General features: G+C 44.2%; 1 protein-coding gene across 1 annotated transcript; it reads left to right on the forward strand.

Moving 5' to 3' along the window:
• The first annotated feature begins 3,091 nt into the window (after positions 1–3,091).
• LOC126199144 (streptococcal hemagglutinin-like) lies at positions 3,092–116,569 on the forward strand. Its single transcript, XM_049935899.1, has 4 exons — positions 3,092–3,739; positions 32,602–32,709; positions 90,805–91,283; positions 116,377–116,569. Exons 1-4 carry the CDS (start codon positions 3,092–3,094, stop codon positions 116,567–116,569), a joined length of 1,428 nt encoding a protein of 475 aa, XP_049791856.1.
• The last annotated feature ends 27,610 nt before the right edge of the window (positions 116,570–144,179 follow it).

Below are 144,179 nucleotides of genomic sequence, written 5' to 3' on the forward strand. Positions count from 1 at the left end.
GCAGGTCCCGATGATTTGCAGCGCGGTCACCAGAACGAAATTCGTGCGTATCATTTGGCCAGTGATTCTGCTGCTCTTCTTCCCCCAGATTCACCGCCCTTAGGGACCGTGCGGCCTTCGCAGCCGCCCACTGATGCCACCAGGGCACTCCGGGAGGAGCGGATGAACAATGCACGCTCGCATCCGCCGTCCCCGCTCGCCGACCCAATGGCCGTAATCCCGTCGTCCCTGTCGCCGTCTTCGTCATCTCCCCCGGACACGCCCTCAGGCAGAAACGCGTGCCATGGCAACAGTTTTCCGGAGGATATTCCTGTTGCCTCAGAAGCCAGGTGGTGGGGTACGGTTGGGAGAATACGTTACCTTCCACACTCACGGCTCCCAGCTCATCTCTACATCCAGCGACCTGCCTCTATCCCCATTGTCGTTCACATCTTCTCTACACGACAAGGGTGCGGCATTTCGAGGGGGGGGGGGGGCATGTGCTTACGTAAGATATCAGCAGCATACCGGTTGGCACAGATGAAGCGAAGATCGATTACTACGCGCCGGATCAAGTGTACTTTTACGAGAGGGGCCAGACACACACTGACGCTGTAACGACCCCTTAGAAAAATTAAGAATGACTGTGCTGGTAAACTTCTACGTCATTTGATTTTCAAACAGCTGAGCAAAACTCAACGTACTCAGACAGTTCTCTGTTTACGTATTCTGATCATCACTAAACTGGCACACAATATTTTTAGCGCAACGCAATCTGACTTTCAATAATCCCTACAAAAGAATCACTTACCTCACAAAAATTTTCGTGACTCGAACTACTGCAATACAGCGAGCGCCAATACTGCCAGCTAGATAAAAGTTTCTAACTACTGATAGGAATAGTTAGCAAAGGAAAGATTTTGATTGAGAACAAACAATGTATTTACCTTAATAGCGTTCAAAAGTCATAATATATATGTCAGTTCATGACATCCAGTCCTACAGATTTTCTGACACACATACGTCCAGATCGTCCGCTCATAGTAACCCTCTCAAAACTCGGGGATCTCTCTCCCCACATCCACCACTGCTGGCGGCTCACCTGCAACTGCCCAACGCTACGAACTCTTCGCGTCCAACTGCCCAACACTACACTAGCGAATATTCCAACAATGAGTCCAACCAGCCGCAGACTGCACACAGCGCAGTCGGCGATTTTCATACAGAGCACTACGTGGCTTTACCAACATAAATTTCTATACAGCCTACTTACAATGCCAACGCCATCTAGACAGCAAGTATTTAGGTCGCTGCCGCTGGCCATAGGGACTCAGACTCACACTTCAAGTTTGGCGCCTGTCAGTACATTCACAGAGCGGGATCAGTTCACATAACAGGCTAAGACAGTACATAATGACCAGATTAATGATTATAGCGGGACTAGCAGTGAGGCTAAAGTTTGTAATAGGAAGATTAGCGATATTGTCTGCAAGAGGACTGTTACTGATGAGCTTGTACGACAACACATGGAGTCTACTCAAGGTGTGAGGACGGGGCGTGAGTCGTGCTTGGGTAGCAGTTGGCTTTCAGCCGTGTTACCGTGCGGACGGGCTCGGCGCGCCGGGCAGTGCTCCGCAGGTGTTGTTGTTTACCCGCTAGCGCGCGGTCGCGTCGTTGTATTGCCGTACAGTACCTGTAACGACCCGACATGGCGTTCTCGTATCGAACTTTAAGTTCGCGTAAATAAAGAAGTGGGTCAATCTACGTGTGCAGTTGGGTTGTAGAAAGAGGATACCGGCCACCCATAACAACATACTCTCCTTTGCTTCCTTGCGGTACAAGACAACATGACTAGAGCTCGAGAGCTCATAATTTGCAGGATCGTAGTCTAGGTTGATCGGGATCCTTCGATCTGTACTCGAATGAAGCGTTTCAAATAGAAGCTCCATTGATTCTGTGACGGGTCATGCTGAAGAATTCTGGACCTGCGTCACGGGATGGACACTTGTAACATTCACATTGATGAATTAGTGGTGCGCTGCACATAGCAAGCAGCTCTTCGGGCAGCCAAGTGCTTTTGGAGTGCTCATGGTTTTTACAGCCTAGGTGGTAGTTTGAGGTCCTCTGATGAACGGTCACCAGTAGATATACAAAGAGTGGACAGAAATGATGAGCGAAGTTGAGACATTTCCAATATCTAAATTGTATCAGTATACTGTCGAAGCGAAACTTCCTGGCAGATTAAAACTGTGTGCCGGACCGAGACTCGAACTCGGGACCTGTAAAGTTTGGAAGGTAGGAGACGAGGTACTGGCAGAAGTAAAGCTGTGAGGACGGGGCGTGAGTCTTGCTTGCGTAGCAGTCGGCTTTCAGCCGTGTTACCGTGCGGACGGGCTCGGCGCGCCGGGCAGTGCTCCGCAGGTGTTGTTGTTTACCCGCTAGCGCGCGGTCGCGTCGTTGTATCGCCGTGTAGTACCTGTAACGACCCGACATGGCGTTCTCGTATCGAAAAGCTACAATCAAACTAACGTTCAACGCATCGTACACGAGACCGAAGGCCCATGAAATTGAACGGTTTCTACGAGACATCATGCACATAGAACCACAAGAATTCATCTGTCTATTGTCACCAGCACAGTGTACCTCAAACTGATTGACGAAGCGGCCTGCGACAGATTACTCCAACGATCTGCAAACGGCTTTCGCTTCTGTCACGCAAACGGTAACGTGAGCGTGGTAGGAGTTGACCATGCTGGTCTGGGGGTGCGTACCGCGCGCATCTTTGAACTACCGTTCGAAGTTCCTGCCAACCTAGTCGTTGATGCGCTGCGGCCATACGGCACAGTTCTGAGCCACACAGAGGAGAAATGGAACACATTCGAAACGTACCCTGTCCTTAACGGGGCACGACAAGTGCGCATAGAACTTAAGAAGCACGTTCCATCGTATATTTTCGTTGCTGGCTGCCGCGCAATTGTTATATATGATGGACAACCGAGGACCTGCTCGGGCTGCGGCCAGGAGGGCCATGTTAGAACTGAGTGCCTGCAGCGCCGCCTCGTTCAGGTGCCCCGCAATGAACTTCCCCAACGATCCACTATGACCTGATGTGATGGATGATCAAAACCTGCTACCTCCTCAAGCCGCTGCCAGCTCCGTTGGAGAGTCAGCGCCGTCGACGACGCCGCAGCCCAACGGTGCAGAGGTTCCTACAGCCTCTGCCCACCACAGCGTCGTGGGCACCCAGCCATCGTCACTGTCGGGATCAGACACAGGGGTTCCTAGCGACCGAGACTGTGTCGAGCCCCGCCCTCCAGTGGATGTCGAATCTCGGACCCGAAAGCAAAAATCACCCAAGCGACACAAGAAGAGGCGATTGTCAGCTGAAGAACAGGACAGGGATGTGAAGCCGGCGGAAGACATCGACTTCGTTGACTCGCCCACAATTGCAACGGACTCCAGTGGCATCATTGACTCGCCCACAATTGCAACGGACTCCAGTGGCATCATTCACCAGAAGGTGCCTGAAGACAGGGAACACTCTCCTAAATCTGGTGGCCCAGAAAACGAGGCGCATTGCGTCGACTCCCAAAATGTGGGCTCCTGTGAAAGCGACCAGCCCCCAATGACATCACAATCGTCTCTTGGTGATTGGGCAGACGATATGGAGGCAGATGATGCACAGAAAACATCGATATCTCCACCAGAGCCCATGGCTGACATTGAGCCCACAGGGCTCTGCCAGTCAGGGACTCATACGGCACAGTTATTCACAGCATGCAGATGGATGGCTGTGTGGTGTGTGGTGTGTGAGATCCCTGTGGGCTTGATATGTCTCAGTCATACCGTGTGGGAACAGTCAATGTAAATGGTGTCCACTCCACTGTCAAGACCCGCATGTTACACGACATGATCAGAGCGGCAGACTTGGACATTGCCCTTCTCCCGGAGGTCCGTCCCGAGCTGCGTTTAGACCTATATGGCTACACCATGTACAGCCTACCCGTAGGTGATGGCGCAGGAGGAACGGTCATCCTTCTCCGAGATGGCATGGACGCGACGGACGCGACGTACTTGCCGAACGGGCGAGGCATCGCACTCACACTTGGCGCAAAATTGGTTCAAATGGCTCTGAGTACTATGGGACTTAACATCTGAGGTCATCAGTCGCCTAGAACTTAGAACTACTTAAACCTAACTAACCTAAGGACATCACACACATCCATGCCCGAGGCAGGATTCGAACCTGCGACCGTATCAGTCGCGTGGTTCCGGACTGAACACTTGGCGCAGTCCGCCTCATTAACGTCTACGCTCTCTCCGGTAATTCGCACCGTGGTGACAGGCATGTCTTCTATTCGGAGGAGGTAGCCCCACTTTTGCAAGGAAATATGGACCATTACATAGTGGGCGGCGATTTTAACAGTGTTCTGCGGCCCGAGGACCAGATACCGCATTACGTCCCATGCCCGGCTCTACAAGCATTGATACGTGACCTCGCACTCCACGACACATGGCTCTTACATCATGGGACCCAGAGTGGATATACGCACTTTACCAGCCATTCTGCCAGTCGTCTGGACCGGATATACGTCTCGCGTGCCCTCCGTACAGCAACCTGTGATGCAGAACTCTGGCCGACGGCCTTCACGGACCATCTCGCGTACATCTGCACTGTCACCTTGCCCCGACAACTCACAAGACGCAGCAGGGGCCCGTGGACGCTGAACGTCTCCCTCCTTCGCGAGGTACCGTGTCGGCGAGCAGTCACTGACACGTGGCGTCGATGTATCAGGCGCCTGCCCATGTATGCTTCCACATTGCTGTGGTGGCTGGGATGTGTCAAACCTGCACTCCGAAAGACCTTGATGGCCTACGGGCATGACAGATCGAACTGGCAAAGGGCAACATCGGAATTTTACTATACAGCGTTACGTGAGCTGGCAACGCAACCGCCGTCTCCCGAACGTCAGATGTCCGTACAACGCATCAGAGCTCGTCTACTCCGCATCAGGACAGAGCAGCTAGTAGGTGTCCGCATCCGTGCGCGAGTGCAAGACTGTATCCCCAACGAAACAGCGTCAGTGTATCACATTGTGCGCGAGAGGCGCCACCGCAAACGTCAGCTCATTGCGGCGGTAAACACGGAGGAGGGCGGCCGCGCAGCGACACAAACGGACATCGCGCACACGTTTGCCAGACACTATGGGACCGTGTACATGGAAGATCCGCGAAATGTACGTGATTATGACGAGCTGTTGCACGATTTTCCCGCCCCTCGGGACGTGGCACCCGATGATAGTCTGCTGTTGCCCATTACACCCGACGAGCTGACATCGGCCTTGGCACGTGGAGCACCGAACAAGTCGCCTGGACCGGACGGTTTACCCCTGGAATTCTACCGCACTTTTTACCACCTTATGGGTGACAAGTGGCTCCAAATGTTTCTAGACCTGATCCGCCCTGATTTCACTGTCCCCACAGAATTCACAGAAGGCATCTTGATCCCAGTACCGAAACCGAATGGTGGTTGTAGGTGGCAGGATTTTCGCCCACTCACGCTGCTCAACAACGACTAAAAGATCTTCGCCCGTATCCTCCGCGCGCGTCTCCACACCGCTATCGGGAAAGCCATCCACACCGATCAGACACGTTTAGGTGGTGTCAGCAACATTCATACGGCGTTAGGAGCATACCGCGACGTAATTGCTTTGACGGTGTCCTGCAAAATACGAGGCGCCCTTGTCGCCGTAGATTTTGACCACGCATTCGACCGCGTCGACCACGGCTTCTTACGCGCAGTTTTGCAACACATGGGCCTCTCTCCGGAGTCTGCACAGGTGGTCCTTCGACTGGTCCACGGAGCGCGCTCCCGCATGATGGTCAACGGTTATCAGTCTGGTCACATTGTTGTTGGACGGTCAGTGCGACAAGGGTGCCCCCTGTCGGGTATATTATTTGCTGCAGCGCTTGAACCACCTTTACATGGTCTACGGCAGCGATTAACTGGTATCTCCTTGCGGTACGTGACCTTTTGTTGTGGTGCATTCGTCGATGACGTGGTGTTCCTGGCCAGAACAGAGGATGAAATGCATATGGCGCTACAGTGGCTACGCCAGTACGGGGCGGTCGCTGGGAGCGTCATCAACGTGAAGAAGACAAAATACATGGACGTCGGAGGGAGGCTTTCCCACACAACGGCGGTGCCCTTTGACAAGGTGCCCGTACTCAAGTGTTTAGGAGTGCAATTCTATAGCAACGTCCGCCGCACGGCGGCGGATACGTACCGCCGGCTCCTACACCATACACGTGCTCTGCTGCAGGACAACAAACTGCGTCGCTTGGATATGCTCCCCAGCACACGTTATGTCAACACCTATCTTGTCTCAAAACTGAACTATTTTGCGCATATCCTTCCCTTGACGGCTACGATGGCCGACAGATTTCAGGCAGCATATGGACATTTCGTAAGCACCGGTCTGGTTTTTAAAGTCCGATACGCCACCCTGACACTGCCGCAGCGGGCGGGCGGTATCAGTTTAATTCATGTATATAGCCGTGCGCGATCGCTTTATCTCAACACTATGCGTCGCAAGTGGACCTCTGCCCACGCCACTCTGACGGGCACCCTGATAGCGGAAGTGGCGCCACACTCTCTGCATCCCCCGGTTTCTGTAGGACACATTTCATCGGCACTCACCCACATCGGAGAGTTCTTTATTCAGCTACTTACGGTCAGAACTTCCGACGACACGGAAGCCCAGCACGAAAGACTATTATCGCCTCTTTCAACAGCAGCAACTTGTAAATACGGTCACCCACAGACATCCTGAAGTTGCCTGGAACACGGTGTGGCGAGCGGTACACACGCCTTTTCTACCTACGACGGTGCGTTCATTGTGGTACGTGGTTGCGAATGGGAAGTTCGCCACTCGTCAGAGGCTACATTCCATACATCTGACGGACGACCCCTTGTGTCCGACATGCTCGGTCGCTGACTCGGATGCACATCGTCTGACGTGTGCCGCGACCAGCGAGTGCTGGCTACTGACGCAGCGCATGCTGGCATTACTGTTGCGGCGATTGCCGGGGTCTATCTCCCCTGATGACGTATTGCGCCCCGACGGCGTATACTTTCCATCAACCAGAACGAGCGCCGTTAACTGGCTAAAAGGCATGGCTGTTTACTACATATTCTGCGATGCTCCCAAAGGCACACTCGACTTGTGGTCCCTATTGATGACGACACATGCAGCTTTCAGCCGCCACCCCAAGTACCGAACTCGTTTCGCACATTATTTAGGTTCATTATTTGCGGTTCCTCCTGCTCACTGGGGCGTTCCGGGTATGAGACGCTGAAAATGAAGAAGAATCCTGGAGCATATTGATCCTCTACGGACGGAACAGGGGGGGAGCCCCTCCCAACAGACGAGAAGACGACGCGGACGCTCGGCTACGGCAGTTGTAGGATCTTTCTTTGTAATGAAACAAAAATAAATCTATAATACAAAAAAACGTTATAAAAATTAAAGAAATAAATAAATAAAACAACATCGAAAAAACCGGTACATCCACTTCCTGATCCTTCGATCCTCCAACTCGAACACGTTGCTTGGGCGTGGCGGCGGGATGGCCAGGCTTCGGGTGTCGACCCCTGCCCTAACCGTCGTCCTGCTTCTGCAGCGGTTCATTGGATTTAAAAAAAATTAAAAAATAAAAAACAAAACAAAAAAGTTGGTAGAGCACTTGCCCGCGAAAGGCAAAGGTCCCGAGTTCGAGTCTCGGTCCGGCACACAGTTTTACTCTGCCAGGAAGTTTCATGTCAGCGCACACTCCGCTGTAGAGTGAAAATTTCATTCTAGAAACATCCCCCAGGCTGTGGCTAAGCCATGTCTCCGCAATATCCTTTCTTTCAGGAGTGCTGGTTCTGCAAGGTTCGCAGGAGAGCTTGTGTAAAGTTTGGAAGGTAGCAGACGAGGTACTGGCAGAAGTAAAGCTGTGAGGACGGGGCGTGAGTCGTGCTTGGGTAGCTCAGTTGGTAGAGCACTTGCCCGCGAAAGGCAAAGGTCCCGAGTTCGAGTCTCGGTCGGGCACACAGTTTTAATCTGCCAGGAAGTTTCATGTCACCGCACACTCCGCTGTAGAGTGAAAATTTCATTCTATAAACGGTCGAAGCATTCGTAACAAAGTTGATGAACTTACTACCCACAGAAAAAGTTTTCGCATTCACATTGTTCTCGGAACAGAGAACTGCCTGAACCCCGAAGCAGAAAGCTCCGAATACTCTGAAGGAAAACTAAAACATCGAAACACCAAAAAGTAATTGACGTAGAGTAATGAAATTCCAGGAATTCCTTTGTCTAGATGACATATTTAAGTGTTTCACATTGCAAGGTAATACGTTAATGTAAGCCCGAGATAAGCCATTGCAAATATGAAAATATGGTACGTTAAAAACCGGCGTAACGGCGAAAATGTTGAGTGAAGACACGAAAACGTGCGTGAATTGTGTGGTACAGGTGGCGGTTGTTTGTGGGGTGGAGTTCCGTTCCTTTTGCACTTGGTCGGTCAGTACGGAGACGGTTAACGTTGCTTGTGGATAATGCTGGAGTTGTCCGATGATGTCCCATATGTGCTTGATTGGAGACAGATCTGGTGATCGAGGCGGTCAAGGCAACATGTCGACATTCTTTAGAGCATGCTGAGCTACAACAGCAATATGTGGGTGAGTGTTGTGCTGTTGGAAAACGCATCCCTCCCTCCCTCCCTCCCCCCCTCCAGCGATGTTGTTCATGTTGTCAGTTATGGTCAGTGTGCATGGGGTAACCGCGAGAGTGCTCCTGCTGCCATACGAAATTGAATCCCATACCACAACTCAAGGTATTGGTCCAGTCTGTCTAGCACGCAGGTAAGTTGGTTGCAAGCCCTGTTGCTAACCAACACACGGCCATCACTGGCACCAAGGCAGAACCAGTTTCCATCAGAAAACACAACAACCCTGTCCTCCAACCAGCTGTCGCTTGACACCACTGAAGGCACAAATGGCGGTGATTTGGGGTCAGTGGAATGTACGCTACAGGACGTCTGGCTCGGAGCGGTCGCTGAAGTAACCAATTTGTAACAGTTCGTTGTGTCACTGTGGTGCCAACTGCTGCTCAGACTGCTGCTCTACGACACACTAGAGCCATACGCCACACACCATGGTCTTCCCCCTCTGTAGTGCTAAATGGCTGTCCGGAGCCCGGTGTTCTTGCGACCGTACGTTCCAGTGACCACCGCTGCCAGTAGTCATATACAGGGCTATTACAAATGATTGAAGCGATTTCATAAATTCACTGTAGCTCCATTCATTGACATATGGTCACGACACACTACAGATACGTAGAAAAACTCATAAAGTTTTGTTCGGCTGAAGCCGGGTTTCTGCCGCCAGAGCGCTCGAGAGCGCAGTGAGACAAAATGGCGACAGGAGCCGAGAAAGCGTGTGTCGTGCTTGAAATGCACTCACATCAGTCAGTCATAACAGTGCAACGACACTTCAGGACGAAGTTCAACAAAGATCCACCAACTGCTAACTCCATTCGGCGATGGTATGCGCAGTTTAAACCTTCTGGATGCCTCTGTAAGGGGAAATCAACGGGTCCGCCTGCAGTGAGCGAAGAAACCGTTGAACGCGTGCGGGCAAGTTTCACGCGTAGCCCGCGGAAGTCGACGAATAAAGCAAGCAGGGAGCTAAACGTACCACAGCCGACTGTTTGGAAAATCTTACGGAAAAGGCTAAAGCAGAAGCATTTCTTAAACAGGAGATTGGAAAACCGATGGATCGGTCGTGGTGGAAATCATGATCAACAATTCATGTCATGGCCTCCACGCTCTCCCGACTTAACCCCATGCGATTTCTTTCTGTGGGGTTATGTGAAAGATTCAGTGTTTAAACCTCCTCTACCAAGAAACGTGCCAGAACTGCAAGCTCGCATCAACGATGCTTTCGAACTCATTGATGGGGACATGCTGCGCCGAGTGTGGGAGGAACTTGATTATCGGCTTGATGTCTGCCGAATCACTAAAGGGGCACATATCGAACATTTGTGAATGCCTAAAAAAACTTTTTGAGTTTTTGTATGTGTGTGCAAAGAATTGTGAAAATATCTCAAATAATAAAGTTATTGTAGAGCTGTGAAATCGCTTCAATCATTTGTAATAACCCTGTACAGTGGCTACAATCCCAGCACGTCTTTCTGCAGTATCGCAGAAGGAACATCCAGCTTCTCATAGCCCTATTACACGACTTCGTTCAAAATCAGTTAGATGTTGATAATGGCGTCTTTGTCGCCTTAAAGGCATTCTTCGTTAACATCAACTCACGACGTCCAGCCTCAAAGGCAACTAACGCTCACGACCGTTACAGCGTGAGTTTAAACCAAACCTGATTTGCGCTACTAGCGTCACTCTTATGCGACTGGTGCCAAATTTGTATAGGCATCATGTGTGACATGTAGAAACACGCCTACCAACTTTAGTTTATACCGCACAACTCCTTCTTGCTGTTGCGAATTTTTTCAGTCATTATATTTAGCGATGCACGGAAGGTATATAGTAAACACAGATTACATGCCATTGGAGTGTTCATTCTTGTCCTCAAAAATATGCAGGCGTCACGCTGCAAAGCCGTATGAAATGCATTGCGCACGTCAGGTTGATAGTGAAGGCGAGTGCTCGACTTCATCTTATTAGAGGAATTTTAGGAACATGAAGCTCATCCGTTAAGGATACGGCACGTAGAACGCTACTGCGCCCATTCTTCAGTACTATTTGAATGTTTGGGCTTCCCACCAGGGAGGGTTAATGACATCGAAGCAATTTAGAGGCGAGTTTCTAGACTTATTACTCGTAAGTTAGATTAGCATGCAAGTATTGGAACATGCTTCCGTAAAGAGAATATGTTCTTTTAGCGAAGCAATATTGTGGAAATTTAGAGAAAATGCATTTGAGAAGGGCTGCAGAACGAATCTACTGCCGTCAACGTACATTTCGCGTAAGTATCACGAATACAAATTGCGAGGAACTAAGGCTTGTAAGAAGGCATATAAACACTAATTTTTGCCTCGCTCTGTTTGCGAGCGGAAGAGCAAACAAAATAACTAGCAGCAGTACGTGGACCCGTCGTCATGTACCGCACGCTGGCTTGCGGAGTACGTGTGTAGATGTAGAAGTGCAGTTCCAGTTTCGATGATGATAAAGGTAAACCGTCGGGGTTCGAGGCCCATGTTACTTTGAAAGAGCTTATGTCCGTTTCCGTATACTGAATGCGGAATTGTCCAGCTGACAAGTGAAGAGTAATAGTGGTGCATGAAACATTCAGAGTTCAAGTACTACAAATTTTCAGTACCACGCGTCACTTGTTTGTGGGTGCTTCTTTGTCTGGTGGCGGCAACCTTAGAGTTATCTACACCCTCACTTCTCATCTACAGTCATAGCAGACTGGAGAACTATAAAAGGTAAGTGTTCTCTCAGTGCTGAGTAAACTGTTGCGTTTATCGCTGCGTGTTTTAGATAACTAACTGTTCTCCGTGGTCAGAGATTCGTGTTCATATGGGAATACAAAAACGAGGTTGGCACAGGAAAGGTATTGGGGTCTTCAAGATCAGACCAGTCGGAAGACTGTTGTTGTTGTTGTGGTCTTCAGTCCTGAGACTGGTTTGATGCAGCTCTCCATGCTACTCTATCCTGTGCAAGCTTCTTCATCTCCCAGTACCTACTGCAACCTACATCCTTCTGAATCAGCTTAGTGTATTCATCTCTTGGTCTCCCTCTACGATTTTTACCCTCCACGCTGCCCTCCAATGCTAAATTTGTGAACCCTTGATGCCTCAAAACATGTCCTACCAACCGATCCCATCTTCTAGTCAAGTTGTGCCACAAGCTCCTCTTCTCCCCAATCCTATTCAATACCTCCTCATTAGTTGCGTGATCTACATAGTGGACGCATTATTGTGGCCAAGATAGACACAAAGCCCATACCTACTACAGTAGTACAAGTTTATATGCCAACTAGCTCTGCAGATGATGAAGAAATCGATGAAATGTATGACGAGATAAAAGAAATTATTCAGGTAGTGAAGGGAGACGAAAATTTAATAGTCATGGGTGACTGGAATTCGTCAGTAGGAAAAGGGAGAGAAGGAAACATAGTAGGTGAATATGGATTGGGGGGAAGAAATGAAAGAGGAAGCCGTCTGGTAGAATTTTGCACAGATCATAACTTAATCATAGCTAACACTTGGGGTTCAAGAATCATAAAAGAAGGTTGTACACATGGAAGAATCCTGGAAATACTAGAAGGTATCAGATAGATTATATAATGGTAAGACAGAGATTTAGGAACCAGGTTTTAAATTGTAAGACATTTCCAGGGGCAGCTGTGGACTCTGGCCACAATCTATTGGTTATGAACTGTAGATTAAAACTGAAGAAACTGCAAAAAGGTGGGAATTTAAGGAGATGGGACCCGGACAAACTGATTAAACCAGAGGTTGTAGAGAGTTTCAGGGAGAGCATAAGGGAACAATTGACAGAAATGGGGGAAAGAAATACAGTAGAAGAAGAATGGGTAGCTCTGAGGGATGAAGTAGTGAAGGCAGCAGAGGATCAAGTAGGTAAAAAGACGAGGGCTAATAGAAATCCTTGGGTAACAGAAGAAATATTGAATTTAATTGATGAAAGGAGAAAATATAAAAATGCAGTAAATGAAGCAGGCAAAAAGGAATACAAACGTCTCAAAAATGAGATCGACAGGAAGTGCAAAATGGCTAAGCAGGGATGGCTAGAGGACAAATGTAAGGATGTAGAGGCTTGTCTCACTAGGGGTAAGATAGATACTGCCTACAGGAAAATTAAAGAGACCTTTGGAGAGAAGAGAACCACTTGTATGAATATCAAGAACTCAGATGGCAACCCTGTTCTAAGCAAAGAAGGGAAGGCAGAAAGGTGGAAGGAGTATATAGAGGGTTTATACAAGGGCGATGTACTTGAGGACAATATTATGGAAATGGAAGAGGATGTAGATGAAGATGAAATGGGAGATAAGATACTGCGTGAAGAGCTTGACAGAGCACTGAAAGACCTAAGTCGAAAAAAGGCCCCGGGAGTAGACAACATTCCATTAGGACTGGTGACTTAAAAAAAAGGAAAGAAAAACGTGAACCAGTACGCTATTAATCCGGTAATATAAACGTTTTGATTCATCAGTGTATAACGTTTCTATGACCTGACAGACACCTACAGCCCACTTATAACATTATTTTAGCAGTATATACACTAGGAACATGTAAAACAGACCACATTAATAAACCATGTAATTAAAAGTATATCTAAAAGCACAGAAAATGTAAAAGTGATAACACAAAAATGTCTGATAGATGATAGTGGACAAAAAAAGTGAACTCAGCAAAGATTTTTATAGAGTTTAAGACGTATAAAGCCACATAATTTAAGCTAGTCACAAATTTTCTGAAATTGGAAGACTGGGCGCAAAGTAACTAATCTGAAAACTTACTGGAACTATGGGGTGATTTTATTCCGCATTAGATTACTATATAGGTACTCTATTGTACACGGACTTGTAATTACAGGGAAGAGTAGGCAGCTGATCACTACTAATATCATAAAGGGACGTTAAGAAGAAAGAAACTGTCAAATAAACAAATTCCAATACAATGCTGACGTTGGCAAGTGCGTGAGAAAGCATATAGTACTGTGGTAACGGAAATCAGGGAAACTTGCTTGATACAATATTGTTAGGTCTCCATGTTCCTGCATAAATGCAGTCAGCATAAACTGTGATCAACGTGATTCTCTTAATACAAAACAGAAGAATTTGGAATAGGTATCTGGCTGACGTTTATTATCTTTTAATTAACATTCCATTGAGGTACGAAAAAACTTCTAAGTGGAATTCTCCTTAGATAAAAATTATTAATTCTATCTTGAATAAGATAAATGCGTATTCCTGTTGCCAACAAGTGGAGGCAGTTAATCAACTAGGGCGATAAAAAGTAGTTCACATTCTCTGGTAATGTCAATCAGTTTTCTGATAAAGTAAATCGCTGAAATAGGAATTTTTCTAAATGCCTTTATAAATTAAGGTAGTATTTATACACAAAACTGCAGCTAAGGAAACTGATGAAATAGTAGGCCTTGAACCATTACGCCATTCTCATTTACGGCAGTGAAAACTATTATAAACTGAAAAAATAATAGATTTTATCTTAACATTCGGTTTGAGTGTGAGCTTAGGAAGTGAATATCTACCAGAGCAGCAACTGCAACAGGAAAGCCAACTGACTGTCACATCAATCAGGCACAAAATATGGTTGTTGTAGTACGAGTGATATTGTAGTTGACAAAAGATTATTCGTAGAAAACTAAAACCAGGTTTTGGAAATAATGCAAAAATGAGTATTATTAATGTAAATGTGTGATTATCCTGTATTTTCAATAGGTGAAGTATAATGCCTGTCCAGGCACAGTAAAAGAACTTCTTCGGTTTGTGCTTTGTAAGAATAATACGCTTTCAGTCACAGTTGAATAATGAAGTAATGTATGCAGACGATTACTCTAATGCGAAATAAATACTCAGTAAAATGGTGAAAAGTATCTGTATCCGTTTGGGTTATAATTATCAAATCATGTCTTAAATAAGACAAGAAAACCTGTTATGCAAATAGCCAGCATGTAGTATAGGAAGGTGTCTTATTTGTAAATCTTGTGGCACGATCGAAATCATCGATCGTGACGTGAATATGATCCTCAGAACACTCGAAAAATTAGACAGATCATACTTCGCGAGTCCATGGCGTTCTTTATAAGGTTGGGTTTGGGAGTACACTGCATTCATGCATTTGCCGAAGATGTTCCTTCTGTAATAATTAGATTGCAAGTGATACTTTCCCCTTTATACACAGAATGAACTTCATCACTTCAATAACTTTCAGTGTGCTTGTCTTTTCTATACCTTTTCCTCTTTGAAGCAATTTCTGCACGTACTGTACTCAATATTTATTGGACACTTTCTGTTTAATTTAGTCCATTACCTTAAAAGGTAGAAGCCACTCGTATTTCGTTTGTTGTAGCTAAGTATGTTTCTCCTCAAAAAGAAAAATAGTGTTTGTAGCTATTCTTATTGTACATACCGTTGCAGGGGTATAGTGAGGTCAGAAACAGAAATGTTGTTCATGTACCTGATAGCCCTTTTCTCTACTTTTATTAACACCTGTACATGCATTTCGATTACATTACTCTATATTATGATGCGTTTGAAGATTACTACCTTTAAAAAGTCCACTTTTATAGTTCCAGATATTTTTTCATAGGGAACATGCAGTGCATTCATGGAGGAATTTTTATCAATTTTATTTGTGTTGTGGTCAGGCGAAACTACTTTCGTCTTGCCACAGCTGTGGGTTCCTTGATTGCTCTGGGACGAGGCTCATCAAACTACAACACATGAAATATTAGTTCACTTTATTACATAAATGGATAAAAGATTACTTTACTTCGGCACACTTTTTTGCCGCAGGATTGCTCGATAATTTACAACTGTCATTAACTATGAAAATATGACTTGATGCCCAGATTAACAAATTGTTCTCTTGCAGTACAAAACGCAACCTACAGGGAAACACACCAATCAACCAAATAAGCTATGTCTCTAGTTTGGGAGCTAAATTCCAAAACGCGTAGAGAACCACAAATTCTTGATTGTAATGAGTGATAGTCACACGACATGGACGTACTGTGGTATCGTCCAGAGGTCATGGTGCCACACCGACATTAGCGAGGGCTCCGCGCAGTCGGCAAGAAGCAGTGGGAAGCACTCCATAGGACGACGCCTCCCCTCTCTGTACAGCAGCGTCCTCACACTGAAGTCAATATAGTGTCGCGCATACTAGGGCTCTGTACAGTTTGTAACCCCATCTACAGCAGTCAGCACCATAGTGTAGGACGGTGACAGTTAAAGTTTCTGATGAAATATTCTTCGTAAAGGTTGCGTTTTGTACTGCAAGAGAACGATTTGTTAATCTGGGCATCAAGTCATATTTTCATACAGGTAATTAATGACAGTTGTAAATTATCAAGCAATCCTGCGGCAAAAAAGTGTGCCGAAGTGAAGTAAATCTTTTATCCATTTATGTAATAAAGAGAACTAATATTTCATGTGTTGTAGTTTGATGAGCCTCGTCCCAGAGCAATCAAAGAACCCACAGTTGTGGCAAGACGAAAGTAGTTTCGCCTGGTCACAACACAAACAATATTGACAAAAATTCCTCCATGAATGCACTGCATGTTCCCTATGAAAAAATATCTGGAACTATAAAAGTGGATTTTTTAAAGGTAATAATCTTCAAACGTATCATAATATAGAGTAATGTAATCAAAATGCATGTAGAGGTGTTGATAAAAGTAGAGAAAAGGGCTATCAGGCACATGAACAACATCTCTGTTTCTGACCTCACTATACCCCTGCAACGGTATGTACAATAAGAATAGCTACAAACCCTTTTTTTTCTTTTTGAAGAGAAACATACTTAGCTACAACAAACGAAATACGAGTGACTTCTATCTTTTAAGGTAATGGCCTAAATTAAACAGAAAGTGTCCAATAAATATTGAGTACAGTACGTGCAAAAATTGCTTCAAAGAGGAAAAGGTATAGAAAAGACAAACACACTGAAAGTTATTGAAGTGATTAAGTTCATTCTGAGTATAAAGGGGAAAGTATTACTTGCAATCTAATTATTACAGAAGGGACATCTTCGGCAAATGCATGTATGCAGTGTGCTACCAAACTCAACCTTAGAAAGGACGCCATGGACTAGCGAAGTATGATCTGTCTAATTTTTCGAGTGTTCTGAGGATCATATTCACGTCAACCACCTATGACTTGGATCGTGGCACAAGATTTACAAATAAGACACCTTCCTCTACTACATGCTGGCTATTTACATAACCGGTTTTCTTGTCTTAATTTAAGACATGATTTGATAATTATAACCCAAACGCATACAGACACTTTTCACAATTTCATCAACGGAGTAGAAAGATTTGAAAATCAGAAATGACTTCAACTTGTTTTTAAAACTTTCATTATTTGTCAACAACCATAACGCCAAGATGGTAGTCAGGTATTCTTATGTCAGCAAACTTTGCACATTCGTGTGCAAGAGCGAGGTTAAGTTGTGGATAGTGGAGGCCATTGTCGTTCTCGGTGTTATCTATGTTTGTAAATGCTGTTATTATCTTCAAATTGTATCTAATTTTGCGCAACAAGTTTCTTAACAGAGTAAATTAATTGTGCGGCTGATGTCAGTATGCTGAAATTTTAACGAATTATCTACACGATGTACAAGGGTAGATATCACAATTTGTCCTTACGGCACGTTTCTGTGCAATGAAAACTTTGTCTCTGTGTGCGGAATCGCCACAGACAGTTATTCCATGTGGCACCAACGAATGGAAGCATGCGAAGGAAGCTACTTTCCCAACTGCTTCATCATCAAAATTGAGCTTGATATGTAGAGTAAATTTTGAACTAAAGCGTTTGAGAATATAGGTATATTATGTAACTTCCAATTCAAGAGGTGATGGATGTGCACATCCAAAAATTTTCATTGATCGACTTTACGTATCTTCTTCCTTCCGTGGTGTTTTGAGATGTGGATGACATAGGTGAATGTGACAATCAATTGCGATACTTAGATGCTGCTACAGGAAGTGGAGCGCTAATTCCTTCGTCAACCCAGTCACACAAGTTTCACTTTCATTGGCACTTAATCTATGGTTGTCGCTTGCTCTGAGCCAGTCTCGCAGATTTCTGTCACGTCTGCAGAAGTGTTCACTGTCCCATGCTGTTCACAGTCTCCTACAACGTTGGGTCTTAAACAATTCTCGTATCATCTGTTATCCCTCAGGCTGCTGGAATGGACACTGGAATGCATCATTTTCCAACCACTCTGCACTCACACACTCCTATATGTCGGTGTTGGTTTCTGTATAGACAAGAGCCGGGCCCCCGTAATAGGTTAGTCGTGTCTCCACTGGGTGAAATGCGATCTAGCGTCAGTCTTTCTCGAATATTTGGAAAGATTTGTAGGCCGCTAAGCAATATTATCTGAGTCTCAATCGGTTTGCCAGGCGCCTTTAATTCATTTCACTCCAATTTCGCTCTGTGGTTAACATATGGACCTTGTCAAGCCCTCTCTTCTGGAACCAATATGACTTAGAAAGTTATTTGGTGGGAATGTAACTGAAATCCATCCAAAATCACAAGCAGATACCGTACATGAGTGGTTCCACATGAATCCTATGAGCCTCATTAGTACACCCACAACAACAGGTGGAAACATAAAATAGTAAAAACACTCTTTCGCGGGGAAAGTTCAAATCTAAAAAACGCAGACCACGTGAAGCGGGCGAGCCCGCTGTTTCAGCAAAATTGGTTAGCCCCGCCAGATCCACTTCCGCAGCCTAAAATCAGGCTAACTTGTGGAGGCCAAAAACGCTAAATAAGTACAAAACCACACGATGAACAACACTGAGCGGCCGATTACATAATGAAATTGCCCTCACTGGTAACGACTTTGCGATGTCATAGAACCGATACGACTGTAACAGACAAAGGAGATATTCTCGGTGGAGAAAATCCACGGTAATTTCCTTATTACTAAAACTCTTAGTACTCCTGCGTGAATCCGGTCGTAGCCCTACCAACGATCTAGACTGCCGCAAAGTATTTTCCCTACGATTTCTACGTATCACTGCTAATCTTACAATTACCCTCAAAAAAACTTTTCCTCCCAGATGGGACGAAATTAGTGGGCGATCACACACAAAATTAGGGCCAATATCGCAGACCCACATCCTGATAATCCACGATAGCAAACTAACCATTTTGCATAGATGACAGTTTAATTTTTTGTGATGCAGGTGCAGGCATGGAGTAGTTCCACCTCTTCCGTCTGCATCCTCCGCAAGGTCTTTGTACGAGGGCTATTCCGAAAGTAAGGTCCGATCGGTCACGAAATGGAAACGACTATGAAAATCCGATAAAGCTTTGCACAGATGTGTTGGGTAGTGTCTCTAGTATAACCCCAGTTAGCATCACGTCGCTCTTCTCATTTCTGAGCTCGCAGTGAGTGCGTAAAGATGTCTAGAAAATAGTGTCTGCCGCCAAGTACGGGGGCCTGGTGAGAAATTTCCCCTGAAGCTATGCAGCTAACATTACATACCTGTCGTGCTGTTTCGTCTTCAAGACAATTCTCAGCCGCATTCTGCAGGGGCAATGAAGATGCTCCTGCATCGTTTTCAAATGGAAATGTGAGATTACCCACAATACAGCCCGTAATTGTCTCCCTCTGAGTTTCAGCTCAGGTCACATGAACCGCTGGTTATGAAGACAACATTTCGGCACAAGACAACGAGCCGTAGGCCAGCGTAGAGAATTGGCGGAGAGCACTGGCGGCTGCCTTCTTTAGCGAGGGTATGGGAAAGTTGGTACAACGCTACGATACACGTCTAAGTCGGGTCGGCGACTATGGAGATAAGTAGCTGCAAGGTGTATCTAACTGTTGCAAATAAAACATTTTTGATTTTTACCGTGGTTTCCATTTCGCGACCTATCGGACCTTACTTTCGGAATAGCCCTCGTATATGGAGTGCAACTGAAATTAGTGGTAGGCATAATCATTGTGGTAAATCCTCATGGGCAGCAGTGTCAAAATGTTGGATTGTTCTTAACTTATGTAGCGCCTTAAATTCACTAGTGGCAACGTTGGTTCTACGTTGCCAGAAGATTAATTTTTAATTTAGGTATGCCCGTGCATCTTTAATAGCATTTTCACTGGTCACGGCGGTATCTCACGTGGTTTACACTTCCAAAGCATTAAGTACCTGAATTTTAAGTGAATGGGTCTAGCTGGTCTACGTCAATCGTAAAATTCGAGAGCTTTCTGATGCTAGAGTATCAGATTACTGTCCCTGTTTCTGTAGCTGTCCATCACGGATCTGGCCTTTCTACCTTGGTGTTCATTATACTTACGGAGACGGTCAGCTGCGATCTTCAGAAAACAACATCTTGGAGCCTTCTGTATTCTGATGATGCTCTGCTGACTACTGAACACAAGAACGACCTTCAGTGATAGGTCCAAACATGAAAGAACCGCCTTGAACACCCTGGTATACGCACCAACGTAAAGGAAACTCAACACATGTCAACAGATATATTATTTATTTATTTATTGCAAATTAAAAGACCTGTTACCTGATATTTTAAGTCTGGTCGTACTATGTACAGTTTTCGTTTGTCAGCTTTTTGGTAGCTTTTTTTGTTTTCATCAGCAACATTTGACTCGGAATAAAGGCGCTTTTAAAATAAAAAAAGTAGCTTCAAATATAAATAAAATGTTGTTGTTTCAAGAAGAATGCAAAACTATGATAGGGTAGAAGAAAGATTTGCTACTGGCATCATCGTTATGACTGGTGGTGAATAGCTCGGAATGGTTTCTACGAGCCGTCGACCGCCAGTCACTGCAAAATATAGTTAATAGTAGGCACGTGTAGTGAGCCAGTCCCAGATTTCAACACTTTTTGGAAGAGAGACCGTAATCAACGGATTTGCTCGAACTGGAATCTTTCCGGTGGAGAGAGATGTCTTTAAGGATCATCATTTTTCTGCCCGTAATGCAGTTCGCTCCGATCCATCCAATGAAGTGTTACCAGTGGTGAGGGAGACACCACCATCACCACAACCTCAAACAGCGATTAAAGGTGCATCAGGTTAAAAATCATGCTTAGAGTCCTCAGCAAGAGCATCAACAACCGCAAAGGACATCGGCAAAAATCCTGCTGGACCCAGTCGTCGACTGTTCGATCAGCAGACATTTCTCCTACTCCCAAAGCTGGCAGGTAACTGTAGACCATGTCAAGAAAAAGCACACAACAATCTTCAATACTGACAAGTTCTCCATAAAATGATCAGTGAGGACATAGCGCTAAACGTCCCACTACCCAAAGGAGACAGCCGCCTCTAGCGATTCAAATGAAACAAGTGAGAAAGGATTGGTTCTGTAAGCTATGTCAATGATTCATTGCATGGCACGTAGGAAGAGGGTGCATGAAAATTGCGCTGGAGTTAATAAGAACACTAAAATATAATTTTGTTTTAATCGCAGACAGACTGTATTCTCGCGTTACAGAAGAGAGCTTGAACTGCCCCATAGTTTGTCCGCTATTATATGCTGTGGCACTTACTTTATAAAGTAGTCCAATTTATATTTAGATTCGTCATATGTCAGTACACAATTGTGCTGAACTTCAATATTGGTGTAATTTAACTCTTTATATGTGTAGAATCAACTTTATTCATTCATATTAAAATAAATTTCCATGCATCTAGTGATCCATTCTTGGAATTCAGCTGGCCCAGTGACGGAAATGGGCCTTTGACGAAAATAATTGGGCATTTTTTAGTGATGACACTAAACGTATTTCTGGAATAACAAATGTGTTCAAATGTGTGTGAATACCTAAGGGACCAAACTGCTGTGGTCATCGGTCCCTAGACTTACAAAATGGTTCAAATGGCTCTGAGCACTATGGGACTTAACAGCTGTGGTCATCAGTCCCCTAGAACTTAGAACTACTTAAACCTAACTAACCTAAGGACATCACACACATCCATGTCCGAGGCAGGATTCGAACCTGCGACCGTAGCAGTCGCGCGGTTCCGGACTGCGCGCCTAGAACCGCGAGACCACCGCGGCCGGCCTAGACTTACACACTACTTAAACTAACTTATGCTAAGAACAATACACCAACCCATGCCCCATGGAGGACTCGAGCCTCCAACAGGAGGGGCCGCGCAATCCGTGACATGACGCCTCAAACCCGCGGCCACTCCGCGCGGCCTGGAATAACAGCCGTACGCTGCAATGTAGGTTACCTAAAGAATTCTGACATTCAGTGTCACAATACTTGTGACATTGAATTTCCGTCAATTCGAGACAAATGTGAACTGGTCCACTGACGACAACCATATCCTATATCCCTGCGGTTAACCTGTTATGGAATTGCGGAAAGTGTCTTATATTCACGTATTGTTACGTCTTTGGAGATTGAAAATATCGTCTATAAAAATCAACATGGATTGCATAAGATCTTCCGAAACACAGGATGTACACTTCAGTTGATGTTACGCGAATTTCGGAATGCAAGTTTCACAATGTCGTTTAGTCATCATAATACGAGCGTACAGAATACTGGACTTTATTTGTGACTGGACTGTGGCTATTCTTGCAGACAGAAGTCAAAACGATTTTGTTAAAAGGACGAAATCGATAGATACAATAGCTATTTCATATATGCCTTTATACACTCCTGGAAATGGAAAAAAGAACACATTGACACCGGTGTGTCAGACCCACCATACTTGCTCCGGACACTGCGAGAGGGCTGTACAAGCAATGATCACACGCACGGCACAGCGGACACACCAGGAACCGCGGTGTTGGCCGTCGAATGGCGCTAGCTGCGCAGCATTTGTGCACCGCCGCCGTCAGTGTCAGCCAGTTTGCCGTGGCATACGGAGCTCCATCGCAGTCTTTAACACTGGTAGCATGCCGCGACAGCGTGGACGTGAACCGTATGTGCAGTTGACGGACTTTGAGCGAGGGCGTATAGTGGGCATGCGGGAGGCCGGGTGGACGTACCGCCGAATTGCTCAACACGTGGGGCGTGAGGTCTCCACAGTACATCGATGTTGTCGCCAGTGGTCGGCGGAAGGTGCACGTGCCCGTCGACCTGGGACCGGACCGCAGCGACGCACGGATGCACGCCAAGACCGTAGGATCCTACGCAGTGCCGTAGGGGACCGCACCGCCACTTCCCAGCAAATTAGGGACACTGTTGCTCCTGGGGTATCGGCGAGGACCATTCGCAACCGTCTCCATGAAGCTGGGCTACGGTCCCGCACACCGTTAGGCCGTCTTCCGCTCACGCCCCAACATCGTGCAGCCCGCCTCCAGTGGTGTCGCGACAGGCGTGAATGGAGGGACGAATGGAGACGTGTCGTCTTCAGCGATGAGAGTCGCTTCTGCCTTGGTGCCAATGATGGTCGTATGCGTGTTTTGCGCCGTGCAGGTGAGCGCCACAATCAGGACTGCATACGACCGAGGCACACAGGGCCAACACCCGGCATCATGGTGTGGGGAGCGATCTCCTACACTGGCCGTACACCACTGGTGATCGTCGAGGGGACACTGAATAGTGCACGGTACATCCAAACCGTCATCGAACCCATCGTTCTACCATTCCTAGACCGGCAAGGGAACTTGCTGTTCCAACAGGACAATGCACGTCCGCATGTATCCCGTGCCACCCAACGTGCTCTAGAAGGTGTAAGTCAACTACCCTGGCCAGCAAGATCTCTGGATCTGTGCCCCATTGAGCATGTTTGGGACTGGATGAAGCGTCGTCTCACGCGGTCTGCACGTCCAGCACGAACGCTGGTCCAACTGAGGCGCCAGGTGGAAATGGCATGGCAAGCCGTTCCACAGGACTACATCCAGCATCTCTACGATCGTCTCCATGGGAGAATAGCAGCCTGCATTGCTGCGAAAGGTGGATATACACTGTACTAGTGCCGACATTGTGCATGCTCTGTTGCCTGTGTCTATGTGCCTGTGGTTCTGTCAGTGTGATCATGTGATGTATCTGACCCCAGGAATGTGTCAATAAAGTTTCCCCTTCCTGGGACAATGAATTCACGGTGTTCTTATTTCAATTTCCAGGAGTGTAGATTTAATGCCCAGATAAAACTAATTGAAGAACAGTAGATATCAGACTGAGCTTCAGTGGAACTAGATTAAGGAAATATAATTCATCCATGAAAGGCGTGGTTCGCAAAACGCTTATAAAACCGATTCTTGAGTATCTTCTGATGGACAGTAATGTGTAACAAAGTTGACCGAGATGTACAGTGAAGGGGAAAGATTACACATTCCTGGACCATTCATCAGAGCACGTTGTTGCAAAAGGCGCTTCAACACAAAGAACTCTTACATTTGCCATTCCTCATCCAAGTATTTGTTTCTCATGACAGATGCAGGGGTATCTCGGTTGGCTGTGCTGCGCCATGCGCCATCGTCACCTAGCCGTGCAAAGAACTCAACAGCAGTTTCAGAAGGCACACTGGAAAATCAGGATTATGTCGTTATTCCTGCTATGTTCAAAAAAATGGCTCTGAGCACTATGCGACTTAACTTCTGAGGTCATCAGTCGCCTAGAACTTAGAACTAATTAAACCTAACTAACCTAAGGACATCACACACATCCATGCCCGAGGCAGGATTCGAACCTGCGACCGTAGCGGTCACGCGGTTCCAGACTGAAGCGCCTTTAACCGCACGGCACACCGGCCGGCTCCTACTATGTGCTTGCAACGTTTCTTGTTGCTGTCATCCTCATCCCACGTGGAATTTCCTTACAAGATTGTCGTCTATGACATAGGGCTCCAAACATGCTATAATGTCAATATGAATTCAAGATTATCTTCTGTAAAACAATTTAAACTAACGTATACACTATCAAACACGTCCATGAAGTCGCCTTGCGCTCTGTGTACACAGACCATCTCGTCATTTGCGGTTATTGCTTGTCTAGGAATCGGAATACAAAGCCAAACCCTAGGACGTGAAACAATGACTCGTAAAATCCGTACCAGATGGACCTGCAGTCTCCTGTGTGTCAACGGAAGAGCAACATTGCAGGATAGATGATCAGAAAGTCATGACTACAAATTTTTCTTATCTACGTCACCAATGGGGTACATTCGCTACCTTACACGTCCTATGAAAACATAAAGTACAGTGTAATTTGTAGGAGACAACGAAAGAAACGTAGAGCCATGAAATGACACTCAGAAAAACGGATGAAAAACATTGATCCAGGTTCATACCGCATCAAAACGAGTAAGGTCCCGCGTCTTGGCACAGTCGGGGCAATCGGGACCTGCCGACCGCCATGTTACCCTCTGCCAGTGGCGACGCCGTCGGCTTTCTTGGCCATGGACCCGCTATTTCCAAATCAAGAAGTTCCTTAGTTGGCAACGCAAGCCTGAGTGCACGCCGTTCCCATCGTGCCATGAAGAAAAAATCTCTGGCAGTACCGCGAATCGAATCCCTGTCCTCTGCTTAGCAGCCAGAGCTACTGACGACTGGCCCACTGACGCGGACTCAACAAGAAGAACGTGTGGCAATGGAAAGAGATAACGTGCTCCAAACTATGTGAGAACAATAACAAGGACTGGGAGATAAGTACTTGTATCGGTAAGCATGTGACAGCATGTACTACGTATATACCGAAAAAGGCAGCACATAAAAACGGATTTCTTCCAGTGCTCACTCCTCTAGTTCTATTGGTGGTAGAAAGCTAGGGTCAAGTCTTTTGGTAATCTTTCGCCTAGGGACCATTTGGGCAGATCACATAACTAATGAGGAGGTATTGAATAGAATTGGGGAGAAGAGGAGTTTGTGGCAGAACTTGACAAGAAGAAAGGACCGGTTGGTAGGACATGTTCTAAGGCATCAAGGGATCACAAATTTAGCATTGGAGGGCAGCGTGGAGGGTAAAAATCGTAGAGGGAGACCAAGAGATGAATACACTAAGCAGATTCAGAAGGATGTAGGCTGCAGTAGGTACTGGGAGATGAAGAAGCTTGCACAGGATAGAGTGGTATGGAGTGCTGCATCAAACTAGTCTCTGGACTGAAGACTACAACAACAACAGGGACCATTTGTACACCCAATAGAAGGATCGTCTTACTATAATAACTCTACAGTTCAGGGTCAATCTTTAAATATTACACACTTCCTCCAGCTTAGGCGAACGGGGAAACCGGTTGGTCCTTTCTGCATTTGATGCAGTCTGCGGTGCCCCCTAAGGGACTTATGGAGACACCATTTAGTTCATGAGTGGTTCCTGACAAGGCCCGGAAAAAGATTTTTCACCATTTTTTACACGTCAGTAGTGGACATCTAAATAACTAAGCACAGCAACTTGATCAAATGTTAATGGTGTATTCACCACTTTTTACACGTCAGTAGTGGATATTTAAATAACTAAGCACAGCAACTCGATTAAATGTTAATGGTGTATTCGCTAGGAATTTGCCAAGAGGTGCCATGTTCCCGTTTTCAAAAATCATTTTTCGTTATCCAGAAACATCTAAAAAACATGAATTTTTGGCATCAAAACCGACCCGTGGATTCCAAGACGGCTATGAACAAGAAATGGCTGAAATAAGATTCTGATCAAAACTGGTCTCGAAAATTTTCTCGATATCTTCATCCGTCTACAGCGTACAGAGGTTGATAGTAACCCTACTTGTACGAGTAAGATAGGCACGTACAATCTGGTGTGAGACGAAGTCTAGACAATATATAACCGCAGAAAATTGCTGGAATATTAACTGTATATTCTCTAGGCATTTACCTAGAAGTATCATCTTCACGTTTTCAAAAATCTTTATCCGTTACCGAAAAACAATCAAAAAACATGGTTTTTTTAATACTTACCAAAATCGAGCAGCGGATTCCAAGACGGCTGTAATCTCCATGATATATTGCTAAGTTCCCAATCGCGAACAACCTTGTAAATTTTCTTGATTTGTTTATTCTTTTTCGAGATACAGTGGTTCAAAGTTATCCTACTTGTACACGTACAGTTCGCGCTAAAATCCGGAATAAGATGAAAATGTAGGTTAAAAAGTGACGTATCACGGAGAAATATGTTATGAAGTCTCTCCGTTATCATCAGAATGTTTCTCGGAACCCCACGTTCTATCAGTGAAGCACATGCAAAATTTTCGTGCACATAGTCTCCGGTCTGAGTTGTAAAATTAGTGTTACGTTATTTCAGTTTTGCATAAGCAAACGATCAAAATATTTCTAACCCAAAAAGTACTTTTCACATGAGCGGATCGCTCAGCCATAGCATGGAAAAGACTGGAACCAACGTTTACCGTTCCCAATCGGAGCACAAAAATGCGAGTACGCTGCTGCTTAAAAGACTCTGGAAAAGGGGGTGCCATTTGCTTTATTTTGCCTGCCTCAAATTTTTCGTATACATTTTGCAGCCAATTCATTCGTGCTGTTCTATGCTGAGACAAAATGAGATAGTGGCAGTTAGAAAGACATGTAAAAATAATAAATGCTGGAAAATAGAAGATAGTGCTTGTGTTACACAAAGAGCGCAGAAGGCAATAGCAATATGAGGGAAATCGCGGGACACAGTGGCAGTGGAAGATAGTTGACAGCGACCCAGAACAGTGCTAGGGAAAGTGTGATAGAGAGAGGACTGCCTGTGGGAGAGGAGTAAACACAAGGAGAAAGTGGAAGTGGGTGAGAGCCAGTGATAAAGAGAAGCAGAGCGTACGAGAACAACAACGAGAAAATGAGAGACAGTGACAGTGAGGACAAACAACAGCAGAGGGAAGGAATAAAAGCGGCAGTAAGAGAGAGCAAAGGAGAGACTAGTAGTAGTAGTAGTAGTAGTAGTACGGCAGAACGGAAGAGGCTTTTGCTGTGAGACAAGAGGCAGTGACAAAGAGACACAGAGACAATGACAATGAGTTAGGACGAATGAGTAAGTGAGGATGGGCAACTGGAAGCGGATGGGTATGAGGGGATCCAGCGGTGGACTAGTGGGTGTGAATGAATAACAGTTAGGAGAGCCTGTGGGAGTGAGAGATGAGTTTCATGTTAAAAAGAGCACAAATATGTTCGCATTCCAAAGTTTATGAGAGAATTTGAAAAGGTGCTGAGGAAGGTAGAATGAACCAGGAGGTACCCTGCTTTTCAGTCATTTAAGCAGGAGCACCTTCTTTTGTTCCAATAGGAGCATTTTTCTACTGGTCATACTCACTTCTTAGAAATGCATATAATAGAATATATACAAGTGAATAGTTAAAAGGTGAACACATCTGAAGTTGCAGTATTAAAAATTATTACTTCCGCAGTACACTGACAGACGGTAGCAAAAGCAGTTATTCAAAGCAACAAGTCGTTGACTGACTGGGAAACCTTACTGACCACAAAGCTCTACAGATTACAACTTACTTGAGTTGCAGAAGCTGTCAGTTTCCTCACTAGTTCTGGCACGATGGCGGTGACACAATACGGCGTACATGAATACAACTCGCTCAGATAAATACATTGCAGCAAAGTTATAGTGTAGACGTTCGACAGCTTGAATGGTCCTTCCATAGAATTTACCATTACGATGGTGGTATGGTGCCAACAGCGTACCAGTTTCTGTGGCCATGGTCTGAGTGAACTGTGACATACAAAACACGTCTGAACCATCGATCGAATACATGTCGATTTCAGCACCATTTATCCCTTGTGACCACATCGATTGATTAGAGCTGATAGTAGGGTTCGAATGTGGTGTAGACGCCTCGACGCCATGGACACAATTCGTCAGCAAGGCACTGTGCGAGCTGGTGGTGGCTCCATAATGGTGTGATCTGTGTTTACGTGGAATGTACTGCGTCCTCTGGTCCAATTGAAGCGATCATGGAAGTGGGTATCTTCGGCTACTTCGAGACCATTTTCAACCGTATATGAACTACATATTTCCATATATGGATGACAATGCGCCATGTCATCAGGCCACAATCGTACACAGTTTGAAGAACATTCTGAAAAATTGGGGCCAATGACTTGGCTACCCACATTGTCCGACGTAAATCTCTTGAACATTTGTGGGACGTAATCAAGCGGCCAGTTCGTGCACGAAGTCCTGCGCCAGTAACACTTTCGAAATTATGGACGGCTTTAGAGGCGGCATGGCACAATATTTCTACAGACGACTTCAACACATTGCTGACAACATGACACGCCTAGTTGCTGCACTACGATATCAGGAGATTCCCACAACTTTTATCACCTCGGTGTAAAGACAGAAGCCAAGGGATGAGAGGCCGAAAGTTAGCAGATTCTGCCTTGGTGGGAACGATGGTACCTCGTCACTGTTGCGTAAGCGAAGACAGACGAAACTACCAGGGTAAATAGTACACGGTGTACCGGCAACTTCGGCCAGCCCTCTCTGCTATCGCTTCTCCGCACCACTATCGATCATTTGTAGGGCGCTAACTGACAAACGTATTATTCGTAATGATATAAAGAAAACCGAGACTTTTTGAAATTATTGTCTGAGGGAGTCTCATGTAATGTTGACGGTCAAAGATTAGCGTTTTTTAGGACTTTTCAGGTAACTGATCGCTAGTATCCTCGAGTACTTCACTTCTGTCATCTGAACACCTTGATCACTGGAGCGGAATAGCAATAGCCAAAGTGTGTGAGCGAAAATCGTATAACTTGAAAGAACTGCTGAATATCATGACGCAGTAGATCCACAGAATTTTTCCCTATGAGATAAACAATAAGATATTGGACCAGTCGTAACAGTCACTAACAACGATCCAGAACAGTCGTTAACGATAAATCGGACACAGGCAAATATATTACAAAACAATAATATTTTAACACTTAAGAAAATATACTGCAGCCGGTGCTGTTGAGATGACAAAGACATGTATAGTATACGAAACATCGAACTGGACAAGCAGTGAAATTACTATGCTGAGACCTTTTATACAAACTGTCCCTCTCTCGGTGATCGAGCAGTGACACAGCAAATCGAAATAGTCACCTTTCAACTTTCCAATTTCTTCTATTCTCCATACTGTGTAAGGATTCCAACAGGAAAGCTCTGTCAAATAATGGGTCTTACGCCTTTCTTGTAAGATATTTATTCACAGACAGTTGTCATTAATTTCTAAGAGATAACTCCCATCACCATACTCCAAAAGAAAGTGGTACTTCAATATATGTGCAGCTGCATTTTTCATGTTTAAAGTAAACTAAAATTTTGTTTCATTAGTTCTGATAATAGTGCTGATTATGTTCATATATCTTAGAATAAAAGTCAAAGGTTTGGTGGACTGCCGTTGCTTATCTGCAGATTCATCTGGTGACCCCTTTAGGGAAACCATCCAAGTAGCCGGCCGGAGTGGCCGTGCGGTTCTAGGCGCTACAGTCTGGAGCCGAGCGACCGCTACGGTCGCAGGTTCGAATCCTGCCTCGGGCATGGATGTGTGTGATGTCCTTAGGTTAGCTAGGTTTAATTAGTTCTAAGTTCTAGGCGACTGATGACCTCCGAAGTTAAGTCGCATAGTGCTCAGAGCCATTTGAACCAAGCCATCCAAGTAATATTACGAAAAATAATTTTTTTCTCTTTTAACGGGCGCATTTACTGTAGGTGTCTTAAAGATTATGCTTAATCAACTAGATAATTACTATCGTCAAATGATTGACGTGCAATTAGGGAGAACATTTTTCCTCCCTTGACTTTGGTAATAATACATCATTAAATTAAGGTACATCAATTGAGGGAACTGACACAATAAAGTATTCGTGCGCTTTCTAGACTTTCTTCAGTTAGTTCTTAACCATCACTGTCACCTGAAAAATAGCATTATCCTGATTTGCTAAACATGCCATGTGACGAATTATCTATTGGTTATAGTAAACAACAATAACCACATTTTATTTAGAAACTATATTGACAGCAGTAACTCTATTAATAGTAACAGTTGTAAGCATCATAATAATTATAAATTCCTACAGTGTCAAGTGAAAGTTCTGGAAATAAGTGCCATGTCGTTTGTGCTTGTTTAGACATTGAAAGAAGCTAAGGACATCTTCTAGTATCATTATATCACTACGATGTATTGATCATTTGTTCAAAATTGATAAACAATTAGAAGCAGTTGACATATTTCTAAGAAACGAAAAGGAAGGTAGTGAATGTCAATGAAATTTCACTGACGGGTAGTTAACAAGAAAATCGGAGGATGAAAAGTAAATGTGGCTGAAGGAAGAGACGATGTAACAAAGTAAGAAGAACACTCCATGACAGGAAACCTGCATGGACCACAGTCGACAAGATTCAAAGACTAACACAGTCACTAAGGTTGTGATGAGGATCGGCATGAAGCGTAGACTGTGGCAGCAGTGAAATGATGGAAGGAAAGAAAACCAAAAAAAGAGAGGTAAACAGAAACCAGGACTAAATCAGATGTATGGAAGGTAATATGACTGAAAAGATAAATAAGTGGAGAAACAGCGGAAGAGAGTTCAAACTAGAGAAGAACTGAAAATTGTCGCGCATGCTAGGAGGCATATCATTGCTGAGAAATATAACTTTCCACGCTGTTGTAAATGAATACTCTGCATAGAATTTATTTTTATTCCTTTGATTTCTAGTGATTAAAATGTTCTTCCGTATCGTATTTATAAACTAGAATCGAGTTTGCTATCAGGAATCTGAATGAACAGCGCTAATCCAAGGACAGTTGCTGGTGCTCTGTAAACCTCAAAAATTTGACGACGTATCCTATGTAGCATTTATTTGTTTATCTGCTTTTTATTCACTTGCAGAAAAAAAACATAGCGCACAAAGAATGTATTGAAACAAACCGAAAGAGAGGCATAAAAAAGGGAATTATGAACTTCGGAATGAAGATACCAATAAAAACAATAATAAACGTTGCGCATTATTCCATCTGTATAGTAGGATTATATACGCGTACTTTAAATGCGGGAAAACTTGTATTAGTTCATACTACAGTGACTGTCACTCAGATTACTGAATTTTTGTGAATGTGACAACGTTGCTTTTAACATACACAAGAGTTATTTACAGAAGAAAAAAATAATTCCCAGATCTGGATGACTGGAAAACAGTCTGCATCGTCTTTACATAAATATCTTTCGTAGTTTGGGTATCATTTTAGTAGCTAATAGTTATAACTTTGTTAAGGAGATTTAAATTATGCATATGTGAAAAGCAGTGTCAACTATTTCGTTTAAATTTTCGAAATTGATTATCATACGACAGTTAAAGGAACCAAAAATATTTCTGCTTCCAATAGAAGCATTCAGTCGTGTGAAGAACTTTAAGTCGGGTTTAAAAGCCCGCAGCTCGTCTGTAACAGCCTTGATATCTTGCGCAGGAGTTCTGAGAGTGTAATATACAGAATAATGGAAATTAATCGGAATTGTACATAAAGTCGCATTCGCAGTATAAAAGTTTTGAATACACGACCGTAACATCGAGTTGAGTGCTAAATTTCTGGTTTGTTGCGCCCAGATTGTTACACACTTTCGACGGGAAAGAAAATACGAATCGGCGATAGCTACCGACAAATTTTTCGGGTACGATGCTGTTTTGACCGAGTCCGCCAACTGTGGACCGGGGCCAGCGCTCTAGAACTGAAGCTGTCGGTGTGTACGGCACTCGCTGCAGAGCAGTGGCTGGCTAGGGCGGGCGGCCACTGACCGTGAGAGAGGATGGTGGCGAGCTGGAGGAGCGCGAGCGCCAGCCCGCCGCGCCGCTGTCGGCCCGCCATGGGCTGCGCCGCCACGTGGGGGCCGGTTGCTGCCTGCTGGCTCTGGCTGCTGGCCACGTGGCCCGCTGCGCACTGCCGGCGCCGGGCTGTGGCAGCGGCGGCGGCCGCCGCCCGCCGGCCACGCCGCGCGCATGCGCACCGCCAACCGCTCGCTGGATCTGCATTACTCGCGTGTACGCCGACAACACAGCGGAGGGCTCCAGGTGAGTAGCCTACGACACTCCACTGCCGAGGACGCTTTGCACGCTCTTGTCGATCGATTTGCCAGTTTTGGCAAACATTTAGGAAGCTCTCCTGAATCTCTTGTTAAAGGCTGTTAACGAAGGTAACTTATCCCAGTCCGGCATGAAAGTTTGTAGTTTTGGTCAGAAGCGTCCTTATCTACATCTGGCCCTATACGGTATAGTGGCAAGCCACCTTACGTGTAAGGCACACGGTACTTTTGGTGCCCCCCTCCCCTCCCACACATCTTTTCCTCCCTTCCCTTTTAATTTCACGAATGACGCGAAGGGAATACGACTGTCGGTTAGGTTCCTTCTGGCATGAAATTTTGCAGGTTTTTTTTTTTTCAGTCGTATGTGCATGAGCAATTTGCTGCTCGACTCTTCATGGAACATAAGCTCTCGTAATCTTAGCAGCAAACCTCGCCCTGATGATGTACAACGCCTCTCTTGTTGCCTCGGTTGATGGTTCAAATGGCTCTTAGCACTATGGGACTTAACTTCTGAGGTCATCAGTCCCCTAGAACTTAGAACTACGTAAACCTAATTAACCTAAGGACATCAGACATATCCATGCCCGAGGCAGGATTCGAACCTGCGACTGTAACGGTCGCGCGGTTCCAGACTGTAGCGCCTAGAACCGCTCGGCCACTCTGGCCGGCCGATGGACATACACTCCTGGAAATGGAAAAAAGAACACATTGACACCGGTGTGTCAGACCCACCATACTTGCTCCGGACACTGCGAGAGGGCTGTACAAGCAATGATCACACGCACGGCACAGCGGACACACCAGGAACCGCGGTGTTGGCCGTCGAATGGCGCTAGCTGCGCAGCATTTGTGCACCGCCGCCGTCAGTGTCAGCCAGTTTGCCGTGGCATACGGAGCTCCATCGCAGTCTTTAACACTGGTAGCATGCCGCGACAGCGTGGACGTGAACCGGATGTGCAGTTGACGGACTTTGAGCGAGGGCGTATAGTGGGCATGCGGGAGGCCGGGTGGACGTACCGCCGAATTGCTCAACACGTGGGGCGTGAGGTCTCCACAGTACATCGATGTTGTCGCCAGTGGTCGGCGGAAGGTGCACGTGCCCGTCGACCTGGGACCGGACCGCAGCGACGCACGGATGCACGCCAAGACCGTAGGATCCTACGCAGTGCCGTAGGGGACCGCACCGCCACTTCCCAGCAAATTAGGGACACTGTTGCTCCTGGGGTATCGGCGAGGACCATTCGCAACCGTCTCCATGAAGCTGGGCTACGGTCCCGCACACCGTTAGGCCGTCTTCCGCTCACGCCCCAACATCGTGCAGCCCGCCTCCAGTGGTGTCGCGACAGGCGTGAATGGAGGGACGAATGGAGACGTGTCGTCTTCAGCGATGAGAGTCGCTTCTGCCTTGGTGCCAATGATGGTCGTATGCGTGTTTGGCGCCGTGCAGGTGAGCGCCACAATCAGGACTGCATACGACCGAGGCACACAGGGCCAACACCCGGCATCATGGTGTGGGGAGCGATCTCCTACACTGGCCGTACACCACTGGTGATCGTCGAGGGGACACTGAATAGTGCACGGTACATCCAAACCGTCATCGAACCCATCGTTCTACCATTCCTAGACCGGCAAGGGAACTTGCTGTTCCAACAGGACAATGCACGTCCGCATGTATCCCGTGCCACCCGACGTGCTCTAGAAGGTGTAAGTCAACTACCCTGGCCAGCAAGATCTCCGGATCTGTCCCCCATTGAGCATGTTTGGGACTGGATGAAGCGTCGTCTCACGCGGTCTGCACGTCCAGCACGAACGCTGGTCCAACTGAGGCGCCAGGTGGAAATGGCATGGCAAGCCGTTCCACAGGACTACATCCAGCATCTCTACGATCGTCTCCATGGGAGAATAGCAGCCTGCATTGCTGCGAAAGGTGGATATACACTGTACTAGTGCCGACATTGTGCATGCTCTGTTGCCTGTGTCTATGTGCCTGTGGTTCTGTCAGTGTGATCATGTGATGTATCTGACCCCAGGAATGTGTCAATAAAGTTTCCCCTTCCTGGGACAATGAATTCACGGTGTTCTTATTTCAATTTCCAGGAGTGTAGATGAACACCTCCGTAACGCTCTGGCGCTTACTAAACTGTTCTGTGACGACAGACGCAGCACTTGGTTACGTCTTCTGCATCTTCACTATGAACCCTACTTGGTAAGGATCCGTGACTGATGAACAATACTCAAAAATCGATCGAACATCTTTATTGTAAGCTACTTTTTCCCACGGACGGTTACATTTCCTTAAACTTCTTCGAATCAGACTCAGCCTTGCATCTGCTTTTCCTGCTATTTGACTCATTTGGTTATTCCGCAGTTAGGTAGCTTCGGATGGTTACTCCTTGGATTTTACCTTACCTACTGTTTTCAATGATTTCTGTCCAATACGCTAACGGAATAGCCTGTTTATGCGGAATACGTTATGTATGCTCTGAGGCGATAAAAGTCACGGGATAGCGATACGCACATATACAGATGGCGCTAGTATCGCGGACACAGGGTATAAAAGGGCAGTGCATTGGCGGAGCTGTCATTCGTGCTCAGGTCATTCATGTGAAAGGGCTTCCCACGCGATTCTGGCCGCACGACGGGAATTGCCAGACTTTGAAGGCGGAACAGTAGTTGGAGCTACACGCGTAGAACATTCAGTTTCGGAAATCGTTGATGAACTTCATATTCCGAGATCCACAGCGTCGATAGTGCGCCGAGAGTACAAAATTTCACGCGTGACCTCTCACCTCGGACAACGCAGTGGCCGATGGCCTTTACTTGCGTGGAGTTGTCAGTGCTAACACACACCCGGAGCAATCAATGTGTGACGTACGACGATGGTACCCCTTACGACAGTGCTGCGACATTTTGCATTAATGGGCTGTGGCAGCAGACGACCGATACAAGTGCCTTTGTTAACAGCACGACATCGTCTGCAGCGCCTCTGCTGGCAACGTGACCATGTCGGTTGGGCTGTTGACGACTGGAAAACCGCGCCCTGCTCAGGTGACTCCCAAATACAGTTCATAACAGCTGTTGCTGTGGCGCACATTACACGGAGCCATGGACCCAAGCTTTCAGTAAGGTACTGCTCTAGCCGGTGGTGCCTGCACAATGGTATGGGCTGTGTCTGTGTGGAATGTACTGTATTCTCTGGTCCAACTGAACTTATCATGAAATTTCGGCCACATGCAGATCATGTGCAGCCAGCCATTCATGGTCTTCATGTTTCCAAACAACGACGGAATTTTTATGGTTGACAGTGATGTCACTGTATCACTGCTGTTAGCGATTAATTTGAAGTACGTGTGAAAGATTTGGTCACCAAGATCGCGCGACATTAATCCTATCGAACATTAGTGGAATACAATCGAGGGTCAGTTCTTGCACGAAATCGTGCACCGACAACATTTTCGCAGTTATGGACAACTGTAGAGGCAGCGTGGCTCCGTGTTTCTGCAGCGGGCTTCCATCGAAATGTTGAGACCAAGCCTCGTGCAGTTGCTGCAGTACGCTGGGCAAAAGGGGGTCCGACATTATATTAGGGGGCATCCCATGACTTGTGGGACCTCAGAGTAAGTTCGCCCACGTCCAGACGACAGTCCCTGCAACAGTCGCCGATCTTCCGCAGGCCTGCCTCCAGCTGGGCACAGCTGCGGACCTCCTGCAGACAGCATCGGCCGCCAACTGCCCCACGGCGCCTCCGATACTACCCACTAGGCCATTAATGTAACTCGTAAACACTCGCTTCGATTACTACCGAAACTACCTTTACATTTATCGATTTCTTTCCGGTAATTTAATAGTCATGGGTGACTGGAATTCGTCAGTAGGAAAAGGGAGAGAAGGAAACATAGTAGGTGAATATGGATTGGGGGGAAGGAATGAAAGAGGAAGCCGCCTTGTAGAATTTTGCACAGAGCATAACTTAATCATAGCTAACACTTGGTTCAAGAATCATGAAAGGAGGCTGTATACATGGAAGAAGCCTGGAGATACTGACAGGTTTCAGATAGATTATATAATGGTAAGACAGAGATTTAGGAACCAGGTTTTAAATTGTAAGACATTTCCTGGGGCAGATGTGGATTCTGACCACAATCTATTGGTTATGAACTGTAGATTGAAACTGAAGAAACTGCAAAAAGGTGGGAATTTAAGGAGATGGGACCTGGATAAACTGAAAGAACCAGAGGTTGTAGAGAGTTTCAGGGAGAGCATAAGGGAACAATTGACAGGAATGGGGGAAATAAATACAGTAGAAGAAGAATGGGTAGCTCTGAGGGATGAAGTGGTGAAGGCAGCAGATGATCAAGTAGGTAAAAAGACGAGGGCTAATAGAAATCCTTGGGTAACAGAAGAAATATTGAATTTAATTGATGAAAGAAGAAAATATAAAAATGCAGTAAATGAAGCAGGCAAAAAGGAATACAAACGTCTCAAAAATGAAATCGACAGGAAGTGCAAAATGGCTAAGCAGGGATGGCTAGAGGACAAATGTAAGGATGTAGAGGCTTGTCTCACTAGGGGTAAGATAGATACTGCCTACAGGAAAATTAAAGAGACCTTTGGAGAGAAGAGAACCACATGTATGAATATCAAGAGCTCAGATGGAAACCCAGTTCTAAGCAAAGAAGGGAAGGCAGAAAGGTGGAAGGAGTATATAGAGGGTTTATACAAGGGAGATGTACTTGAGGACAATATTATGGAAATGGAAGAGGATGTAGATGAAGACGAAATGGGAGATAAGATACTGCGTGAAGAGTTTGACAGAGCACTGAAAGACCTGAGTCGAAACAAGGCCCCGGGAGTAGACAACATTCCACTAGAACTACTGATGGTCTCGGGAGAGCCAGTCATGACAAAACTCTACCATCTGGTGACCAAGATGTATGAGACAGGCGAAATACCCTCAGACTTCAAGAAGAATATAATAATTCCAATCCCAAAGAAAGCAGGTGTTGACAGATGTGAAAATTACCGAACAGTCAGTTTAATAAGTCACAGCTGCAAAATACTAACGCGAATTCTTTACAGACGAATGGAAAAACTGGTAGAAGCCGACCTCGGAGAAGATCAGTTTGGATTCCGTAGAAATGTTGGAACACGTGAGGCAATACTGACCTTACGACTTATCTTGGAAGAAAGATTAAGAAAAGGCAAACCTACGTTTCTGGCATTTGTAGACTTAGAGAAAGCTTTTGACAATGTTGACTGGAATACTCTCTTTCAAATTCTGAAGGTGGCAGGGGTAAAATACAGGGAGCGAAAGGCTATTTACAATTTGTACAGAAACCAGATGGCAGTTATAAGAGTCGCGGGGCATGAAAGGGAAGCAGTGGTTGGGAAAGGAGTGAGACAGGGTTGTAGCCTCTCCCCGATGTTATTCAATCTGTATATTGAGCAAGCAGTAAAGGAAACGAAAGAAAAATTCGGAGTAGGTATTAAAATTCATGGAGAAGAAGTAAAAACTTTGAGGTTCGCCGATGACATTGTAATTCTTTCAGAGACAGCAAAGGACTTGGAAGAGCAGTTGAACGGAATGGACAGTGTCTTGAAAGGAGGATATAAGATGAACATCAACAAAAGCAAAACGAGGATAATGGAATGTAGTCAAATTAAGTCGGGTGATGCTGAGGGAATTAGATTAGGAAATGAGATACTTAAAGTAGTAAAGGAGTTTTGCTATTTAGGGAGTAAAATAACCGATGATGGTCGAAGTAGAGAGGACATAAAATGTAGACTGGCAATGGCAAGGAAAGCGTTTCTGAAGAAGAGAAATTTGTTAGCATCGAGTATTGATTTAGGTGTCAGGAAGTCGTTTCTGAAAGTATTTGTATGGAGTGTAGCCATGTATGGAAGTGAGACATGGACGATAACTAGTTTGGACAAGAAGAGAATAGAAGCTTTCGAAATGTGGTGTTACAGAAGAATGCTGAAGATAAGGTGGGTAGATCACGTAACTAATGAGGAGGTATTGAATAGGATTGGGGAGAAGAGAAGTTTGTGGCACAACTTGACTAGAAGAAGGGATCGGTTGGTAGGACATGTTTTGAGGCATCAAGGGATCACAAATTTAGCATTGGAGGGCAGCGTGGAGGGTAAAAATCGTAGAGGGAGACCAAGAGATCAATACACTAAGCAGATTCAGAAGGATGTAGGTTGCAGTAGGTACTGGGAGATGAAGAAGCTTGCACAGGATAGAGTAGCATGGAGAGCTGCATCAAACCAGTCTCAGGACTGAAGACCACAACAACAACAATGTGCAGTATTTTGAGTTCTACCTGCAAGGAAGTTCTGAATTGAATCATAAATCTGGTCCGATACTCCACAGTATCGTATTTTGTTCACTGGACAGGATGGGTAACAATACATCATGGGTAACAATACATTATATTCTCTTTAATATTTTCTTCTCTACGTAAATCAGCACTTTTAATTTTTACTTTTACAGTGCGTTGTCTGAAGATGGCCTACTACTAGAGGCCGAAATCGGTCATATTTTTAATAAATGTCCGTCCGGTGGGGATTGTTTCTTTACTAACTTTACGTAACTGACAGATCGTTGTTTACCAATTATGTTATTTAATATTTTAGTACAATATATGATTACGGGAGCCTTTTGCACTAAGCAGATTCTTACTCTGAAGTGTAGGTCTGAAATTGTTCACAGAATATCCATCCACGTCTTTCGTTGAACCGAAGAACTTTTCAGCGACATATTTCGTTAGATAAGGATGCAGGTAAAAGAGTGAGAGCTGTAAAGCTAAGTTACACGTGTATGCTACAATTCATAAATAATCTCGCACTGTTCTTCTCTCCAAAGCATCTCTGTTCGATCTAATGAAAAACGATGTCTTTCTCCAGCAATGCTGCCGACTCCACAAGTATTTTTCGACTTAGCAGTCCAGGAAACACGCATAGCATGTAGCAATTCTTTTTCAACGTTATACAAAAGATCAGCCCCGTTTACATACCAATAACACTGGCCGTAAATCTTCTGAAAAAGGCGTGTCCTTTGAGGCGTTCTTGGTCCTGTGCCACATTCGCCCACGCACTGCCTCAGCTGTCTTTCTGTCTGTGGGCCGAATAGAAACAGGTCTTATCCACTATATCAAAATAGCCATTATAACAAGTTACCTTCAAAATGGCCGAAACATTGTCGAGAAATTTATCTCACTCTACATAATTTTACAATTTCTGAGGAAATATTGATTAAATTTTCCACGCACTTGACTCTTCAGACAAAATGCACCAAATGTTTCGTAACTATTTTCTGGTACGGAGCGCTCCGGTTTCCAGTCCGCGGCAGACCGCATGCAACTCGATGACCACTAGAGGTCGGTGCAGCAGTCGAGCAGTAAGCCGTGGTCCCAGCGGCCAATAGCGACCTACCCTGTCACGTATTTAGGCGGCTGCATCTCTCTCAGCGAGGTCCCCCCCCCCCTGCCTTTCGTTTTTCCTCCCCTCCCCCCTTTTTCCTCCCCTAATCTGTCCAGCCCCCCCCCCCCCCCTCAATCTGCCCTTGCCCGTGGTGTGTCATCTACGTGCCGACATTTTAGTGCAGTGTTTCCAGTGATTGCTAAGTGTTGTGCGTCTTTCCCGAAGTGTTGCGAACGGGCATCATACTGTCGCAGGGTGTGATTTTTATATCTCTTGCTAACAGAGACCAGACTGTCGCCGTGTTTTTTGTCTGTCTACTATTTTCCCTACTAGTTTTTCCATTCGTCTGTAAAGAATTCGTGTTAAAGAATTCCGACCTCGGGGAAGATCAGTTTGGATTCCGTAGAAATACTGGAACACGTGAGGCAATACTAACCTTACGACTTATCTTAGAAGAAAGATTAAGGAAAGGCAAACCTACGTTTCTAGCATTTGTAGACTTAGAGAAAGCTTTTGACAATGTTGACTGGAATACTCTCTTTCAAATTCTAAAGGTGGCAGGGGTAAAATACAGGGAGCGAATGGCTATTTACAATTTGTACAGAAACCAGATGACAGTTATAAGAGTCGACGGACATGAAAGGGAAGCAGTGGTTGGGAAGGGAGTAAGACAGGGTTGTAGCCTCTCTCCGATGTTATTCAATCTGTATATTGAGCAAGCAGTAAAGGAAACAAAAGAAAAATTCGGAGTAGGTATTAAAATCCATGGAGAAGGAATAAAAACTTTGAGGTTCGCCGATGACATTGTAATTCTGTCAGAGACAGCAAAGGACTTGGAAGAGCAGTTGAGCGGAATGGATGTGGTCTTGAAAAGAGGATATAAGATGAACATCAACAAAAGCAAAACGAGGATAATGGAATGTAGTCGATTTAAGTCGGGTGATGTTGAGGGTATTAGATTAGGAAATGAGACACTTAAAGTAGTGAAGGAGTTTTGCTATTTGGGGAGCAAAATAACTGATGATGGTCGAAGTAGAGAGGATATAAAATGTAGACTGGCAATGGCAAGGAAAGCGTTTCTGAAGAAGAGAAATTTGTTAACATCGAGTATAGATTTAAGTGTCAGGAAGTATATGGAGTGTAGCCATGTATGGAAGTGAAACATGGACGATAAATAGTTTGGACAGGAAGAGAATAGAAGCTTTCGAAATGTGGTGCTACAGAAGAATGCTGAAGATTAGATGGGTAGATCACCTAACTAATGAGGAGGTACTGAATAGGATTGGGGAGAAGAGAAGTTTGTGGCACAACTTGACCAGAAGAAGGGATCGGTTGGTAGGACATGTTCTGAGGCATCAAGGGATCACAAATTTAGTATTGGAGGGCAGCGTGGAGGGAAAAAATCGTAGGGGGAGACCAAGAGATGCATACACTAAGCAGATTCAGAAGGATGTAGGTTGCAGTAGGTACTGGGAGATGAAGAAGCTTGCACAGGATAGAGTAGCATGGAGAGCTGCATCAAACCAGTCTCAGGACTGAAGACCACAACAACAACAACAACTATTTTCCCTGTCTGTTCCCTGTGTATTTTACTATTATCGCCCACCATTTGTTTTATGTTTTAACTTTCCACAATTTTCCGACGTTTTGCAATTTACGTCACCGTTTTATCACCTGCTCGTATTGTTTCCTATCTTCTTACGTATTTAAAAAAAAAAAATGTTCAAATGTGTGTGAAATCTTATGGGACTTAACTGCTAAGGTCATCAGTCCCTAAGCTTAAACACTACTAAACCTCAATTATTGTAAGGACAAACACACCCAACCACGCCCGAGAGAGCACTCGAACCTCCGCCGGGACCAGCCGCACAGTCCATGACTGCAGCGCCTCAGACCGCTCAGCTAATCCCGCGTGGCTTACGTTTCAAAAATTCTGTAGGCTGAAGAGCAGCGTACTAAGCTGCTGCCAGCCCGGCCCCTTCGGGGGGAATCTAAATCCAGTAAAAAAAAAAAAAACATCTAGCTTACAGACATCGTGTTTACGTTCCGTGTGCTTACTTCCCATTTACGAGTGGGTGTCGTTTTGATTTCGTGAGGTTGTCTCTTTTGACCCTGTTCCTTAGTACTTTGTTGTTGATGTTGACGTCTTGCTTGGTTATCTGTCGTCGTGCTTGTCTTTCCAGTCCCGTTCGTCCATCTTGTTTGTTCGAGGGCCCCTCCCGTCGGTCCCGCCGCGTTTTAGTTAGCCGCAACTGTCATGCAACACCAATTAACGTACTGACTTGATATGTCCATCCGTTGCCTTTCCGAGACGTCCTTCAGTTGCATCATGTTCAAGGGAAGTACGGACAAGAAAAATTCAGTCTATTTTGTTGAAAACGATGGAGCAGAGGCCTAGAGAACATTCGCCAGCGCAAGACAAATTTCTGTTGCCGCAAATCGGCCAGGGCAGGTAATTCGATGTGGCGCAATATTCCAGTCTATTCACTTCAGTGAAATCCACACAACAGTATACCAAAGAAATCGTATGACAAAACTACTTAGAAAAACAGAGTTTCATTGATAAGCCAATTACCGACATCTCTGTGATGTCGAAGGCGAATACCTTTATGAGGCACCAACTCTGTACAGAAAGCTTGATTTAAATAAAATCATTGATATTCCACCTTAAACGATTAGCCGTGCGGTCTAAGGCGCTGCAGTCATGGACTGTTCAGCCGGTCCCGGCGGAGGTTCGAGTCCTCCCTCGGGCATGGGTGTGTGTGCGTTTGTCCTTAGGATAATTTAGGTTAAGTAGTGCTTAAGCTTAGGAGTGATGACCTTAGCAGTTAAGTCCCATAAGATTTCACACACATTTGAACTTTTCCGCCTTAAATAAGTAATACACATGTAAGTAGGCTGTTTATGTTTTCTTATTGGCAACGTTACGTAGCGCTCTGTATGAAAATCACTGGCTGTGCTGTGTGCAGTCTGTGGCTAGTTTGCATTGTTGTCTGCCATCGTAGTGTTGGGCAGCGGCAGCTGGATGTGAACGGCGCGTAGCGTTGCGCAGTTGGAGGTGAGCCGCCAGCAGTGGTGGATGTGGGGAGAGAGATGGCGGAGTTTTGAAATTTGTAAGACTGGTTGTCATGAACTGCTATGTATATTATGATTTTTCAACACTATTAAGGTAAATACATTGTTTGTTCTCTATTAAAATCTTTCATTTGCTAACTATGCCTATTAGTAGCTAGTGCCTTCAGTAGTTTGAATCTTTTATTTAGCTGGCAGTAGTGGCGCTCGCTGTATTGCAGTAGTTCGAGTAACGAAGATTTTTGTGAGGTAAGTGATTTGTGAAAGGTATAGGTTAATGTTAGTCAGGGCCATTCTTTTGTAGGGATTATTGAAAGTCAGATTACGTTGCGCTAAAAATATTGTGTGTCAGTTTAAGCACAGTCATGTATAATTTTTCAAAGGCGACGTTTCATATGGCGACCCATAGCCTAGGATACCTCACTGGAATCTTCTGATTTTTTTCTTGTAGTTTGTGTAATTAGTGTAGCTATTGTTTATTGCTAGCGCGTAATTATAGAGAAAATTTCCTTTGTAGTTGCAGTCTTTCATTGTTGTACAGTAAAACAGGTGTGGCACGCATGTAGATTTGCACCAAGTATTTCGCAGCTGCAATTAACTAGATATTATTTTCAGTGCTATGTTAATGTGTTCTCTTATTTTTGCTCTTCAAATTGTGCTTTTCTGTGTTGTCGTGTGAAACATTGTGACAATAATGGCGTGTGAAAAACGTAATACTAGACTGAGAAATGACAGTGAAGACGAAAGCAGTGTGTTAGCGCCACCATGTAATGAATTAACTAATATTCAAAGTAGTAATTTGGTAACTGTGCATAGGGAAATGGAGCGGGCGTCAAATAATGGTGTAGACAGTGAAACAGGTAGTGAACAGGGAAGCATTATCGATCGATCGGTCGGCAACAGCTCGCCTCAGGAATCGGGAATGACAGGACACAATATTGCAAATACTGTAGACTCAGGTTTTGGGTTCTCACCGTTTTCTCAAATGAGTCAAGACACATTTTCCGCTTGTCAAAATGTGAATGTTGCCGGTGCAAATTCACTGCCGAAAAGCACTGAGGAACATGTTTCAGTCACCAGTGCATTGTTATTACAATTAATGCAACAAATGGGACAAAAGCTTCAAAAGTTAGACACAATGGAACAGCACCAGAGACAAACACAGCAACAGTTAGACACAATGGAACAAAATCTTCAAAAGTTAGACACAATGGAACAAAATCTTCAAAAGTTTGACACAATGGAACAACACCAGAGACAAACACAGCAACAGTTAGACGCAATGGAACAAAATCTTCGGAAGTTAGACACCACGCTTGAACAAACACGTGAAGATTTAACTACTGAGTTACATAACATTGAATCGAAATGTCAAAAAGTCTGTAATGACGTAAAAACACAAATTTGTGAGCATTTTCAACCTATTTTTTCGCTGCATGAAAATGCATTACAGAATCACGAAGCAGCCATAAAAGAACGGCAAACTATTGTTCATGAAAATCATGAGACCTTGCAAGCTAAAATTGACTCATTTGCATCTACGGCTTTGGTTATGCAACTTGCAAAGCCTCAGGAAAACTTAAAGGACACAGTAGATACTCAGAAAATTGGTTCAGAAAGACACTTGGAGGAAATTAGTTCATTATCAGAGAAAGTAGTTGAACTTTCGGATCAGCTAAATAATTTATCTACGAAGGTAGATGATAATCTGAGTGACACAAAACAGGTAGTCTTTAATGACACAGAAGAGTGCGAACAAGTTAGAAAATTCAAACAAAATCAAAATCAAATCAATACACATGTACAAAAGAGAAATCCGGGAAGTACAAGATCAGCTGACACAGGTAATACAAGAATTACGTATTTCAGAGGACACTCGCGCCCCAATACGGGAAGAGGGACATAGAAATACGGAACAGCCACAAAATAATAACACAGAGCATTTCGAAAGTTATGAAAGAAATTGGCAATGTGCACCGAATTTTGAGATGGAACCGCCGACACGACGTAACAATGACCGACATGCGACTCGCCGACATGATGATTTTGACTATAAGCTGTTCATTACTACATGTAAATTCAAAACGTTTAAGAATTCTGGCAACGACATTCATCCACAAGCGTGGCTCCATCAATTCTCTCATTGTTTTCCTCCCAACTGGTCATTAGAGCACAGATCAGAATATATGTGTGGCTATTTAGAGAATGTACCAGCTGTAAGAATGCGATCGGTCATTCACGATTGTCACAGTGAAGGAGAATTTTATCATGCCTTCCTCTCAGCATATTGGTCTCAAGCTACACAAGACCGAGTGAAACACAGCATCATAATGATGAAACATTTCAAATAATCTGAATTTTCCAGTCTTGTGAAATATTTTGAAGACATGTTGCAAACCCATACAGCCCCTCAGAACTCATCTGTATTTGCATAATCAAATTACCTGATCTTTTACGACATATTATTTTGGCAGGACGTTGCAAAGACGACATTGAAGCTTTTCAGGGACTGTTACAAGAACTGGAAATTGACACTGACAATCGCGGAACGCGAAAACAGGAGCACAACAATTACGGGTCACATCCGTCACAATTCCCCGATGACAGTAATAATAACTGGACACGAGAAGGCTATTCTTACAACGTAAATCGTGACCAAAACAGACACCACCCATATGACAACCACTGGCAGAGTAATAGTTACAGAGAAAGATCGCATTTTCGTAGTAATGAATGTGACAGAGACAACCATAGAAACAGACAATATGGGAACCAAAATAATTATTATCAAGGGAGACAGAATAACTTCAGACACAACGGTCCACCACGCAGTTACGATTCTGGGAGAAATTCTCCACCACATGACCGACAAGAAAGAAACTATTGAATCTACCGACATGACGACAGACGATGTAATCGTAACGACAGACCTGAATGTCATCAGAACTGGCGGGATTTAAACAGGGCAGGGCCCTCTCGACAAGGTGAATTTGTAGAAGTTAGACCTCCAAATCCCAATAACGACGCGCGCCAACAAAGAAACAGACAATGACTCGCACCGCAGGCAGCCACGTGCGCCGGCTGGCTCAGGGAAAAATTACATAGACGCTAACCTTGAGAAAAATTCCAGTATTCTTTACCGATGTATACCACATGATAATTGCGTCGAAGTTGAAACACTGCATACTAGGAAGAGTAAAGGTTTACACCACATTTCACACGTAAAACCAGTTATTGAGAGATAATCTGCTTTTTAACTTAGTCTTTGCTATAAAATTTTTCACTTCACGTTACTAGTACTCTTTTTCAATCTTAGAAACTGTTAACATGCAACAATGTTTGAAGTTAAATATCCAGTCAAGAACGAAGAGAACATATTGAAACAGAAATTACGAATGCATTAGTTGCACGATTACGTAACGACTATAAGGCTTACATACTTAGAACATTTACCAGTACTGCTAATGAGATTTTAATGCAACATTTTGGTTTACTTGAAAATATATTCTGGATTTAAAGTACTTTCTGTGAGATACCAGATGACACAGTGGTTAGTTTATGTGACAGCTACACGATTTTATCACGACGCTACTAATGAGTGACAATATACAATGTTGCTTTTGCAGTGTTTCTGTTTTATTTCTGAACAGTTTTTCTGTATTATTCTGGAAAGTAAAACATGTTTTAGTAGTAACTTTTGTGGTATAGCTACAATGAGACAGCCTTTTTCGTAACACAACAATACATTACATTATAGTACTTTCTTGATCACGGTAAGGTACGTAATAACTACGATATCTATACGCAAAGCATTTCAGTTTTGTTTATCATGAGGTAAGTACATTGACTTCTGCAGAACTTAGCTTTCGGAGGACGATAACTACGAGAGTTCCACAGAGATTATCTTACAAAATGACGCACAGTTTAGCGCTACAGTACATGTATTTGAGTGATTAATTTTGTACTTAAAACATTTATTTTTAAAGATATTTGAAGTACAATGATACAAAGGTTTTCCGTGATACATTTCATTCCATTGCTGTAATCTGTAACACCTGAGGGTATAATTACATTAATCCTCAGGGGGGTACACGCTTACTTTGTGTACCATGTGTTTGGCAAGCACAAGGAGCCCTAGCTAATATGGTATTTGCTTATACAACTTTACACATCGGTACCATATTTCTCTAACACACAAATTACACAACTATCTGATCATTTGACTGAGAGATAAACAATTTTTTTTACTACATCAGTGACACATGTTTACGCAATTACACAGTAGGGTAACTTCACACTTATGAAATTGTATTTTGTCTGTACTTTGTGAAATGTTCATATTTTTTCGGAACCATTGTGATACTATGGGAGCTCTGAATGATGTATTTGGTATGGGATCATGATTTTTAAAGTACGTTTGAAGTAGATGAAACTTTTGACATGAGCAGAGAATTTATTTTTAGGTTTTCAAATTATTGGAGGAAGCTACAACGATTTTGGGATTTGGCTGAGGTTTTATGATGTTATGATGACGATGTGTATTACACTGTTGCGGTATGTTTATGATCAATAAGCTGATGCTATATGAGGAATTTGATTATGCTATGTATTTATTATGATGAAATATTGAAGAAGTGTCTATGAATATGTATATGTGTAATAAAGCAAGGAATAATGAGTAGTGGTTAGGGACTCTGGTTTGTGAGAAAGGATGTTGGAAACCGAGAATCATACTTTAAGAGTTATTAAATGTGTGTATATGCGTGAATGTATCACTATGCTGGCGAAAATTTTTTGGACACTTTTATATTTACAGGATTTTGTTTCTACAGATTTGAAACGCAAATTCTCGACCTGTGAAATTTTTATATGACACTGTCACTGTAGCGCAAACTGCTGTCGTAAATATTTCGGTAAGGAAGCTAAGTGACCCAGGTGGCTCCCAGGTGTGCCAGTCGCCTGGAGAAAAAGCCATTAGTGTGTGCCTTTCAGAGGCACAGGTGGAGAAAAAAGGAGGCCATTAACCTCGCTATTGACATTCCTTTGTAGAAAGCACCGCAAATACGACACGCTCATAACTTGGAAACATTCTTACATCTGCACACCTGATTAGGACAAGTGCCTATCTACGAGAATTGAGAGAATTTCTACTAACTTATGAAATGCCTCATGACTACTGAATGATTGTTTTATGCTTTGCTTTTCATAGTTGCTTATTTCATTTGATATCTAGTTTCCAGCTGTGTTGCAGCATTGGTTTTATAAAATAAACTTAAATGCATTTGCTAATGTGAACACTTTCTGTCAACAGATCTATTAAATAATTACTTTATGATCCACACCCTTCGAAAAAGGAGCTCTTGGAATGGAAAGAACAATAATAAGGGACTAATAACAGTAACTGCATATATAATTTTCTTTTCAAGTACTTGGTAATTTTTTGTAGAATTAGTTTTTGTGGTGCACCATTTTGATTACGTAGACATTAACATGTGATTATACATTTCCCTTATCTGCATTGTTGTCTTTAGTGTGCTATTTTTTCTGCTTGAGCTTTTTCATGATTAGATATAAGTTATTGCAGTTGCTGCTGCTGCTGCTTGCCAGGCATAGTGCTATTAAATTTCACTTTGTATTACTCTGTTAATCTAGTTTTACTACTGATTTATTTTTCTTGTTGCTGCACATTCGCTCATATTAGTTGTAATGTTGCATTGCTTGGTAATTTAGATTTACTGCAGCTTGCTTTGACAATTTCCATTTTTTTTCTTTGCTGTTTGTATTAATTGTTTTATGCTGCTGCATTGCCTCGTCCCTTAGTTTAGCATCTGAGCTCAGTAGATTTAAGTTAGCTTAAGAGGGGGTAGACTATATAAGAGAGTGAGTTGCGATGAATTGGAAGAAATGCATTGAGAAGTTATACGAAAATTGTACAGAAAGCAGGTATAGATAGGAATTTTTGGGAATAATGATGAACGAAGGGAGATCTCCAAGAACAAAAGGGTTTTGTTTGCAAAATACTGCAGTACCAAATGTTACACTGAAAACAAACCCTGTCCTTTCCCCCTGTGTTATTCTGCTATGTGTTTGTGTACTCTTGCATTTTTGTGTTTTTCCTGTCTTTATGTGTTTAGCTAATAAGATTTATGTTGTAGAATTTTTCTAGTACTAAGCTACATTTACTATGTGAGGAATACTGTTATCCTCAAATATAATTGGCATTAATAATATCTTATTTACTTTGTAAAGATGTTTAGACATTATTTATTCTGTTTTGTTTTCATGCTCATGTGTGAAGTTGATGTTTCGAAAGTTATTCTGATCTTTTATGTATGTACTCATGTCATAATTCCTGTAACACTGATGTATATGTCTATTACTACAAATGTTATCTGTATTATTATGTTCTTTAATGATGTATTGTACCTTTGTTATTGTATTCTTATGTTATAAAATTGTAATTGACACCATTTCATCAAATTAAGTAACTTGTAAGTTACGTTTCACTGCACACCTTTCTGTTGGTCATAGTATATGGACAATATGTGAGAAGTAGGGACTGTTAGTTTTTGCACGTGTGTTAATAATTCAGCAAGGGACTGGATAACAGTATTGCTGGTTCTAAGGACAATTTCAAAAACTTTGTGAGTGCACAAGTGGTGGTTTATGGACTTGCGATATTGTCCGCAAGACTCTTCGATGGTGATTGTGCACCTGCACAGTTGCAACAGATGGCTGCTAGCCATCTCTACAAGGACTACAGTGGGTCTGCATCTCTGGTGGCCCACCAATACCACAATCTCTACCAGGACTACAGTGGGTCTGCATCTTTGATGACCCACCAATACCATTATTTCTACAGGGACTGCAGTGGGTCTGCACCTCTGGTGGCCCACCAATACCACAATCTGTACCAGGACTACAGTGGGTCTGCACCTCTGGTGGCCCACCAATACTGTAATCTCTACCAGGACTACAGTGGGTCTGCTTTGTGATGACCAATCTACCAATATTCTTCAAAACTTCGACTGACTCTGCAGTGGGTTTGCTCTGTTGTGGCCCATTACCTGTCTGCATGTCAAGAGTCAGCACTGTCTTTCTGTTGGAAGGACAACATTACTTCTTCAAGACAGCATAGAAATCCACTACTTCTGTGTGCATTTTCTTTTACTGCTCAGACTTTGAGAAAAGAAATGGCAGTTTTACTGTGATGAATGATCAGGACTGTCTTTATGGACTGTGAGAAAATTTTAGCTTTTGACCAACATTGTATTAATAAGTGTGTGCATTTGATATATTTCTTACTGTAATTATGAAAATTTTTTTTCAAATCTGTATTGGCCACTGCCCAAAACAATTTGTAAAAATTTTTGTGGGGAGCATGGGGGCTATGTAAGTAGGCTGTTTATGTTTTCTTATTGGCAACGTTACATAGTGCTCTGTATGAAAATCACTGGCTGTGCTGTGTGCAGTCTGTGGCTAGTTTGCATTGTTGTCTGCCATTGTAGTGTTGGGCAGCGGCAGCTGGATGTGAACAGCGCGTAGCGTTGCGCAGTTGGAGGTGAGTCGCCAGTGAAACGTCCCCTTTAAACAATTATACAGGACTGTGCTTAAACTGACACACAATATTTTTTAGCGCAACGCAATCTGACTTTCAGAATTCCCTACAAAAGAATGGCCCTGACTAACATTAAACTATACCTTTCACAAATCACTAAATCACTTACCTCACAAAAATCTTCGTTACTCCCACTACTGCAATACAGCAAGCGCCACTACTGCCAGCTAAATAAAAGATTCAAACTATGGAAGGCACTAACTACTGATAGGGATAGTTAGCAAATGAAAGATATTAATAGAGAACAAACAATGTATTTACCTTGATATCATCATTTATAAGTATAGCAGTTCATGACAAATTTCAAAACTCCGCCATCTCTCTCCCCACATCCACCACTGCTGGCGGCTCACCTCCAACTGCGCAACGCTACGCGCTGTTCACAGCCAGCTGCCTAACACTACAATGGCGAGTATTACAAAAATGCAAAACAGCCACAGACTGCACACAGCAGAGCCAGTGATATTCATACAGAGGTGGCGTTACCAATAAAAAAACCTAAACAGCCTACTTACATAGCCCCCATGCTACCCACAAAAAATTTTACAAATTTTTTTGGGCACTGGCCAATACATATTTGTTAAAATTTTTTTTCACAATTACAATAACAAAGAAATCAAATGCACACACTTATTGATACAATGTTGGTCAAAAGCTCAAATTTTCTCACAGTCCATAAAGACAGTCCTGATCGTTCATGACGTTAAAATAGCAGTGTTTTTCTCAAAGTCTGAGCAGTAAAAGAAAATGCACACGGAAGTAGTGGATTTCCATGCAGTCTTGAAGAAGTAGTGTTGTCCTTCCAACGGAAAGACAGTGCTGACTCTTGACATGCCGGCAGGTAATGGGCCACAACAGAGCAAACCCACAGCGGAGTCAATCGAAGTTTTGAAGAATATCGTTTGGTAGGTCATCACAGAGCAGACCCACTGTAGTCCTGGTAGAGATTACAGTATTGGTGGGCCACCAGAGGTGCAGACCCACTGTAGTCCTTGTAGAAATAATATTGATAGATCATCAAAGATGCAGACCCACTGTAGTCCTTGTAGAGATGGCCAGTAGCCATCCGTTGTGACTGTGCAGGTGCACAATCACCATTGAAGAGTCTTGCGGATAATACAGCAAGTCCATAACCACCACTTGTGCACTCACAAAGTTTTTGGAATTGTCCTTAGAACCAGCAATGCTGTTATCCAGTCCCTTGCTGAATTATTAACACACGTGCAAACACTAACAGTCCCTACTTCTCATATATTGTCCATATACTATGACCAACAGAAACGTGTGCAGTGAAATGATACTTAATTTGAAGAACTGGTGTCAATTACAATATTATAACATGAGAATACAATTACAAAGGTACAAAATACATCATTAAAGAACATAACAATACAGATAACATTTGTAGTAATATGGGCTTTACAAAAGAATCGAAATAACATATGCGTCAGTGTTACAGGAATTATGACATAAGTAGATACATAAAAGATCAGAATAATTATTGAAACATCGACTTCACACATGAGCATTAAAACAAAACAGAATAAATAATGTCTAAACATCTTTACATGGTAAATAACATATTATCAGAAAAAATTCTACAACTCGCATCAGATAAACACATAAAGACAGGAAGAACACAAATGTACAAGAGTACACAAACACATAGCAGAATAACAGAAAGGGAAAGGACAGGGTTTGTTTTACTGCAGTATCTTACGAACAAAACTTTTTTTGTTCTTGGAGATCTCCCTTCGTTCATCATTATTCCCAAAAAGTCCTATCTATACCTCCTTTCTGTATTCTAACCATATTTCTTTCAAAATAATTACGGATCATTGTACAGTACTCATTTTGGCCCAAAACGTTTTCATATACCTTCAATGCATTTCTTTCCATTCATCACAACTAGTTTCTTATATAGTCTACCCCCTCTTAAGCTAACTTAAATCTACTGAGCTCAGATGCTAAACTAAGGGACGAGGCAATGCAGCAGCACATAAAACAATTAACGCAAACAGCAATGACAAAAAAGTGCAGATTCGCAAAGGAAGCAGCATTTTAGAAATTAGCGAAGCAATTGCAATATTACAACTAATGTAAGGCAATGTGCAGGAAACAAGAAAAATAAATCTGGCTTAGCAGAGTAACACAAATTAAAATTCAGTAGCACTATGCCTGGCAAACAGCATAACTTATACGTAAACATGACAAAGTTCAAGCAGAAAAAGTATTACACTAAAAATGGCCATGTCTAATACCTATGTCACATCTTAACACTAGAGTGATGCATCATGAGAACTTACACTAGCAGATAAGTTACCAAATCGTAAAGAAATTATTTATGCAATTCCTGTGAAGGGAAATGTCTGTTTATGTGCCCTCGTTTTCTTGGAAGTAGATCATAAATTTCTTATTGACTCGATCTGTAGGCATAAAATAACTATATTAGTACATATATTAAATTTTATTTTAACCAATGCTGCAGTGCAGCTAGAAACTAGATATTAAACAAAATGAGTAAATATGTACAAAGGAAGGCATGAAACATCATTCATTAGCCATAGGGCATTTCATAAGGTAGTACAGAAAATCTCTCAACTCTCGTAGAAAGACGCTTGTCATAATCAGGTGTGCAGATGTAAAAATGTTTCCAAGTTATTATTAGCATGTCGTATTTACGATGCTTTCTACAAAGGAATGTCAATAGCGAGGATAATGGCCTCCCCTTTTTTTTTCTACCACCTAATGGCTTTTTCTCAAGGCGGCTGGCACACCTAGCCGCTCACAACGAATTACGTCACGGTCACGCACAATGCGGAATCCTGGCAGGGTCGCCATATGAAACGTCCCCTTTAAACAATTATACAGGACTGTGCTTAAACTGACACACAATATTTTTTAGCGCAACGCAATCTGACATTCAGAATTCCCTACAAAAGAATGGCCCTGACTAACATTAAACTATACCTTTCACAAATCACTAAATCACTTACCTCACAAAAATCTTCGTTACTCCCACTACTGCAATACAGCAAGCGCCACTACTGCCAGCTAAATAAAAGATTCAAACTATGGAAGGCACTAACTACTGATAGGGATAGTTAGCAAATGAAAGATATTAATAGAGAACAAACAATGTTCATGACAAATTTCAAAACTCCGCCATCTCTCTCCCCACAACCACCACTGCTGGCGGCTCACCTCCAACTGCTGCAACGCTACGCGCTGTTCACAGCCAGCTGCCCAACACTACAATGGCGAGTATTACAACAATGCAAAACAGCCACAGACTGCACACAGCAGAGCCAGTGATTTTCATACAGAGGTGGTGTTACCAATAAAAAAACCTAAACAGCCTACTTACACCAGCAGTGGTGGATGTGGGGAGAGAGATGGCGGAGTTTTGAAATTTGGAAGACTGGTTGTCATGAACTGCTATGTATATTATGATTTTTCAACACTATTAAGGTAAATACATTGTTTGTTGTCTATTAAAATCTTTCATTTGCTAACTACACCTATTAGTAGCTAGTGCCTTCAGTAGTTTGAATCTTTTATTTAGCTGGCAGTAGTGGCGCTCGCTGTATTGCAGTAGTTCGAGTAACGAAGATTTTTGTGAGGTAAGTGATTTGTGAAAGGTATAGGTTAATGTTAGTCAGAGCCATTCTTTTGTAGGGATTATTGAAAGTCAGATTGCGTTGCGCTAAAAATATCGTGTGTCAGTTTAAGCACAGTCATGTATAATTTTTCAAAGGCGACGTTTCACTCATTTATGCATTCGTCTGGGGCCTTCTTTTCGAAAAAGACTCAGCCCTGCCTACCTCTGTCCCCTCCCTTCCATCTCATTTGTTACCCTAACCCCATATTTTCTCGCACTTTATTTCACAATTCAACGTCTGCACATTTAATGCCTTCTGTACTACTTTCACACATAATTTTTTGATGTCATTACTCGCTTTCGACAAGAACGTCCGAGGATATTGCTAACACTATGTTAACAAGCCTGATACGTCCGCACATTTAATGCCTTCTGTACTACTTTCTCACATAAATTTTAGATGTCATTACTCGCTTTCGACAAGAACGTCCGAGGATATTGCTAACAATATGTTAACAAGCCTGATATTTCTTAAATTACACACATCTATATCTACATCTTTTATCGTCACTTATATTACTCTCATCATTGCCACTTTGTGCTACTCACGCACTATTTATGCTGCAAGGTTGGTTCACTGAGGATGTCTGGCTAGATGTAATATAATTCCCTGATCCTTACAAGTCAAATAAATACATAAATAAATAAACCAGACATTCAGAGGGACGACTTTACGTCCTGCTGCCATTGAGTCGTTGGTACCACATTCAGCGAAATCATAATGATCTGACAAACTTGAGGGCCTTCAAAAATAGTGAGTAATAAATTGTGATTAAATTTAGCTACAAATTATACGTTTGTTTATGTGGCCATCTTCCTCAGCAGCTGTTAACATCTGTTGTTATAGGTTACTTGTCTTGAGGTGACTGCAGTGTAATTAAAAAGAATTACACCAGACGCGTTTCGCTTTTATTTACAAAGCATCTTCTGTGGTACTGGTGTTTCTTTACATAGTCTGCACCTTCCCCTCTTGCTAGCAGTGTTTCTGTTCATGAGCATGATGCATCGATTCCTGCGGATAAAGTTTTAGAGTATCTATGTCTTCATAGTAAGAAATTTACATTTCAGTGTTGTATCCACTGATTCTGCTGTCTACAGCAAACTGCTCTGTCGTGGTCCGTATCTTTTAATTTTAATAATTTATCGGACAAAAGTCATTTCATCAGTTTAGGAGGTACGCTCTAAAACTTTATCGGCAGGAATAGACGCTTGCTCATGAACAGAAACACACAAAGCAAGAGGGGAAGGTGCAGACCATGTAAAGAAACACCAATACCACAGAAGGAGCTTGTAAATATATGCGAAACGTGTCTGGATTAATTCTTTTTAATTACAGTGCAGTCAGCGCAAGACAAATAACCTATAATAACAGATAGGTACAAATGCTTTGGTTTAACAAATGTTCTATGTCTTCATAGTCAGAAATTTACATTTAAGTGTCGTATCCATTGAGTCTTCTGTCTACGGCAAACTGCTCCATCCTGGTTCAATTCTTTAATTTTAATAATGTATCAGACACGAGTAATTTCATCATATCTACATTCCCAGGTAACATTTCTCACCTCTCGTAAGCTTGAACATTTCCTTTAAGTTAATGTTGTGCCGGGCAATTGACATTGTGCTTAGAGCAGCCCCCAGGAACAACTAGAGTCTTCACTTGCTTCTGGCATCTCCACATTCCTGTCCAACAACATGGGATCTCCCTCACAGAACTGAGACTTCAGCATGCGTGTGTATGAGAATGGAATCTGTATGAGAGCAGGCTCAGGACTAAGGATAGAAACCTGAACATTTGTTGGAGCATTGTGTTACACAATTGTGTTATCTCGCGATAAGAAACTGTGCAGCTTATTTATGTGATTGGCAATAACACTACACAGCTTCCCAAGCACACCCCAATGCTAAAGGCGAGACTTCAAGTTCTTACTAGTAGTGGGATAAAGAGAGCACTGACACAATTTTGAAATCAAATTGATATCAAATTAATTATGCAAATTAATTAATTTTTCAATTAATTACCCGCATCCATGATGATGTCATCGGTTTCTAAAGCCAGCGTGTTGGTCCCCCTCAGGGAACTTCCAGTCTCCTACCTTCCTCCCCCCCAGGAAGGGGACCTGGGAAAGAAATAGCTGGTAATTCGCTCAGTCTGTGTCGAGTTGCTGGACTGGGAGGATCTCACAACAGTAGGCTAATATAGTTTGCATAAGACACTGTTTAAACAATTTGTTTTAAAATATTGTTAACTTATTTCTGAAATAACAATACATCTCAAAACTGACACTGGTGTTTAAACAATTTAGACAATGTTAAATAATTGCAGTACTGAAACTTCCTGGCAGATTAAAACTGTGTGCCTGACCGAGACTCGAACTCGGGACCTTTGCCTTTCACGGGCAAGTGCTCTACCATCTTTTTTTTACGACGATTACCACTTTTTTAAGACGCTACCCTTTTTTATCTTTTATTTGTTTTTTATTTATTTTTTTACCACTTTTTCCCTTAAAAAGCCCCTTAGGAAAATGGAACTAAAAAAACCTAACTGCCACCGCCACTTTTCATCCTATAACAAAAAATCTGGTCCACTTCAGGCGTTGGCTCCTGAGTAAACCCACCCCAGAGAGCTGCCTATATACCAGGGGAAATATGGGGAATAAAGGTTAGGGCTATCCTTTGCCACTTTTTTTATTTATTTATATTTTTGTAATGAATTTTTTTTACATAATTACATTTAGGGAACGTGTATAAATGAGAATTCTAGTAACTAAGTGTTACAAGTAAGTGTTACAACAACAAAGGTGGCATAAAAGAATAATCAAAAAATAAAAATATAAATCACTGATGTAATTCCAACTAAAAGGTTCTTCAATAATGTAACTGGTTCCACTTGGAGCCTCGCCATCGTTATCTGATATCTCCAACAGCGCCTTTGAAGGGCATCTGCAACGGAGGCATTCTGCTGCGCTAGTGCCTCAAGGAAAACAGCATCCTTGCAGCAGCTTGTCTCTTCCTTCGCTCATGGCTGACAAGGCAGAACGTTGAGCCGTTAGTGTGATGCGGCACAGAACATTAACCGCAGCTTGGCACTCCCCAGCTGAGTGGGGGTTAACGAAAACGCTACGTAAATAATTTGCGAAAAGCGTACGGTATTTCGGTGTGCGTTCGAGGGCATTGTAAGCAGTTTGTAGGAACCACCAGTAATCAAGCTGCTCTTTCTCTCCGTCGCTAAAGATGTAGGCGACGGTAAGTCCTTTGAACCATGTAAGCGCATGATATTTTGCAGCCGGAAAGTAAGTTTCATCGGGACAGAGTAGGGTCTGAGGGTCAATCATATCAGGTGTGACCCGGAGGTAACAAGCCAATATCTTCTGTGTTAGTCGCCAAACTCCGGACGATGATGCGCAAGTAAAACGATGTTCATCGGTATCCAAAAGTGACAATCTGGGCAGTAAGGGGAGTCTGCTAGTCCAATAGTGTGAAGTCGCTGTCGTGCGGTATATTTTTTGTTGGCGATCTGATACCACTTCGAACGCACCGTGGATGACAGAAAATTGTGGTGTATCGTTTTCCACACTCTTGGCCAGTGAACCGTAAGGTACTTCTTTTCCATCACGTTATGGGGAACAGCCCGCAGAAGGTTGGTACAAAAATCTTTCGGCTTTGGTGGACGTGTGGCGGAGAGGTTCGAGCTGACATAGCTGTAATCAAGAATGAAGGTCGACACATGGGAGACCTGTGGTGCGACGTGCGCCACCGACACCGGCGGGACGTTAGAGACTGGCATCAGAACCTGTAGTAAACGACCCGTGAGAGAGGTATGTTGACTTTTCCATCGTTTCCTCATGTTGCTCATGTAAAGGGCAGCTGCTCTCGCCCTGACGTTGACCAATCCCAGCCCTCCTTTGTGCACTGGGAGGGTAAGAGTGTCGTATCGTACTTTAAAGATATGACCTACGGAAACGTAGTAACTGAAGGCCGCCTGAAGCCGGCGACCTAGCTGCAGCGGTAGTGGGAGGACCTGTGCCACGTGGTTGAGTTTTGATGCTACGTAAAGGTTCAGGTATTCAACACGTTGTAGCTGATTCAAGTCCCGGAGTAGGTTCTGTCGCACCATTGCGCGTATGATCTGTAATAACCGTCGGTAGTTTGCTGCAGCTGTTTTACGTACATCTTTCTTGAACGTGATTCCCAAATATCGCAGATCAGAAACTGGTGGGAGGGGAGCGAGGGCTTCCGGTCCGAGACCACGCCCAATATCCAACGCCGCCGACTTGTTCATGTTCATAAGACTGCCTGCGGCCTGTCCGTATCGCTCAATCCAGGTTAGTACGCTTCGAACTTCGTCATTGGAACGAACCGGCAGTAGCAGGTCGTCAGCGTTATGTCCTATAGCGAAAGGTGACGTCCCGCAGCGTGATGCCAGATAGGCGGTGGTTAAGGCCCCCTAGGAGTGGCTCGAGTGCGATTGCATAAAGGTAGGTAGAAAGGGGACTACCCTGTCGTAGTGACCTCTTAATGGGTATTGGTCCTACCGTCCTTCCATTGACCTGGACGTGTGAGCTGGCTGCGGTCCAAAGACGCCGTAGGGTGTCGATGAGGCCCGGGGGGAATCCCATACAGTCCATCACTCGTAGGAGGAAGTTGTGGTGAACTCTATCAAAGGCGCGGTTGAAATCGACAGAGACGATCGCCGCTCTCAGACGGCACGCAGAAGCGATCGCTATTAAGTCCCTGCAGTCACCGGTGGCCATGTGTATGTTGGCTTCTCCCCCCTGCGTCGTCTGTTCTGGAGCGAGGATCATCGACAAAGTCGTCTTAATACGGCTCGCCATAATCCTGGTGAAAATCTTGTAATCGCCGTTCAGCAGTGTAAGCGGCCGATAGTCGTTAATCGATAGCCCTCCACCTGGCTTGTGTACCGGTATGAGAAGACCTTCTACAAACGCTGGCGGCACAACACAGTCTGGAGACATAAGTTCGCGGAACATTATAACCCAGCGAGGCATCATGATGTCACGCAAAGTCCGGTAGAATTCGATGGGCAATCCATCAGGTCCAGGAGACTTATTGGCCGCACCTTTGTCCACGGCGTCTTCGACTTCTTCGAGTGAGATTTCCTCTGTTAGTGCATTCACGGTAGCCTCGTCGATAGTACGTGTTACCTGTTGTAACACTTCAGTAGTGGCCTCGTCATCGACGGTTCTTTCCTTGTAAAGATGACGAAAATGATCCTCCGCCGCCTTTACTATGGTTGCTTGGGTCGTGCATAAGCGTCCGTCGTGTGTCCTGAGTTGTGTGATTAAATGTTGGCGTTGTCGGCGCTTATCCGTCACAACGTGGTGCATAGTGGGTTCCTCTGCAACCGTTCGGTCGTGCCGTCGCGAGCGGACTACTGCACCTTCTAGTCGGCGCTTCGTCAATGATAGTATGTGAGCCTTGATTCTGCTTTGGTCATGTTGTCTCTCCGGGGAAGGGGGTAAGGCGTCGAGGTCCCTGAGTGCCGCGTAGTAAAAATCGAGGGTCTGTCGATGCCACGCAGCCACGTCCTTGCCGTATTGCATAAGTGTCCTACGGATTGCTGGTTTGGCACAGAGGAGCCACCACTCCAGGGTCGAGGTGTATCGTGGGTGGCGGCGTTCACAGTCAGCCCACGTTGTTGCAACTTGCCGACGGCAATCCAGGTCCTGGAGATGAGTTATGTTGAGCTTCCAAAAGCCATTGCTGCGCCAGACTTGTTGGGGGCGTAGGTGTATAGTGCAGATATAGGCACTGTGATCGGAATAGGCTTGAGGCCATAATTCGGCGTCCACCACCTTGTGTGAGATCTTGTGACACATATACGCGGCCCGTATCTCGTGGTCGTGCGGTAGCGTTCTCGCTTCCCACGCCCGGGTTCCCGGGTTCGATTCGCGGCGGGGTCAGGGATTTTATCTGCCTCGTGATGGCTGGGTGTTGTGTGCTGTCCTTAGGTTAGTTAGGTTTAAGTAGTTCTAAGTTCTAGGGGACTGATGACCGTAGATGACTGACCGTAGTCCCATAGTGCTCAGAGCCATTTGAACATATATGCGGTCAAGTCGGCTGGCTGAATGACTGGTGAGTGTGGTCAGAGCGGTTACCGTGGACTTTTTCCCACGTGTCGCACAAGTGAAGTTCTTGGATCATCGCACCCAGTTCCGGACAAGGCATGTAATGTGAGATTTGGTCCTTGGGGTGAAGTACGCAATTAAAATCGCCGGCGAAGACGCTGTGGCCGTATCATCCAAGGAAAAGGGGAGTGACATCTGTGGAGTAGAATCTGGCGCGGTCGTGACGTCTTGTGGTACCCGACGGCGCGTAAACATTAATGAATCGGGTGTTGAGTGCCGTAAATGCTATTCCTCGCGCGGAGGGAAGAAACGTGACGTCGGTAACTTCAATACCTTCATGCACTAATATTGCCACTCTGGTGTCTGCAGGGCTACCGGGCGTCACATGTGTGGCGTAACCGTAAAAAAGCGGGAGTACAGTCGTTTTCACTTCTTGTTGGAAAGCAAAGTCAACTCCCACGGCTCGTATGGTTTCTTTCAAAAGTTGTATCTTGACAGGAGAACTGATCATGTTGATATTCATTGTCGCCAGGCGGTAAGCCTGGCAACGCGTTGTTTGGGCGAGGTTATCCATGCTGAAGTTGGAGAGAAGCGAACATCGGAAATGATGTCACCCCCCGCCGAACGCAGTCCTCCTTGTGCTGCTTATGCTGCATGATCCGGCGGCGCCTCAGCTGGCCGCGGATCGGGATCTTGTGTCTCGACGTCCTCGGCCCACGAAGCGGGCGCGGATGTCTGTTCATGTTCCATAGCCTCGGAATGTTTGATAGTAAGGGACCGGGCGACTTCGCTGCCTGCACTGGTACCTTCCCGCTGCTCACTGTTTCTGTCAATGGGTTGATGGTCGAAAGCTGCATGTTTTTCTGTCTGTTCTGCAAGGTTGGAGTCAGTGGAAACAGCCTCAGTTTCGCGGCTGGCTTCTTGAGTGGTCAGTTGTTCTTCCCCGGCCGAATGCGAACCGCCGTGTTCCGACACGGTCCGACGACGGCGCTTTCGGCGTTTCGGTGATCGCTGTTTCCGTACATGGCCTTCATTGTCAGAAGACGGCACTGGCTCACGCTCCGCCGGAACAAACGCTTCGGTCGCTACAATAAGGGAATCAATTGTCATCTTGCCAGCGTCAATGTCTGTCGCGTTCGGTAGCTCCAGAGTCGTAGTACTATTTTCCACCACTGGCCAGGTCGGCGAATCATCCAGGTTTTTGTCCATGGAAAGTGATTCCTGTACCGCAGAAGCGGTCGGCCGTGTCTGTTGTGTGGAGAACGCCGTGAGCGCCGCCGCGTAAGTCACAGGTAGAATAGTCTTCGCCGCTGGTGGTGCAACGTCTTTCGGTGGGAGTTGTGTGATCCGACGCTGGAGACACTGCCATCTGAGCTACCGAACCACGAATCACGCCTGGTCCTCACAGCTTTACTTCTGCCAGTATCTCGTCTCCTACCTTTCTTTCAGGAGTGCTATTTCTGCAAGGTTCGCAGGAGAGCTTCTATAAAGCTTGGAAGGTAGGAGACGAGATACTGGCAGAAGTAAAGCTGTGAGGACCGGGCGTGAGTCGTGCTTCGGTAGCTCAGATGGTAAAGCACTTGCCCGCGAAAGGCAAAGGTCACGAGTTCGAGTCTCGGTCGGGCACACAGTTTTAATCTGCCAGGAAGTTTCATATCAGCGCACACTCCGCTGCAGAGTGAAAATCTCATTCTGGAATTGCAGTACTGTTTTTTTATTTCGATAGAGAAAGAAACCACATAATTACACTGTTACAGCTCATGCAAAAGATATTTAGAAAACTTTCTCATACGTGTTCTGTCCACCAGAGACATACATCACGTTCATGGCGCTCGCTGGTGTCTGACACCTGGCAGCTGCAGGGCTAACTTTCTGTTATGTGCAGAGGTACCTCAGCCTTCAATCTCCCTGGCACATTTTCTTTCTTTAAGGCACACAGATACACACAAACTGCTTCAGGAGTTATTAAATCCGGTGTTTAAGCAATGTGCAGAATATTGTCAAGTACATATCTTGAAGAAGATGCAAAACTCTGCAACTGCTGCTGCTTCAGAAGATGTGCCACAGGAAATATTAATTAAACAAATCGCTTCACAAACTGAATATATATCACAAAACTATTCAAAACACTGTGAAAACCGTAGTTGGCATATTTAAACAATTTATGGTGATACTGTAATTGTTTAAACAATTTGGACATTGTGTGGAATATTTCACACACCATCACATACCACCTGCTGTCACTGGGTGGTTCAGTCAGAGGAAAAAGACGAAGAGGAAGAACAGCAACCACCTTCCACTGGCCAGGCTGGCGGTGGTGAAGGCTCCAGCATGCAGCAGCAGCAGCACTGATGGATACCGTCACCACAGTCCAGACGAGTAAATACATTGCTGACTTCGGATGTTCCTTGGCCCCATCACCTGCTGTGAAGGGAACATCTTAGCCTCACATATCATCTTCATGCAAAAGCTCATTCTATATGTGACAGTGGACCAACTTGTATGCTCATATGATTCAAGTCTTAACCGCTATGAATCTAAGGTTGAGGATAGTCCAGCAGTTTAATTGCTAAGAGAGCTTGAAAAACTCTAGTGGGATGTTGACAGGTTTTACAGCACCAACATCCTGATGACTGGATTGGATGAGGATAAATATTAGGCAGTGATGCGTTTAACTGTCACATTCGTTGGCTCCTGTTAGGTAGAAAAGTTGAAAGTCCATGTAGAGATCATTGTCGTCTTACGGGGAAGATCAGTTGTGCAGCTCACAATGCATGCAAGTATAAGTTACCACCACACATACCCGTTTCCTTCCATAATTTAAGCAGGTATGGTGCTCAGTTTCTAGTTGATCAGTTGGCTAATTTTGGTATGAAGTAAGATCAGGACAGCATTCTGCCTGAGAGTTTACAGAAGTATATTTCTTTCTCAAAACGAAGGACATCATAATGCTCCACTTCCTCGACTCTTTTTATTTTATGCAGACTTCACTCCAGAAGCCTGTTGACACTGTACCTCAGGAGGATGTGCACATCACCCAATCTGCATACCATGATGACGAAAAGTTTCAACTTGGGACTAAGAAAGTTTTCCCTTATGAGTATCTAAATAGTAAGGCGAAACTCGACGAAACCAGGCTACCAGACATATCTGCATTTACCAGCGCTCTCACAGGCGATGCCATAGTATGCCTTGATTATGAGTATGCCTTGAATGTCTGGTGGGAATTCAACATTCCCAGGTTGGGTGAATACGTAAGACTATACAAGGACACCGACGTGTGCTTGCTTGTGGGTGTTTTTGAAAAGATCTGGACTGTATGCTTGGCAACATACTCTTTGGATTCCACCTTTTATTACATGCAACCTGGGTTGTACTGTGACACAATGCCCAGAAAAACGAGGTACAGCATCGATCTTTTGACCGATGCTGATATGCATTTCATGGGGGACTTTGCCTATGTGTCCATAGACATTACCCCATGTATGGGTTTGGGTCTCAATGCATTCCTTGATTCAAGTTACATTCTATCTTTCCATGTGAATAAATTATACGGGCACGCCATGATTCAGCCACTACTGGCTGGTGGATTTCCATGGATACCCAAAAGCGAATTAAGAGGAATTAGCTGGAAAAATAATGGGTCTGGCGGCTGATTCTGATGTTGGGTGTATGGTGACCTCATATACCCTGTTAGTATGCATGAAATAACAGGTGACTTGCCATTATCTCCACAGCAACAAGTTCCGCAAGAAAGTACTGTCCCTAAACTGATGTTCACTATTGGAGACAAGCAGAGGTATATAATTCACCACTGTAATCTCCAGCAGCGCCTCAGGCTAGGGATGGGGCTAGATAGAATCACCTGGCCTGTCTCCTAAATCCCCCTGTTTGAAGGAGTATTTTGAATTAAACACTGAAACGAGGACGTGAGTGATATGTGATTCTGCGAATTTTTTTAATAAATTAATGAATAATTCCATTTCTATAAAACCATGCAGAATGTGAGAAATGAACGTGATATTTTGATGAATACAGAATGTGAGGGGTGTTGGGGTGTAAGAAATTGCATCACTGAACCAAATTTTAAATGAGTGTGAGTGCATGTGTAAACAGAATAGTTTTTAAATTTCACCTGCCACTAGCTGTCCAAGTCATATTGCTTTTATGTATGAGTTTCACCCAGTTCATTTTAGTGTAGCTGTTTGGGATGGACATTTTGGAGCCCCTCCCCCCACCTCAATGTGTTATTAATTTATTTCAGCTGCTTGAGGTGGAAAATGTTTAGAGCTACCCACTTCAACGTATAAATTAAGTCTACCTCTACAATAGCTGTACTCAGTACCTCAACATAATGTAGAATTTTCTCTCGGAAATATTCAATATTCAATCAGTACTGCTATATAAAATAAAAAGTTTTTTCAAGTGGTACTCTTATATGTAAAACCAAGAACTGTGAATATATGTGTAAAAAATCCTCCAGTAAGAAGAATTGTGGACCTAAAGCAGAATTAATTCGTGTGATGTAAAAACAACGACATTCATGAATGTAAAGCAATACTACTACAGATACTGTAAATATTTACGTCTGAATAAAGAAATTGTTATTCACTACTATACATCTTTTTTGTTATTTTCAAATCCCAACCATCACAGTTGTATACAAAGGCTGTGCAAGACACACAAGGTATTAGGTTGAGTGATGAAGGAGGCGACGTTTAAGATAGAGAAAAACAAAATACATGAAATGGTGACATGAGACTTTTCCTACCATGCTGCCCGTATTGGTTTATGGGAGCAGATAGAACGTGACCATGTGCCCTTCCAAAGCCATATAACAGACATGTCTAAAATTACATTACCAGTGCTTGGGAAAAATCACAAGCGCAGTATCAGGGGAGAAAAATCACAGGCGCAGTATCTGGGCTAAACTACATAAATCAGCCTGAAGTCTGTAAAAAAAGTACACACATATTATGAGACAAAATTCATTTATTTCTCATGTAACTTAAAAGTAATTTTGTCACCATATCTTTATAGGGTATGCCAGGATCATCCTAGCAACTTCCAGGATAGAAATGTGTTAACCACTTCGCACTCTTCCATGTTTTAGGGCAGGGACCTCGGTGATGCAGTGTTTGCTGAGAATGTCTGTATTATTCTGTCATATTCTGTATACGCTACAAATGCAACATCTACAAATATGAACTGACTACGCTCATCATCATAGAAACCTTGATGATATGCAATGACGTTCACACCTTGAGATACCATTCTGGAACGCTCTGGGTACGGCGCCACATCTGTTCATATATACAGCTCTTTACGCAACACTGGTAAACGGAGAGTAGTTAATCATGCGGTCATGTAGAACCTAGAGCAAACGCTGCAGTGTGTTCTGGAAAATATGCGGAAGATTCAAATTCAATTCTATATGTCCACATTTAATTACCCCATTCTATTTTGAGTTACGGTAACTTTTTGAATTTTCGTGGACTGAGTAGACATCCTTCTCCTCCTTCTTCAGCACTTTCATAGTGAAAGGAGTGTACTGGGGCACACTTTTATGTGGCACCAGAATAAGATACGAATACTGATAAATTAAAATGAAACTAGTACACTGTAAACGATGAATGTGTCTGATAGGCTCGATAATGTGGATCGCTGACTGTGCGCAACTGCAGAACCATAAATACTGTACTGGTTTGTTTGAGTAAGAGAGCGCTGGGCGCAAAATCATAGGTATCTGTTGTAGTGTAACGCCGCAAGTTTTGTATAAATGATTTTCTTTTGACATATGACCATGTGCAGACTTCGTCACCTACGTCAGTTACAACACACTTCAAAATTATTTAAATTCTTTTAAATTTGTCTCTGAATGGTTCTTGAACGAAACTGTAAAACATCATCATTTGAGTCGTATGCGCAGAATTTCGTCACTCAGTCCAATTTGTTTGCGCAAATTTTTTCAATTCAGATGTCGTTTGTTTCTTCTCAGAAATTATATTAATGCAAGTTATCTGCTTTAATAAATATTAAAACCACATTGAATAAACTTTTAAGACTCAAACTCGCGATGAACGTTGTCACAATTAATAATCTTCTCAAATAAATTAATAATTCATTCACATAATTCTTCATAAATAAATTCGCGGAACACGTATTTGAACTTTAGCAGTATCCACTAGTTTATTATCTTCCTACATGTAGACGTGAACCTGAGCCTTGACAAGATAGGACTGAACATTTACAACATGATTAAACTTTCTATGACATCATTGTTGTAGAATCATTACAAATTCTTATTTTTCCCGTTTTTAGAAGCACGACGCAACAACTCGGTTTCAGGATCTTCCGTTGCTCTTTGGCTGTCGACCCGCGACGTATAGTGGCCAGCAATTTTCTCTCTGGCCCCCCAGTGAAGATGCTGTCTCCGTTCGTTGCGCCGTCCTCTCCGTACATGAAACATAAAAAAATAAATACAAACTTTAGATAATTCACAACAATTACAAAAAAACATAAACATAACACTACATTAAATTTATATTCACCTGCAAACTGGGCTGACACTGGTGGATGGGTGGCGCTTCAAATACATAAACAAAACACTAAATTAAATTTATATTCACCTGCAAACTGGGCTGACCCTGGTGGATGGGTGACGCTTCAATTTCGCGTCCCACTACACAGTCTGAGAGCGAAAGACGATGAAGTAGGCAGTTTACGTGGTGTGCTGTGTGCAGCCACCAGGAGTTAGATTGATTTTGGTATGTCAGTATTGTTGAACCTGTAAGCAGAAGTCCTCACGCAAATAAGGTAAAGATTTAAATAATTATGATTTCTGTTTTTGCCAGCACTTTAGTATGGATGAGCTGGCTGATAAATTGGGTAATCTGAGAATGTATGTAAACGATTTTCATAAAGAGGCTAGTTAAATATTTCATTTTTGTAGTGCTTTTAAGATTTGTTAACTGAGCTACGTGTAATTTGAAGATTTGCATTTATGTTGGATTAATGAAGTAATAATACTTCCTGTTTAATTCTTATTATTTGTGAATCAGTTGTGTGTAATGTAACTTCATCAGATGTTTTTGAAAATCCAACTTCACTTGCAATATAATTTGGCTAAAAGAACTGAGTGTTAATAATTCACCATAATCAGTACCGCCTCCCAGTCCAGGTCATATATTTTTGAAAGAAGCTGAATTTTCTTAAATGTTCTTTTTTATCACCCAAAAGAGTTTCATGTGAATTTCAAGTCTTATGGTCAGCATTGCTCTCCGCTGAGCCTGTAGCTAGAATATTTATATTTTTTATGAGAGACCAGAATAAATCGCGTTACTGCGTTGCTGCGTAAGCGATAAGACAACTTAATTTATTTGCTATGTGCGCAGGGACCCAAGTTATCAGGTTTTAACAGGGCCAGATGATTCAGTGCTTGTAGTTCTCTATTGCTACTGGGAGCTGGATTGCCCAATCGATTCATGTAAAGTTTTGCTAACAATATAAGAGAGTAAGATCACCGCTTGGACTTAGAACACACAAAGAAAATTCGAGTTCTGTATCCATTCCACAGATCACATTTCATTCAACATAATCGTAAAGTTTATTACATATATTTTTTATTAAATAACGTTAAATTTGGCGACAGGTCTGCCAGCCGTTCGCTTTGTGAAATCATTGATATTTAAAGTAGCAATAATAGTAGCTACTTTTTTATTGGCTCAACGCAATTAACTAACTTTTACAAAATTCCTCCCACAGTTCATCGACATTCTTATGCTCCGCCTTGCTTTCCATTGATTTCATTGTTCAGTATTCTTTTTTTTTTTTGTCTTTGGCTTTGCACCCTGTATTTCATTTACAATGCCGCGCCAAATTGTTAAGGTTTCAGCGCATAATCTCACAATTAAAGATACCTAAATGGACGATTCTCCTATTTTTGACAACAATGTTGAGAGTGATAGTGAACATTCTGCGGTGCAACAGTTGCAAAGCACCACAGAAAACGTGAGTTCCCTTTCCAAAAATAATGTACAGTTTCCTGAGACTAAAATTTCACTCAGTAATTTGACTCTTAATCAGACAGTAGATTCCGGTATTACGGACGCCGCTGATCTGCACGTGGCTGATGTGCTTCATTCAAAACTTGATTGTTTACCAAATGAGGTCAGCTATTTCCCTACTTTTCACACATTTAATCAGGTTGCCAATAGTATGTCAGAGGAAACAATAGCGCAAAATCCGTCAGATTTTAGTAACGATAATTATGCAGATAATGCAACAAACGAGACGTCCATGGTTGTAGATGATGTCTCCACAAAATACGACACGCATGACATCCGAAGCATCACTTGAAAAGTGTTGTGGACTGGCAAGACAGCCAATCCACAGTGACGGGTAGCCGAAAGGCACGCGTTTAGCTCACGCAGGCTGGCGTGACGTCTGGAACAGGTCAAGGTCTTATAGTAGCAAAAATAGTACGTGATTTCTGGAATACTTAACTTTAATCCATAATTGGTGAACATCGGTCTGACGGTACATGCATCACAAGATAAATAGCAATTGATAATGGCTCCTTGCTAGGTCGTAGCAAATGACGTAGCTGAAGGCTATGCTAACTATCGTCTCGGCAAATGAGAGCGTAATTTGTCAGTGAACCATCGGTAGCAAAGTCGGCTGTACAACTGGGGCGAGTGGTGGGAAGTCTCTCTAGACCTGCCGTGTGGCGGCGCTCGGTCTGCAATCACTGACAGTGGCGACACGCGGGTCCGACGTATACTACTTGACCGCGGCCGATTTAAAGGCTACCACATAGCAAGTGTGGTGTCTGGCGGTGACACCACAAAAAGAATACGGAAGCGGCGCTTCAAAATATCATGCAAATGATGGTTAACCTGAATTCTCAGTCACGACAAGAAAAACGAGAAATACAAGTTGACACCACGAATCAGTTACGAGAAGAAATACGAGAAGTACCGGTTGACACCACCACTCAGTTCAATGAACGGTTTAATAAAAGTGGTGAACAATTTTCCACCATACGTGACGAACTTAAATCGTACACAGAAACGACTGATAACCGTTTCAAACAGGTAGATACAGACACTAAGACCAGTAAAAAACGTCTTTGCGATAAAATTGAAGCGATAGCCAGGCAATATGCAGACAGTACCACACCCCTGAGAGATGACATTAATGCTTTAAGATACCAGTCTAGTGAAACCTATCAAAATTTTACTGAAAATTTAACCATGACCTCTATTAAGCGGCGTGACATTGTCAGTTTTTCCTCCAACTCTACCGTCAGCAACAGCAATTTGGTAATCCCGGAAAACATTAATGAACCAATTGTGCCTACCAAATCTGATAACAAAATTGAGTTTCCCACGTCAGAAATTTTGTTACATTGCATTGGTACTAACGACCATACGTCTGAAGTGACGTACATGACCGCTCTGTTGAGCCACCCATGCAGTCTGAAACAATTAATAGTGAAGTTATCAAGCCCCATATTAAGCATGATGACACTAACAGTAAAGAAGTTTTCTGTCAACCCAAAGAAGGTACACACAACGCCACCTTGTGTCGACAAAACCTTCCGTTCACATCACGGCTTTCCACTTCATCGTATTCGAACACTTATACTTCAATCAACCTTTGTGCTGATAAATGCTGTTCCCCACCAACCGACTTACAAACCGGATTCATACAGTAAAATCAAACCTCAACAAATAACTTCAGTGTCCCTCAGATTAATGATGTGACAGTCAAACATCAGACGCCACATTCAGTCTGAACATAGACCAGCGTTTGTTTCCTTCCATTACGCATTCCAGAAACAGTACATTGTCACTGCGCCACAACGCTAAATTTTTTGAAGAACGATTTCCCTTACACTGAATCTTTGGATTGTGGAACTAATACTGTGCAAAAGCAAACTACGAATACGCCTCACAGCCCAATGACATACTTCGCAGCCCATTCTGAGAAGCCACATTTTTCTAACAACACTTCTGTTCCATCCACTATTGCTATATATTCCTGTGAAACCACGCAATATATCACCATTCCGTTTATTTCTTGCAAATCAACTATGTATGATCATGATATCTTACAGTCAGAGCCCAACATTAACAGCTACAAGAGGACGATGTCCATTGCTACAGAAAATAAAATACAGCATCTTCGTGGTAGACACGTTCAGAATGCCAGCACGCATGGAGATAATATTTTGAGCAAACAGAGTTTTATTATCGACGATAAGCCAACCTAATCTGATGCCGCAGCCCGTAAGAATGATGGTCACAGCAATTCGAATTTATTTCAACAGCCTACTTCTAGCGAACAGCACATTCATTACGTTAGAGAACTAGCATTGACAGCAGCTTTCATAAAAAAAAATTATCTTCTGGCACAGTTGACTTTACACTGTCAAGCAACATTGGTGATATTTCAGATAAAATTTGTGAAACCGCTCATAGTAATACTTTCAGCACCAGTACAGAAAAGCCTAAGCCATGAAAGCAACGTCGTAGAAAGCATATTCAGAAGACCGGTAAATATGCAGATGTCATTTTGTGTGAAAAGAATTTTATTATCTACGGTCAATCAGTTCCATCTAACGAGACAGCCTCTCAGGACAATGCTGAAAATAGTTCGAAATTATTTACGCTACAGACTATGCAAGGGGAAGAGAATATTTTGTATTCAATTAACGGTTTATTCAATACAGATCAAAATCCTACAGACTCCAATATACCAACGCTGTACAGTCATCCTACACAAACAGAAAGCAGCTCTGATAACACTGAGGTTCCTCCGATGTTACAAATTAGTCAATGTCAAGTTCATTTGGTTTTACAAGCCTATTGGAAGTAGAGACGCCACGTGCAGACAAAGTGTGATACTTGCAACAGGTAAGTGCCATGTCGTCCTTGAGATCAGCAACGTCCCGGTCAACAATATCGTTGGGACACACAACGGCACGCACAGCTTACTTCATAGCAATATAGCGCTACGCCGAACGATACAAAACTCTGCTCGGCATATATCAAGTCCACTGACGTCTAACTTACTTCCTTTTACTCGCGATGCCAATCTGCTTTTACGGAAGTGCACAGCTCCCACGAACTTAGTCACCAAACCATCAACAGTAAGACAGTACACAATAAAATAACTCGAGCTAAATACCACCAGCGCCAAACTGTCATGTGTAATTATTTGAAAAACATCGTTGACCAAATCTAAGCACATCTACATTCATTTCAATAATATTATGCCAAGCCAAACACTGGATCACTTATATTGCGCTATGTAAATACAACAAAGCAGATTATGCCATCACAAAAACTACCTTTAATACGATTTTGCTTCCCCGGACTACGTCATTACAGACGACTTTGACACCGATACACTGAATTTTTCTATTTTTTAAATCTTTTGTAGCTATGTAACACCTGAATGTACTGAATTTCACTTTCCATCGTATAGCAACAATGAGAAATTACTGAAATGCCAATAAGATAAGTTTTTGCACTAAAAATTCGCGTGAGATTGTGAACGAAATTATACGCATGCTTATTTCATCAGCACTCATTTGAAAAGAACATTTTGTGACATTGGTTCTACACAATTTCTATGTATAAATTTTTTTGCTATTTTTTCAGGAACTATGTTAATTGTCAAATTTTTTACAGATGTGCATATTCATATTGCTAACTTTCGTATATGCTTATTCTGATTTCCATATGAGTGTACATAATGATATTATGCAACACAGATCTTTTTGCCTGATGCATTTCCCATGCTTACACAAATTCTATTGGTACCTTATTTTCACGATTCCTCTATTATTCAGCATTTTATTAGGTGACAAAGTGCCCAGTAGCGAGAAACGTGCAGGTCAATACTCTTACTGTAAGCTAAGGCCTTGCACATGTTTCTGTTTTCATATGCGTGTGCATGAAAGCAACAAGTGAAAGAGACAACATTTATTTTGACATGTGTCTAGCGAATCACGTCCCTTCGGTGGGCTGACCGCTACAAACTGTAACTCATTTTTATGTAATAAAAATTTGTGTGCTTTTTGTATATGGCCTCTTATACCTTATGTCCATTTATTTCTGATGCTTTTTTTGTCTTTAATGACACCATGAAATGTGTCATTTTTGTGATGCTATGCTACTTCACTTTGCCATTATTGCAGACCCTAGGCACACTAGTATTACTACTGACATTAATTTTATTGTCTGATAAATTATTATAAAAAATTTTGTTAGGTTAGTCACTCTTTGCACCTTATAATGTTGCCATGTCTCATTTATTCCCTGTATTGTGCTCTAATTTGCACTATATCACTGGTATTTGATGATGTTGCTACTTTACCTGCTATCACCTATGTAGATTTAAGAAATCAATGTCCCCTGTAACTAATGTCCATAACATGTACTCATCCATTTTGAATATTTTGCAGAACCAATGCACTAAGTCTCATTGAAATCAAACGAGACATTGTGCTCATAAATAGAAGCATGAAACTGCAGGAAATGCAGTACATAGAAAACACGACATAAGCAGCTTGTACGGATAAACACCATTGATACTTCTCACATTGTTTCTTGGCAGGCCTCTTACGAACGTTTTCCTCTGAGCGTACTAGGTAAAATATGCAGATTGCCTATAAATATTTAGCATTAAGGATATTTTTTCACTGCATTTTGTGTTAGATGTAAGAGTATTATTGGAATATTTGATGAGTGTTTATGCCCTGAGCTGCACCAGTTTTATGGAATAATGATGGAATATTGATGTTTAATGAGTGTTCATGCCATGAGCTGCACTCCATTAATGTGGATTATATTGACATATTGGTGATTTTTCTTAATGATATATGATGCTAATATGTATTTTGTGTAAGTTGTGTCATTTCTAGGAAAATCTGTCTAGCCTTTGCCACATAATTGGAGATGTTTGTGGGAGTCTGTCACAGAAGCTTTACAACTAAAAACATGTTTTTTTCAGCATTCCTTTAAGATTACTTATGATACTGCCTTCTTATATTAGCATCCATAACTTCTGACTTTTTCCCGGTTACTGATCTCATTTGCAGGTTACACTATTGCTGCATTTCACCCTCATCCTTGCATTTTTATCTCTTTATTTACTGTAATGTGTTACATTTACCTAGTCACTAAAGTATATTGGTCCTAGTACTCTGGTCTTTAGGTTTGCACATACTATAGTCACATTTTATGTTTGCTTTGACCACAGCAGTTCTTGACTCAAGACGAATGATGATTGACTGTTAATCATTTTCTTTTCAGATAAAGTACACTGCCCTTATCAATCATTCCCATAGCCTTCCCTGTAGATATGCGCATTGTCAGAGGTATAGGTCTTTTAATAGATAGGTTTATGAAGCCCCGAGGGTGCTACACAACCTATAAATATTGTGTCTTTACTCACATGGTACCATACTTTGTTTCTATGATTCTATTTGTCTAATAGGTATCCATACAGGCCATACTTTCACATAACATCTACATCTACATCTACATCTATACTCCGCGAGCCACCTTACGGTGTGTGGCGGAGGGTACTTATTGTACCACTATCTGATCCCCCCTTCCCTGTTCCATTCACGAATTGTGCGTGGGAAGAACGACTGCTTGTAAGTCTCCGTATTTGCTCTAATTTCTCGGATCTTTTCGTTGTGATCATTACGCGAGATATATGTGGGCGGTAGTAATATGTTGCCCATCTCTTCCCGGAATGTGCTCTCTCGTAATTTCGATAATAAACCTCTCCGTATTGCGTAACGCCTTTCTTGAAGTGTCCGCCACTGGAGCTTGTTCAGCATCTCCGTAACGCTCTCGCGCTGACTAAATGTCCCCATGACGAATCGCGCTCCTTTTCGCTGGATCATGTCTATCTCTTCTATTAATCCAACCTGGTAAGGGTCCCATACTGATGAGCAATACTCAAGAATCGGACGAACAAGCGTTTTTTAAGCTACTTCTTTCGTCGATGAGTCACATTTTCTTAGAATTCTTCCTATGAATCTCAACCTGGCGCCTGCTTTTCCCACTATTTGTTTTATGTGATCATTCCACTTCAGATCGCTCCGGATAGTAACTCCTAAGTATTTTACGGTCGTTACCGCTTCCAATGATTTACCACCTATGGCATAGTCGTACTGGAATGGATTTCTGCCCCTATGTATGCGCATTATATTACATTTATCTACGTTTAGGGAAAGCTGCCAGCTGTCGCACCATTCATTAATCCTCTGCAGGTCTTCCTGGAGTACGTACGAGTCTTCTGATGTTGCTACTTTCTTGTAGACAACCGTGTCATCTGCAAATAGCCTCACGGAGCTACCGATGTTGTCAACTAAGTCATTTATGTATATTGTAAACAATAAAGGTCCTATCACGCTTCCTTGCGGTACTCCCGAAATTACCTCTACATCTGCAGATTTTGAACCGTTAAGAATGACATGTTGTGTTCTTTCTTCTAGGAAATCCTGAATCCAATCACAAACCTGGTCCGATATTCCGTAAGCTCGTATTTTTTTCACTAAACGTAAGTGCGGAACCGTATCAAATGCCTTCCTGAAGTCCAGGAATACGGCATCAATCTGCTCGCCAGTGTCTACGGCACTGTGAATTTCTTGGACAAATAGGGCGAGCTGAGTTTCACATGATCTCTGTTTGCGGAATCCATGTTGGTTATGATGAAGGAGATTTGTATTATCTAAGAACGTCATAATACGAGAACATAAAACATGTTCCATTATTCTACAACAGATTGACGTAAGCGAAATAGGCCTATAATTATTCGCATCTGATTTATGACCCTTCTTGAAAATGGGAACGACCTGCGCTTTCTTCCAGTCGCTAGGTACTTTACGTTCTTCCAGAGATCTACGATAAATTGCTGATAGAAAGGGGGCAAGTTCTTTAGCATAATCACTGTAGAATCTTACGGGTATCTCGTCTGGTCCGGATGCTTTTCCGCTACTAAGTGATAGCAGTTGTTTTTCAATTCCGATATCGTTTATTTCAATATTTTCCATTTTGGCGTCCGTGCGACGGCTGAAGTCAGGGACCGTGTTACGATTTTCCGCAGTGAAACAGTTTCGGAACACTGAATTCAGTATTTCTGCCTTTCTTCGGTCGTCCTCTGTTTCGGTGCCATCGTGGTCAACGAGTGACTGAATAGGGGATTTAGATCCGCTTACCGATTTTACATATGACCAAAACTTCTTAGGGTTCTTGTTTAGATTGTTTGCCAATGTTTTATGTTCGAATTCGTTGAATGCTTCTCTCATTGCTCTCTTTACGCTCTTTTTCGCTTCGTTCAGCTTTTCCTTATCAGCTATGATTCGACTACTCTTAAACCTATGATGAAGCTTTCTTTGTTTCCGTAGTACCTTTCGTACATGATTGTTATACCACGGTGGATCTTTCCCCTCGCTTTGGACCTTAGTCGGTACGAACTTATCTAAGGCGTACTGGACGATGTTTCTGAATTTTTTCCATTTTTGTTCCACATCCTCTTCCTCAGAAATGAACGTTTGATGGTGGTCACTCAGATATTCTGCGATTTGTGCCCTATCACTCTTGTTAAGCAAATATATTTTCCTTCCTTTCTTGGCATTTCTTATTACACTTGTAGTCATTGATGCAACCACTGACTTATGATCACTGATACCCTCTTCTACATTCACGGAGTCGAAAAGTTCCGGTCTATTTGTTGCTATGAGGTCTAAAACGTTAGCTTCACGAGTTGGTTCTCTAACTATCTGCTCGAAGTAATTCTCGGACAAGGCAGTCAGGATAATGTCACAAGAGTCTCTGTCCCTGGCTCCAGTTCTGATTGTGTGACTATCCCATTCTATACCTGGTAGATTGAAGTCTCCCCCTATTACAATAGTATGATCACGAAACTTCTTCACGACGTTCTGCAGGTTCTCTCTGAGGCGCTCAACTACTACGGTTGCTGATGCAGGTGGTCTATAGAAGCATCCGACTATCATATCTGACCCACCTTTGATACTTAACTTAACCCAGATTATTTCACATTCGCATTCGCTAATAACTTCACTGGATATTATTGAATTCTTTACTGCTATAAATACTCCTCCACCATTGGCGTTTATCCTATCCTATAACAGTGCTATTTATGCTCTTTGTTCTTGTAAAAGTCATCTCGGCTTATGTACCCTTATTACAAATTATGCTTAGGCCTCTGAGTGCCATATAAGGTTATAGGTAAATGATATTTTATGATACTTTCTCAGCTTTGATGTTTATGCTATGTAAAACTAGGCCATCATGAGCCACAAATATGTTTTCTATCGTATTATCTATTAAGATCAGCATTTATTCCATGTAAAACCAGGCTAATGTGAGCCTCAAAAAACATTTTTGTCACCTTTTGTTATTAAGGTCAGCAGTTATTTCTTTTTAAAACTTGGCCACCTTGACCCACAAATATGATGTCTGTAACATTTTTATAGCTACTAAGATAAGCATCTATGTATGCCGCCTCTGATTCACTTTCTTCTAGTCAATTATTTTACTTATTAAGATTTACATGTATTCTACATACAAGGCCACATGGAGCCATTCAGTTCTTGATTGTCCTGTTACTTTTCTTATGTAATTGTAGCACAACATTGCATATATAAGGCCACTGAGAGCTACCGTATATTTTTATGAGCCAGTGGTGTTCTGTGTAATGTTTGGTTATTCTATGTCTAATTGGCAGCCTGATGTCACACTTATTGATGTTGTCTTATTCAGAGCTCACATTCAATTTTGCCTATTCACTCTGATGAAATGCATTGTTGCTTCATCCAGATTTGTAATTTCATTAGGATACTGTACTTATTCTGATCAGTTAAATTACTCGAAGTTGACATAGGTAGAAATGGTCATCTTCCACTACATTAACTTTGCTACTTTTTTGTAACTTCCATTATCCAGTCTCCTACCTCTGTTCATGGTATTGGAGCAATTTACTACTGGTATTCACAATTCAATATAAGTGAATGTATGTTTTTTGGATCTCAGAAGGATCTCTACTATGAAGAGCAGTGCTGATGATGGTCGTCACGTTACTGATACTATGGTAGTGGCCAACTACAGTTGTTGGCAATTTGTTGCTGAGTACCTCTTGTGTCTCCGCACATGACTGGGGAAAATAGTACGGAGTTCAGATGTACACTGAATGCAATTCACATGTGCCTCTATTAGTTGTGGAACCTGGACCAATAAAAAGAAATGGACTTTATGATACAGTCACTACAATATGCTCGTATGTTTCAGCCATGACTGTTCCTTTCCCTTGCCCAATCCTATACCATTATCTTGACGATTAGGATTGTACATTGATTCTGCTTTACATGATTTATTTGTCAGCAACGTTGTTTATGAGACAATTTACTCAGATTATAACCAGATTATGATTTATACTAGTACATTTGAGCACTATCAGTTCTTTCAAGTTTAATGATGTTATAGCGTTAGATAAATTTACCACACATTTGTTGTAAAAGGTGCTTCCAAACATGTGCCAAATTTGGTAAACCCCACTGGATGGGTATGAAAGGAGTATACTGGGGCACACTTGTATGTGGAACCAGAATAAGATAAGAATATTGATAAATTAAAATGAAACTTGTACACTATAAATGATAAATGTCTCTGATAGGCTTAATAATGCAGATCGCTGACTGTGCGCGACCGCAGAGCCAAAGATACTGTACTGCTTTGTTGGAGTAAGAGAGCACTGGGGGCTCAGTCATAGTAGCTGTCTGTGACGGAAAGACGATGGAGTAGACAGTTTCTGTGGTGTGTTGTGTGAAGCCACCAAGAGTTAGATTAATTTAGATATGTCAGTATTGTTGAACCTGGAAGCAGAAGTCTTCAGGAAAATAAGATTAAGATTTAAATAATTATGATTTCTCTTTTTGCCAGCAAATTAGTATAGATGAGTTGGCTGACAACTGGAGTAATCCCAGAATGACTAAACGTGTTTGATAAAGAAGCTAGTTAAATATTTCATTTTTGTAGTGCTTTTAAGATTTGTTAACTGAGCTATGTGTAATTTGATGATTTGCATATATGTTGGATTAATGAAGTAATAATACTTGCTGTTTAAATCTCATTGTTTGTGAATCAATTGTGTGTAATGTAACTTCAATTGTCAGATGTTTTTGAAAAGCCAGACTTTACTTGCAATATAATTTTGCTTAAAAAAACTGAGTGATTGTAATTCAATATAATCAGTACCGCCTTCCAGTCCACGTCATATATTTTTGAAAGAAGTTGAATTTTCTTAAATGTTCTTGTTTATCAGCTAAAAGAGTTTGATGTGAATTTCAAGTATTAGGGCCAGCATTGCACTCTGCTGAGCCTGTAGCTAGAATATTTCTATTTTTTATGGGAGACCAGAATATATCGCTTTACTCCATTGCTGCTTTAGAGGTAAGACAATGTAATATATTTGATATGTGCATAGTGAACCAAGTCATCAGGTTTGAACTGGGCCAGATGATCTAGTGCCTAATGGGCTGAATAAATTTTGTAGTGACTGTAGTTTTTTATTGGTATTGAGAGTTGCATAGCCCAATCGATACGTGTAATTTTTTCCTAACAATAAGACAGAGTAAGCACGCCACTTACACTTACAACACGCAACATGACAATTCGAGTTCTGTATCCAGTCTACAGTTAAGACTTCATTCTACATAATTGTGAAGTAACTGTTTCAAATCATTTTTAAGGAATGTTACAATACTAAGTAGCACTTAATCTTACATACATGTCGTTGCAGATGTAAATTGTCATATGGGTAATATTTTAAATTCATGTAGACTCTGGTATTAGTTAACTTGCTGGTTTCGAATACAGCGGAATCATTTGCTATATTCCCTCTTCTATCAGTTTATAATGCAAGTATGATGGATCTTGGCGTCTTCAACTCAGAGGAGGTTTTAATAGCCCATGTTTGTCTGACTGCAGGTGGTAGAACCGGGTACTCGTAAACCTCCTAAGAGCAAAATAATAGTGATAGAAACGTACCGGAATTCGGAACATTTAAAACCCTTAAACGCTTATCGTCTGATACACTGATGTGAGGCATTTTACAAATTATCCAGCTCATTGTGACCATATTCTCTTCTTGAGATCCCTGAGTGTATGAGTTATTATTCGTCGCATTCTGTACCAGAATTAGTCCCTGTTTAGCCTTCGTAGTATTCTGCATCATATCCTCAAAGAAGCCCATAAACATTTTTAGAGGTATGCATCCAGTAAATCGTTTGTACTCTATAACTGTTCTATCCACCGGATCGTCTATGAACCATTTCTGCATTTTCTAAACCAATCAAATCCGTGGGTGATGCAGAGACGTGTGTTTAAAGGGTTGATTTTATGCCAACATTGTGGGTAGGGTCAATCTCAGACCCACTCAGTTCATAACGTATCTCTTGAAAAAGGAATTCTAAAGCATTACGGGTAAGCTCGGATCCCACCGTAGTGCTGCTATTGGTTATCTTCAATGATCCCACCAAATATATGAAACTCTTGCATAGAAGGGTCAGCACATTTTGTTACTGCATGACAATCTTAATTTCATCATTCCTCATATGGTAAAGAAGCTTTTTTAGAGGAAGTGTTGCAACAGTATCAATTTAGCATCAAAAGATTAAAGGATGTTAAAATACTGATATCGGGTGTCCACAGCTGTGAAGCGTAATTCCTATTATAAGGTTCTTGAATGGTAAGATGGTTGATCACCCTGTCTGGGGATCAATAAAACACAAACAAATTAATTACAATTGAGGGCAGATGTGTCAATTACGCTACAATACACAATGAAAATACCCAAAATTGAATGAGGGTCAGTGAAGAGCAATCAAAATTAAGTACACGCCTAAAACAATTCCGTAACTTAAGAGTATAAAGTACTCTACAGCCGCTGATCAATTCATTACATTCCCGTTTCCGCTTCAGTTAAGTCCGACAATCATGAATACGTTTAACTATAATTCATGGTTGAATGTAGAAAAATTACGAGATACGGAGACGACCGCAGTTCTGAGTGTCAATTGAATATCACTTGTTGGCGTAGCGCAAACATGTGTGTTTACCTTCCATCGGCGGCGGCAGTGGTTGCTCGCGGCGTGAGCTGTGAATCTGAGAATCTATTCTAAATCTCTCTCGACTGTTAAGCACCATTCGGATACGTTTCCTACATCTTTGGTGAAACCGCTATTCGGCTGGAACAGTGCGTACATCATTGCCCTCAAACCGCTCGCAAGCATTAATTGGCAGTGCTTGGTGCGATTCTCCATATTAGGAGATTTTTCAGTTTAAATCCTTACGAGTTCAGACGAGCCTCTGAACAAGTGTTCACATAATGACTCTTGCAATCGTCTCGGCACTGTGCGAGTTGCCTTGCTCATACACTCAATGATTTGCTGCAAGAGAAGAAGTGAATTAATCTGTCTGCAATTTGTCTGTATCAAAGCTGGCGGACGTGTGTTTTCTTTCTGGCCAATCAGAGTACTGGTACTTGTTATAACTCCACCCACAACAGTTTTTGTAGCCCATCACAGGCGTCATTTCTTTCGTAGGGCAAAGTTTGACTTCTGCTACGTAATACTGAGATAAACAGCTTTTTCTTTTCATGTGAGTTTTAACACAGGTGGCTACTGTGAGTCACCATTGTTATGAGTTGGGTTTCTTCTGACGTTTATCTGTCATCTCACACTGTGTTCTTGTAGAAAAACTTTCCGAAGGGTTGTCGTTAAAAGCACGGTTGAAGGCTGCTTTTGCCGGCAACCTACACCGTGGTTCCGGCGTCTCGTTGTGTCCACTACGTATCCCGCTGTGGTAGTTTCAGCCGAACTCGGGATGGGCATCCCACTTTAAAAATTCTCCTTCCCTCAGAACTGCGTCCCGTAGCATTGGTCTGGGTAATTACCTGCGTGCAATTACTAGTGTGAAAATGGGTTTGTTTATTCACTTTGCCTATCAATAAAACTCATACATTTTCACATGTCGTGTGACATATCGACTTAAGTGGAGTTGTTTCAGGAATTCAACGTAACGTATGTTATTTGTTTGACACCTTACAATATAGTCTCTGCAGTTTTAAAGGCGAAAGTTAACAGCTGGAAGGCTGATGTGCTGACCATGTAACAGATGTGTAGTGCTGTTGAATGTCACAAGAATGATGCAGCATTCTATCTGCCTTACGCCAGGGAGATTGTTTGAGATTTAGTTCATTTTCAGTGAAGTAAATCTTCAGTCTTCTCCACACAATCTTCTCCCTACTCATATAGGAAGATGCCAGTCAACAATATTAGTGGGACGGGGGGGGGGGGGGGAGGGGGCAGGATGAGCACAGTTTGTTTGTGTGGGTTGCATACATTCAGGGGAAAATTACACTCCCCCCTAAACTTAAGCTATTGATATGCTGGTTGATTTATGACCCACTGAGGGTTGAGTTTTTAACCCCTGTGGACAATATATCCTTCTGGAAAATCCCCTATCCCCCCTCCTCCTCCTCCTCCAGCCCCTCTGTATACAGGGATGATTATCCTGAGACACTTTCATCAACCCCTCCCCAGCTCCGATCTGAGCCTTTTTCTGCCTATGAGAAATCACCCAGCTTCCATCCCTCCCCAGCCTTTCTCCCATAACCCCCTCCCATCTCCCCCTCCCTTCACCTCCCCTCCCCAGCCCTCCCATCCCTGCCACCATTTGGAAGTTGGCAGGAAGCACTCAGTCTATACTGAGCTGTTGGTGGGGAGGATCTGACAGCACAAAATTTAAATCAATGTCAGTTACATGGCAGAAGATATAAAGCTTATCTATAAAATTCAGTTTGCTTTTTAATGTACTTACTCAGTTTGTGGAAGACAGGGCTCCTTCCCTCCCACTCCTCACATGTGAACTGCTGAGAAAAAAGTTCAGTCTAAGCTGAACTTCTCGAGAAGAACAACATAATGCACAGCCTTTAATTACTTTCTTTATTTATTTTTGAGGATGTTATCCTGCTGGAAGAATTTCCTAAATTACGGTCATGAAAGCAGAATGACGATTAACCTAGCTGCTTGAAATTCAGATAAACAGAACTGCTTAAAATTGCTGGGCCAATCTAAAAACGCTCTCGTGGAAAAACCGATCTCATTATACTAATTTGGAGGGAAATTTGAGGAATATATATACTTTATTTATATAATCATTGATTAAATTGCTGAGAAACGTGTTCAACTGATAAGGTGCTGGTGTAGGACAGAGGAGTTTAGTAAGTGTATTATCTGCAAGCATACAGCTGAGGACTGCATCCAGTAGTCTCCTACTAGAGGAATGTACAAAGGTAATAGTGACTGAGAGTGTGGGGAAAACATTTCAGCAAATAATACTGACACAGCAGAATGGATTGACAATGCATTTTGCATCTCGTAGAGACTACCAATTGTGGTGGAGTTCCTTGTGTTTTTTGAAATGACCAGCTATGCTTCACTTCTCCAAAATGAATGAACTAGAAGTACTCATCTTGGTATAGGGGGCTCGACAGAGGGCACTTGAAACAGGTTTTGCTCGCATTTCTGACCACATGTTCACCTTGCTTTGTGCCATAGTCCACAATACCACGCGAAATTGGCTGGAAACTGTGCCAGAGCCGCTTTTGGAAGAATTGTCTATTATTGATCTTCAGATATTTAGCTGCTGAGGAACTTGTATACAGGTAAATGAGAAGAAAGGTTAATCGAGGAAACTATCACTCAAGTGATGGAAAGACAATACACGCTACCACAACTGATGGAAAACGCTTCACTGATCTAATTACACCTCGAAATTGTCTTGAAAACATCACCAGTCATCTCAATGAATCATCAATGGATCATAATGTAACACATACACTGGGAACAGAGAGAAATACCTATAATATCACAACTACAACAAAAGCCGACCTCATAAGCTTTCACCAGAAGAGAGTGGGGACAACTGCAAATGTGTTCAGCTCTATGTGTGGATGCAGGCCAGGCAGCTTCCAATCAGTCTCACCACCGCTCCTACTTCCCATCTTTCCTGCCTCACTTACCACCATAAATGGGGATATTGGTTTCCCAGGCCTGTTCTAAAATGACGCTGATGGTACACAAAGAGATCCATCTGCTGTTCCTGGTCTCCAGAAATCAATCGTACATGGACAAACAGCACAAGAACAGGACGCTTCCTGCAAGCTGTTAAGCATATTTCTCATATTGGCCTCCCTGGAACTATAGTGAAATATCTGAGTATTGGACATGGGAAGGATGTTCTGGATATACAACCATTATCTGAATGTGGTCCATGGCTAAGTAAATTCTCTATCATGTCGGAAAAACATTGAAATAATACGTCCGCATAAACGAGGTACACACAGATCTGTTACTGGTTGTCTCCATGTGTGACGATCTGCCCGCTCTGCCCCAGAGACTGCGTACGGTGATAATTTGTAAAAGCTCACGTTTACTTCTTCAGGTAAACTACCTGAAGGTTGTCTTGTACACTTTTCAGATGCTCGACTGTACTGAATAACATCTTTGTGTTTGTGTGTGTGTGTGTGTGTGTGTGTGTGTGTGTGTGTGTGAGTGAGTGAGTGAGTGAGTGTTCTTGCATACTGTTGATGGATGAGATTCTTGCCCTACAAAAGGACGAATATACGATGGAGGACTTTTACACAAGTCACTTGCTACTCGTGGAGTAGCACCAGAGTGCCTGCCTAAAGTGTGGGCGTTCTCACCAGCTCAATTGCTCTAACGTCAGTTCATTTACTTAAAAAAACTGACTGAATAGGTACGAACACTCATTTGTTGCATGAAATATTACCGTCATGTGTTCTCCAGGTGAGGTTCTTACGCTTATTATTACGAATATTGCACCAATAGATCTCACCTCACATCATGTAGAGGGTGTAGTCTCATCGTTTTCAAAACGAATACTGTGACAGTGCAGATAGTCGATATACTACAAAAATCAGTGAAATCTAAAGCTAAATAAATAAGAACTCACTCTGAAGGAGTCACTCTTATGCTTACTGCAACGAATATTGTACCGACAGACCTCACCTCACATCGTGTAAAGGGAGCAGTCTCATGGTTTTAAAAACAAATACTGTGGTAGTACCAATAGTCGATACACAACTGAAAACAGAGAAACTCTCCAGCTAAATAAGTGAGGCGACAGATTGTCAAACAGTGACACACACAGTGTAAAGATCTGTGTGTACCTGATTTACACAGGCGTACGATTTCAATGTTTCTCCTACTTGAGACTGAATTCAGTTGGCCAAGGACCAATTTCAGATAGTGCCTGCATTTCCAAAGCATTTGGAAGCATATCACTGTTGACCAGTTCTTCATCCACGTCGAAACAGACTCGCTGAAAAATACGTTTAATGGCTTGCAGGAAGCGACCCCTTCTTGAGTCTTTTCTCCATCTGTGACTGGTTTCTACAGACTGGAAACAATATATTACTACCAGCTGCTGGATCTCTCTGTGTACCATCAGTGACACGTTGAAACAGACCTGGAAAACCAGTATCCCTACATATGGTTGGAGGAGAGGGAGGGAGGAGGAGAGGTAGGAGGGGTGGTAAGCCTGGTTGTAAGGTGCTTGATCTGTACCCACAGTCTGTTCTGCCGAGATCTTTTTGGGTCGGTTTTTGTTGTAGTTTTGTTATTACAATGATGATGCAGGTTTGTTTATTTGATTTGAAGCATTGAAGCAGCAAGGCTGTAAAGTTTGGAAGGTAGCAGACGAGATACTGGCAGAAGTAAAGCTGTGAGACCGGGCGTGAGTCGTGCTTCGGTAGCTCAGATGGTAGAGCACTTGCCCGCGAAAGGCAAAGGTCCCGAGTTCGAGTCTCGGTCGGGCACACAGTTTTAATCTTCCAGGAAGTTTCAAGGCTGTGGGGTAATTGTCACTTCGGTTTCCCTGCTAAATTTAGGAATTTCTTGCAGCAGGATAACACCATCAAAAATAAATAAAGGAAATAAATAAAGACGGTACCTTACATCTTTCCTCTCCAGCAGCTCAGTACAGATTGAGTCTTTTTCCCACCAATTATAAGTCGGAGAGGGGAGTGGAGATGCCTTGTCTGCCACAAACTAATTAAATAAAAAACGAGTAAACTGAATTTTTAAATAAATAATGTATCCTCTGCAATGTAATAGGTATTAATATACATTTTGTATCGTGAGAGCCTTTCACACCGACGACTCTGCACAGACTGAGCGTGTCCTGCCATTTTCCAGATGGGATGCGGAAGGTGTGAGGGTATGGTGGGGAGGGGAGGGGCGATTGGAAGTCGATGAGGGGGGGAAGGATGGGGAGTGGTGGAAGGTGGTTGATTGCCCAGAGAATTTCCTCAGAACAGAACTGGGGAGACGTTGACAAGAGAAATTGCATCAACATCAGAGGAGGGAGGAAGGGGGGTTGGAGCTTTCTCAGAAGGATGGATTATCCCCTGGATCATAAATCAAGCACCATGGAGTCATAAATCAATTACTATTAGATTAAGGGGTGGTGGTGGTGGGGGGGGGGGAATTTGCCTGTGAATGTATAGTTACAGAAATGTATGCAAGCCACACAAATCTTATGTGCTCACAACCCCCCTCACCCCACTGCTAGCAATTTGTATCTGATCAGACTACAGGTCTCACACATAGTCTAACTACCTAGTTTTAGTTATACTTGGAATTATTCGTAAGAAGCCATGGTGTAAAACTGCGTCAGGCTACCATTCGACTGGGCAGTAACAGTGCTGAACAATATGGGTTATAGCAACATGTCGTCAAAAGGATTTCAAGATATGATAGCCATACTCAGTGGAAAACTTTACCATTAAGCCGGAACAGTGTCCCCTCCTCCTTCCCCACCAGGGATAGACTCTTATTATGAGCTATGAGACTGGGTGTGGTTTTAATGTAACAAATGCGCGCCAGAGCCATATGGACAGTAGCAGATTTCGAAGCAGAGACTCTCAGAGTCCAACAGCACCACTACACTGCCGGGGCCACACCAGATGACGAGACGACTGGGAATGGTCTGATATTGCCAAGAGCTTGAGACTAGGCCACGCTAGCCACCTCCTGCACTGCTTGCAGGACTTGGTACCGCAGCGTCGTTGACTTACCGTCTGTGCCAACTACCATCCGACTCTTGCAGGTTGTGTCACTCACACGGTGGTCTCCCATTGATTAAGTGGTGGATATTGTAGGGTCTGAGCGGCCGAAGTGCGGTCGTCTGCCGCAACAGCATGATGTCGCAGAACAACAGGAGCGTCTCTGAAGTTACAGCCAAGGCTCACGGTTAGGCTGTCGGCCATTGCTCTGCCTGACATCAGCATGAGTGGACAGTGACGCTGTTCCTTCTCGCCAAGGCGGAAGCCGCCTCTTAGTTGTCTTCGACGGTCTGTGTTGCTGGTGGTGGGCGTATCTGCCTCACATTGGTAATGATATAATGTGTATCTGAAGTATTGTTTCTGTGTCACCACTGTGTCAGATCGCCATCACACAGTCACCATTGTGAGTGCCACGAGCATGCATCAATGGTATTAAGAAAGCTGATACCTGGACAGTGGTGGGTGTACCAGCCCCCACAGCGCATTGCCCGAACTGCCACCTACTAAATCTCCATTGTGGGGCGAGTGGGACTGTTGGTTTTGTGTGGTGACGGTCAAGGAGTCAACAGTTAAGAGGCTGGACTAACTGGTGGATCTATTTCAGTTTAAAAGAAATTCTAGGGCTGAATGGCTTGAGCCTCTACGATGCAAGCAGTGTAATTTGCTCTGGCATTTTGTCCCTTGGGCTGAGCCTGTTGCAGTTGTTTGTTTCACATGCCACCATTTTGGTCATATTGCTAGGCAATTAAGGAACTCCAGTTGGCTCACTGTTAGACAGAGGAAGTGAACCTCTGACAAGCTAGCTGACAAGTGTGCTGTTCGTATTGTTTTCTAGTTGTTACTTATAAGTTGGAAATATGAATAAGAGTGATGCAATGGCGAAATCAGAGACATAAGATGTCACTAGAGGGGAGGTTATGCAATCGCTAATGAATCAGGTAGTGACAATGAGGACAGAAAATATGTTTGTGGCTGATTAATAGCAGAAAAGGATAAAACACAGAGCCTGGATTAGCTCCACCTGCTCCAAAAGTTGTTTTTCCTTTTTCTGGCATGTCATCTGACGATGTTTTACCGTTTGTAGAGTATCTCTTGTCATTGGTTTACATAGAAGGTTGGTCGAACAAACAGTTGCTACTGATAGCAAGACGGCATATGTCAGGGGAAGCGCAGCCGTTTGTATGTTGCGTGTAGGCTGTGCACTAAGCAGAAACTTTTGAGCACCTTGGTACAGGAATACAGGAAACAAAATAGCTCAATTATTTTGACTAAAGTTCTGTCTTGATCACACCATTTATATTTCAATGACATAGGTAACCGGTTTCGGCTATTTTTACATAACCATCATCAGACCCATGGCTCCCTTAGGATGGTAGGCGGAGCTTTCCTCAGCTGCTACGAAGTCAACTGATCTGCTTTCTTTACATTGGCCACGTAAACAATCGATCCACCTGCATAACTCAATGACCAGCATGTATGACTGCCACATGGAGGACCCGCCCTTTCAGTTCTCAGTACTACCCGGGATGTGTACTGGTGAGAGGACTGGAGCGGGTCTCGCTCAGCCCCGTGACGGAGACTCAGCGACCACCTGCTGCGTAAGCAGCGGCGCCTGCCATACCCGGGGAGCTGGCGGCGGACAGCGGGGTGGCCCGCCCACCCCACGCCCCGCCATACTGCAGCCGAATGACGTATTTAGCGAAGGACGACATGGTGACCGGTTGGTACTGTACGACCCGACACCACTAGGCTGCCGACAGGTCATACAGAGCACTATATACCGTGCTCAGAAGTAAGAGCCTAAGTAAGAAACTAAAGCTGACAATCTGCAAAACAGTGATCTAACCACATCTTGTTATGGCAGCGAGGTATGGGTACTGACGGAGGTTTTGGAGAAGAAACTAAATATATGGGAAAGGAAAGTGCTGAGGAAGATTTTTGGACCTGTAAAAGAAGGTGAGATATGGAGAATTAGGACTAATGAAGAAATAGGGGCTCTGTACAAAGAACCTGGTTTGGTAACCTTAATCAAATTGGGAAGGCTAAGTGGTTAGGACGTGTCCAGCGTATGACAGAAGGAAGGCTCCCAGAGCAGGTGATGATGGGACATCTTGGTGGTAGAAGGACGACCGCGTGTGAGATGGCTGGAAGACGTGGAACCCGACCAGAGAGATGTGGGAGTGAGGAGGTAGCGCAGGCGTGCTGAAGACCGAGACGACTGTGAATCTGAGATTGAGGAGGCCGAGGTCCTCAGAGGACCGTAGTGTCATGGAGTCAGTCAGAACTAGCAGACGAATCTTCAATGTAACACCGAAAATAGATTTCAGGATTCATTCTGACGAAAAATGTCCAAATAGACAGTTGATTCCAGAATGAGAATTTCACTCTGCAGCGGATTGTGCACTGATATGAAACTTCCTGGCAGATTAACACTGTGTGCCCGACCGAGACTCGAACTCGGGACCTTTGCCTTTCCCGGGCAAGTGCTGTGCTATCTGAGCTACCGAAGCACGACTCACACCCGGTCCTCGCAGCTTTACTTCTGCCAGTATCTCGTCTCCTACCTTCCAAACGTTACAGAAACTCTCCTGCGAACCTTGCAGAACTAGCACTCCTGAAAGAAACGATACTGCGGATACATAGCTTAGCCGCAGCCTGGGGGATGTTTCCAGAATGAGATTTGCACTCTGCAGCGGAGTGTGCACTGATATGAAACTTCCTGCCAGAATAAAACTGTGTGCCGGACCGAAACTCGAACTCGGGACCTTTGCAGGTTCGCAGCAGAGCTTCTGTAAAGTTTGGAAGGTAGCAGACGAGATACTGGCAGAAGTAAAGCTGTGAGGACCGGGCGTGAGTCGTGCTTCGGTAGCTCAGATAGCAGAGCACTTGCCCGCGAAAGGCAAAGGTCCCGAGTTCGAGTCTCGGTCGGGCACACAGTTTTAATCTGCCAGGTTTCAGAGAGTTGATTGTTTCCTTCTTGATAGCTTCGAGGAAAAAAAGGTCACACTACTTTTGATCAGAATGTACTTTCAGCGTATTGACAGAGTTCTTGTAGATTCCAGACAAAACCGGCTGCTGGATCGAAATAAGGACAGCATTAAGATACTCAAAAGGTAGAAAGTATTGAGATCCAGCAGTACATACTCGCCGCTGAGACGCACGCCAAACGTAAATGATACGAATGCTGCGATAACGACGCCCAGCAGTTTACAATACGCCGCGTGAAAGAGTGAAAACTGTGCGATCGTCCTTACCAAGCGGTGCTGAATTCTGTACCAAACACTTACATTAACAAGAACAGAAAAAGTTCAGTTAGCCTTTGCTGGAGAACTACTGTTTCAAAAACATACAAAAAATGAAATTTATTAAGATTACTACTGCTGCGGCAGAGAGCTTTATATTGGCAAGATGTGAAAATTCAAATCTGTAGCTCCAACTCTGACGAAAGGTGAGTTGTGCTGCATGCAGTGTGGCAGTGAGCGCCTTGGGCTGAACAGCAGGTGTCTTCACGTAAGCAGTTCTAGGGAAGAGGGATATGCAACGTGGAGTGCGCTGTTGACGTCGTCATCACGATCTGGCTGGTTTTTGGTAGAGGAGGAGCGGTCCTTCAGCTATCAGACATAGCCAGGTATTCTGTTCCTACCGTAGCTCCCATCTACGAGTATAGAAGATAAAGATGCTTCACTAGCTGATAAGAATTTTTTTTAAATTAAGGATCTTTATTAAGCATGGTAATATAAAATAACATCTGCTTGTGCATCAATAACTCCTTCGAGAGCTCCACTTCACCTAGTCCTAACACTGAGTTTATTATTAATAATTCATGCAGTGCTCAAAAAGAATATGTGAGCGTCCCAGAGTGCCCCAGAGAGCGTCCCAGAGAGCGTCCCAGAGAGCGTCCCAGAGTGCGTCCCAGAGTGCGTCCCAGAGAGCGTCCCAGAGAGCGTCCCAGAGAGCGTCCCAGAGTGCGTCCCAGAGAGCGTCCCAGAGAGCGTCCCAGAGAGCGTCCCAGAGAGCGTCCCACAGAGCGTCCCACAGAGCGTCCCACAGAGCGTCCCACAGAGCGTCCCACAGAGCGTCCCACAGAGCGCCCCACAGAGCGCCCCAGAGAGCGCCCCAGAGAGCGCCCCAGAGAGCGCCCCAGAGAGCGCCCCAGAGAGCGCCCCAGAGAGCGCCCCAGAGAGCGCCCCAGAGAGCGCCCCAGAGAGCGCCCCAGAGAGCGCCCCAGAGAGCGCCCCAGAGAGCGCCCCAGAGAGCGCCCCAGAGAGCGCCCCAGAGAGCGCCCCAGAGAGCGCCCCAGAGAGCGCCCCAGAGAGCGCCCCAGAGAGCGCAACAGAGAGCGCAACAGAGAGCGCAACAGAGAGCGCCCCAGAGAGCGCCCCAGAGAGCGCCCCAGAGAGCGCAACAGAGAGCGCAACAGAGAGCGCAACAGAGAGCGCCCCAGAGAGCGCCCCAGAGAGCGCAACAGAGAGCGCCCCAGAGAGCGCAACAGAGAGCGCCCCAGGGTGCCCCAGAGAGCGCCCCAGGGTGCCCCAGAGAGCGCCCCAGCGCGCAACAGAGAGCGCCCCAGCGCGCAACAGAGAGCGCCCCAGCGCGCCCCAGAGAGCGTCCCAGAGCGCAGCAGAGAGCGTCCCAGAGCGCAGCAGAGAGCGTCCCAGAGCGCCCCAGAGAGCGCCCCAGAGAGCGCCCCAGAGAGCGCCCCAGAGAGCGCCCCAGAGAGCGCCCCAGAGAGCGCCCCAGAGAGCGCCCCAGAGAGCGCCCCAGAGCGCAACGTAGAGCGCCCCAGAGCGCAACGTAGAGCGCCCCAGAGCGCAACGTAGAGCGCCCCAGAGCGCAACGTAGAGCGCCCCAGAGCGCAACGTAGAGCGCCCCAGAGAGCGCCCCAGAGCGCCCCAGAGAGCGCCCCAGAGCGCCCCAGAGAGCGCCCCAGAGCGCCCCAGAGAGCGCCCCAGAGCGCCCCAGAGAGCGCCCCAGAGGGCCCCAGAGAGCGCCCCAGAGTGCCCCAGAGAGCGTCCCAGAGCGCCCCAGGGACCATCCCAGAGCGCCCCAGAGAGCGTCCCAGAGCGCCCCAGAGTGCGACCCAGAGCGCCCCAGAGAGCGTCCCAGAGCGCCCCAGAGAGCGTCCCAGAGTGCAACAGAGAGCGTCCCAGAGCGCAACAGAGAGCGTCCCAGAGCGCAACAGAGAGCGTCCCAGAGCGCCCCAGAGAGCGTCCCAGAGCGCCCCAGAGAGCGTCCCAGAGCGCCCCAGAGAGCGTCCCAGAGCGCAACAGAGAGCGTCCCAGAGCGCAACAGAGAGCGCCCCAGAGAGTGTCCCAGAGCGCAACAGAGAGCGTCCCAGAGCGCCCCAGAGAGCGTCCCAGAGCGCCCCAGAGAGCGTCCCAGAGCGCCCCAGAGAGCGTCCCAGAGCGCCCCAGAGAGCGTCCCAGAGCGCCCCAGAGAGCGTCCCAGAGTCCAACAGAGAGCGTCCCAGAGCGCCCCAGAGAGCGTCCCAGAGTGCAACAGAGAGCGTCCCAGAGTGCAACAGAGAGCGTCCCAGAGTGCAACAGAGAGCGTCCCAGAGTGCAACAGAGAGCGTCCCAGAGTGCAACAGAGAGCGTCCCAGAGTGCAACAGAGAGCGTCCCAGAGTGCAACAGAGAGCGTCCCAGAGTGCAACAGAGAGCGTCCCAGAGTGCCCCAGAGAGCGTCCCAGAGTGCAACAGAGTGCGTCCCAGAGTGCCCCAGATAGCGTCCCAGAGTGCAACAGAGAGCATCCCAGAGTGCCCCAGAGAGCATCCCAGAGTGCCCCAGAGAGCATCCCAGAGTGCCCCAGAGAGCTGAAACACTAAGAACAATCGCTTCTCGGCTTTTGGCAAGATCAATGTGTAGTTTAGAAATTAAATTATAAATAGGCATCTATATCTTAATGCTGCTGCTTCGGTTAGACATGGCTGTGTATACTGTGCAGCTGCCTCGAGTAAAGTAATAATGCTGTTGCCTCACGAAACAGAATTTGGCCTAAAGAGTACAAAAAATACACTCCTGGAAATGGAAAAAAAAACACATTGACACCGGTGTGTCAGACCCACCATACTTGCTCCGGACACTGCGAGAGGGCTGTACAAGCAATGATCACACGCACGGCACAGCGGACACACCAGGAACCGCGGTGTTGGCCGTCGAATGGCGCTAGCTGCGCAGCATTTGTGCACCGCCGCCGTCAGTGTCAGCCAGATTGCCGTGGCATACGGAGCTCCATCGCAGTCTTTAACACTGGTAGCATGCCGCGACAGCGTGGACGTGAACCGTATGTGCAGTTGACAGACTTTGAGCGAGGGCGTATAGTGGGCATGCGGGAGGCCGGGTGGACGTACCGCCGAATTGCTCAACACGTGGGGCGTGAGGTCTCCACAGTACATCGATGCTGTCGCCAGTGGTCGGCGGAAGGTGCACGTGCCCGTCGACCTGGGACCGGACCGCAGCGACGCACGGATGCACGACAAGACCGTAGGATCCTACGCAGTGCCGTAGGGCACCGCACCGCCACTTCCCAGCAAATTAGGGACACTGTTGCTCCTGGGATATCGGCGAGGACCATTCGCAACCGTCTCCATGAAGCTGGGCTATGGTCCCGCACACCGTTAGGCCGTCTTCCGCTCACGCACCAACATCGTGCAGCCCGCCTCCAGTGGTGTCGCGACAGGCGTGAATGGAGGGACGAATGGAGACGTGTCGTCTTCAGCGATGAGAGTCGCTTCTGCCTTGGTGCCAATGATGGTCGTATGCGTGTTTGGCGCCGTGCAGGTGAGCGCCACAATCAGGACTGCATACGACCGAGGCACACAGGGCCAACACCCGGCATCATGGTGTGGGGAGCGATCTCATACACTGGCCGTACACCACTGGTGATCGTCGAGGGGACACTGAATAGTGCACGGTACATCCAAACCGTCATCGAACCCATCGTTCTACCATTCCTAGACCGGCAAGGGAACTTGCTGTTCCAACAGGACAATGCACGTCCGCATGTATCCCGTGCCACCCAACGTGCTCTAGAAGGTGTAAGTCAACTACCCTGGCCAGCAAGATCTCCGGATCTGTCCCCCATTGAGCATGTTTGGGACTGGATGAAGCGTCGTCTCACGCGGTCTGCACGTCCAGCACGAACACTGGTCCAACTGAGGCGCCAGGTGGAAATGGCATGGCAAGCCGTTCCACAGGACTACATCCAGCATCTCTACGATCGTCTCCATGGGAGAATAGCAGCCTGCATTGCTGCGAAAGGTGGATATACACTGTACTAGTGCCGACATTGTGCATGCTCTGTTGCCTGTGTCTATGTGCCTGTGGTTCTGTCAGTGTGATCATGTGATGTATCTGACCCCAGGAATGTGTCAATAAAGTTTCCCCTTCCTGGGACAATGAATTCACGGTGTTCTTATTTCAATTTCCAGGAGTGTAGAAACCCTATAAGTCACTACTATAAATCATAATGATGTGTACTGTGCAGCTGCCTCGAGTCGAATGAGCATGCTGTTGCCTCAGGAGCGAGACTGGGCCCCCTCCAGCAGATGTGGCTACTGATAAGAGGGCCCGAGCCAATCAGAGCGCAGCGGAAGGGCGTCGCCGCACCGGATGTAGACCCTTTCTCAGCGGATCGCGCTCTGTTAAAACTAGAGCGCGATCCTCCAACCTCTAGCGGCAGCCAGGCGAAGACGCGCAACAACATGGCGGCTACAAAACACAGCCCAACGCCGCTGTGAGTCTTCTATAAACAGTACGGTGAGAACGGAAGCCACATAACGCTCTGGTTCTTAGGTACCGATAAGATGTTAAAGCTGTGTGCTGCACATAACAGGATTTGTCCAGGTTCACTCGATGGTGTAGAACAATAAAATTCCTTGCTGTGGGGTTGACAGAGTACCCAACACATCTTAAACACACAGGCAGTGGCATCGTCACCAACGGCACGATAAGAACACCCATGTTTCTAGGGTTATAGACGGCGAGTGTAAAACTCGCAGAATATGTTAGTGACTATCAGTTCTCCACAGCAGCACATTCCAGTTACGACACACCGGAGATCGGACACCTGAGCACACCTGCAGTGTTTGCGCCGGTCAGGAGCGTGCGATAGGCTGCGTGCCAAGCGACTTGAACGCCTAATAAGGGTGGTGGCCCACAGCATGAAAATTTATTTGGACCAACGACTGTTAATCGCCACCAGTTCAAAGACAGTTACAGAAATGTGAATGGCGGGTATGATGATGTCTTACCATGCGAGGTACGATAACTTGTCATAGGCGAAGTTCCACCTGTTCTTTGCTAAGAAGCCATCAAGTTAACAGAAATAAAATAAAAGATACATTCGTTTTGGATAGTGGCCTTATCTTTCCACGGTGATTCAGCGTCGCGTTTAAGAAATTTACTCAGTAGGAGCGGAGGCTAAACTTGTAAATAATGTCCCCTTTTCCCCGTTGTCTTCTCTCGTTTCGCTGCGGGTTTGGTGTCATCATACATCGGTTTTGCCAGTTTGGCAGCATATGATGGTCCCATACCCTTCCTGACATCACTGTTCCGCCCGGGAAGGAATCTGTTTGCCCCATGTCTTTACGTCTGTGTAGACCTGATGTTCAAGTGTGATCACGTTTTCGTAGTGTGTACGTAGCGTGTATCTGAGCCGGGGCAGCGTACCAGACCGTTACTCACCTGACTCGATACGGAAAACCGTCTGTAAACCACATCCAGGCTTAGCGGCTATCCCACCCGCTCTGACAGTGCGCGAGGCGGACCTTGGATACTAGACTCGGCTCGCCTTCCTGTGTGCTGGGAGCAAGCGCTCCAACGCTCTCGGCTTTCCTGGCGGGCACGCTTATCATTAACGTAGGTGTCGAACTTAATCTGTTCAAGAAGAAACTTCCTATATTTGAAAGTACGGGTACTAAAGGAAACAACAAATTTCAAATATCGACTTAGAATTAATAGCAGAAACGTACTTTGTGATTTACCAATAAATAGTAGAGTTTCGAAATAGGGTTCCAAGGAAGTGCATGATATAGAAAATGAAATTATAATTCACGTTACAGATATTTTATTTTCTGAAACGCAATTACAAGTAATTTCGCAAGACTATACTGGACCTGCAGTATGATTTGAAAGGCTACAGGCGCCTATGAGTTTATGCCTTGACAGCAGTCACTTTAAGTAACCTTCCACCTGTCCCATGCACCTGCTAAATTGATTTTGCCCTTTTGTCTCTCGGTGTTGTTGTTAACCTGCATTAGAGGTTATCATACTTATCAGGGTCTAAATGAACTTGAATGCTCAAAAAATTTAGTGAAATGGTGGTGTGTCATTATTGTAGTCACCTGATGATCGCGATTAAATTATCAACAGAACACTGATCTTTTAGAAAAATTATGGCACAGGTGTATTGATCATAAAGTAGGACAAACAATACAAGTTAAGCTTGATGTCAAATAAATCATGAACTTTTGGCAACACATGTTGTTGTGGTCTTCAGTCCAGAGACTGGTTTGATGCAGCTCTCCATGCTACTCTATCCTGTGCAAGCTTCTTCATCTCCCAGTACCTACTGCAACCTACATCCTTCTGAATCTGCTTAGTGTATTCATCTCTTGGTCTCCCTCTACGATTTTTACCCTCCACGCTGCCCTCCAAAGCTAAATTTGTGATCCCTTGATGCCTTAAAACATGTCCCACCAACCGATCCCTTCTTCTAGTCAAGTTGTGCCACGAACTTCTCTTCTCCCCAATCCTATTCAATACCTCCTCATTAGTTACGTGATCTACCCACCTTATCTTCAGTATTCTTCTGTAGCACCACATTTCGAAAGCTTCTATTCTCTTCTTGTCCAAACTGGTTATCGTCCATGTTTCACTTCCATACATTGCTACACTCCATACAAATACTTTCAGAAACGACTTCCTGACACTTAAATCTATACTCGATGTTGACAAATTTCTCTTCTTCAGAAACGATTTCCTTGCCATTGCCAGTCTACATTTTATATCCTCTCTACTTCGACCATCATTGGTTATTTTACTCCCTAAATAGCAAAACTCCTTTACTACTTTAAGTGTCTCATTTCCTAATCTAATCCACTCAGCATCACCCGATTTAATTTGACTACATTCCATTATCCTCGTTTTGGTTTTGTTGATGTTCATCTTATATCCTCCTTTCAAGACACTGTCCATTCCGTTCAACTGCTCTTCCAAGTCCTTTGCTGTCTCTGACAAAATTACAATGTCATCGGCGAACCTCAAAGTTTTTACTTCTTCTCCATGAATTTTAATACCTACTCCGAATTTTTCTTTTGTTTCCTTTACTGCTTGCTCAATATACAGATTGAATAACATCGGGGAGAGGCTACAACCCTGTCTCACTCCTTTCCCAACCACTGCTTCCCTTTCATGCCCCTCGTCTCTTATAACTGCCATCTGGTTTCTGTACAAATTGTAAATAGCCTTTCGCTCCTTGTATTTTACCCCTGCCACCTTCAGAATTTGAAAGAGGGTATTCCAGTTAATGTTGTCAAAAGCTTTCTCTAAGTCTACAAATGCTAGAAACGTAGGTTTGCCTTTTATTAATCTTTCTTCTAAGATAAGTCGTAAGGTTAGTATTGCCTCACGTGTTCCAACATTTCTACGGAATCCAAACTGATCTTCCCCGAGGTCCGCTTCTACCAGTTTTTCCATTCGTCTGTAAAGAATTCGTGTTAGTATTTTGCAGCTGTGACTTATGAAACTGATAGTTCGGTAATTTTCACATCTGTCAACACCTGCTTTCTTTGGGATTGGAATTATTATATTCTTCTTGAAGTCTGTGGGTATTTCGCCTATCTCATACATCTTGCTCACCAGATGGTAGAGTTTTGTCATGAGTGGCTCTCCCAAGGCCATCAGTAGTTCCAATATGTTGTCTAGTCCCAGGGCCTTCTTTCGACTCAGGTCTTTCAGTGCTCTGTCAAACTCCTCACGCAGTATCTTATCTCCCATTTCATCTTCATCTACATCCTCTTCCAACAACATAGACGCAACAAATAGTTAACACTCCACAGGGTGGCAGCTGTTTGGCAAAGACTAAGGTTTGTCCGATGAAACTATTTACTCTGGTTCCAAACATGAAAACAATGCAATCTGAAACTGCCTTAATGCCGAGTGCACTGTGATGATTTTCTTGTACACAGAAGTCGTACTACATCGGTGCAGCTGAGAGCAGGTGGTGTCACTGTGGTTCTGTTTGCCCTATCAGGTCAGAGCAGCAACACTGTAGCCCATTGTCGACGTGTAGCGCTGTCTCGGGCGACGCTCGTGGTCCAAGCATCTGCAGAGCACCGGCGACTGCCGCCTGTAGTTCTCTATCGCGGGCACGAAATATGCGAAGTCGCAGCTGGCGATCTGTTAGACGGATCACAAACAAAACTTCTATCCATTCTGGATTTGGAACACTGAGACTGTCTTATTAACGGTTTCAGGAATTACTGCAACCAATCGCCGTTTTTTCTTCAATTTTTGTTTATTCGTGACCGGTTTCGAATCGCCTTGCGATCCATCATCAGTTGATGCAATTTAGTTTGGTGTACTGTGGGGGTCGTGCATCTGTGGCGAATACAGAGACGAGAAAGTATGGAAAGAATATTACGGTTGTTAGATTAATTTGATGGTATTACGCACTGTTTTTATTCTCGTGGCAGGCACTGCTCTGGAAAACATAATGTGTGCTTACCAGTATCGTTAAATATCAAGTGAAAGAGGCAAATTACATTACTTTCTTTATAAAAATTATTATTATGTTTTTACATTGCAAAATTTTCTTATGCCGTTTACAAAATCTGCAACGAAGTGTTTCGGACAATATTTCTGGTAGTGAAGTTATGTTTGGCATGTTTCTCATTGCTCAACAAACAGGATAGTACACATATGGGGCGGGAGGGAGCCCTGAAATCTCATCAGGTTCCAGCATGTGACACTCCGGTTCACCAGTCATACCATGGACCAATTTCACTCATACCGTACTGCACGCAAGGAGATAAAACGTCAAGGCCGCAGACCAGACACGAATAAGATTGCCCTTGGCACAGTGAGTTGTCTGAGATGACTGAGGTCTAAACTATCGGTACACGTAAGTCCTTACCACAGGTTCCCCAGTCAATACCTATTCTAGTGTGCAAGTGTCTCATGTGCAACCAGTCATAACAGGGGTCAAGTCCAGAATCAGAGCACCAAGTTTCTCCTCTGCTCCCTTTCCACCAAACCTTGGTAAAATCCCCAAAAGCACTCAAGCAACTGCCCCCACAAGTGTCTTGCGCCAGTCGCAAGACTCCACGAGATTCATGTCTCCTCTCTAACTCGTCTGCTCTACCCGCCAGACAGTTGTAATCAAATTTAACGATATTCTTCTCTTTTGTGGAGAAGCAGCCATTCCCGTCTCGCAGATTCACACGCACAAAGGAGAAGACGTGCTCCCGAACTTTTTTTCCCGTGGTCACTTTCGGCAGCGTGTTGTGAGTTTCCGTCCAGCGTTAAAGTGAACAAAACACTTATCAAGGACATCATTATCTGGACGGCCCATACATTCCAGTGTATCGGACCAGGAGCCTCGGCTAAACTAAGACAGGTGATTTTGTGTCCTTACATAGATTCAGAGCCACCATAAATGTAGCGTTCCATTCTTAAATTGTTTGAAAGGCCTGAGCCTTCCCAAAATCCCAGCAGGCAGAGGGACGAGACAATCTGAAGGTTCCCTTGATGCCTTCCTGTCCATGGTGAACATGTAATTTTTGTCTGTCATCCCTGCGCACAAAGAGCGCACAAAAGGCCTTGGCTGGGCGACGTAAATTTGTGTAGCACCCCCGCCATACTGGAGCTAGAGGCTTCAGGTAGATCCAGGTAGGCAGTTTTTCGGCCTCTTCTGCCATACCGATGCGGGAAGTTCTTGAAACCAGCATTCTGTCACCAGTAAGTGTTTTGAGATGTTCCTTTCCCTAATAGCTGCACGCGGCTTTCAAGTCCCAAACGTTCACTGCAAGATGTACTGTTAACCATTTCGTGGACGCATTCCTTGTAGCGACTTAGCGAGGATAATTTTTTTTTGCTTTCCTTTTAGAATCGTGATCAACTGACTATATTTATTTGATAATTTTATTTTTGTGATTTACGATACGGCCCAAAAATTATGGCGGTACGTATATCACCGCGACACCTCTGTGACGTATTAAAACTATGATGGTAAACGGATTTCCCACATCGCGTTTGTGGGCTGTTAAGTGTTTCAATCACACGTACAAAAAATAATGACCATTTTTTTCTGTTTTTATTTTATATTTTCTTTTATTTTATTTAAAAAAAATATTTGTTGAAAATATTAAAGTTTACTTACCACAATGTGAAACAATCCTTGAAACTTTATCACACAATAAAGATATGGACTGTACAGGTTAGAATAATGTGTATTGCTGAAGGGAAGCAATGTGTTCCGACAACAGTAGTGATCCCACGACAAACAGAAACTGATTGTTGTAGCAGTTTTCATAAACGCGGTGCAGGATACTACAACAATATGTCAGGCATAGAGAGAGGTGGCAAGACGTATTCCCTAAGTTGGCTTTAGGTACGCTTCCCAAGGAACACTAATGACAGACTGAGTGGTAAGTACACTTCCAAAGCCCCTTACAGAAACTATTTTGGTGGCAATTATACTTATCAGTAACCATAAAAACACCGTTGTTCGGTGGGATATATAATTCCCACAGTCCTGAAGGCTACATTTCACAACAAATAGAAACTACAGATGGTGCAGTGGACTGCCACTAGATGCCAGGATTGTACAGACGCGGTAACACATATTCCCTTAAATGCTGTAAAGAAATACATTTAGTGGGAAGTATATCCACCACGGCCGGTGAAAGGATTAAATGACCAAACTGCCTGCTTGTTCTCAACTCCAGAAAATACTATTTGAAAAAGACCCACCATAAAGGTCCCGCATGAATTAACAACATACATTCTCCCGCCAATGCTTCCTCACGTTGATAACGTCCCACAAAAATGATGTCTTGGGTGTGAAAACAATATTAAAGAGTATGCTTAGGTAAGGAAAATAGTGAGAGACTGATTCCTCCTCTCTCCATTTATATACAAAGTTCTAGTCTCCTAACGGAGAATATTGAGACACAATTTGCTTCTTGCTGGGGTGTCGTGACGCTCATATAGGAGACTTCCCTGTACTGCAATGCGGCTATGATTGGGTCATGTTTTTATCGGCAAGAGTTCTTGCCTTTCTTAAAATAAAAAACGCAAAAATATCCGAACTTCATGATTCAGAACGTTTGTCCCCCTCACCGCAGTTCCCAGTTAGGCATAAAAAAAAACGAGACATTTTGGGGCCAGGTTCCTTATTCAGAAATAATTAAAAGATTACAGTAACCATGGGCTCTACAATGCTATGAGCATTTGTTTATCTTTGCTAGTGTGAAACACGTTCTTCTACTGAACAAGTGCCCATAGCTCTTAAGGTATGTATTTTTGAGCCCTTGTTTACTACACATTTTTTTCTTGTTTTCGTGTAAGTAATCTGTAACTAAATTTTGCCGGTGTTTTCTGGGACACTTTGTATATATAATCTGAAAAAGAAAGATATTGTAGCGACCGTTACCGGAAAAAGGTGCCTGCACACTGGCCATATGTACGAAGGCAGTTCAATAAGTAATGCAACACATTTTTTTTCTCGGCCAATTTTGGTTGAAAAAACCGGAAATTTCTTGTGGAATATTTTCAAACATTCCCGCTTCGTCTCGTATAGTTTAATTGACTTCCGACGGGTGGCAGCGCTGTACGGAGCTGTTAAAATGGCGTCTGTAACGGATGTGCGTTGCAAACAACGGGCAGTGATCGAGTTTCTTTTGGCGGAAAACCAGGGCATCTCAGATATTCATAGGCGCTTGCAGAATGTCTACGGTGATCTGGCAGTGGACAAAAGCACGGTGAGTCGTTGGGCAAAGCGTGTGTCATCATCGCCGCAAGGTCAAGCAAGACTGATCTCCCGCGTGCGGGCCGGCCGTGCACAGCTGTGACTCCTGCTATGGCGGAGCGTGCGAACACACTCGTTCGAGATGATCGACGGATCACCATCAAACAACTCATTGCTCAACTTGACATCTCTGTTGGTAGTGCTGTCACAATTGTTCACCAGTTGGGATATTCAAAGGTTTGTTCCCGCTGGGTCCCTCGTTGTCTAACCGAACACCATAAAGAGCAAAGGAGAACCATGTGTGCGGAATTGCTTGCTCGTCATGTGGTTCAAATGGTTCAAATGGCTCTGAGCACTATGCGACTTAACTTCTGAGGTCATCAGTCGCCTAGAACTTAGAACTAATTAAACCTAACTAACCTAAGGACATCACACACATCCATGCCCGAGGCAGGATTCGAACCTGCGACCGTAGCGGTCACGCGGTTCCAGACTGAAGCGCCTTTAACCGCACGGCCACACCGGCCGGCGCTCGTCATGTGGCTGAGGGTGACAATTTCTTGTCAAATATTGTTACAGGCGAAGAAACATGGGTTCATCACTTCGAACCTGAAACAAAACGGCAATCAATGGAGTGGCGCCACACCCACTCCCCTACCAAGAAAAAGTTTAAAGCCATACCCTCAGCCGGTAAAGTCACGGTTACAGTCTTCTGGGACGCTGAAGGGGTTATTCTGTTCGATGTCCTTCCCCATGGTCAAACGATCAACTCTGAAGTGTATTGTGCTATTCTTCAGAAATTGAAGAAACGACTTCAGCGTGTTTGTAGGCACAAAAATCTGAACGAACTTCTCCTTCTTCATGACAACGCAAGACCTCACACAAGTCTTCGCACCCGAGAGGAGCTCACAAAACTTCAGTGGACTGTTCTTCCTCATGCAACCTACAGCCCCCATCTCGCACCGTCGGATTTCCATATGTTTGGCCCAATGAAGGACGCAATCCGTGGGAGGCACTACGCGGATGATGAAGAAGTTATTGATGCAGTACGACGTTGGCTCCGACATCGACCAGTGGAATGGTACCATGCAGGCATACAGGCCCTCATTTCAAGGTGGCGTAAGGCCGTAGCATTGAATGGAGATTACGTTGAAAAATAGTGTTGTGTAGCTAAAAGATTGGGGAATAACCTGGTGTATTTCAATGCTGAATAAAACAACCCCTGTTTCAGAAAAAAAATGTGTTGCATTACTTATTGAACTGCCCTCGTACCTCACTATTCCCAGCAGAGGTTTCGAGCAAACTTGCTTATGGTCAACCAGAGCTGATACACATAAACAACACTCTCACATATATAGTGTGTCGCAAAAACATATCGGCAAAATATAGGGATCGGTTTCTTACACCAAACTAAAATATGTTTGGGGAGGAAAGGTTCATATTTTTAGCAGTGATAGTATAAGTAATTCTGAACAAAAAATGTTATATGAACATAGGTCCGCAAATGCTTCGTTATGGAGTTATGGGTATTGAAAGGAACTATAATTCTGCAAAATTGGTTTGCACAACGTGAACATATACGCAATACAACTGGACCGTAACGTGATTTTCTTGCAAACAAAGCACGGGTACATGCCATGTGTACGCTTTGCAACCTACCACGTGACGTACGTAATACAATCACCCATTTTTGCGCAGTTGTGCCGTATAAGCCGCATTGTGTAGTGCACCGGCGACGGATCGGTTAGCCGTGTAGTGTATGGTGTTAACTGTGTTCGTACAAGCGCAGCTAACAATACCTCACGTCTACGGTAATAAAGAATACGCAGATATGGTGTATGTTTATGGTATCTGCTGCGGTAGTGCTACCGCTGCAAGAGCAGAATATCGCACGCGTTTCCCGACTTGACGATTACTGATCGCAAGGTGTTTACCAAAGTGTTTATCACTTTGCGTGTAACAGGCTCTCTTCCGAGTAGACATTTTTCGTCCGAGCGTGCACGTCAACAAACTTTGCAAGAACAGGAAGAAATTATCGCTAGTGTTGGGCAAAGTCCCAGTTAGAGCATACGAAGAATGTCCTTGCATATGAATGTTCCACAGACACGTGTATGGGAAACATTACATGCGGAAAACCTGTATCCATTTCACATGCGGCGTATCCAAAATCTCCACGTTGGCGACAGTGCCTAACGATTTCAATTCTGTCACTAGGTAATTGAGAATAGTCATTTGCTTCCATACATACTGTTCACTGACGAAGCCCAGTTTTCACGACATGGAATAAACAACACACGCAGTAATCATCGATGGTCACGGGAAAATACACACGCTTCAGCGGAGAGCAATTTCCAAGATCGTTTTGCCTTAGATGTTAGATGCGACATGATCGGTAACTTTTTGATAGATCCATTTATTATCAATCAGCTATTGACGGGAGACAGGTACCTATTTTTTGGAAAATTCATTTGTGGAACTATTGGAAGCCGTTCCTTTAGCCAAACGAACTGGAGTTTACTTTCAATATGACGGTGCCCGTCCACATGTTACCTTACGTGTGAGGAACCATCTCAATCGCACCTACCCTAATCACTGGATTGGCTGTGGCGGTGGTGTTAACTGGCCTCCAAGACCACCTGACCTTACAACTTTAGATTTCTGTTTATGGGGTTGGATGAAATCAGAGGTGCACAAAGTGAAGAGATGAAATGGACGCTGCTGAATTGATTAGGAACCAACCACAGGTAACTGAACAAGCAACACAACCATGTTATCGCTAGAGCGCAAAAGTGCATTGACGTTCGTGGAGGGATATTCGAACCTGTTCTGTGAACTGTACAACATCTGTACGATAAGTGTTAAAGCCGTTTGTAAAAGGCATGGTAGTCGTTTTTAACTGAATATATGTAACACGCAAGTTGTAATGCTTTATGTACTAAATGAAAAGTAAATAAGCATTATGTAAAATCAAATGGCTCTGAGCACTATGGGACTTAACTTCTGAGGTCATCAATGCCCTGGAACTTAGAACTACTTAAACCTAACGAACCTAAGGACATCACAAACATCCATGCCCGAGGCAGGATTCTAACCTGTGACCGTAGTGGTCGCGCGGTTCCAGACTGTAGCGCCTAGAACCACTCGGCCACCTCGGCCGGCCATTATATAAAAATGTGTAACATAACTATACTTCTTTGTAACACTGTCTTCAAGAAAATCACGTTATGGTCCGGTTGTATTGCGTATAGGTTCACGTTGTGCACATCAATTTTGCAGAATTAAAGTTCCTTTCAATATCCATTAACTCCCTAACGAAGCTTTCGGAGCTATGTTCATATAACATTTTTTGTTCAGAATTAATTATACTATGACCTTGTAAAATATTGACCTTTACTCCCCAAACAATATATATAATTTAATAATAGGGGATATAATTAATTTATCCCTAATTTTTGTCATTTTTTCGGACACCTTATATATATATATATATATATATATATATATATATATATATATATATATATATATAATCAGAGCGTTGTTTATGTGTACCAGCACCAACTATGGGTGAACAACATTGCTCGAAAACTCCACTGGGAACAGTGAGATACACAGGGCATGTCATAGCTAGTTTGCAGGCACTTTTTCTCCCTAATTGTGGCCGCGATCTTTTCATTTCTCAGGTAAAATGCTTTCTAAGTAAACCGATAAGGCCGAAAGGAACTTTTGACCTATTTCGAGCACTGTGGTTATTCAGAGCCTCTCCAGATTTGAAAGTGGCTTCACTAGTCCACATAATGCCAGCTGCGAAGTCAGACTTGAATTTACAGACGAAGCGTAGAAGGCGAGTCTTGTTTAAGACTAGTCTTCACTTAGTGCTCGATGAACATGATGTGACAATGACGCAGACAACAACCACATAGAATTCTCAAATAGGGACGTACGGAAGGCACGGCGAAATAGGCCCTCGCATGCGCAGTCTCAGAGAGGGCGCGAAAACAGACTATTTAAAACAAGAAAATGAGGCTTGAAAATTAACTGAGAGTAGCACATGAGTGCTTCTACCCATTATGTCTCTTTCGTATACCTACGAGAAGAGCACCTTTCCTCGTCCGACGACTGAAAATGCACACTGCAGCACAGTGTCCTTTCTACAATATCATTTCGTGCAAGCAGCATGATGTGTCTCGACCACTACCGAACAGACCACCGTCGGTAACATGGTTCATGTGGCAACAATGCGCTTGGTTCACACAGCTGCCACTAACACATCTCGCTCGTGTCCAGCAGTGGAGCTTTGACGTAACTTGGCCGCAGTACTGCAGGCCCTGAAGCGCTGGCTGTCTGGTGCGGGCGCGAATATTGCGCTAGTTGGCTGGCTGGCAGACTGAGGACAGCAGTGAGACTGTCCTACAGAGCTTGTAATGTTGCAGCACCGGTGAGCGCAGTGGGAAACACGTCTCACATCTATGAATACATTACATTTGACTTTTATCTACATCTACATCTACTTAGATGCGCCTCAAGCCATCGTACGGTGCACGGCGGAGGCTACCATGCACCACTAATACTCATTTCCTTTCCTGTTACGTCCGTAAATAGAGCGAGGGAAAGATTACTGTCTCACAAGCTGCGATATCGTCGCGAAAAAAACAGTGACCCGTATATGTGTTAAGTTTCCTTTAATTTACGTCTATGGTCACAAACTTTTAGTTAACTGATTACCGGTTTCGGTCTTTAATTACCATCATCAGAAACAAAGTTTTTATGGAACAGATCTGATGATGGTCATTAAAGACCGAAACCGGTAATGTGTTAACTAGAAGTTTGTGACCATAGACGTAAATTAAAGGAAACTTAAATTACTGTCTGCTTGCCTCTGACTAGCCCTAATTTCTCTTATGTTCGTAGTCATCATCCGAAATGTACGTTGGCAGGAGCAGAATCGTTCTGCAGGCAACATCAAATGCCGGTCCTCCAGATAATCTCAACAGCGTTTTCTAAAGTTCTTATTTTTATTCTCTCTATTATTTGATGAGTGTTTTATTAATGTGATTGCTTATTATTATTAACTGTTTTTATTTATGGTTTGGTTTACCGATTCCTTTTTACTGTTTGCTCCTTTTGACTCCTTATAATTATGTTTGCGGTCGTTGTGAAGTCTATAGTGCTTACTGTTCTCCGTAAGTTAAGGAATACGGTAATACCGTGTATGCGTTTTGCAGCAGCAGATCTCGTTGAGTCTCCTTGCTGGAACTTCTCCACCTGAAATCGCTAAAGATAATTTATCGCTCTACGGAAATCGATTGGTACAGCCAATCCGACATAGATCTCTCTTAGAATGTTCAACATAGAATAATTATTTATTTGCCGTAGCTTAATATAGTCTGTATACCTTTGTTATAGAGTTCGCACGGAGATGCTTGAATTCCAGAGAGTATTTATCTCTCGCGCAGGTATTTCACATTTATCGTCCTATTAATAAAACGTCGTCTTCCCTCTGGGATTCAGTCAGTTTTGATTAGCCTACTCAAGCAACGAATAACGTCGGATGAGTTGAAAATTACTATGGGTGGGCCACCTATGCACGGAAGTATGGGACTGCACCTTCCATGAACATACTGTAAGCCTACACAAGCAACGAATAACGTCGTATGAATTGAAAATTATTATGGGTGGGCCACCTATGCACGAAAGTATGGGACTGCACCTTCCATGAACATACTGTGTTATGAAGGTAGCAAATGGTCGTAGAAAAGGTTAGAGATTTAAAGACAGGTCCTGTGAACGCATGGACAAACACCAATACTCTCTAAAATACATGATGATAAGCAAGCAACGAATAACGTCGTATAAGGTGAAAATTACTATGGGTGGGCCACCTATGCACGAAAGTATGGGACTGCACCTTCCATGAACATACTGTGTTATGAAGGTAGCAAATGGTCGTAGAAAAGGTTAGAGATTTAAAGACAGGTCCTGTGAACGCATGGACAAACACCAATACTCTCTTAAATACATGATGGATGCAACGTACTGGCTGTAAAAACTAGATTCCTGGGGCGAAAGCGTGTTGCAAATTAACTGAGCTTATACTTACTTCGTCTCAGTGGCCGCAGTGCCAGCTCATACTTACCACCCTTAAGTTGTCCGATGGCAGAAGTCAACTGCAATAGTTGATCAAACTTCTGAGATCAGCTGAGCCTCTGTATTCTCCTCTAAGTGAGAGACAGCTCGCTATGCGGCTCAACAGCCCAGCGTACTGCCTCAAACCCTGGACCGAGTGCCCTCTACTTCGGCCCGGAAGCAGGTGTGTTCCAATTCTTCTCTATTGGACTCAGCCGGTTCCGCCACCATCGGAATCTCACCAGTCAATGGCAGCAGGTTTGGCGAGTTCCGACCAATGATAATTTAAAAATTAGCTTACCAATTTCCCACTCTTGCGAACTATGTCGTAGTTCACCGAAAAGTTCTATTTCTCACGTGACATGAGAAAGAAGGCAGAAAACCTGTCCCAGTGCGTAACGGATTTTCAGTCACGGCAAAACAAATGGCGTACATGTACACACGTAGTGGAACTCGCCCCTAGCACTGAAATAATAACTCCACCAGAGAACCCTTCTTTAAAATTTGGACAAACATTCCGCAGGCCACACCTGGGCTTCACGGCTGCTCTTGTGCTTCGATGGCTCGTGTTTTCTCCTGTTTTTCACATTTTTATCCTAGTTACAAAGTATTGCTTTTCTCTTCACGCACAATGAAGTTTTACTGCACGCTGCCCAGCCTCAGCTGAATCTTCTGCTGGAATGTGATGGCGGATGTCCTCATCTACTCTCTGAGTAGAGAAACTTCTTTATGATCATTCTGTTCTCCTCAGTGAAAGTGCCCTTTACCGAGTATGTTTAAGACGCCAAGACTGCCACAACAATAATACGCCCTCAGCTAAAAAGAAGAAAGGAAATACAGAAATACTTATAAATACAATCATGAGCGCTAGTGAATATTGCTTGTAGTTTTCATGCAGCATTAGTATTCGACTTGACTGATAATTAGGGTCTGCATATTGAATTTGGAAATAAACTGCCATGTAACACTATTGGTAACAGATTTAGCAGCCCACTGTTGAAGTTCTTTGAGTCAGCCTTTTAGTCCGATCTATGGGAGATCTTCCTTTACAGATGAACCACCCTTTCCTAAAAATTCTCCCAGTAACAACTGTCGACCATTTCCCTTCCCTACTACCGTCCTTACATGCTTATTGCATTTCACACCACTTTGCAACTTTAGATATTTAATAAATGTGTCGGTGTTGGTTGTGGGTTAGGGGCGCTCAACATCTAGATAATCAGCACCCGGACGAAGATCAGCTGAAACTAATGTGGTTAAAATGCAGAAATGAATTGAAAGGCAAACTGAGATAACACCGCACCAATTTTCTCCCTGTTTCACCCATGATCACTTGTTCAGCCACACTAGCTCACAACGTGGGAAAAAACACCACAGATGGGGGAGATGTGCGAAAACTGTCAATTAATACACAAAGAAGGCTGGAGGAAAACTAAAAGGGATTCACAGCAATATGTATCTGGCTGATCACGTATCAAAAACAGAGATAAGCCAACCAACCTGACAACACATTAAATATGGCATCTTAAAATTTCAGATAACAGGTCGGATAATTCATAAGACCTTAAAAGTCATACCACATTCGTTTGATTGTCAGCTAATATAGATGGCAAATCTGTCAGGAAATGAGCTGACAGCCTTCGGTCATCATCATCATCATCATCGTATTCCAGCTCCAGGTTCCCGGTTGTGGTGTACAAGTGCTCGCCCTTTGTTCCGAAAACAATCCACAGCCTAACCAACTGTGGTACACTATGATCTGTACTCCACAAGCACCACACGTTGGAGGTTCGACTCTCCGTAGAAGGAAACCACGCATCATGGGGCTCTGGCCTATGTGAAGACGAGTAACGAGGACCTCATCCTACCTGCATGGCTGGAAGGTGGTACGCCACGGCCGCGTTATGGACTTAACGAAACGCAGCCCATTATCTGTTAGTTTCAGCCAATCTTCTTCGCATCTGTGTTGTTGCTTCCCACATTGTGAGCTAGTGTGGCTGAACAGGTGATCATGGGTGAAACTGGGAGAAAGTGGGCGCGGTTTTATGTCAGTTTGCCTTTCATTCGTACGGGAGCTGATAACCTCGATGTTGAACGTTCCTAACCCACAACCAACACCGTCACTCTGTGCTCAACAGCCAGGCGAGAGAACGTCGGGGGTGGCAAACTGAACTAATTGAGGATCGACACACATATCTTGCTGCTGTATGCGTCCTTCCATTCTCTATACCACGCCTGTGCCCTGGCACCCAGGAGAAGGACTCTTCCTTCTCCAGTCTTTGTAGTCGGGGGAAGGCGTCTTGGATCTTCTAGACTACTTTATCTGCTGGTTACAAGCATTACAGAGAATGAAGGGCAGGAAATCAGGACAAGTGATTCAGCAATTAAAACAAGTCTCATCTGTTTATGTGCCTGCTAGAACATGTATAATTCCGTTTCGAACACAATGAAGTCCTGCACCAGTCAGAAATTGAGGAAAAAATTGGGAAAAACAACAGGGAAACCAACGGAATAACCCTGTTTAGATCCATCTGTAAATACCACTAGTCAGTTAAAATGTCGTAAAACAGTGTATTGAAAACACATTGCAGGAGTGCAGTCTCTCCTGTACAGTACTAAATCAAAAATCACTCTTAGCGTCTGGAGTAACCAGGTGGGGTTGTATTTGCTCCACCCCTAAGCTGCACGTAAGTGTCAAACCTTGTTGCTCATGGACGTTTGAAGAAAAGGCATTCGAGACTCGGACGAACAGCAGTATTATGTACAGATTAATTGGGAGCAGCGAGGAACATACATGTTTTACGGCCGCGCGGAGTGGCCGCTCGGTTTGAGGCGCCATGACACGGATTGCGCGGCCCCTTCCGCCGGAAATTCGAGTCTTCCCTCGACCATGGGTATGTGTGTTGTTCTTACCGTAAGTTAGTTTCAAATGGCTCTAAGCACTATGGGACTTAACATCTATGGTCATCAGTCCCCTAGAACTTAGAACTACTTAAACCTAACTAAGCTAAGGACATCACACAACACCTAGTCATCACGAGGCAGAGAAAATCCCTGACCCCGCCGGGAATCGAACCCCGGGCGTGGGAAGCGAGAACGCTACCGCACGACCACGAGCTGCGGACAGGTGAGCGGTGGTTCCCCAGCCAGCCTCAGCAAAAATACCAGATATAGGTCTGGTCCTGCAAGCACCTGTATGTCGCCAGTCTAATCATTTCATATTGGATAGCTTCAGTAATCTTCTGATGAGAGGGGCCTCCCTGATCCGTATAGGATGCACTCATAGTCTAGCCGTGATCGCAAGAAATGCTACAAAACTGGAGCACAAGCGCCCTGTCCGCTCCTCAAGACTTCTGACATAGATACTTTAAGCTATTTGGTGCCTTCTGGGTTCTGGCTTTCAGGTCCCTCAGGTGTGGTAACCACGCCAATTTGGAATAAAAAATGAGGTCCAGGAACCTCATAAGAAATAAATCAAAAATACGCCGAGAACGATTAAAATGAACACACACACATAACACTGCAAACCCATCGTTGCAGCCCATTCCTCTAGCCTCTACACTGCTGTAAGTTACAAGTCACAAGTCACCATTGTAACACTGGAGGAGGAACAGAAACTTGCACGATCGTCCACAAGTAAGGAACATTGCACAGGACTCCTTACCGTAGACATGATACTGTTTATGGTTATGGTAAAGAGGGTAATACTTTAAACACTGCCCTGAGGGACAACATTTTCCTGTTCAAACCGATCTGACAATGTGTCAGCAAGCCGGGACATAAAAAACGGCTTAGACAGGAAAGACCGTGTGAAGATGGGGAGGTAGCCACACAACCCCAGTGATGCAGGTGCGCGGGAATACTGTGTCTTCAAGTAGGTCATGTGACCTACAGGTATCAAAGAATACACCTAGACAATGATATTTATGTAGGAGAGCCTGCTGAATAGCTAGTAGGGTCAGGTTGCCAACAGTGGTCCAAAATCTCCAGAATCCACACTGATAGCTGCTAAGGAGTTGCCTTGTCTTTAACAACCAGACCAAGTGACGCTTAACCACGAGCTGAAAGATGTTTCCTACACAGCTCGTTAAGTCGATATTCCAGTAACTATTGGGACATAGGCCGTCCTTTCCTGGTCTGAGGAGAGGCATCATAATTGCCTCGCTCCACGAGTTGGAAAAGTGACCTGTCTGCCATATTAAACGAAAACTCTCGAGGAGGATTGCCTTTGAGTCTGCTGGCAAATGTCGAAGTATACAGTATCAGAGTTGGTCGTGACCGGGTGCAGTATCATCAGCCTGAGACATAATCCAGATCCCTAATTGAGAAAGGACAGTTGCAAGATTCAGAATTGTTCGATGTGAAGCCCACCTTGTCCCGTCCACAATCGTACAGTATCGGCTGAACGCCAGATCCTGGCAGGTGTTGGCAGTAATCGTTGCAAAATGCTCTGCTATCGTCTGAGCTGTATCTTTAGGCTTAGTTTAGAGAGACCCCTGTTTCAGAACCGCTGCTGTTGGGAAACGACTGTGTTTTCTGGAAATTCACGTGATGGCTTCCCATACTGTCGTAGAACAAATGGAACGATTGATGGAGTCCAGGAACGATTGCCTTGATCTTTCCTCACTCTCCTTAATCACGCATCGAGCCTTGGCTCTCGCGACTCTAACGTTTAACAATTGAAAACACATTTCGGCCTGCAGCGCGCTTTCTGTTACTATGAATGGCAGCACTCTGGATAATTCCTGAATCAGGAGGACATCCTACAGGAGCCCGCTTGTTAGATTAGGTGTTGATAACTACTAGCGGCTTACACGTTCTGCTGCGAGGAAGAAGGGGAAACTCGTAGGGTTCCATCACGGTCCCGTGAACAGCCATGGAAATAAAGGTCCACCTAGACAAAGCTCAGCGTGCCTAGGTAAGTCTCATACAACTGAGATGCGGCAGTTCCCCAGAGGTTGTCCACTATTGACTGTTCGCCTCAACAGCCATGATGCATCCCATCGACGTGCAGCTCACCTTGAGACTGCCGCGTGGGATTAGCCGAGCGGTCTGAGGCGTTGCAGTCATGTACTGTGCGGCTGGTCCCGGCGGAGGTTCGAGTCCTCCCTCGGGCATGGGTGTGTGTGTGTGTGTGTGTGTGTGTTTGTCCTTAGGATAATTTAGGTTAACTACTCTGAAAGCTTGGGGGCAGATTACCTTAGCAGTTAAGTCCCATAAGATTTCACACACATTTGAACATTTTTGAACCTTGAGACTGAGGGGTAGAGAGAGAGGTTTCTACCATTCTTGCGATCCGAGCAGTCAAGCCAAGATACCCGTTCCCAGTGAAGTGACACACAACGTTCCACCACCACACCGAGCAGTGGTCGCTGAAACATGCCCAGAGCTTACCGTGACAGAGGACTGACGGCTCTTACCTGTCCCCAGCTTAGGAACCCGGGGATAGCCAAGCACGTATCCAGCAAACGAATGCTGTGCCCCTGAGGGCGACGTGGTAGTGTCAAGCACCATACTTCTAACACTGTACTGGAACATTACAAGATCGTTTCTTCTACTCATCTTCACTAACTTACATTTTAGTACATTCACAGCAAGCTGCTGTGGATCATGTCAACCAGAAATTTTGTCTAAGTCACCTCCTAGTCACAACGACGACACTGTCTCGCACATCAGACAAACAGCTGCAGCCTGTCTTTCACCCTGTCCATCAGATCATATATATCACCCTTCACACTTCACTACGGCAGTCCTGATGATTTTGTTGTGTATGGCAAGCGTTCGGCGGCGAGAATAACGGCCTGGGTACTATTACTTAAGAATTCTTCGAGTCACTCACACACCTGAGAACCTATTTCGTATGCTCATACCTCCATTAACAGGTTGCAGTGGGACACCATGTAAAATGCTTTCTGGAAATCTAGGAATGTGTAATCTGCATATTGCCCTTCATCCATGGTTCGTAGAATATCATGCAAGAAAAGGGAAAGCTGTGTTTAGTACGAGTCATGCTTTGTAAATCAGTCGTGCTTTGTGAAGAGAAGCTTTTTCGTCTGAAGGAAATGTATTATATTCGAAATGAGAATATGTTCAAGGATCCTGCAGCAAACAGATTTTAACATTTTTCTGTAATTTTTCGGATCCGTTTCTTTTTCTTTTTTATATACAGGAGTCACCTACGCTTTTTTCAGTCGCTTGGGACTGGACCGAGAGATTCGCGATAAACGCAAGGCAAGTCAATGTTGCTGAATGCTCTCTCTACAACCAAAGTGGGTTTGCATCTGGAAATGGAGATTTATTTGTTTCCAATTCTTCAATTGCTTCTCTAGACCAAAGATGCCAATTACTATGTTCTTCATGCAGGAGCTTGTACAACGGTGAAATGACGGTACGTTTTGTATGATCCTCCTGCCTCAATTATTTCGTAAATGTAGAGTATAAAAGTTCATCTTCCCTTTTGTTACCTTCTGTTGCCACACCAGGCTGGTCAACGAGTTTCTTGAAATAAATCTTTGTCCTGCTTAATGATTTGAAATAGAAACGGAATTTTGTCGGGTTCCCTGCAAGATCTTTCGCTAACTTATTACGGTTGTGGTAGATGGATGGTCCGTGTGTCTATATTATTTTAGACACCCGAATTTCTGTTGACTTTTGCCTGTTGTCATTTGTCATCCTCTGCAGGATCAAGTGAGCAACAGTTTCTGCTTCCTCAGAGTTTTCCGAATTTATTATTAAACTGCAGTGGGTATTTACCATCATTAATCCACTAACTTGGCATATACTTCTCCAGAACGTGATTTGCAGTTCGCTTAGAGTCTGCCCATAATGCCTCTAAGTCTATCATATTCGAAGTAGGTGCTATCCATCGACTGTATAAGTGGGATGCTATCTACTACTTATCTGCTATTTCTAGCAAAAACACTCTCTTAGCATGCTTGGTGGATTTATTAACTTTAGTAACCATCGTCAGAAAACCCGTTAAACATAAGTTCTGTGTATTCGCTTGAAAAATGTTTTCCTGATCGTGGTGCCAAGTATAGAATACAAATTGATAACGTGTAGCTAATTAAAGTAACAGCCGCTTCAAGTTGTAGGTGACAGAGCAGGTTAAGATTCCCTTTTGGATGTTTAGAAACTTTATCAAAGTGTGTGTTAAGAGCCACTGATCCAAACGGCGAAAGATTTTTTCGAGGGTCTGCAGTATAGTGGGTGTGACTGGTAACTCTGACATCTTGTCCAGAGGACGCGTCATAGCTCTTAAACGTGGCATCAGTGACTTAATCAAGGTGCCTTCTGCGCTTAATCCAAAACAATCTCAAGTTTATAAAATTATAACCCACATATAATTCTTGAAAGGAATACGGTGTCAGCTCTCATTAGGTCCTTTCTCTTTTTTCCTCCTATTTGATAATTTAGGAAACAATTTTCTCCCATGTACGACATAATCTTTAATGTAAGCTTTGTCATTGGGAGTTTTTTTAACATGCTCGCAAATTTTAAATCTTCGTTTTCCAATGTCTGCAGCAAAGTATGAGGAATTCTGTGTTGTTTACCAGGATTTCGATCTCCATTTTGTCTAGCCTAATTTTCTTAATAATTTTCGCTCTTCCTTCAGGATGTTTTCAGATCGCCTATTCGGCCGAAAATTGAAATTTGACTCTTGTACATAGATTTAGGATTGATCACCGTATTGCAGTATTTAATCTTTGTGTGTGTAGATGTGCACTTTTGGTTGTACCGCAGATGTCATGTGTTCTCCTGCATTCCCTCTACTTCTTTGTTACCGTAATATCAGTGTTGCTTTTACTTACCTCGATTGCTCTACGATCTCACCGACAGACTTGAAGTGCCTGTCACTTGCTATTTGCTGTAGTTTTGTGTTTAATTTCTCAGTGTTAAATTTAGTACAGATCAGTACAACTTTTGAAAGGGAATTTTAGGCCAACATTTCATCGCATCGTTTGAGAACGTCTATCTTATTGTTCTCATTTCACTGTCCTCTGGTACTGCCGAATCGCCTTTGATAGCTAAGCAAGCTGTATTAACGACGTCTTTTTAATTACAATTCCAGTTATTTTTTTGCGTATGGACTTAAACCTGAAGATCAGTTGCAAAAGTACAGTTTCTTGGCGACCAGCTGTTTCAAAGTTTTCTAATGTTCCACACCTTAGTTTCCTTTTCGCCGTTGTGTCCGTGAGTACTTGATGAGGTTTACCGTCTTTGGGTGTAGTCTCTGCCTTTCTGCGATATTTTTCTGTCCTGGGTGCCATAGGCAGCCTGTTAATCCATACTTGCCCCTGCCGGTACATCAAACCACAGGGAAACGGTTACACGTTGCTGTAAGTCGGTAATAGGCTGAGTTCACGAAGTGAACAAAGCACTAACGAGAAAGGGATGTAATGAAGTCCGTCTAGAAATACACTATTTGCGAATCAGTAAGCACTAGAGACCGGAAAACATACTGAGCCATCTCGGCAGTGCAGTGGCCCGATACGAACAGCTGCAAGGTAAGAGCGAGCAACGAGGCGGGCCGCACACACGCTGAGGGCCGAGCAGCCGCCACTGGACTACGCCACGCGACGCGACGCGACGTGACGTCACGTGAGCGTCCCGGCGGTGGCTGCCCCTACGACGGCAACCCGAAGCCGCTGCTCGCAGCCGTAATACCTATAACGTGTCCACGTCCGTGGTAGCGGGCAGTCCGTATCACGTCGCAGAAAGCAAAGTCGGTAACAACGGCGTCCGTACATATACGTGAAGATCAGCGTATTGAGGCCTAGGTGTCTCATCAACACATTACGAAACATAGATGAGGCAAAAGGCGACACAGAGAGTGCAATAAAGCCCCAAAAAAAACTTCCGAGCACTCAGAAACAAGTAATGTAGAGTCAGTCGAACTTGACGACGCAATACAACCCATTGATGAAGAATTCCGCCTAACCACAAAGGTTACTGCCGCAAAAGTACTAGAACTGAAATACAAACTCACTCATTGGCCAACATCACACGCAAAGTCGACTGTACGTACAGAAAAATTAGAAAAAGAACATGCCTGTCTTAGGAAAGAGGACAAAAGCTAATCGGTTCGTTCTTCCTTTTATGCGGTAGCCACAGCTGCACTCGTTCAGATGGCCACCACAGAATCAAACAGGAAGGCCCCACAACCCAAGCAATGTAGCTTACGAGTACTATTCATCAAATTCAAGGACACAAAGGAAATACAACTCTCTCGGACATAGTTAATTGATCCGAAGAAAGAAAAGAGTCAAGCAAATGAAGACAGCAAACAATGTAGTCATAATTGAAACGGAAGAGGAAATCAGAAAACTAAACAAAATTCGGAGCTAAATAAGGAAATGTTATGGGAGCCACCTAGATAGCGTAGGCAGGGCGATAGTGCGTGACGTCCCTGTTACGATGCTAGAAACTGAATTAATTGAGTCACTATACGAACAGAACTTGGAGGGAACGACAGGTATGAAGCGATTCTTAGAAGAAATAAAAGTCAGATTTAAAACAGGTCCACTGGAGAAGCTGGCAGAAAATTATGTGGTGGAGGTAAATACAAATGTCAGAGCACAATTGGTTACATAGAAAAGAGTATACACTGGATTTAGATCAACCACTGGGAAGAGCTACGCTGCAATCACCATATACTGTAACTACCACGACTATGGGCACATTGCACAGTACTGTAAGGAAAACAAATCGACTTGCTCCCACAGGGGAGAGTGTGACTGTCTAAGAAATACCTGTAAAAATACCAAGCGAGCTCCAGTGTGTATTCCATGTGCGAAAAGGAAGAAACCATGCAGCCAACGAGGTAAAAAGATTGTGCGACATACCAAACATTCTTGTAGCCGGAAATTCGAAGAAGCGAATATGGATTCTGGATCATAGTGCAATGCGCTGGCGAGCGTCAAGGAAACCACAGAGTAAATACAAACACAACAAGTTCAAATGGTTCAAATGGCTCTGAGCGCTATGGGACTTCACTGCTCAGGTCATCAGTCCCCTAGAACTTAGAACTACTTAAACCTAACTAACCTAAGGACAACACACACATCCATGCCCGAGGCAGGATTCGGACCTGCGACTGTAGCGGTCGTGCAGTTCCAGACTGTAGCGCCTAGAGCCGCTCGGTCACTCCGGCCGGCCACACAACAAGTATCAGGTCCACAGTGGAAGACGACGACACACTTTCCGGGAAGAAAACTATAAAACCCGGGCTCACTGATCAAACGGACTGTAGAATTACCACACATCTTGGTGAGAAATGGAAACCTCCATCGAAAAGAGAGCGAGATGCAGAAAGAACCAAAATATTCTGGTCCTATGTGAAGGCTAGAACAAGAAGAGACATAGGACACAAACCGATAACGTAACTGACAATATAGGCGAAAACGAGTTGAACAATAAGAAGGCCAGTAATAAAATTAATGGACGGAACGAGTGGAGTGCCTGGAAAGGGCAAAGAAGAAGGGAAAACAAGGAAAGGACAGAATGACTACCTCGAAATAAAAAGAAAGACATACTCTCAAATTCAGGGAAAGTTCAAACTGCAATAAATGGGAGGTTTGACAGCGCGCAGCACGTTACAGTCGCGGATTGTGACAGCATGCAGCAGCTAACACAGGAACATTATGAAAGAACACCCATTGTAACACCCGCGGAGGCAACCGGAATTACGAGAAGAGTACAAACAGCGATGGACATGAAACTTCGTGGCAGATTAAAACTGTGTGCCGGTCCGAGACTCGAACTCGGGACCTTTGCCTTTCGAGGGCAAGTGCTCAACCAACTGAGCAACCCAAGCACGACTCACTCTCCGTTCTCACAGCTTTACTTCCGCCAGTATCTCGTCTCCTACCTTCCAAACTTTACAGAAGCTCTCCTGCGAACCATGCAAGACTAGCACTCCTGAAAGAAAGGATATTGCGAAGACATGGCTTAGCCACAGCCTGGGGGATGTTTCCACAATGAGTCTCGGTCCGGCACACAGTTTTAATCTGTCAGGAAGTTTCATATCAGCGTGCGCTCCATTCTGGAAGTAAAGCTGTGATGACGGGGCGTGAGTCGTGCTAGGGTAGCCCAGTTGGTAGAGCACTTGCCCGTGAAAGGCAAAGGTCCCGAGTTCGAGTCTCGGTCGGGCACACAGTTTTAATCTGCCAGGAAGTTTCGTATCAGCGCACACTCCACTGTAGAGTGAAAATCTCATTCTAGTGATGGACGTGACATGAAAAATGGAAGAAGCGGCCTCTTTACGAAATTTGCGAAAATACAATGAGACTAGTTAAATTGGAGTATATGCATGTATACCAAGGGCAGGCATTACCTGCTGGGGGAGCGACTGTAAAAACTAAGTTTTTGAACACAGCCACAGGTGGCAGTTTGCACTTTTTATTGACCGGTTTTGCTCTTCAGATGAAAAAGGACATCATCAGTATATACACCGTAAAATGTACAAATTGAGATAGTAGGGAAACTTACATTGACGTACTATAAACGTATGTCACCATACTGGAAGTAGAATATATACTTCGCGTAATGTCAGTGTAAATTTTCCGTATTATCTCAATTTGTATCTTTTTCAGTGTGTATTCTGATGATGCTCTTGTTCATTTTAAGAGCGAAACTTGTCAGTAAAAAATACAAAACTCCCCTTGTGGCTGTTTTCTAAGACTTGGGATATGCACGTATTAACCACAGCAAAAAGACATCTGTGGTGTCACCGCTAGACACCACACTTGCTAGGTGGTAACTTAAATCGGCCGCGGTCCTGTAGTACATGTCGGACCCGCGTGTCGCCACTGTGTAATCGCAAACCTAGCGCCACCACATGGCAGGTCACAAGACACGGACATGACCTCGCCCCAGTTGTACGGACGACATAGCTTGCGACCAGACCTACCAAGTCTTCCTCTCATTTGCCGAGAGACTGATAGAATAGCCTTCAGCTTATTCCATAGCTACTACCTAGCAAGGCGCCATTTGTATCAGTGCTTATAGCTTACTACTATTCAAGAGATGTATTCCAACAAGAGAATAAAGTTAAGTATATTATTCCAGCTACGTACTTTTCTTCTTATTCATTAATAAGTCTCATGTTCCAGTACTTCACGCCCGTCTGCGTTAGTTTAGCGTGCACTTTCAGCCACTTCGATCTACAAGGTGTTGGCCCCGCTGCCGACACATCACATGGCGACGAGAGAAAGTGTTTTTTCTGCTTTGGACTGATTTGTTCTTTTTCCCTTTTTGTGCTCTGATTTGCTTGTGTCATGGCTTCGCCACAATCTCCAGATGTACTGTCCGAATTTTTTCGCTTGCAGAATCAGCAGACGCAGGCGTTATTGGAAGCCCTTGGACAGCTCGTCCAGGGTCAACGTGCGCTGCAAACCGATGCGGCAGCCGCCGCTTCATCGCTACCGCAGCCACACAACGCTGTCGCACCGCCATTTAGGCCCTTTGAGGCCACGTGCGAAACCTGGACTGAGTGGGCCAGCCAGTTCCAGTTTCATCTCGCAGCATACAGAATTCAAGGTAAAGAGCGGCAGCCGTTTTTGCTTTCTTGTGTCGGTGTGTCTACCTACCGTGTGATAGTGAAATTGTTTCCCCGACGCGACGTAGCAACTCTGACCTACGAGGAAATTTTGTCGGCTTTAGATGCCTATTTCAAAGAAACAGTAAATGTAGTTGCAAAACGGTATACGTTCTTTCGTACAAAACGTACGGCCGGTCAGACTCATAGGGAGTGGGTTGCAACTTTGCAAGGACTTACTAGGGAGTGTGCCTTTGAATGTGACTGTGGCCTCCCTTATTCAGATACTATGGTGCGTGATGCAATAGCACAGAACGTTTCTGATGTTCGCATAAGGGAACAGATTTTGAAACTCGTAAATCCCTCCCTTCAACAAGTGATAGACATATTGGATAGGCAAGACACACTTGACTTTGCTCAGGACTCATTTGAAACTTCGCCAGCAGTGTGTGACATTAATCGGCCCGCCGGGCCCGCTGCACGGGACGCTAAGCGGCCCTCGCGCCCGTCGCAGCCTCGCTCGCAAACACGTGCGCCGCGTAAGCAAGCAACTGCAGTGAAATCATGCCCGCGGTGTGCAACTAGACATTCGCGTGAAAATTGCCCGTCACGCCAAGCTATTTGCTTTTACTGTCAAAAGAAGGGACATGTTCAAAGTGTTTGCCAGAAGAAGCTTAGATCAGACAATCGCAATAATTCCAGGCCTTTTGCTTCGCGCCGGAATCGCACCCAGGACAATCAGGCTCGTGGACCTTCGCCCATGGACATTAATGTAGTTCATTCCCACCCGTCCAGTGACACTTTAGCTAACAGTGACTGTGTTCGTCCCACCCAAAGTGTGTGTCGACGTCGCAGGAAATCCCGTAAAGTCGCAAGTGCTTCTGTACCTGTATCAGTTCAATTTACACGTGACAGTCGCTCTTGTCGTCAGCAGGACAATAAACTTTTTGTGGACTTAGACTTTGAAGGCAAAGGGATCCCATTCCAGCTCGATACCGGAGCTGCAGTTTCATTGCTCAATCACGACACGTACAAACAACTGGGCAAACCGCCATTGCGTGCCGCAAATGTTAAGTTAACTAGTTACTCAGGACAGCCGATCCCTGTGTTAGGACAGTGCAGCCTTATTGCAACATACAAGGGACAAACAAAACTTGTATCATTTTACGTTCTTCGTTCTTCTAGTGCAGTGAACTTGTTTGGCTTAGATTTGTTTCAATTGTTTAATTTGTCTATAGTAAATCAGGTCCTATCAGTGAATCAGACTGTGCCTTCCGCCAGTGTTTCTAGTCTTTGTGAAGAATTTGCAGACATTTTTGCACCGGGCCTTGGTTGCGCTAAGAACTATGCTGCACATTTGGAATTGAAAGACGACGCGCAACCGAAATTTTTCAGAGCGCGCAATGTTCCCCACGCATTGCGTGATGAGGTCGCAAGAACATTACACGATTTAGAATCTCAAGGTGTAATTGAACGTGTGCAGGCTTCTCTCTGGGCCTCACCCTTAGTAATTTTGCCAAAACCTTCCGGAAAACTGAGACTTTGTGTGGACTTCAAGGCCACTGTGAATCCACAACTTGTGACTGCTACTTTTCCTTTGCCCCGCCCGGAAGATCTTTTTGACAAACTGTGCCCGGGAAAATATTTTTCAAAATTGGACCTAGCAGATGCGTACTTGCAACTACCTGTGGACGAAGACTCCCAGCGCGTCTTAGTGGTAAACACGCATCTTGGCTTGTATCGCTTCAAAAGACTGCCGTTCGGGTGTGCATCCGCCCCTGCATTGTTTCAGCAATATTTACAAACTATTTGTGCGTCGGTCCCTACTGCTGCGAACTATCTGGACGATATTGTGATCTCAGGAAAGACAGAAGCCGAACTTTTGCAAAATCTCCGAACATTATTTCAGGTATTGCGTCAGAATGGTCTTCGCTTGAGAAAGGACAAATGTGTGTTCTTTGCTCGGGACTTACCCTACCTGGGGCATGTCATAAATGCCCAAGGTATACATCCGAGTCCAGAGCACCTCCGTGCCATACAGGACTTACCTGCTCCGCAAGATTTGAAACAGCTACAGAGTGTGTTGGGTAAAATAAATTATTATCATAAATTTTTGCGCAATGCTTCTTCCATTTCAGCTCCGCTTCATCGCTTACGCCGTAAAGGTGTTCCGTTCGTCTGGACGACGGAATGCGAACGCGCCTTTCGCCAGTTGAAATCGGCGTTACTTTCAAATACTTGCCTTACGCCATTCGATCCCCGAAAACCCCTTTTGTTGATGGTAGATGCATCAGATTTCGGGATCGGTGCTGTGCTTGCGCACAAGGATGGCTCGCATGATCGCCCTATTGCCTTTGCGTCCAAATTGCTCTCCTCTGCGCAAAGAAATTATTCACAAATAGAGAAAGAAGCTTTAGCTCTCGTGTTTGGTGTTACCAAGTTCCATGACTTCTTGTATGGTCGTCACTTTACCATCGTCACAGACCACAAACCGTTGACATCGCTTTTTCATCCGAGCAAGCCTGTACCTCCACGTACAGCGCAGAAATTCATTCGCTGGTCACTTTTTCTCTCGCAGTACCGCTACGATATCTTGTATCGGTCCACTGCTAAACACGGCAACGCTGATGCGTTGTCCCGTTTGCCTGTTGCTGAGGATAAAGCATTCGATTCTTCCGAACTTGCTTGCATGTTCATTGATTCGGAAGCCGATGACGTGGTCGCATCGTTTCCGATTGATTTTCGTCGTGTAGCTACAGCCACAGCTGCTGACCCTATCCTTGCTACTGTTTTGCGTTTTGTTGCTACGCAATGGCCCTTGTCAAAGTCACGGATCGAGGATCCTTTGGTTCGCCGTTTTTTTGCTCACAAGGAGAGACTTTTTGTACGACGTGGTGTTTTGTTGTTGCGTTCTGATAATGATCAATCCCGAGTCGTGGTCCCACGTTCGTTGCAGTCCTCTGTCTTAAAGCTTCTTCACCAAGGACATTGGGGTATAGTGCGAACGAAACAGCTTGCTCGTCAGCACTGTACTTGGTTCGGAATCGATGCTGCGATTACGAATATGTGCTCCTCTTGCGTGGCGTGTGCAGAACAACAATCCGCACCGCCGCGGAAATTCTTTGCATGGCCGAAAGCCACTTCCCCTTGGCAACGCTTGCACATAGATTTTGCTGGTCCGTTCTGGAATGCTCGATGGTTGGTTGTGGTCGATGCTTTCAGTAATTTTCCTTTTGTTGTCCGGATGTCTTCCACGACGTCTTCTGCCACAATCCAAGCCTTGTCTGCTATCTTTTGCATTGAAGGTCTTCCGCAGACTATTGTTTCCGACAATGGCCCACAATTCATGTCCGCAGAATTTCAGTCATTCTGCAAGGACAATGGTATTCAACATCTGACATCCGCGCCGTTTTCGCCTCAGTCAAACGGTGCCGCTGAACGATTGGTCCGGACTTTCAAGTCCCAGATGTTGAAATTGAAAGAGTCGCATTCTCGGGAGGACGCTTTGTTGCTCTTTTTGTCTTCGTATCGCTCTCAGCCCCGCGATGGTCGCTCGCCGGCTGAATTGCTCCATGGTCGATCTCATCGCACCCTGATGTCTTTGCTACATCCGCCGCATCAGGTTCCTGTGCAGCGGCAGGCTCCTGCTTTTGCTCTTGGCGACGTTGTCTATTATCGCAATTATCGCGGTTCACGGCGTTGGCTCGCAGGGCGCATTCTTCGCTGCCTCGGCCGCGCGATGTATTTGGTTTTGGGGGCCTCTGGTGAGGTGCGTCGGCATCTCAATCAGCTGCGCCTCTGTCGTCGCCTGGGTTCTGCCGCTCCCCGTCTGCTTTCAGCGACGGAGCCGTCAGGTCAGCGCCTTGGGGACCCATCTACTGGCTCGCCTCATCCCCAGGTGTTGCCGACGCTGCCTTCCATTTTGCCCCATGGCGTCGCGCCGCCGCCGCAGCCGCCGCCGGCGCCGCCCGCAGTGGACGCGTCGCTGCAACCGCCTGGCGCCTCCCTGGGTCACGCGCCGCCGCTCGCTTCCCGTGACCAGCCGTCCTCCGCCATGGACCTCTTGCCCGCTCCGGACCAGATGTCGTCTTCGCCCGTCGGGTGCTCCGACCACATGGAGGTCGACCCTTCTGTCTCATTACGTGCGCATACACCTCATGTTGACGTGCACCCTGGACTAGGTTTGCAGGCGTTTCCTAGCTCCCCTCGGACCGAATGGCCGGGTGCGGGTGGCACAGCCTCGCCTGTTGTTAGGCTCCCCACCTCATCGCATACGTCAACGTGGGGTCCTCCCCACGGCGGGCGGAAGCCTTATCTCACGACCGTTCGCCGATTTGCGGGGGAGGAATGTGGTGTCACCGCTAGACACCACACTTGCTAGGTGGTAACTTAAATCGGCCGCGGTCCTGTAGTACATGTCGGACCCGCGTGTCGCCACTGTGTAATCGCAAACCTAGCGCCACCACATGGCAGGTCACAAGACACGGACATGACCTCGCCCCAGTTGTACGGACGACATAGCTTGCGACCAGACCTACCAAGTCTTCCTCTCATTTGCCGAGAGACTGATAGAATAGCCTTCAGCTTATTCCATAGCTACTACCTAGCAAGGCGCCATTTGTATCAGTGCTTATAGCTTACTACTATTCAAGAGATGTATTCCAACAAGAGAATAAAGTTAAGTATATTATTCCAGCTACGTACTTTTCTTCTTATTCATTAATAAGTCTCATGTTCCAGTACTTCACGCCCGTCTGCGTTAGTTTAGCGTGCACTTTCAGCCACTTCGATCTACAAGGTGTTGGCCCCGCTGCCGACACATCAACATCTGGTAAGTTACATTCATCCAGACGGCTGTACCACAAATTTTCGTCTCATGAATGAACTTGACCATATTCAGTTCTGTGTCAACAACTTGCCTACAAGTACAAAGGAACTGCACACTACACTTGACGTCATCTTCAAGAGGAGGCAGAAGACGCTTGATATTGAGCATCTGTACAGGCCATTGGTGATGACACATGGCCGAATCGTATACGGTTACAGGTTAGACTGCCCCCACAGCTATATGGTTACTAGATTCCCGTAGCAGTCACTTACAATCGAATTGCACCTCAGTGTTAATGGATCAGACACAAACGAATAAAATCGCCCAGATAAATGCGATGCGTAGTGGCATGGTAATGCAAGAACTCGGGAAGGCTCGACCTACATATACTATGTATAAAGGACCCATATTCCAAAAATGGGGCCTTACCCCACTCGACAGTTACAGCCAGATGGTAACATCAAGTCAACATGCAATGGTTGCGATTGTGGGAATGTAAATAGTGATGTCTTAGGAAACGTGTACATAGCTAATCAATATTTTCGATGCAGTCAGGAGACACAACCACATATAGAAAACTTAAACCAGCAGCAACACTGCGACGACACGACAGACACATTTTCGTAATGGATGCAAACGCCAAATCAACATTGTGGCACAGCAGAGTAAGGGATGAAACTTGACTCTGCCTTCACGACGCAGTAGAAGAACTTCGCCGTCATGTCATGAACAGGCCTCTCAACGCAGCTACTTTCCAAAATGGAGCACGCGCGGCAACAGATGTAGATTTGATGGATTTACAAGAGAGGACCGTGATCTCGTTTACCTTACGATTGCAATGGCAGATACTGACTTAGAAGCTAACATTTCGCCCGAGCGACCATGCAATCTACGCAAAGCGAATTGAGAACTTTTCATGGCAGACCACTGCAAGGAAGAGGATTTAGTGTTGACGCCAAATTGGACCAATTGGTGCGAGCGTTGCAATGGCACAAGATGAGTCGACCCCAGCATTTGTTGGGAAGTCTAAAGGGTTCTAAATTCTCTGGAGACCCGCCCTACAGTCCTTAAGACGCAGACGAAGACAGCTGGGAAAATACTACCAACTCTCTGCTTAGGGGAAACAGAATGACAAAGGAGGCTGCGTTTCTATCGAACAGTGAAAGAACAACATACAGAACTGCTACACCAAACAAGAGTAGAAAAATGAGAGACATGCATTAAGGACCAAGTGGCAACAGATGCTTGAGGTTTTCCACACAAACTTGCAACACGCAGAAACTTCCTGGCAGATTAAAACTGTGTGCCCGACCGAGACTCGAACTCGGGACCTTTGCCTTTCGCGGGCAAGTGCTCTACCATCTGAGCTACCGAAGCACGACTCACGCCCGGTCCTCACAGCTCTACTTCTGCCAGTATCTCGTCTCCTACCTTCCAAACTTTACAGAAGCTGTCCTCGGTCGGGCACACAGTTTTAATCTGCCGGGAAGTTTCATATCAGCGCACACTCCGCTGCAGAGTGAAAATCTCATTCTTGCAATACGCAGGTTCGATCAGCCACTGTATTTTCAAACCTGAGACGATCGGACGGCACAATGACGACAGACTGGCAGACACTAGTGCAGTACCCACTCAGACGTTTGTTGCCGGACGATACAGTGATGGAGGCCACAGAGTACCGTCAACATCTTCGCTCTGAATTACTAGAGCAGCATGTGAATAACAGTGTGGTGGTTCCATTTGCCCAGATGCCAATAACGAAGTCAAAGAGGAAGAATGCACCAGGGCCTGATAGAATACTGGTGGAAGTGTTGCTTCAGCTAGTGGACCAAATAGTACCGTACGTAACAGTGTTATTAAAAGAATGCATCTTGCAGGGTCGGGTGCCCAGAATGTGGAAAATCTCGAATATCATTATACTAGAAAAACGGGAACCGAAATCTTATAGATCGAATTGTTTGGTAATGTTCTAACCAAAGAAAAGGAAAAGCTTGTGTGTCATCACCTGAGGGAACACGGACAGGTAGTAGGCACGAGACCCCTGTAGTACCGTTCCAGGAATGGTAAATCCACCGAGGATCCAATAAATCACGCAACGAATATTGTGAACACCTCAGACGACACGTATGTTATAGGCATAATGATTGATATTCATCAGGAGTTTGACATTTTGTGGTGGCTTGCGCTGTTCAAAATACTGACAAAAGACGAACTGTCTCAAGTGACCCTGAAACAGTTTACGAGAATATTGCATAGACAGGCAAGTTCAATTAGAATGCCTTGCAAAGAAAATTGTGAAAGATATCATCAAAGACTGCCCAAAATCTTTGTGGTGCAGAGTTCTGGGATATTGACATAAATACTGAACCAACTTCAGAGGATAACAAACACTAGATGTTGCATCGCATACGCAGATGATCTAGTAATTATAGTATTTGCTGACACGAGGGTTAAATTAGAGGGAAACGGTGAGGTAGTTCCTCAAAGACTAAGCAGCTGGTGCTTGGGAAACAAACTGTCAGCCATCTCCCAATCTCTACACCTTGGGTGGCACAGCATCTGAGTTGCATCTCCGTGTGCTGGGCGGTAACCATCCAGACAAATGAGAAACCTAGCTTGGTTCTGATCCGGAATACGGTAGTGTGGTACAGTGCTGTGTAGTGTAGCTTAGTATGGTGTTGTGTAGTAGTGTGGTCCAGGATTACAAGTTACAAAAAGTGTGGTCTACCAGTGCTGCATAGTGTGATAGACTCAGTGTGTGCTACCTGAATTCCAGATGAAGTGATATTTGTGTGCCACAAGGCCAAATGTTGGTATGTACACTTTTTAAAAGTTATCTTTTTTTCTTTTTATGTAGATATTCTATGTAGATTTTCCCATGAGACAGCATAATGCTTAGTTATTCCTAACACATTTCAAATTATGTTAAAATACACTCCTGGAAATGGAAAAAAGGACACATTGACACCGGTGTGTCACACCCACCATACTTGCTCGACACTGCGAGAGGGCTGTACAAGCAATGATCACACGCACGGCACAGCGGACACACCAGGAACCGCGGTGTTGGCCGTCGAATGGCGCTAGCTGCGCAGCATTTGTGCACCGCCGCCGTCAGTGTCAGCCAGTTTGCCGTGGCATACGGAGCTCCATCGCAGTCTTTAACACTGGTAGCATGCCGCGACAGCGTGGACGTGAACCGTATGTGCAGTTGACGGACTTTGAGCGAGGGCGTATAGTGGGCATGCGGGAGGCGGGGTGGACGTACCGCCGAATTGCTCAACACGTGGGGCGTGAGGTCTCCACAGTACATCGATGTTGTCGCCAGTGGTCGGCGGAAGGTGCACGTGCCCGTCGACCTGGGACCGGACCGCAGCGACGCACGGATGCACGCCAAGACCGTAGGATCCTACGCAGTGCCGTAGGGGACCGAACTGCCACTTCCCAGCAAATTAGGGACACTGTTGCTCCTGGGGTATCGGCGAGGACCATTCGCAACCGTCTCCATGAAGCTGGGCTACGGTCCCGCACACCGTTAGGCCGTCTTCCGCTCACGCCCCAACATCGTGCAGCCCGCCTCCAGTGGTGTCGCGACAGGCGTGAATGGAGGGACGAATGGAGACGTGTCGTCTTCAGCGATGAGAGTCGCTTCTGCCTTGGTGCCAATGATGGTCGTATGCGTGTTTGGCGCCGTGCAGGTGAGCGCCACAATCAGGACTGCATACGACCGAGGCACACAGGGCCAACACCCGGCATCATGGTGTGGGGAGCGATCTCCTACACTGGCCGTACACCACTGGTGATCGTCGAGGGGACACTGAATAGTGCACGGTACATCCAAACCGTCATCGAACCCATCCTTCTACCATTCCTAGACCGGCAAGGGAACTTGCTGTTCCAACAGGACAATGCACGTCCGCATGTTTCCCGTGCCACCCAACGTGCTCTAGAAGGTGTAAGTCAACTATCCTGGCCAGCAAGATCTCCGGATCTGTCCCCCATTGAGCATGTTTGGGACTGGATGAAGCGTCGTCTCACGCGGTCTGCACGTCCAGCACGAACGCTGGTCCAACTGAGGCGCCAGGTGGAAATGGCATGGCAAGCCGTTCCACAGGACTACATCCAGCATCTCTACGATCGTCTCCACGGGAGAATAGCAGCCTGCATTGCTGCGAAAGGTGGATGTACACTGTACTAGTGCCGACATTGTGCATGCTCTGTTGCCTGTGTCTATGTGCCTGTGGTTTTGTCAGTGTGATCATGTGATGTATCTGACCCCAGGAATGTGTCAATAAAGTTTCCCCTTCCTGGGACAATGAATTCACGGTGTTCTTATTTCAATTTCCAGGAGTGTATCATGTGCTATATTCATGCAGTGTATGGTCTGTTCTTTTATGTAGATAACACTGTAAAAGAAAATAGCAAATAAATTCCGAATGTCTGTCGGACACAGGGGATATCAAACAGAGACTATCGTTTAGCTGAACCATGTCTTCTGGAAATCGACGAAAATGTGATTTAACTGCTTTGGGTTACTTCGTTATATCAGTATTGACTTCAAGGGGGCCGGGAGCAGTTCTGGCAAGGGCACAGAGTCACGTGAGTACGGATGTTTTCTCCAGACAGTAAACCCACTCACCTCTGGAATTGTATTATTGGTCTTGTAGAAACGTGCGAGTCGAGATTTGTTGCAACACGAATGTTTCGAGTTCTGTAGTCTTTAACTCGCTTTCTAACCTCTTTGTTAGTTTTGCTGTTCGTGTGTAAGTGGGCATTACTGCGACTCCAAGTCTCACAATTGCAGAAAAACAAATCATGACCGTCGTGGGTGATCTTTTTTTTTATTTAATGTTGTTTCATCCCCCTCGCCCCGTATGGGCTGGAATGGGCTGTCAGCGGTACAAAAATTCCGCTCTTCGGTCAAGAGCGTTAAAAATACAAACATAGAGGGAACAAATATTTTTGATATGTAAAGAGTTTGCAGATGGTTAAAAAAAATTAAAATGGAAATGACGTTCAATTAAAACATTAAAATGTAGATTTTTTTCCTTGTTTGAATTAAAAGCGAAGGACTAAAAGAAAAAAAACAAAAGTGTATAATACAAAAACACATGGCAGAAATAGTGACGTTCTTGTAAAGAAACAGCACAGAGCATAGACTTAAAAGCTGAAGTGTTTGCACTGGAACAAAAGGATTTGGATGCAGAAAATATGCTCCATGGAAATGAAGGGTGTCGGTAAGAAAACTATAGGGGTCCGTTCAGTAGGAACTAGGGAGGGGAAGACGGGTGTTTGGGGCGGATAGTGGGGTGACAAGCGAGGGTGGGGGCGGGCAGGGCTGTGGTATCAAGAGCGGCTAGGACGTGCGGAAATGGAGGGGGAAGAGGGAAATGGCAGCTCTGAGGTGCAGTGGGTTAAGTGGGAAGGTAACACGGATAAATATAGGGGAGGTTTCCGTTGTTTGGGAGAGGGAGTCGTTTGAAGTTGCTTTGGGATATTATATGCAGTGTGTGTAGGTGTAGGGAGATAGGATGTGTTTCTAAAGGCGTGGTAACACCAGGGTTGGTGACCAGAGGGGAAAGAACAGGTTTATTCGGCTCTAGTTTGCGGACAGTGTAGGATATGACGAGCTGTTCGATTTGGGTGAGGATGGGTGGTAATTCGATGAGATGGTAGAGGATCCACGAGGAAGAAGATGAACTGATACGGAAACCAGGGCAGAGTGCATGGCGTCCACTTATTTGTAGAGGCTGAATAAAATTTACGACTGCGTGATTACTCTGTGAACCGTGATTTTACTTTCAAAACATTTTCTTAAGAATTTACTTTATTTACTAGCGATTCATCAAGAACATTAACACATTTAATCACACTAGGTGAGCGTGGAAGTAGTTGCCAGGAAGTAACTGATGGAAAATTACGTTTATCAAATGTGAATTTATTCCTAAAAGCTTTTCAAAACAGATTTAAAATTATAAGCTGAAAAGCACACTCGAAATATCAAGTCACAATTTAACAAATGTGAATGTTATTGTGATTCTTCAGTTTCTCCCGGCGTATTTGTTGCTCGAACAGTTCACGGGTATACTGCCGGTTCATAGTGAATTTTATTGCTAAAGCCTTTTCAAAACAGATTTAAAATTATAAGCAGAAAAGCACACTCGAAATATCAAGTTACAGTTGTATTTAGAGGCAAGAACAATATTAACAGTAGGAGCCTTCGGGCTAGGAAGCTTGCCTGCTCCCTTTCAACACGGCCGTAGTCATACCCGCTCACAACAACCTCTGAAAGAGTACACTGGTGCAAATCTGCAACACACCAGATTACTTTAAACAAAAAATTTCTAACAACTCATAGAAACATGTAAACTATGCACCCCGTAAGGGGAATGTAAATGCTACAACCCTCAACTTATTTGCCACCGAAAGTGCAATTTGTTTTTAATTTTTTAAAGGACTCTTAAGGTGGAAGGGTGGCAAGCTTATAACCTAAAATGACTAGTTAAATAAAACCCATAAAATGTAGACTTACATAAAATGTACAACATGCTCTACATTACACATATACCACCTCGCAAGATAGAAACATATTTCAAGAATTCGGCCTTTACGCAATAAATTCGTTAATACCGAATCCGACAAACATGACAGAGGCAGCTATTAACGTACGGCAGACCGACAAACAGACAGACAGACACTAACTGCCTAAGAAAACAAGTGGAATTTAACAAGTAAATAAAACATCTCCAGTCACTTAACTTTTAAAAAAACTGCGATTTCTGGCGAAGACCTGGCGCAGCACCCCCAACGCTACCAGCTGCTTCAACGGACGCAGGAAGGCACGCCGATCTCCCGTCTCACGGTGTCGCAGCTCGCCCCGGCCAGCCCGATGTCATGGTTTTGCTCCTGTTGCTCTCGTGTGAACCGCGAAGCCACTACCCCTCGCTATACGGCGCTGCCCACTGGACTCTCGTGGGGACCTCACATGCGCCGACGCTCAAGGCGGACAAGTCATCTTGTGTCCCAGTGCGCGACCGACCAACCGATCGATCCAACCGCCAATGCCCATTGCCTCAGCAAACTCGAGCAGACTGGCGGCTAACACATACTAGCACTCCGGACGACAAACACTAACCGCCCCACACTTAGCCGGCTGACCAACTGACCAAGTCGCCGTCTTCACTGCTAGTCCGTCGCCAACTGCCCCTGGTTGACCAACTGCCTCCGACTGACTGACTCAGACTCCACTCTTACCGAGCTCATAGCGCCCCTAAAATGCACGTGAACAGGCAATTTTTCCCCTTTCCCAGCAGAGGGAGATACCAAAGCTGCGATTGCCACAGCGGCGACACCGACAGAAACAGAAGGCGACTGCTTTACACTACGCGCTGCCGCGCGCTCTTCAAAACAGCTAATTTTACCGCGGCTCACTCTGCTATTCACAATAAAGTGCCTGGCTGAGGGTTCAGCGAACCACCTTGAAGCTGTCTCTCTACTTTATCACTCTCGAACGGCGCGCAGGAGAAAAGAGCAATTACATTTTTCCGTGCGAGCACTCATTTCTCTTATTTTATCGTGATGATCATTTTTCCCTGTGTAGGTTGGTGCCAAAAGAATGTTTTCGCAATAGGAGGAGAAAACTGAAATTTCATGAGAAGATCCCCTCACAACGAAAAACGCCTTTGTTTTAATGACTGTCACAGTCTGTGGCACTATCGCCCCTATTTCGCAACAATACAAAACAAGCTGTCCTTCTTTGAACTTTCTCGATGTCATCCGTCAGACCCACCTGATTCGGATGCCACACCGCACAGCAATACTCCAGAATAGGGCGGACAAATGTGGTGGGAGCAGTCTCTTTAGTAGACCTGTTACACCTTCTAAGTGTTCTGCCAAAGAATCGCAGTCTTTCGTTTCCTCTACCCACAACATTATGTATGTGATCGTTCCAGTTCAGGTTATTTGTAATTGTAATCCCTAACTATTTAGTTGAATTTTTAGCCTTCAGATTTGTGTGACTTACCGCGTAATCGAAATTTACCGGATTTCTTTTAGTCATGTGAATAACATCATACATTTCTTTATTCATGGTCAATTGCCACTTTTCGTACCACACAGACATCTTATATAAATCATTTTGCAGTTGGTTTTGGTCTTATGACTTTATAAGACTGTAAATGACAGCATCATCGGCAAACAATCTAAGAAGGCTACCCAGATTGTCTCCTATGTCGATAACATATATAAGGAACAATAGAGGACTCATAACACTTCCTTGGGGAACGCCGGCTATTACTTCCGTTTTACTCGATGACTTTCCGCCTATTACTACGAACTGTGACGTTTCTGACAGGAAATCACGAATCCAGTCGGACAACTGAGGCGATATTTCATAGGCACGCAGTTTGGTTAGAAGCCGCTTTTGTGGAGCGGAGTCGAAAGCCTTCTGGAAATCCAAAAATATGGAATTAATGCCACATCCCCTGTCGATAGCACTCATTACTTCATGAGTATAAAGAGGAAGTTGTGTTTTACAAGAACGATATTTTCTGAATCCGTGCTGACTATGAGTCAATAAATAGTTTTCTTCTACGTAATTCATAATGTTCGAACGCAGTATTAGCCGAGCGATCTAAGGCGCTGCAGTCATAGACTGTGCGGCTGGTCCCGGCGGAGGTTCGAGTCTTCCCTCGGGCATCGGCGTATGTGTTTGTCCTTAGGATAATTTAGGTTAAATAGTGTGTAATATTAGGGACTGATGACCTTAGCAGTTAAGTCCCGTAAGATTTCACACACATTTGAACATTTGAACACAGTATGTGTTCCAAAACCCTACTGCAAATCGACCTTAGTGATGTGGGCCTCTGATTCAGCGGATTACTCCTATTTTCCTTTTTGGGTATTGGTGCGATTTGAGCAGTTTTCCAGTTTTTAGGTACGCATCTTTCTTTGAGTGAGCGCTTGTATATAACTGCTGAATATGGAGTTATTGTACCAGCATACTATGAAGGAACCTGACTGGTATACAATATGGACCGGAGGCCTTGCCTTTATTAAGTGATTTAAGGTGCTTTGCTACACCGAGGATATCTAGTTCTATGTTTCTCATCTTGGCAGTTGTTCTTCATTGGAGTTTAGAAGTAAATACTTCGTCTTCTTTGGTGAAGGAGTTTCGTAAAATTGTGTTTAATAACTCCACTTTAGTGGCAGTGTCATCAATGACTTCACCGTTGTTATCGCACAGTGAGGTTATTGATTGCCTCCTGCCACTGGTGTGCTTTACGTATGAGCAGAATCTCTTTGCGTTTCCTGCCAGATTCATAGACACAGTTTCGTTGTGGAAATTATTAAAAGCACCTCGCATTGAAGCACGCGCTGTATTTCGAACTTCAGCAAAACTTTGCCAATCTTGGGGATTTTCCGATCTTTTAAATTTGGCAAGCTGGCTATCCAGCGCCAACAGATCGCAATCGTTTCGGTTGAGGGGGGGGGGGTAGTGCGTTGCCCGGAAGAGTTTCTTATGACGTCTCCGGAACGGTCAAAAATAAATAATAATGACAGTTTTTTCCAACTGTATTAATTTTTTCCATTTGAGCTGATTTTTTTTTTCTTTATTCAAGCAGCGCGCAGGTGATATACTGTATACGGTAGTATTGATCTTAGCGGTTTATCTAAATCGTGTTTTGCCTGGATAACTTTGGACTCACGGTTAGGAGAGAGTGCGCCTACGGTAGGTCTGAAGCATCATGTCTGAATAGTTCTCTGACGATGGCGCTGCTCGTGAGACTGGGTAGCAACATCAAGTGCGCTGTCGCACGGTTGATGAAAGTAGCGGCTTTTTGGGAAGAGTTCGACATGATGAGGTGACGGACCGTAAAAGCTGAGGGAGCTTCTAACAAAATAGCTCCTTTCCTCTGCTATATCGACAAAGGCACAAACAGTGTACCGTAACAATCATGCTGCTGTCTAATAAGGGCGTCACTTTAATTAAATACAGTTTCAGTAGGTCATTTAATTCTTATTTTAACGCGGACTGCGTGCTTTTCGTTCATCTAAAATTAATAATATTTACTTTCGTAATAAAAATAAGTGTATAATCAATTCCGCCGATCTGGGTCTTAAAGGTTGCATGGTTGCCTGCCACAAGCCAGAATCAAATGAGGAGTGACAGAGAAGTAACACCTATTAACGAAACCTTGGTCCAGCTGGCCCAGCTGACAGGACCATATAAGGGCCCGTTGCCAGGATTACGGTGAAGATCTCAATGGCAGGGGAGACGGAGAAGACGGATTTCCGTATGGCGGAGCTGGCGAAGGAGGCAGCCTGTTGTCCAAGGCTAAGTGTACAGAGGGCACGGCGGTTCCACATTTTAGTGACGGTACGACAGCATCTTTCCCACATTTTAGTGGCGCCTGAATCAGCAACGTGGCATTATTTTGGGAATTCAAGGATGACCACAGTTCTCCTGCACCCCACAATTGACAGCGTCAAATGGCAAAATGTAAAATTCGCACAAGGGATGCACTACCCAAAATGGTAACTCTGATGAGGAGGAATCCACCATTACATCTTTATTGCATTGGAGCTTAGGATTCTGGCGAGCCTTCTAACTTCAAAAAGAAGTACTATACCGGAAAATAAAATGTAAATTCTCTTCTGAAAATTGCGAAAGAGAAGGAATTGGAATGGTTTTTACAGAAGACATATACAGATTTCAGTGTAGAGGAAATGCGATTCTTCGATGAGTATGTATTTGACACCCAACATAGCAAAACATGCAAATGTTTCGAACAGCATTTTACATAAGGAAAAAAACCGTATCAGAATTAACGTCTAAATTAGAAAGAATGTCCATTTTAAAAATAAAGTGCAAAAATAGAAGATGTACCCTTATAAATTGGCATGCACCCATAAATGATAACGGAACAAATGTGCAAAAGTAAATTAATTTGGGGGTATTAAAAAAAAAGAAAAGAAAAAAGAAAAATTAAGAAGAATTCTGACGACAAAAATAGAAATATCAGGAATAATTCTAAAACACAAAATACTTTTAAAAAATCACCTTACAAGAAAATTTTACCAAATATAAGACTAGAAATTTTTACGAAACTTTTAAACATGTATCAAGAACCAAGAACTGATTTCAACAATGAAAGTGGCAAAATGGGATTAAATAACAAAGAATTTATATAGTATTTCGATGAAATTAAAAGCAAAGGTGTAACATTAAGAGTGGAATTGAACTTACACTGTTAAAATCGTAGGGGGTGGCGAGTAGGTGGGAAGTGTACACTAAGAGGGGGAAGACGTGTGTGGTGATGTGATAGAGGAAGGAACAGGAGTCGATATAGAAGAGACAGGGGACCCAGTATTAGAAACATAATTTGAAACCGCTTTGGAAGACGTAAGATCAAGTAAGGCTGAAGGGGCAGATACCTTTCCATCAGAGATTCTAAAATCACTGGAAGAATTGGCAACCAAAAGGCTATTCAGTTTAGTGTGTAGAACGTATGAGTCTGGCGATATACCATCTGACTTCGTGAAAAACATAATCCACACTATTTCGAAGATTTCAAGGGCTGGCAAGTGCAAGAATTGTCACACAATCAGCTTAACACCTCTTGCACGTTCATAGGATCTGTTGACCTGGAAAAAGCTTTCAACAGTGACAAATGGTTCAAGATGTTCGAAATTCTGAGGAAAACAGGGCTAAGCTATAGGAAGGGATGGGCAATATACAACATGTACAAGAGCCAAGAGGGGACAATAAGAATGGAAACCAATACAGAAATGCTCAGATTAAAAAGGGTGTAAGACATTGATCTAGACTTTCACCTCTACTGTTCAATCTATATATCGAAGAACCAAAGAGGGAAACAAAAGAAAGGTTCAAGATTGGGATTAAAATTCAAAGGATATCAATGACAAGAATCGCTGATGACATTGCTATCCTCAGCGAAATTGAAGAAAAATTACAGAATCTGTTGAATGGAATGGACAGTCTAAAGAGTACAGAATATGGATTGAGAGTAAATCGAAGTAAGAGGAAAGTAATAAGAAGTAGCAGAAATGAGAACAGCGAGAATCTTAACGATTGATGATCACAAAGTAATGTTCAGTAATTCTCCATCCGAATTTGTGGCTGAGTGAGAGAACTCAACTCTGTAATGAACCATGAATTTACTTTCAAAACATTTTCTTAAGAATTTACTTTATTTACTAGCGATTCATCAAGAAGATTAACACATCTAATCACACTACGTGAGCGTGGAAGTAGTTGCCAGAGAGTAACTGATGAAATCAAAATGAAATTGCTTTTAACAAATTGGAATTTTATTTCCAAAAGCTTTTTTTTTTTTAAGGAACAGATGTAAAATTATAAGCAGAAAGTACCCTTTAAATATCAAGTTACAATTTATTCAGAGGCAGAAAGAAACAAATTTTTGAGTGTATGAGCTTTCGGGCTGAGAACCTTGCCGCTCCCTTTTGACACGGCTGTAGTCACGACAGCTCACAACAACCTCTGAAATGTGGATGTGCAAATCTGCAACACACCAGATTACTTAAAGTAAAAGTTTTAACAATTCACACAAGCACACAACCTCCTGTTCCTGGTATACAAAGAAAATGGCTTGTCAGTTGTCACAACTGCTGTACCATAATTTTTGTTTGGAATAACACCAATAGAAAAGGTACGAAAGCTCTCCAATCCTCCAAGAGGTGAATCTCCTCCTCGTAGTATAGCGATTGTAAACCATGAATTACCACTCACAACCTCTGTAGTAGTACAAGAGAAATTAATCTTGCACCGTACAAAAGTAATAGGCCCTCCAAGTAGTTATTGCTGTGCAGTCTGCTTCGGTTTAAGATCAAATGTATCTACATTCTTGTAGATCGGTAGTCTCCCTCTTCTTGTATATCTTCTCCTTCGGTAAGGCATGGCTGGCTGTACTCTGCGGCTGCCTCGAGTCGAATGAGAGTGCAGCTGCCACAGCAGTGGGTCTGGGCCCCCTCCATGCGGTCTGTGACGCAGCGCCTGACGCCGCTGCTGATAAGAACGCGCGGCAGCGAATCAGCGCCCGACCGGATGGGCGGTGCCCGACCGGAAGTACCCTTTAGCAGCGGATCGCGCTTAGTAAGAACTAGAGCGCGATCCTCCGCTGCTGCCTCCCAGCGACTAAATCCGTTTCAAGGTCACCCGCCTTTTGCAGCGGCTGAGTGAAGACAACCATGCTCTAGCAGGTATGGAAATGGTACAAAACACTAAAATTAAAAGATTAACTTGCAACCGAAGGCGCAGCTTGATTTTAACTTCTAAGAAAAGTCTTACGGTGGAAGGGTGGAAACTTTATATACTAAAATGACCATTGAAATAAAAGCTCATGAAATGCAAATTTATATACTAAAATGACCATTTAAATAAAAGCCCATGAAATGCAATCTTACATAAATTTATACAATGTTGGCCACACATGCTCTACAGCACATATACCGCCTGTCAAGATGATAGGCAACATAGAAACATATTTCAGGAATTAGGCCGTTACACTTCAAGCAATAAATTCGATAACACACCGAATCCGACAAACAGAGGCAGCTCCGAACAACAGACAGACACTAACTGCCCAACAAATGCGGACGAGAAACAGACGAGCAAGCTGGGGACGAGAGACTGACCAAGACAACATGTAAAAGTTTAAAAAGAGTAAATCACACAACATATCACCAATGACTTAACTTCTAATAGACTGCGATTTCTCGAGAATACTTGTCGCAGCACCACCAAATCGCTCTCCCGAACCGTCCGCTGCCAGCCGCTACACCGGACGCTGGAAGGCGCGCCGATCTCCCGTCTCTCCTGGTCCGCACCAACCGACCGACTGCCCGCTGCTCCGTCCGCGACTGCTGCTCCGTCGCGACTGCACTGCTGGTGCGTCTCCCATTCACTTCCAGACACACGACGGCGGATATACTGGGTCGGACCCAACCATGCAGAGGAAACACGCCCACTGGCAAAACGACATTCCTGCACCAGGAAAGGACCGAGCCAAGCTCCACAAGATGGTAACTGTGGTAACTGAAGGGGCCCAGAAGCGTTCGGAGATCCAGTTACACCACGGCGTCGCAGCTCCCACCGGCCAGACCGGTCGTGGGTTGACTCCTGTTGCTCTCATGTCGACCGCGAAGTCACTACCCCTCGCTATAAGGCGCGGCCCACTGGACTCACGTGGCGACCTCACATGCGCCGACGCTCAAGACGGAGAAGTCATCTTGTGTCTCAGTGCGCGACCGACCAACCGATCGATCCAACTGCCAATGAGCACTGCCTGAGCAAACTCGAGCAGACTGGCAGCCTAACGCGCAGACTCAGATGCAGGAACTAAGCCCCGATTCCCAATCGACCACTCGTTGAGTTCTCTTACTGGCGGAGTGGAAAGACTCTCATTTTTCCGGATTTAAAGGTTGATCCGAACGAAAGACATATTAGCACTCCGAACGCCAGACAGACACTAATTGCCTAACAAATGCGGACGAGATACAGACCCAGACTGACTCAGACTGACCCCAGACTAACTGAGACTGACTGACCGACTGGCGAGATCAACGCGCCCCTTAAGTACACGTCAACAGGCAACCTTTCCCCTTTCCCACCAGACGATTGCCACAGCGGCGCCACCGCCAGAAACGGAGGGCGACTGCTTCTCACTATGCGCTGCGGCGCGCTCTTGGAAACAGCAATCTTTACCACGGCTCGGAATGGACAGTCTAAAGAGTACAGAATATTAATTGAGAGTAAATCGAAGAAAGAAGAAACTAATGAGAAGGAGCAGAAATGAGAACATCGAGAATCTTAACATCACGATTGGTGATCACGAACTAATGTTCAGTAATTCTGCTGCCTAGATAGCAAAATAGACCATGATGGACGGAACAAGGAGGACATCAAAAGCATACTAGCACTGTCAAAAAGGGCAAGTCTACTAATATCAAACACAGGCCTTAATCTGAGGAAGAATTTTCTGAGAATTTACGTTTGGAGCACAGTATTGTATGGTAGTGAAACATGGACTATGGTACAGGGTGTTTCAAAAATGACCGGTATATTTGAAACGGCAATAAAACCTAAACGAGCAGCGATAGAAATACACCGTTTGTTGCAATATGCTTGGGACAACTGTACATTTTCAGGCGGACAAACTTTCGAAATTACAGTAGTTACAATTTTCAACAACAGATGGGGCTGCAAGTGATGTGAAAGATATATACGACAACGCAGTCTGTGGGTGCGCCATTCTGTACGTCGTCTTTCTGCTGTAAGCGTGTGCTGTTCACAACGTGCAAGTGTGCTGTAGACAACATGGTTTATTCCTTAGAACAGAGGATTTTTCTGGTGTTGGAATTCCACCGCCTAGAACACAGTGTTGTTGCAACAAGACGAAGTTTTCAACGGAGGTTTAATGTAACCAAAGGACCGAAAAGCGATACAATAAAGGATCTGTTTGAAAAATTTCAACGGACTGGGAACGTGACGGATGAATGTGCCGGAAAGGTAGGGCGACCGCGTACGGCAACCACAGAGGGCAACGCGCAGCTAGTGCAGCAGGTGATCCGACAGCGGCCTCGGGTTTCCGTTCGCCGTGTTGCAGCTGCGGTCAAAATAACGCCAACGTCCACGTATCGTCTCATGCGCCAGAGTTTACACCTCTATCCATACAAAATTCAAACGCGGCAACCCCTCAGCGCCGCTACCATTGCTGCACGAGAGACATTCGCTAACGATATAGTGCACAGGATTGATGACGGGGATATGCATGTGGGCAGCATTTGGTTTACTGAAGAAGCTTATTTTTACCTGGACGGATTCGTCAATAAACAGAACTGGCGCATATGGGGAACCGAAAAGCCCCATGATGCAGTCCCATCATCCCTGCATCCTCAAAAAGTACTGGTCTGGGCCGCCATTTCTTCCAAAGGAATCATTGGCCCATTTTTCAGATCCGAAACGATTACTGCATCACGCTATCTGGACATTCTTCGTGAATTTGTGGCGGTACAAACTGCCTTAGACGACACTGCGAACACCTCGTGGTTTATGCAAGATGGTGGCCGGCCACATCGCACGGCCGACGTCTTTAATTTCCTGAATGAATATTTCGATGATCGTGTGATAGCTTTGGGCTATCCGAAACATACAGGAGGCGGCGTGGATTGGCCTCCCTATTCGCCAGACATGAACCCCTGTGACTTCTTTCTGTGGGGACACTTGAAAGACCAGGTGTTCCGCCAGAATCCAGAAACAATTGAACAGCTGAAGCAGTACATCTCATCTGCATGTGAAGCCATTCCGCCAGACACGTTGTCAAAGGTTTCGGGTAATTTCATTCAGAGACTACGCCATATTATTGCTACGCATGGTGGATATGTGGAAAATATCGTACTATAGAGTTTCCCAGACCGCAGCGCCATCTGTTGTTGAAAATTGTAACTACTGTAATTTCGAAAGTTTGTCTGCCTGAAAATGTACTGTTGTCCCAAGCATATTGCAACAAACGGTGTATTTCTATCGCTGCTCGTTTAGTTTTTATTGCCGTTTCAAATATACCGGTCATTTTTGAAACACCCTGTAAATACAGGACAGAAGAGAATCGGTGGATCTGAGATGTAATACTACACGAGATGTTCAAAATTAGGTGGACAGGTAAGGTGTGCCATGAGTTGTTTCTTCGCAGAATCGGAGAGGAAAGGAATATATGGAAAATACTGACAAGAAGAAGGGCCGAGATGGCAGGACGTTGAGAGATCACGGAATAACTTCTACATTACTAGAGGAAGCTGTAGAGAGTAAAAACTGTAGAGGAGGACAGAGAATGGAACCATACAGCAAATAATTAAGGACGTAAGTCGCAAGTGTTACTCTGAGATGAATAAGTTGGCACAGGAGAGGAAATTGTTGCGGACCGCCTCAAACAAGGTAGAAGACTGATGATTGAAAAAAGCAATATTTTTTGAAGGACTGTTAAACTGTATAGTTCCAACAGTTAAATGGGAATTTCCAGCAATACCACAACATCTGGTGAAAGATTTCCTACCAACAGAGCAGTAAATTAATGAAGCCATCACATCACTCAAAAAGAACAAAGAAAGCGGTAAAGACTGCATTACAGCAGAATTATTGAAATGGTCAGAACCAGAGGTTATAGATGATCTACAACTGATTTCTGAAAACATTTAGTAAACTTAAAAGTTTCCAAAAGAGCGGAAATGCATCCGCTACATAAAAAGGGAGGCAAACAAAATGTCAACAACTACAAAGGAGTGTCACTTCTGCCAGCGGCATAGGAAATATTATTAAAAATTCTCCTTGACAGAGATATAGAAATTTTAGAGAATTAGGAGAACATCAAAAGGTTTTCGAAAGGGAAGATCCTGCACAGAACTGATTTTTAACTTAAACTGAATACTTCGGCACATAATGTTAACCGGAAAACGTATAACAGTATCATTTATTGATTTCAAATAAGCATTTCATTCGGTGAACAGAGAACCAATAAAAAATCATTAGGTGTTACGGTAAAATTAACAAGCTTAATTCGTGAAACTCTAACAAAGAAGGTATCTAAATTCATGGGAGAACTATCTCAGCCATTTTAAATAAAAGCTGGAGTTCTTTTCATGTGTAAATAAATTAAAGCCCTAAAACTGGAATAATTTCTGTAAACTTACGTACGAAACGCTGTATTTTTGTATTTATTCCGTGTTTTGTCTTTAAATTGTCTTATAATGTAAAACTGTGTTAATTCTTGAATGTGAGAGAGCATACAGATTTTAAAATTAGCGAAAGAGTGCAATTGTATTTTTTAATCGGCAAATAGTGCATCAGACGCTGCTCAAGCGGCTTCAACAATCAAATTTTATGTTATCAGCAGCGCCGGAAAGGAGCGCAGCAAAGTCTCTCGAATTTTTTCCACGCAAGAGGCTTCCAGAACAGGAAGAGAGCGAGGCAAAATGGCAGTCAAGTTGCCTTCAGTTGTCTGCTTGCATATAAACACGAGCGGCGTCTGGCTCTCTCTCCCTCCCTCCCTCCCTCTCTCTCTCTCTCTCTCTCTCTCTCTCTCTCTCTCTCTCTCTCACTCTCTCTCTGTCTCTCCTGAGACCCGCTCTCTATTGATGTCTCCGCACATGTCGATCGCTCTCTCTTAATGATCGCTCTCTCTAGTGATTTTGTAAGAAGCAATTGTACTTGAAAGATATTTTCAAGGTGTGTAAAGTATTTATCTATGTAAATGGTCATCAGTATATGAATAATTGTTATTGTTTACCAATGTTTCATTTCAACAACATTAAACCTGCCTGCTAACTTTTCTGTTTTAGTTAGGAGAACTGCAAGACTGTCGACATATCGTTTGCTGGCCTTTACCGAATATCACTGATGTTCGAATTTGTAGCAGCCACTCTTGCGTCCATGAGATGTTAAACTGATCTGTAAATGCACTTTCCAGGCAGCGCTTCTGTGGCTAATGCGTAATATTAATGATCAGCATATGGCCAACATAGGATGTGCGCCGTCAGTCCACTCCATGGATCAAAGCAGGTTGGACAAAATCTTGAATTATTAATTTTCTCTTAGTGGTAAATTTATCTGCGCCGTGTGATAATTCTTTTAACTAACGGCACTCCAGTTAATTTACTCTTATCAAAATTTATTTTTCATTTACCACTAAAAATTGCCACACAAAACAGAGAAAAGTTTCTTTTTTAAAATAATAATTCATTGGCTTTTGAAGAGTTTTGCAATACTTTCAGAGAATCTGGCAGATTCAGTTATTGAAATAAATCTCGTCGAAGAAAGAGCAAATAGAACTGGTCTCAAAGTATGAGTTGAAAACACAAAATTCACGACAAATATAAAAACTGTACCAAAATTCATAGAAACACA

Source organism: Schistocerca nitens, chromosome 8, assembly GCF_023898315.1.
Source record: "Schistocerca nitens isolate TAMUIC-IGC-003100 chromosome 8, iqSchNite1.1, whole genome shotgun sequence".
Classification (NCBI taxonomy): Eukaryota; Metazoa; Arthropoda; class Insecta; order Orthoptera; family Acrididae; genus Schistocerca; species Schistocerca nitens.

Coding starts and splice junctions, on each gene's coding strand:
- LOC126199144 (XM_049935899.1), top strand. CDS start 3,092: ATGGATGATCAAAACCTGCTACCTCCTCAAGCCGCTGCCAGCTCCGTT. Junction 3,740..32,601: donor GCCAGTCAGGGACTCATACG/GCACAGTTATTC, acceptor GGGCTGTGGCAG/CGGCGGCGGCCGCCGCCCGC. Junction 91,284..116,376: donor GCAACAGAGAGCGCCCCAGG/GTGCCCCAGAGA, acceptor CGATACGAACAG/CTGCAAGGTAAGAGCGAGCA.